At 34.6% G+C, this 144179-nt stretch overlaps 2 protein-coding genes across 3 annotated transcripts; one reads left to right on the forward strand and one right to left on the reverse strand.

Annotated features, from left to right (window-relative positions):
• The first annotated feature begins 19925 nt into the window (after positions 1-19925).
• Positions 19926-96262, forward strand: LOC128865086 (dual 3',5'-cyclic-AMP and -GMP phosphodiesterase 11). 2 transcript variants are annotated; one of them, XM_054105036.1, is made up of 17 exons: positions 19926-20546; positions 33599-33920; positions 47318-47464; positions 50770-51103; positions 53024-53166; positions 60767-60917; positions 72392-72547; positions 73403-73765; positions 74716-74874; positions 74961-75137; positions 87034-87120; positions 89577-89744; positions 90112-90239; positions 90303-90491; positions 93707-93926; positions 94127-94210; positions 94286-96262. In XM_054105036.1, exons 1-17 carry the CDS (start codon positions 20363-20365, stop codon positions 95513-95515), a joined length of 4242 nt encoding a protein of 1413 aa, XP_053961011.1. In that variant the 5' UTR covers positions 19926-20362; the 3' UTR covers positions 95516-96262. The 2 variants fall into 2 exon arrangements, with proteins under 2 accessions (XP_053961011.1, XP_053961012.1); XM_054105037.1 differs by having other exon boundaries at positions 90130-90239; positions 94286-96260.
• Positions 96263-111168: 14906 nt separating this feature from the next.
• On the reverse strand, positions 111169-121051 carry LOC128864804 (uncharacterized; the record flags this gene model as incomplete). Its single annotated transcript, XM_054104563.1, has 12 exons — positions 111169-113032; positions 113134-113287; positions 116533-116679; positions 116748-117009; positions 117067-117220; positions 117287-118665; positions 118774-118991; positions 119065-119340; positions 119454-119725; positions 119808-119922; positions 119985-120333; positions 120406-121051. Coding segments are annotated over 12 exons (4215 nt in total), but the record flags the coding sequence as incomplete, so codon positions are not given.
• Between the last annotated feature and the right edge of the window lie 23128 nt (positions 121052-144179).

A 144179-nucleotide genomic window follows, 5' to 3' on the forward strand; every position in this document is an offset into this window, starting at 1 on the left:
CAGTCGCAGCTGGTATATCCAGGACTAAATAACTCCCTCTTAAAAACCAGAATTTTTATTGCATTGAGTAACAATAAATATTCTTAGTAAGCTGCTCGGAAAGACGATTCCACTGGCAAAAAAATTGCGGCATTTCAAAACAGGTTGCTTTGGTGTAAAATAAGAAAAACTACTGTAAAGCGAGGAAATCCTGACAGTTTTTTCTGTTCTGAGTGGATTCTTGCAGCAAAACTCCGTTCAAGATCTACGTCAAGTTTGCAATTCATTTAGAACATTAAGTGCTCACTTTGATAAATATTTTCCAGAAAATTCGTGTTGCCTAGAAATCCATGCTAATTGATCTAATCACCCCATCAGCAATTTCATTTGTCGAAAAGGAGCAATTGTTGGAACTACATAATTGTTTACATTTTCTTTTATTATTAAACTACCAGCGCCATTCTTCCACTAGAAACATCTCGTTCTTTACACAAAATCATCTCATTCGCTGAATTCGGCAAATTTTATGGCTAATAAATTGCCCTTAATTGAAATCATTTTTAATTTTATTTTTCCTGGAAAAAATTTCAATCAGTTGGGTATGATTGGTACTTGGAAAATGCGTCTGCTTCATTATTCATATCTTCTTTTGCACCGAAAGTTTTACTGAATTTTAAATATATTTTCTCTAAAATTCCCGTTCATCACTGCCAGCGCCATCAGAAGAAAACAGATTGTATTGAAATTCAATGCTTTTACGCAGCCAATGCTGCTTCTTAAATTATGTGGCAAGGAAGTAGCTCAAAAATTAAAAAACAAAAAAGCTACAAGTACTAATAACCACTAGCTCTCCCTCTCTCTTTCTCTCTTTGTCTCTCGCTATGTCGGTGTAGCGTCAAAAGACTGGCGTGGCACGTAATTTCGAGGTGGCTTTTTATTGGCGCTTGTTGAAATGAAAAATTGTGTTGTTGCTTGGAACTCAGGCGCTAGCTACTCTCATTTGTGCTGGTTAAGCTTCTTACATTTCGCTGCTCTCATAACTTTTGTGTTTTTCCCCTTATCTTCTTATGCTACTCTATACGTAAGTGTCATATATCCACAAAAAAAAATTCAAAACACTCAATATGGTTTTAGAAAAGCAGACGTATGCTTTTGTATCTATGAGTAGTAGTGGAAATAACAACAAATAATTTACTCACTCGTGCAAATTTATCACGTTGCAGTATCACTTCCTTTATTTCCTCAGCTTCCCTTGCTACTTGCGACTGGAGTATATTTGTATGAAATAGTTGTAGTTACTGTTGTTGTCGCAATGTTTCTTCCTTTTGTCAACGCCACTTGAGAATATTGTAATTCCTTTGGTAATTATTTATAGCGTTGCTTGGCTGTGAAGTAAGTAATTTATTGTCGTGGGTGTACTGGGGCGTGAAGTTGCGATTTGCTTGAGTGTTAAGTGGCTCAGAAAGCAGACAAGCCGAGGCACGGCAAACGAGTGTTGCTAGGTGTGAAATGCACTTTCGGACTTAAAAGCAGTGTGTGAAAGCTATTAAAATAATGCAATGCTTCAAAGGACACCAAAGTGAAATGCTTCGCAAGCGTTTTGGAAAGTTGAGAGCCAAACAATAGAATGGCATTTCTGTATCGAAAATTTAGAGTATATAATAAATGAAATACATTTGCAAAGCTCAGCTACACATATGTTCGCACAGTCATGAATAATCGTAGATGCAAAACTAACAACTGTGGGAAAGTCAAATAAATGTAAAAAAGTCTGAATTCAAGCAAAGTATAAATACACATACCCGGCGTTTGCTTCAACTTGAAATAAGCAGAATTTCTTTCCATTAGGAAAGTGAGCAATTACACTGTACAGCACTCGGCTGGTGGAAGTGGGTGTACATGGGTGGACATGGTGAAAAGTGGACATGGAAGCAGCAGGAGTGGGTAGCAGTGGGTGGAAGTGAGTGCATGTCGAAAATGGTGGAAGTGGGTGTACATGCGTATTGGACCAAACTATTTTTTTTAGGAGATTAAAGCATAAGAAAAAGTAATTTCTCCGATTTTCGAAGTTAGTCTCCGAAATGGAGATATATGCCTTCGACGATCGAAATTGGGGCTTTAGTAAAAAATTATTTTCAAAAATAATAGGACTATGAATAAGTTCGTGCGGTTTTTTTTTCGAAATTTGAAACTTTATTGACGTAAAATGGTTACAAATTTAATATTCAAAATATTGTCCATCGCTTACTACTACTTTTTCCCATCTTTCTGGCAATTCACGGATTCCCTTTGTGAAAAATTCGGTCGGTTTTGCCGCAATCCACGAATCGATCCATTTTTTGACTTCATCGTAATTACGGAAGTGCTAGTCAGCCAGGCCATGTTGCATCGATCGGAAGAGATAGTAATCGGATGGCGCAAGGTCTGGACTATACGGCGGGTGGGGTAGGACATCCCATTTGAGCGTTTCTAAGTATGTTTTGACCACTTGTGCAACATGTGGCCGAGCATTGTCATGTTGCAAAATAACTTTGTCGTGTCTATCGGCGTATTGCGGCCGTTTTTCTCGCAGTGCTCGGCTCAAACGCATCAATTGTCGTCGGTAGACATCCCCCGTAATCGTTTCATTCGGTTTCAGTAGCTAATAATACACAACACCCAGCTGGTCCCACCAGATACACAGCATAACCTTCAGGCCATGAATATTCTGCGCCGACGTCGATGTTGAAGCATGGCCAGGGTATCCATACGTTGCCCGACGTTTTGGATTGTCGTAATGGACCCACTTTTCATCGCCAGTCACAATTCGATGCAAAAAACCCTTTCTTTTGTGCCGTTGAAGCAGTTGTTCGCATGCCATAAAACGGCGTTCAACGTCTCTTGGCTTCAATTCATACGGCACCCAATGGCCTACATTTCGGATCATTCCCATGGCTTTTAAACGTTTGGAAATGGTTGATTGATCAACTCCCAAAGTTTTTGCAACCTCTTCTTGCGTTTGAGCCGGATCTTGATCGAGCAATTCCTCCAATTCGGTATCCATGAACTTTGGCGGCGCACCCTCGCGTTCTTCGTCTTCCAAGCCAAAATCACCACTTTTAAAGCGTGCAAACCACTTCTGGCACGTTCGCTCAGATAGAGCATGCTCACCATAAACTTCCACCAAGATACGATGACTTTCGGCTGCTTTTTTCTTCATATTAAAATAATGAAGAAGAATTCCCCGCAAAAACACATTATTTGGCACGAAATTCGACATTTTCAAGTGTGGTAAAAATATTGTTGTTTACGCTTCAAATAAAAAACTTATACTGACGTTTGTGCCTTACGACAGTAGCTCTCCAATGAATGTTTGGAAATGTGGATCGATGGAATAATAATCAAGTTACGCCATCTGTTGTAAAACCGCACGAACTTATTCATAGTCCTATTAGTAAAAAAAATTAAAAATGTATTATTTAATTTAAATTTTTTGAATTATAAGGCTTTTAATTTTTCGAAGATCTGATCTTTGGCACTCATAGCACTTGTAATGTAGCTTTGCGCAAGTTATATACTATTTCAATAGGTCAAACAGGCGTTTCACGATCATATCTTTCATTGTTTTTAGTTATTAGCAGTCATTAATTTCAAATTTTCTTACTATTATTTCAATCTCCACTCAGGCTAATCGAATCCGCTCGTCATTCTCTACATATTTCTTGTTGGACAGGTAGCAACTCTATGAGTTCTGTCATTTCTCATAACCAGCGCGAGCTTTCTAATATACTAGTGCAAGATTGATCTATTGAAAGAGTTATAATTTTTGCAAATTTCGTCGTACGTCAATCATATTTGACACTTGTCAGCAGACAGCTGCTGCATACAAACAAATAAACATTCAAAACAAAACTCCTTAAATAATTTTTTTTTTCATTCAGTAAAAAGTTTTTCAAAAAATTAAAAAAATTGATGATTAATTTTGCGCCACTAAGTGGGACTTGCAAGTCTGCGCATACTTCCTTCCATCCAAAATATCGCAAAACCCGGGTTTAGTTCCTTAAAAGTTTTCACTTTTATACTCATAATAAATTCCCAGACACGAGAAAAGACCACGTCGAAGAGAAGCAGATTACCATGGAAAAATAGGGTTGCTTTAGCTCAACCAAAAATATTTATTTGCGCGGAAAAAGGCATTAAAGCGCAACAATCTGCGAAAATGGAAGCACTTAGTTGCTAGATACATGCACTAATTTCCTTTTTTATGCTTTTAACATCAGCAGACAAAGATTTCACACAAAGTGAGTCGAGTACTTTTCACTTTTTCACCTTGACAAAAAGCAATAATTCTTACACACAATGCACTCAAATATCTTTCGAGAAAACTATGCAATTTGTGTGAGGCTGAAGGGTAATTTCGCTGAAATGGTAAATCTTCATACTCACACGCATACATGCACTTAAGCAACACTTACATTCGCGCATAAAAAAGTTCATGCAATGCCCAACTGACTTTTGCACTGTGTGCCCGAGTGTTGCCGCCTGCACTTAACTCACAATGCATTCCGTTGCAAGAAAATGCCCTAGAAACCTGAAATTGCAGGAAAGCAATATGCTATCTCTGAAATCAGCAATCATCCACACATCCTCGAGTACATAGTTTAATGAAAAAAGCTGACTAGCGAAAAAATGGGAATAGATGCAATCAAATATCATTTTTTGCTGCTGACTCAAACTATCAATGGCACACGTGCGCTGAATGCTAGAGTTGCAATAAAGTATAAGTACATGTGGGTATTTCTTTAATCTTACTCAAGGGAAATACCACATTGCAATTGATTGCAAGCAACATGCATACAAAAGTACGAAATTTGATTGCACCCACACAAGCTTTGCTTGTTTCTTTGTGTGCTGGAAAGAGTTGGTGGGTGCTGCGATTGCGATAAATTCTTTCTACTCATTGCATTTCCTCACGCAAAACTTATTAGCGCAAAGTAATGCCTTATTTATGTGCGGCTTATTGGCGATATTTACATTTTTGATTAGGTAGAAAATATGCAGTGAAACAATGGCAGCACTGCTGATAACTTAAGGGGTTATACGCAATTATGAAGCAAATAAAAGACGGGTTGTCAAGGATTTATCCTGAAGAAACTTCAGAATAATTTAATTTTAAAATTTTTGGCGGTTATAAAAGCATCCTTCAAGAACGTAAGAAAATTTTTTATTTATGAAAATGTTGATTATAGAGCGCGCTGCAGGCGATTTCTGGAACCTCCTTTAAAAAACGACGATTTACGGTGTACATCGTAACTCAGGATTGGATTATCTGAAATCAAAAAACCAAACAAATTTTGTAATATATTAGATTATCTAGTAATTAATCGTTCGGCTAATCAAAATAGTGAATTTTCACAAAATGGCAGCTTTTAAAAGAAATGATTTCGATTTTTACGTTAAAATTTGGCCGTAAATTGATTATAAAATGGAAAATAAGTATCAGATTTACAAAAGGAACGATTAATTACTAGAAAATGTATCTTTAAATATTGAGTTAAAACGGTTGACCGATCAAACAAGCCGTTTTCGAGATATCGTGTACACCGACTTGAAAAATGCCGTTTTGAAAAAAACACGTTTAAAGTTTCAATACCTACCTTAAAACGTGCCGAGGCATCTTTTCATATTTAGGTATAACTCCGAAAGTATTGCTTAGATCTACTTCAAATTTCGTGCGTATACTTTTGAATATATGTACATTACAAAAATGCAATAACAAAAATCGATTTTTTTGAAACTCATAACTGCGTATAACCCCTTAAACATACATTTTGAGGTCCTCTATATCAAATCAGTTTGTTTGAGTTGGAGAGAATAACTTCATGGGAGAAGTACCTATTCAACAGTGCGGTGAAGATGAACGAACGAAACAGATATTCGGTTATCTACGCAGCAATTCAACTCTTAATTTACTTAACATAATTTGGAAAGGCTTGATTCGGCTCCCTTATTTTATTAATAAAGCCGCCAAGTAAAAAATGTGCATCGCCTAAATCTTATTTCCAAAAAATGCATAATTTCATGACTAAAATTGTCATCCATCATTTCGCTCATGCAGAGCTTTCATCTTCGTCCATGGTAGGTCCAACACTACTTTATTTGACTACTTTGAATAAATAAAATTTAATGAAGTCTATGCATTAAGATTTCATTAATTTTGTGTTTTCAGTAGAAGCCAAATGATCTGATTGCTTTTGCAGCATGCAAGCAACGGTCCGACAAAGCTCAAGCGAATTTATTTACATAAAATTAGCACAAAATTTAAGTGTTTTTAACTGCATAAAATTGTAATCCCGACACCTCCAACCACATCCTGAAGCCCACCAGCAAGCAAGCGGGTGGATCAATAACCTGCTAATGCGCGGAGGCTTCAAATTAAGTACAAATTCAAGAGGCAAAAAACCCATGGCAGACAAGGCAAAAAGGCATGACAGACGAGCCAAAACTTTAACTGAATGAGCCAACTTAAATGATTAAACAACTAGAAAAATGGAATGCCTTAAGTATTTGCGCCTATTGATGAGCGTCTGCATGTCTATTTATGCATTTAGTACTCTTTATAACTGTATACGAATACCGTGCAGTAAAAAAACTAAATTACTCAGCAGATAATTTGATTCGTTAACTGATATTTGATGGAAGAAGTCATTCTAGTTCGCAAGTAACTCGAGATGTACTAGTTACAAATTGCCCGATTAGGGGTGTAGTCCAGAGAGATACTTTTCTCTAATGCTATTTGTTTTATATTTCATAAACTGGTATTTAATGGAAGAAGTCATACTAGGTCACAAGTGACTCGAGATGTACGAGTTACAAAATGATCAATAAGAGGCATATGCCAGACAGATATTCTTCACTTATGTTATGTTTTTCTACATTTCGTAAACTGGTATTTTATGGAAGATGTCTTACTAGTACGAAAGTGACTAAAATTGTACTAGTTCCGAAATGGCCAGTTGGAGGTGTATGCCAGATATTCTTCTCTTATGCTATTTGTTTGTGTATAGTAATTCATAAACTGGTATTTGATGGAAAAAGTAATACTATATTAGTTCGAAAGTGACTAGAATTGTACTAGTTGCAAAACGACTAACTAATGGTGTATGCCGGACAGATATTCCTCTGTCATGTTATTGATTTTTAGTGCTTCTATTAAGGAGCAGTCCTTAAACAGCAATATTTAATACATTTTATTTGAAATTATTTTCATTTAGGGCCAGAAACAATACAAATTTGAAAAATGCCATTTTTTTTCACAAAAATCATGTTAAGTTAAACGAAAAAATTTAATGTTTTTCTTTTATAGCTTTTATTTCATAATAAAATGTTTCTGAAACAACCATTTATCAATTTTTATTAACTTTTTCAACTGGTCCAACACTGGTGAATTCGGTCACAAATTGGACTATACTTTTCTGTACCGATTGGTAAGTAGTTCATTCACTGGTGTAATGCGTATGCATACGCTGACAATTAACCTTTCGTATGACAACAGTTTGTTGAGAATATCAGCTGCTGTCATTTTAAATGCTAGTGCAGCCGCGAAGTAAACTAGTCAGAAAGGTAGTTCCGAACTGTCGCTCTGACTGCAGGGTGTGCATGAAAGTGTTTTCGCTTCACTTAGGTAAACTGCTTGCAAATTAATTTGCACCGACGCAGACGCATTAAAAATCGTTTTATTTGCGTGAAAATGTGCTGAAGAAATTAAATTAGTGAAAAGAAGAGAAAATAGATGAAAAGACATGAAAAGCTAAACAGCTAAAACAGGCATACAAACTGTGTTGCACTTCACAAAATTTTGCATGTCCCCTCAGAACTAGCCAACCAGCCAACCAGCGTCAGAGACTTTCAAGTTTGTTGATGCATAAGTAAATGATTCCCGGCGGCAACTTTTCCACGACGCCACAGACAAATACTCGCATTGCAAGCAACCTGCTGCTTCGGTGTAGTAAGTGGCCATGAGATGCTTGAACCACAAGGCGCACCACAATGCGACTCGAGGGAAGCTGTGCGCTGCGAGGTGTGTTAGAATGGACGTTAAGCATCTTTGAGGTGAAAGGAAAATTTCTTAGCACTTGTGCTGCTTTTTTTGTGTTTTTGTTCTGAGTCAATGATGGAAAATTTTCCTGAGTATTTAAGGTACTTGCACGCGTTGTCAGACTATCCAATTGATTAACTGCTGTGCTGTGGTGTCACTACCGCTGCGCTGAGTTACTGTTTGGTCGCATAATGAGGAAAGTTTTCAATGAATAATGGCGCAAATAGTGACGTAAAAGGGGGTGGAAGCTCAAATCTAGCATCGATTTTGTTTGTTTTTCTCGAAAAGACATCGACCTCGCTCTTGAGTTGTTTATTTAAAACGCAAATATGCTGCAGAAACTAGAGCTCTAATAAATTATCTGGACTTTGACCTCGACGAAAACGTATTTAGAAATTCTACATGAGTGAGAAGTAAGCCTTTGATTATTTCATTGGATTTTATTGTAGAAGTAAACTGCAGGAAAATCTGGTTTCAGGTTGTCAATTGATGTTTTTCTAGCGCAATTGTAACCATTACCATCACGTTTTCTGCTTTTTTTCATTTCAAAATTTATCGGCCTTATCGTGAATTCCATGTAAATCAATGCTTCTCATAAATTTCAGTACAAAAAAAGAATAAAGTGTGAAAATTTATTTCTCCATTGCATTGCAATTCATAGGAATATTTGCTTATATGGAATTCACCTTAAGGCCGTACGAAGTATTACTTGTCTTTGACTGAACAAATATTTTGCTAGTGCCATTGATTCGAAAAACTATTTCTGGTTACATATGCCTACTATTTTCGTTAGATTATAAGTTCCATTGAACTAAAATCAGAGCAGCGATTTGTCTTAAATACTAAAAAAAATTTGAATCCTCTTATTGTTAAAAAAATTAAAATTATTTTAAGATTTGTTATAAATATTCAAAATAGGGGAATTCTTAACTTTATAATTTTTTTTTAGTTTAATGGGCAAAATCTGATTATTTTTTGACGTCTTCATATTTTCTGAAAATAAGCAAAACAGGGGAATTTTTAATTTTATTAATTTCTTTTCTTTATCCTATGGCGAAAATCTGATTACTCCAAGCCTAGTTCGTAAATGCTAGAAATAACCAAAATTCTTAGAGATATTTTTAGTTGTATTATTATTATTTTTTTTATGAATAAGCAAAAGAGGGAAGTTTTTAGTTATATTAATATAATTTTTTTCTTTATTTTAATAGTGAAAATCTGATTACTTCAAGAATCTGATTACTAAAGCAAGAAAATTCGCAGATGTATTAATAGTTTTTGTAATTTAATTAAGACAATCTAATTACTTAAAGACCAGCTCAAATTTGCTGAAGATAGGCAAAACAGGAAAGTTCGTAATTAATATAATATTTTTTTTTAAATTGGTGGCAATCTAGTTACTTCAAGACTAGTTCAAATTTGCTGAAAAAAAGCCAAGAAAATTCTTAAATTTCATATCTTTTTTTCCGTAATTTAATGATGACAATCTAAATACTTCAAGACTAGTTGAAATTCGTTGAAGATAAGCAAAACAGGGTAGATCTTAATTAATTAATTCTTTTTTTTTTATTAAGGCAATCTAGTTAATTCAAGACTACTTCAAGTTTGCGAAAAAAGTACCGTTACGAAATTGGGGCTCTTTGCACCGATTTTCGTCAATGGTTCCAAAGAAACCGCGTTATTAAAGTTTAGTTTTTGGGTTAGACTTAAATCATCCGGCTTTTACCCATTTTTTAAATTTAGTCTCAACTCTTCCGACTTTCGCACAATTTCTGCATGAACTAATAAAGAATAATTGTAATAAAATTATACTCAAAATATATTAGGAAGCTTTTATATAATTGTCTGTCTTTCGTATAAAATTTGAAAAAAGTCCTCCAATATCTACGTGAACTACTAAATTATATTTATGTATAATAAATTATATTTACTTGAAACACATTCGCACAACAAGCTTTTACATGAATTGTGAAGCTTTCATATAAAAATAGAGAAAGCTTTCCTAATACGCGCTAAAGCTTTCACTTTTAAGAGCTTTCACATATTTTTTACATGTAACTAAATTTGCTTTGATAACTAAATTCCACCACTTTTTTGATAAATCTTTTAAATATTCGTTATAAAGGCCCGTAAGACTTTCACATGAGTCTGCATTGTATTTTTAGATTTAACACTCATTTGCGCTGTGATTCAGTCAGCATTGGGGAATCGACGCAAAATCCTAACTGTACCACATTTCCGCACCTTTACACTCATCTCGGCGACTTCGTCACCTCAAAACAAGTGAGATTTCTGAATTCCATTCACAATTTACCACCAACAGTACGGCTGCGAATTCAATTTACGCAAATGATATGCATATTTGCTGGTAGCAAAGCACATTTTACCTGGAAATGCATTTTCCGGTGAGTGGCGGATAAAGATGAGTGGTTTTTTTCTGTGGTTTTGCCACATACAAAACCGTACATTTCTACATATAAGTACGCATGTATGTGCATGCATATGCATACTTACATACATACCGACTGCTGTGCCACTGCGCTATTATTGATAATCTTAGAAGCTGGTAATGCGGCACATAAGAGCCGATGGGAGGGCAGAGAGATGTATGGTGTTTGCGTATATGTATGTATGTATGTACAGATATAAATTTGTAATTGTCGATATGCAAATCCACAGGGATATACATACGTACTTGTACTTACGCAAGTGCAGATTTATTTACAAGTGAAATGGTTGGATGTTGACTTCATGTTAAAGCCAGCTTCACATTACGTGCATGCGTACATACATACATACGTTCATATGTAATATACATACATATGTATGTATGAATATAAGTGCTTTTGACTTCAATTTATACCATCGTAGAGTCGTATATAAAATGAAAAGGAAATTAAAGTATTTCCTGTGAAATGCAATTCTTGGTTGGTTGTTAGATATGCACAGGATTTATTTAAGTGGCAGAAATGCGCTTATTTATGTATGTGCCATGTGGATACATGAAATTTATGTTAGCGAGAAAACATAAATATAATATTAAAGGTATTTGAATATGTATGCATGTGCAAATGAAAATATAGCTCTTGATAAGCTCGACACATTGCTTGATGGATGCCGATAAGTGGGCAATACACTGTAAAGAAGGTCAAACAAGAAATACAGCTCGAGGATTTCAAGCCGGAAAGGTCGGTGGCTACCTTTACGATTTAAGTGGGAATTTTATTTAATTAAAAATTCTATCTTTTAAATAATAAAAAGCGATCGCAAAAAAATTTGTATAAAAATTAATTATGAATTGAAATACGTCTCTTAGGCGGACACCTAAGGGACTGAAAAATTTGTTCGCTTATGGTAGGTGACCGCTTATAATAATAGGACTATCAATAAGTTCGTGCGGTTTTACAACAGATGGCGTAACTTGATTATTATTCCATCGATCCACATTTCCAAACATTCATTGGAGAGCTACTGTCGTAAGGCACAAACGTCAGTATAAGTTTTTTATTTGAAGCGTAAACAACAATATTTTTACCACACTTGAAAATGTCGAATTTCGTGCCAAATAATGTGTTTTTGCGGGGAATTCTTCTTCATTATTTTAATATGAAGAAAAAAGCAGCCGAAAGTCATCGTATCTTGGTGGAAGTTTATGGTGAGCATGCTCTATCTGAGCGAACGTGCCAGAAGTGGTTTGCACGCTTTAAAAGTGGTGATTTTGGCTTGGAAGACGAAGAACGCGAGGGTGCGCCGCCAAAGTTCATGGATACCGAATTGGAGGAATTGCTCGATCAAGATCCGGCTCAAACGCAAGAAGAGGTTGCAAAAACTTTGGGAGTTGATCAATCAACCATTTCCAAACGTTTAAAAGCCATGGGAATGATCCGAAAGGTAGGCCATTGGGTGCCGTATGAATTGAAGCCAAGAGACGTTGAACGCCGTTTTATGGCATGCGAACAACTGCTTCAACGGCACAAAAGAAAGGGTTTTTTGCATCGAATTGTGACTGGCGATGAAAAGTGGGTCCATTACGACAATCCAAAACGTCGGGCAACGTATGGATACCCTGGCCATGCTTCAACATCGACGTCGGCGCAGAATATTCATGGCCTGAAGGTTATGCTGTGTATCTGGTGGGACCAGCTGGGTGTTGTGTATTATGAGCTACTGAAACCGAATGAAACGATTACGGGGGATGTCTACCGACGACAATTGATGCGTTTGAGCCGAGCACTGCGAGAAAAACGGCCGCAATACGCCGATAGACACGACAAAGTTATTTTGCAACATGACAATGCTCGGCCACATGTTGCACAAGTGGTCAAAACATACTTAGAAACGCTCAAATGGGATGTCCTACCCCACCCGCCGTATAGTCCAGACCTTGCGCCATCCGATTACTATCTCTTCCGATCGATGCAACATGTCCTGGCTGACCAGCACTTCCGTAATTACGATGAAGTCAAAAAATGGATCGATTCGTGGATTGCGGCAAAATCGACCGAATTTTTCACAAAGGGAATCCGTGAATTGCCAGAAAGATGGGAAAAAGTAGTAGTAAGCGATGGACAATATTTTGAATATTAAATTTGTAACCATTTTACGTCAACAAAGTTTCAAATTTCGAAAAAAAACCGCACGAACTTATTGATAGTCCTATTAAAAGTGTGAAAAAAGTTAATAATATGCTAAGAGAGAGGGTTAACGTGTTATGAGAAGGGCTTTGATTGATTAAAGTAGTGATTCGTCCAGAATCCAACTAACGCTTTCGTACCAATATTGTGGACCCACATCCTCGTTATCAAATGGATTAATGGTTATTTACATCCTGACTATATCCAGTCCGTGCGGCTTAAGAACCTTATTAGGTTGTGGACATCTGACAGTTGTTTGAAACTCTCGAACAGTGGTTTGCAAAGGGTTGACATTCTCCCTTTCCATAAGGCAAGGCATTCACAGAGGGATTCGAAAATTGTTTCCTTGAAGGGTTGAAAGAAAAATAGTTTTTTTTTAATTCTTAATTTTGTTGTATGTACTGACAAAAGTGTCCGCTTAAGAGAGGTGCCCCTTAGGGGAGCGTAAAGTGTATATGGAAAAATAAATGCCACGAAGTTATATACTGCAATAAAGTAATAAAAATAATCATTTCAAAATATTTCTCTTTTGTATTATAATTTTAAGTTTTTAAGCTCTTAAAAATCACCGAGTGCATAGAGTTTCCGGAAAAGTCGTCCTAGATATTTCGGGACATTAATATTTATGCAATTTCTGGTTGCTTTGGTTATGTGATTGAATGTTCGAAACTGAACCATTTTTGAGATACTCGATTATCCAAAATATTAAAAAAAAAATTGTTTTTTGTTTATGTGCCCACTTTTTTTTAAATATTAGATCAATGGTTACATTTTTTCTGTTTTAAGGGGTTATATACATTGTGAGCCTGAAAAAATGGACGATTGTCATACTTTTGTTTAAATATGTTTTAGAACTTTTATTCAAATGAAACATATGTCATATTGATGGGTAACTGTCGAAGAATACATTTTGGTGTTTTTATTTTAAAAAATGTTATGATTTATTGTTGATATCGCCCCTCCCCAGAAAGGCCGTTTTTTAGAAGAGGCTTGCGGCGCATGAGCAGCTCAACTTAAATCAAAAAAATTAAATAATTTTGGTAGAAAAATGTTTTTTAGTGAATCTGAACGGTTTATTTACCCAAAAAACAATTTTCTCGATATGATAACCGCTTTGCACCAAAAAACGATTTTAGAGGGGTTGAAAAATTAAAAAAAAATTACTTTCAGCGTACTATGCAAATATTTATAAGAAGTGAACCGTTCAGAATCACGAGGTTGTAACTTCGAATAATTAAAGAAAAAGTTTATGCAAATTGGTCAACTAGTTTTTTAAATAACAGTAATTTTCAAAAAAACACGACTTCGAGATAATCGCGTCTAAAGTTTTGCGTGCACTTCATTTATGGGTAAGGTCGCGCGCTTCCACGGTCTGTAACTTTCGTTCTAGTGCTCCGATCTTCATGATTTTTTGAATTTATATTTTTAAGATGATGTACATGCCATAAAAAATTATAGATTTTTTAGTCCAACACAAGGTATATAACCCATAAGTCACATATGATATCTTTCAAAACCCTCTCGTGAGTCACATATGGCTCATTAGACAGGGATTGGTTAAACTAAAGAAAATAATGCGTAAGCGGCTTGCTTGATTAGTCAATCTCTAGATTTAAGGCGTCTTCCAAAAGACACGCGTAGATCTTGTTTTAATATAAAATATGTACAAAATTTGATTCTTTCAGGTTTCTCTATGCTTATTCAAAATGCGACTCTTAAAAATTATAAGTGAAAAATGAGATCATTTAACTGTCCACTATGATCGCTTCTACAGTCTGTCATACGATAATTAAAATGTTCGAGTACTCGCTCACACATTGTCGCATTAAGTTCAACAATTTCGCTCCGAGTGTTATATTTTAGCTCTGGATTCGTTGTTGCCTTATTCACATAAACTTTACTTTTCAAAAAAATCCCATAAAAAGTAGTATAATAGAGTTAGATTGTATGATCTGAATGCACGATCAGTTTAGTTTACCATTGAGTGAAATTAATCGACCAGGAAACTTAGATCGAAATATGAAATATTTCCCATGTTATGTGACTTGTGGCACCATCCTGTTGAAAATAAAGATTGTTTATGTCAATTCCCTGAAGCTCAAGCCACAATAGTCGTAGTAGTTACCTATTGAGAGTGCATTTTAGTGGATGTAATGATTCTTCTAAAATTACTCGAGGGCATAAAACAAACTTTTAAAGAATTTTATAGTATTGGGGGTAAAACTTTTGCTAACTGACCGAACTATGTGGAAATGACTTCGGAGCACCAAAGGGCATAAGGACAAAGTAAGAAACTCCTCAAGATTAGCATAATGGCATGCTGTTTTTGGCAATCGGATATCAAATAAATAAATAATGAAAAGCCATTTCGGCAGCTTGTAGAAGTTAAACAAAATTTTGTTTTTCTATAGTGGGGCAAGCCTCTCAATATAAGCTTTAAATGTAGCAGTGCGATTTAAGAACTTCATTTTTGATATCCGATCTTTGTTTTTGGTCCGATCGACCCGGTTTAATATATGTATACCTATATATAAACACATATGTATGAACCACCTTCTAGCAAAGAATCTTGAATTTTGTCTCTATGGAGCTTTGGCGAAAAACTCAAAATAAAATTAAAACTGTAACTGTATTAAAAACGCCATGTTTTTGATTGCCTCTTTGTCGTCAACTGTCGTTACGCGTGGCATTTCACAACAGCCAGCCAGTTAGCGCGCCAGCCCATGCGGCATGTTGCGTGCGCTGGCTGTCTGCCCTGCCACTCACGCGTTCATTAGCAACAAAGAAAATCTACATTCACACACATGGTGATACTTCATACTGCCCGCACTCATTCATCATATTTACCGTTTAGGTTGTATTTGTTAGCTATTTGTTTATTTTTTAGATTTTTGTTTATTTAAAAATTCTCATGTTTATTTTGCCAATTTCTTGTTGATTTTAAAATTTATAAGCGAGTGTGGATTAACCACATGCATACATACATACATACATACATATATATGTGTGTGTGTGTGTTCGAATCTGAATTGCGCGCCTGTCGACGCCATCACGCTTTTGCGCTTTGCCACTTTGCACTAAATTTCTGCGTAAATATTGTCATTGTTAATTGACTCGTCTGCTGCTGCTGCTGCTGCTATCTAGCCGCTGCCTCCAATTGCGAGCATTCGAAAATATATGCACGCTCACGTATGTATGTATGTACGCATAAATATGTTAATGTATGCGTTTATTTACGCAGCGTATAATATTCACATGAAAATGTCAGAAATCTTTTGAATAAATTATAAGCAAAGCAAAGCACCAAAACGCCTCAAACTCTCAGTAGGTGGCAGTGACAGTGGCAATAAGAGTGGCGTTGGTTGGTTGGTTGCCTTTGTCGCTTTCTATGCTTCCCTCTGCCGCTTACACTTTATTATAATGCTTTTAGTGCATTGTCGGTTCATTCTTTACTTTATTTGTAGTAACTTCTTTGTGTTGCTTAGTATTGAATTGCAACAGCAGTGTCCCTACACAGTTTCTGTGGCTGCTAAAATGTTTGAAAAAAATAAGCACATAAAAGAAAAAGTGGCAAGAATCACTGGTGACAATAATAAAATGAATACATTCATATATGTATGGACGTATGTATGTATGTGTGTGAAATCCTGTAGCGCCAATGCGTTTTTATTACTGCTTGGACTGTCGTAAAATCGCACTTAAACGTTATGCAAATTCGGCTGGTACGCCACCGACTCTGCTATACTTCTAAGACACTAAAGTTATCCATTTAATGTGGCTTTAGTTGCGAAATCTACGCAGTTTTCTTCTTTTTTTACTTTTAGTCAAGTGCATTAAGATCCGCTGGTGGAAATGCGTTTAAAACAAACTTTTCTTTTTACGATTATTGAGTTTCTCAGTGAAATTTCTTGGGGAGGGGATTCACATATCAGATATTTTAAGAGTTCCAAAATGTCTTTTTTATATGGATTTGTGTATACGTATGTTTATATGTACTTATATTATTATCTGCATATATATGTAACTAGAATGATGTATGCATGTGAAAAAAGTTCGTGTATTTGTTATAGGAGAAAATGCGCTACAACGTTGAGAAACAAATTATCAAAAATCTACAAGAATTCTGAGCCACTGCCAACCCCTACGTTTTATGGTACTAGAATTTAAAGAGCTATAAAACAGCATACCCAATTTTTCTTAGTTCTGACTAAAAAGTTCCACATTTCCATGAACATTTTTTGCATTTTTATAAATCATTTACGAAATTTCAAAATTGTGTTAAAAGGGTCTTTGCTCTAAAATGAACTACATTTTCGGAACTAAAAATAATAATAAAAATTAATTATAAAACCAAACAAAATTCAAGTTACAGTAGAAACTCGATTCTTGCACGTAAAGAAAACCGGGCTCGTTGTATGTTTCGAGGTTGACGCAAGTACTGAGGTTCCATAGAAATGAAAATATTTTGGTTTTTTACTGGCAGCAGAGGTCCTCCTCTTGTCCTCTTATCGCTTACCTAATTTCCTGCAATCTGACGGTGGCCAAATAGTCAGCCTTGAAGGGATTACAAATGTACTCCTTTAAACCTTAAATCCTAACATCCAAATTTATTTTTTTATCATATCTTATGAAAGAGAAGTACTTTTGAGCTAAAACTTGCTACGGCGCTTCATTCTTGCATCGCGTTCAAATACCTTTGCGAGTATACAATTTACCTTAGTAGTGGTAGAAAAACTTACGTTAGGGTAGGTAGCCTGGCTGATCTGTAAGAAGATCTCACTTAGATCTTTAGGGCCCATTGCGTTGCCAGGGCTATGTATCTGAAGTTGGAGATATTTTACGTAATTTAAATTTTTAATGCACGTCTTCCCGGGTTTTAACAAGTCGTTCAGCTTTTCGTCAGGCATGTCCTTCAAGAATGAAAAATATGTTGATCTACGCACATTTGTCGAGTCCTACAAAGAGCAGAGCAGTGGCAAAGTAGGTTTGCCAAACTACCTCTAGTATTCGCTTCGTTGCCTTTTTTACACGCAAGACTCTGGACTACTCCCACTTTGGCTGCGTACTCCAACCAATATAAATAATATGATAAAATAAAGTTTACAGTTTTCTTATTCCAAGTCCTTAGCATAATTTTGGCAGTTTTGTACGAGGTTGAGTTTGGTCATAACGACTACGTTTCCAGAGCTAGTTTCTTGTTTAGTTCCGTTTGCAGTAAGAAGAGTGAGGGGCTTATGTCTGACGTACTCAATCTCGCAAGCAAGTACCTAACTTAGCGAGCTCATCTCCTCTCTCAGTTCCTTTAATTCCTTTGTGTCCTGATATCCAGCAGCTTGGCTATCAATGAAAATGTCTGCTAGAGTATTAATAGGAGTTAATTCCCAAGCTAATTCAGTTACTTTTGTTGCGGTATAAATTTCAACTTGAAATATGCTTCAATAATTAGATAGTCTGAAAAACGTTTAGAGATCGAATGGGGGACAAAAGACAGCCCCTCTTACTCCTTCCGCCATTTTGGACTTATTTGTAAAGAAATTTTATGAATTGCAATTGTATTTTAGACCTTTGTGCCATCCATTTTGCTCTATAATGACGCTGGGCTCTTTATCAAATTTGACTCGTGGGCATACGTAGTCTGATCTTCCGTTCTTTTTCTTGAATCAATTTTATAAAAAAAGAATATTTATCTTTATGCACCTCTAATTGGTCCTTGTGCAACTAGTGCTATACTAGTCACTTTCGAACAAGTATTGGTAATTTTAAAATACAAGAAAATTTATTTTTTATGCTCCTCTAATTAGTCCTTAAGCAACTAGTATCACTCTAGTCACATTCGAACTAATATTGGTAATTTTATGAAAAAGGAGTATTTATTTTGTAAGCACCTCTATTTGGTCCTTGTGCAACTAGTTCCACACTACTCACTTCCGAACTAGTATATTTTCTACCATCTCATAACAGTTCATAACCTAGAATGCCTGTATTCTTGTGCTTAAGTTAGTTTCATTAAGAAAAAATATTTGTTAGCATTTAGCATATTTCTGTATTTTTTTTAATAAAAACCGTCTTCACCGAAATAAATTTGCAGTGCGAGTGCAGTTGCTAGTTTATATATGTATCATGCAACTAAAAACATGAATATTGTAGAGGACATACATATGTACATACATATAAGCATGGTATTTCGTGCTCATCATTTTGCTGAAGCTCAGGGTGCAGCACACAAACACTTATTACTATATTTCATACTCAGCTCTTACGACATCTTACGCACTTGCCTTCAGGAACACGTGTTGAAGAGATTCATTCTAATATGAATGCATTTTTTGTTTGTTTTTGTTATTTTTTTTTGTAAGTTTGTGTAATAAAACACGTTTCGTGCTTAAACACAGAAATCTAGCATGCAGAAAGTAGTGAGCAAATGCTGCACGTGTTGGGAAGTGTGAAAATTAGAGCACACTCATACATGCATACTCGTACACACATATAAATATAACTGAATATAAGTTGTAAAATATTTACATTGGCCTTCCGTTGCGAATGGTCACCACTGCTGGTATGAAGGCATGACTGCGAGTAGGGACCCAAAGGAGTATAGGGACGGCTGCCGCGAGTGTGAAAGAAAGTAAAAACAGTGAAGCAAGTTTTGCGAAGTCTGACAACTTGAATGGAAAATGAAAAATGAAAAACTAAAAATGTGGAAAAAGAAAGAAAGTGAAAACGCTTGTGGGAGTGAGTCACGACCAAAATGAGCTGCGGCAACAAAACTTGCTCCGTAATTCTAATTTAATATTTCCATTCATTGCAAGTGCGCGGAAAAGAGTGAACTAATAGAGGGAATGAAAAGAAAATACGAAATTGGCCTGAATTGAAAATTTTCATTCAAAAGACCTTATCACACTAAAAAAAAGACATTGAAAATTAATTTTATAGAGCCCTTTACATTTCCACTTTAATTCTTATGAAGCAAATTTTTTATTCAAAACTTCCTTTCAGAAAGTATTTAAACAAAAGACGATGATGTAGTAAAAATTTGAATTAATTTTATGAATGAGAGTGAATTTTGAATTGAACATTAAGGCTTAGTTAAAATTCAGCTCAATTTGTTTGAAAAGAAGAGTGAACAAAGAACAAAAACACAAAAAAAAAATCAATAAAAATAAACAAAAATAAGACTCAACAATACCTTCATTGAATTAATTAAAACGTGTAGTTGCGTAAGGAAGCATAATCCAACGAAAGCTATTATGAAAGTGCATACAATAACAAGTCAATTACAGTTTTTAATATTAAAATCCAAAGCAAAAGTCAAAACAAAAGCGGTGCAGCAACACCAGCCACGGCAGCTGTTAATTAAATTTCCAAGGCAACAGCAACCGCAACAACAACAACAAACAATAAAACAAACAGCGAATGCAGCAGTAGAAAAAGCACCCAAGCAACAAAAAGAAGTAAGCAAACAACAACAACGCAACACCGAGGGCGACGAGCATTTGTGGTGCAACAATTTTACTTTACTGCAATTGAAACGTAGCAAATTGGCTATCACAGAACTGACAGATTTGCTGCGGCTAAAGTCGACCCAGTTGGTCAACGACGCAGTGCCAGAAAATAAATCAAAATTAAATTCTTTAAGACGGAGGGACTAACATTCGCATTGCTGGCGGGCCCCATGGGCCAGGCTGCAAGTATGTGCCGATTTCGTGGATGTCGATATAAAAAGAATAAGACTACTAAGAATACAACAACAACAACAACTGCTGCGACAACAGCGGCAGAAACCCCAGAGGCAACAACAACAACGGCGGCAAGCTCGACAACGGCAGCGACAACGACGCAAAGTTTGCCCGAATCAGGTGAGGTTATACAATTACAGGGTAAAGGGTCAGTTTAAATGACTTGAGGTGGGGAGTGGGTGTGTATGGGGGACACTTTAATTAGTTAATAATGAGAAAATAAAGTTATTATTTGTCTATAAAAGTTTTGAGTTGAATGAATATACTAAGAAATTCGCTGACTTGCGATTCTGCTGGCAGAGTGCCGATGATGACGGGGCGTATGAGTAACTTGCAACGTTTTTAGTAGAGAACGGCTGAACGTGAATTTTTTAAGGTCGAACTGTACCGAACTTGTATCAATTTCAGCCGAAGTTGAACTGAAACCGAGCATTTGAAAGAGCCTACGTATAATTAAAACCAATCTTGTTTAAAAATCCCTTATTTTTATTAATAAAAAAAGTAAAAAGCTACATCAAGTCTCTATCACATTACTCTTAGCCCAAAACATAATACTCATATATGTTTATTAGAATAGTTAATTAGTAACTATTTAATGCTCAATCATACTTGCAGTTGAATATTTTGTTATTGTAATGTACAAACATTAGCTTATCGTCACTTTTACCGTCTGTGAGCATAGAGCTGACTTGCAGCACTAAACAACTGCTCACTTGACACGCTCGAAGCAATTAAAAAAAAAAATTATAAAAAATTTATAGTGTTTGATACGACTAGTTTTCAAAAAGTGTTACGAAAGTTTAAAGTTGATCAAATTTTTGAATAAACAAATTTAGAAAAACGCTGGGTCGAAATTCGGCTCTTTTGCGGCGGAAGCTGAGATGCAATTTTTCGGCTGAAGATAATTAAAGCTGAAGCCGAATTTCAGTCGTTCTTTAGTTTTTATTTTAAATTATAAATAGTTTGTGAGTTCAACTTCTTAGAAAGAGTTTTTGTTTTTAATTGTGTCCCATCTGGCAGTTTCAATTTTGGTATTTCGTTCTAAAATTTAATAATCTCCCAAGCACAAAAAAATATATATATATATTTCACTTGATTATTAACTAATTGAATAATTTATTGCAAAAAAATCAAAGTTTTTAAAAATATTTTTATTTAATTTTCTTTCTTTAAAACAAACAAAGATTAGTATCGAATTGTTCCGCAAAAACGTTCTTTCCAGTCTCTACAAATTTCGACTTTCAAGTACTCATTTTTTGTTAATTTATCCAACATTCTTATTGAATTGAATATAAAAGTTTTTTTCTAAAGTTTCTAAAGTTTCTCTCAAATTTAAAGTACCAATTTTTTTCTCATGCATTTCATTGATTTCCAATGTATTCATTTGATGCAGCAAACTGAATCATAAAATCATCATTAAATTTTTTTCTCTCACCTAAAACAGAAATTTTTCACTTTTATAACTCTATTAATTAAATTCGTTTTAGTTTGAAAGGTTTTTAGAACGTATGTCTTTTTTTATTATTTATATAAAGGGTTTTCCAATAACAGATGTTATTTTGGAATGGATTGCGCTATCGAGAGATGATTAACGATTTTTTATGGGCATAATTGGATGGTATTGATCAGCACAACGTTTATTTTCAACAAGACGGCCCTAAGTCGCACACAAGCAACGAAACTACTGATGTTTTACGGGAAAAGTTTCCGGACGGTGTTATATCTCGAAGAAGTGATCACAATTGACGACCGAGATCTTGTGATTTAACACCTTGCGACTTTTTTCGTTGGGGCCACGTAAAAGAGAAAGCCTACGCCAACAGCCTAGGGTCGATTCAAAACCTCAAAGATGGAATTCGTGAAGCTATCGAGGACATAGGGCAGCTACTTTGCAATTCGGTTATGGAAAATTTCCTGAAAAGGATATTGTCCTAAAAGCGTGGTCGTGGTGGTTATTTGTCTGATGTTATTTTCCACTATTAACGGCATACCTTCCTCTTTATAATGAAATAAACATTAAAAAATAGCATTTTTCTCTCTTATTCCTCTTATTGGAAAACCCTTTACAAATACGTATAGAATTGTTTTATAATAAATTATTGTAGCAAATTTAAATTCCAGGGATGCTATCAAGAAATATCTCAAAACAAATATTTATTTATTTTATTTATTTACAATATTATTAAAGTAAAAACATACAACCATAGGTTATTTTTACAATGATTGACCTTAAGAATAGTTTACATTAAAGGATTAACAGTAAAATCAAAATTAAAATTAAAATTACAGATAGTAGTAAAGAAGTATAAGTTGGAGAAAGTATTAAAAGGAAAGTAAGGTAAAAATATTGTAGTACTAGTAGGAGTAGGGATTAATAGGAAGAGATTTAAATAATGTGGATCCATTTAAGCAATTTATTTTTGAAACACGAGCTTTCTTTTATACGTTTAAGGTACTTGACCACCTTGGAAAGCTAAAAAGTACAACATATTCAATAATTTTTTTTTCATGTTCTGTATAATATATTAAAATAAATTTTTTTTTAAATTTTTATTTAGAGCTTATATAATACAAAAAAAAATTGATTTATTAAAATTTCTTTTTTTTAAATATATCCAGGAGGCGCCAAAGTCGAGGCCTGAAGAAAATCATGTCTTGCGGCGGACACTTAATCTTAGAAATGGTAATTCTAAAACAAAAGAGAGAAACAAAATTTTCAAAAGGAAGGTTCCTTGCGTGAGAATTTACCACAAACTGACAAAAAAAAAAAATAATAAAAAAATGGCGGATGTTTGAAAAAAAGTTAAGAAAACACCCCTGTATTTCACAATGTTATGCTTAAAAAGCAATACTTTATTAACTTTTTTTTTGCAAAATGTGGTAAATTGGCATACAAAACATCTTAACAAATAAAACAAGACCAAAATCATTAAAATCGGCTAAGCAGTTTCGGAGATAAAGTGTCCGCCATTCGAAAAAAAGTAATTTCTGGAAAAACGCGTTTAAAGTTAAAACTTGCTATTTTCTTTCAGCTGAGTCAGCAAGTAATGAGTGCAGGATGCGCCTGCACATTTTCACTGATTTCACTTTGTTAGAATTCGAATTTAAAAAAACAGTTTCAGGTGATGATTTTTAAAAGTATAAGGATTGAAAAAATGTAAAAAAAAAAAATTTAATTTTTTGAAACTTATAAGGTGGTCAAGTACCTTAATTTTGTAAGGTAAGGTATTCCAAAGACGGACAGAGAACACAAAGTATTGACGTTCAGTCACCAAACAACTGTATTTCAACGGGACTAAGTTTAACGAACGGCAGGACTTTGAAGGCATAAGTCGGTCTTTGTGGTATCTGGGTTTCTGAGTGTTTATGATCTTGTGGAGTAAAACTAAACATTTAAACCTAAGAAAGTCGTAAAAGGATACGGAAGCAATTTTTTTCGCAAATACAGAAATACGGTCATAACGTTTTTTACAGTACACGTACCTTGCAATGTTGTTATACAAAACATTAAGCTTACTACGACACACACTATCACAAGGAGTATATAACTCACAACCATACAGTAAAGTTGGTAACAAATACGTTTTAGCTAGTAGCAGTCGAGTGTTTACTTGTGTAAAATATTGAGTTGTCCATAAATTTCGGAGCATACCGTAAACTTTGCCTATGACAGTAAAGATGTGGTTGCTCCATGCCAAAGTTCTATTAAATGTAAACCCTAAATCTTTAACATTGTCCACATATTAAATCACAGCGCCATTTAGTTTGACTTGTGTATAGCCATCGAGCTTGATATATTTTTTGTAAATAACGATACATTGGGACTTATCAGGATTAAGAATTAACCCGTTTTCAGAAGCCCACTTGCTTGTGAGGCTCAAGTCAGAATTCATATTACTTATGCAAATATCAATACAGCTAAATATCAATACAACTAACATATAATTGAACGTCATCAGCATATACATGGACATCACTATATTTAATCACACCGAACAAATCGTTAATGTACAAGACAAATAAAAGAGGGCCAAGGATAGAGCCTTGAGGTACACCTCTGGTTGCAGGGAGAAAGTTTGACATGGTATTATCACCACATACGGCTTGTAATCGGTCACTAAGATACGTTTCTATAAGAGTCAAAGCCGACGTTGAAAAGCTAAATAAGTTTTTAAGCTTCAAAATTAAGAGTTTATGGTCTACGGAGTCAAATGCCTTTGAATGGTCAAGTAGAGTTAGAAAAGTCACATGCTTTTTGTCAATGTTGAGCCTTATGTCATCAGACACTTTTAGGAGTGCCGTGGTGCAGCTCCTTTGGAAAAATTTATTAAAATATTTTTTGCAAAATATTATATCAAAATTTTAAAAACGTATAATGTAGCAAGTTTTGAAAATAAAATTCTTATGGCATTGTTCTGTAACATTTGTTTTTTAATTTTTTCTTTTAACTTTAATATTAAATAACTTTAAGGCGAAACTTTAAAAAGTTATTGAACATTTTTTTATTTCATTTGTTTTTTCTTCGTATTTATTTGCTGGAACAAACTGATTGTCTTATCATCAGATGTAAAAAAAATATTTGCCAAAATATAGTAGTCTTATTTAAAAAGCAAAAAAAAAGTATCAAGTTAAAAAACAAAATTTCACATAACAAAATTAAATGAAGAATTCCATGTAAAACATCAAAATTTTAAAAATGTATTATAGTTTTCTCTATTTTTTAATAAAAATCTCATTGAATTATTCTGCAGTTTCTTTTATTATCCTTTGAGCTTACAATTTAAAACTAAAGTTTCTACTTATAAAATTATTCGTAATTTGATTGGACTCCCTGTTTAGTTTCTTTCTGTTTTTGTATTTTTTAGCCACCACAGCAAACTTAAATTCATCGATGTAGTATCAAAAAAATTTTAATCGTTTTTGTTTAAATATCAGAATTGCAATTAAGGAAAATCTAATATTTCACTTAACAAAATAAATAATTTTTTATCTAAAATGTAAAAATTAAAAAAAAAACCAACTTAAAATTTATTGTCGTATGTAAAAGCTTTTGAAAGCGAATTTTTTTCTTGTAAATATTTTGAATGAAAATGCTTATTGATTTATTCTGATGTATCTGATAACAAAAAAAAAAAAAAAAACGAAAGCGAAAACACTTAAAAAAACTCTCTCCAAGAAATGGTCGAAATTGTATTGTTTTTCCGCATATTAATTTGACTGCAGTAAACTGCGAGCCTATTGGCGCCTTCATCGTAGTTTTTATTCATTGCAACGAACGTCCATTGTCGGCAGCGCTAAGTGCACTTTAGAGACTTTTTCTATCGCCTTTCACTGGCCTAATTTCCGCTTTGTATGCCTTAATTCTTTATGATACTTTTCATATAAGAAATAACATTCGTTTGTTAAGATATATTAAATGCAAAGAGATGAGAAATATTTGAAACGGAAATAAAGCCAAGCACTTAAAAATGTTTGAGATTTTCAGTGTGCGTAGTAAATGGATGAATGTAAATGTAAAGAAAAAAATGCCGAATAAAAGCAAAAACAAAAAAAAAACAAATATTGTAAAACTTAAAAAGAATAATTTTATAAAAGCAACACCAAACAGTAAAGTAAAACCTTATAAAAGCCAGCATGTTGCCACAGGCATGTATACCTTGGTTGCCAGATAATGAAAAAACTGGCGCATATTTTAGCGCATAAATTGCATGAACATGCGGCTAAGTACAAAGGAGGGAAATGCACAGACTACAAAACCCACAGACAGTAAAAAGCGCAGTAACGCGCGTTGGCAGGAAATTTGGCGTCACGGAAATTTGTGGAACTCCAAAGATTCATTCGTTATTTTTGTGCAAGAGATTTTGCCAAAAAGCGTATGAGGATGAAATATTATTTGAAAAGAAATTCCATTGTCGTAACTTTAACTATTTTATGTTATTTCACATCAAAAATGTGCTGGTAGTCTGAAATATTTAAGAGATTTTTTGTATATTTTATGATAATTTAAAGTTGTGGTAGCTATAAATAAATGAACCTTTTCCTATTCCTTGAGATATATTATGTGCTGTGGTATATTTATATAAATATAATATAAGTATATAATTTGAGCATTTTATGTATTGCTCATATGGTTGTGGCCGCCTTCTTAACTTTTGCTTTGAAAGTACAACTAAAATCGCGATTGGGGTAGAGTTACGTTAGTGTGCCGTCTTTAAAGAGAAGAAATCAAACTCAAAAAGTTAATATAATTAAATAATACAATGCGTTAAGTAACCATAGCCCTAGCACTTATTGGCAAGTAAATGACTTTTCTAGAAGGTGGCGCAAAATGAATCATCCTCTTTTGTGTTCGAATAACTTTGTACTAAAAAAATGAGTCTGAGTAATGGAACATTTATTTTGACCTTTACATGCACCATCTCGTTATATACTGCAGTTGCCCAATCTATAAGTGCCAAATATGATTGACGTACGGCGTCTTTTGCAAAAATTATAGACTTTTCGAAATTCGCAAGAATGCCGCAGAAAAAAATTGTTAAAAATCAATGGGCCTTTCTTTCCCAGTCAGACTTTTCTGACCAGATTTTTTCGACTTTGGATGTGAATTCAACATATCGATGGTTTTCGAGAAAAGTGACATAATTCAAAAATACAAAATACTGAGATGGGTCAGTTTTCTAGATAAATGACGCGCCAATTCGATCACCTGACAAAACGACACTAACGCCATCTCTCAGAATTGCTTCAAGATTCGCTTATGACGCTTTTCCAGATAAAAATATATAAACTTTGTAGTTGATTTTTGCTTTTAACGGCAAAGCTCCGAATTTAAGTTAATTTTGAGTTGTGTCGCTTTTCTCGAAAACCATTGATATTTTGATTATAGCGACCAACTTGCAAGCTCAAGCTTCCTGAAATTTAATTTTCTATCGATTTATGGATATATTTGAGGGTCGTGCCCGGGTAATCTTTCCAAATAGCCAAGATTGGATCGAGGAGAAAATCTGTACCGATGCTGGTATCTCTGTCATCACTGAGGGCTCGAGAATCAAATCATAGATTTTTTCTAAATTAGTCAATTTATGTGTGCCCTTAAAACTGCCGAATACTGCTGGTGTTCTTCAGGCAGAAGTACCTATTGCGATTTTGAGTCATGCAGAATGCTAAGAGAGTGTGGGAGCGTGGGGGATATTAATATTTTCCCATATCAAGCTGCGATCAAGGCACTGACCACGACATGGTGCAGATCCGAACGGGTTAGCTTCTGTAAGGAGGAAATTAAATCTCTTACGTGTGTTCAAGTAACATTTCTCTGATCTGGGTTCAACTACTTGGGAACTTGGACGGAAATGAAACTGCTGATGAGCTTGTCAGGATGGGGTCCACTTAATTGGTCTCAATTGTTAAGATGAATCTTACAACTTATTTTGCAAAAACGCGCAGAACAGATGGAGCTCCATTTCTTCATGTGCCATTTCGAAAATCCTTTGGCGCCAGTAAAACGAATGTAGGACTCTGAAAGTACCACTGGCGTGGAGCATCAAATTCCTTAACTCGTAGCTGTGTTTACCGGTTATTGGACGATAGGCTTCCTATGCTCGATTGACGCGATAACCGCTTACGCGATTTTGGCCAACTTCATTTCTTTCTCGTGCTAACCGGCTCCAGTTGGAAACACTAAGCGAAGTCAAGTTCTTCTCCACCTGAAAGATCACTCTTTGAAAAGATCAACGCAGAGGATGCCTTCCAGTACCCAACTGGTACCGCATCGAAATCTTTCAGAGCCGGAGCTTTTGTTTCCGTTCGGATGACATGATCCAGACAACGTAACCGCTGGATCTTTATTCGCTCCGCTATGCCTTTGTCATCGTTAAGCTTTTACTCTATCGCCGGAAACACTCGCCGTCGCGAAAGTGCAAAAGTCCAAAAATCTTTCGCAGAATCTTTTTCTCAAATACTTCAAGTGATGCCTCATCGGTTGTTGTCACCATTCAAGCTTCTGCGCCACATGTTCGGACGGGAATTATGAGAGCTTTATAAAGTGCGAGTTTTGCTCGTCGAGAGAGAACTTTGCTTCTTAGTGCAAAGTAGCACTTGTTGGCAAAAGAGATTTTTCGTTGGGTTTCAAGGCTGAGATTGTTAATGCTTTTAATGCGGGTTTTTAGATGAACGAAGTCTCTTACAGCCTCGAAATCATAACTGTTAACAGTGACGTGGGTGACGATACGCGAGTTCGCTGACTGTTTGTTTGATGATAGGAGATACTTCGTTATGTCTCCGTTTACCACCAGACCCATCCGACCCAAAAAAGCTAGTATTACCATGTAATATCCATTGCAGAAGCTGTGGGGACCTTTCAGAGAAGAATAATGTTGAGCATTTTCTCTGTGAATGTCCGGGCTTGGCAGCTAGACGATTAAGGTCACTCCTTAAGGGTGCTCCTTTCTTCGACGGCCTGAAACAGTGCGCCAACTTAAGTCCCATCGATGTTTTCCATTTCATCAACAGCTCTGGTTGGCTGTAGATATCTGCCCGTTGTAGGTCTCCTAATGGTATTAACACGGCACTTTAGTGCTACTTGGGGAGTACCAGAGTGGTACTTCAACGACTTCGCCTACCTACTTGCCTTCCTCAATAAGAAGTTTATAATGAAAGGAAAAATTGAACTTGCATTAAATTAAAGCTATAAAAATATATTATAATTGATTTCCTCATTTACTTACGCTTTCACATACATCCGTACTCATATTCTCGTAATATTTTCCCAAGCCCCCAATTTGCCAAGTTTGCAAATGCATTAGAGGTCATACAAATGTGTACGAATGTTGGCAGCTGTGGTGCCAAAGTTAACCTGCATACTTAAATGAAAACAAATCAGTGCCAAAGGAATTTCCAACCAGCAATAAATTTTTTTTACACATCGATGCATGCAATTTTCATATTCGAGTTTAAAGTGCAGTTGAACCCAAATGAAAAACTAAAAGTTATGGGACCAACAAACATAGGCACATGCCTAGAGATATATTATCCCCATGCACAGATTGCAGACGGCATTCATGTATTAATTTGAATATGATAGGGAAAAATAAAACTTCCCCGTATGAGTTTACAGGCATTCATTTAATTTCGTAAATTCACATACCAAACACGTTTTTGCTTGTGTTTGTGTACGTATAAAAATAATTTAAGTTTGTCGGTATGACGCAAATGACTTTAACGAGCTTTTTGGCTGCCTTGCAATGTATGACATGCTTTGTTTTTTTTCTTCTTTTTTTTTTTTTGTTTTTTCTTGTTTTTGTTTGCTCCTGTTGCTGTTGCTACTGCCAATCCCAAATTGTGCCGCACCCAAACGAATTGCACTGCCTGCTGCTCCAGTACCACTCGTACAAATTTAATTTAATCCTTTATGCACTCAAATTGCAATTTGCTGAGTTGACTGGACGGACGCTATAAAGGAGGGCGGGGATAAATAAATTCCAAGGATTTTTTGTGGTACGCAGATGAGTGTGTTTTTTGTCGACTTTGTTACATACTTTCATGCTTTTACCCAAGCGGGGAAAAGCGTTGAGCAAATGCAGGTCTATGGGGGATTCTCCAATGGCTGCATGAGTTTTTACCAAGCCTGTGTACGTAAAAGGTTTAGCGCGAATGTGTAAGTACATATGTGGATGCTTACAGGCACACATACTAATCCACTACTATGTCCACTTACTTTTTCCATGTATGTATGTGTGTATGTATGTATGTTCCTTTTAATATTAATATATATACACTTTTGGTGCTCTCATACGCACATGCATTTCTGTGTTCCCATTTGGTTGTATTGTCTCTAGATGTCAGCAGTTTTTGCATTCTAACAAAATCGCTTACTCATTTGTAGCAGCTCTACAGTGCCGGCGAAAAAGTAGGGAAGTGGAAGACTAACATCTTTTTGTGAAACTGGGCGTCCGGAGTATAAAATGGTTAAATTAGACCTTTAAGTTTATTATTTCATGTAGTTTAATGGTGATGGTCGCCATAGCCAAATGGGTTGCACCAAATGAAATAAAAATTTTTTCTAATAGCGGTCGCCTCTTGGCAGACAATGGCAAATGTATTTCTGTCATGAAAAAGCTCCTCATGAAGAAATAGCTGCCGTTAGAAGGCGGCCAAATTTTTTCCGTACTTTCCAATACTCGTATAATATGCAACAAAAAGCTTAAAAGTAAAAAAAATTTTATAATTAAAAAAAAAATTTTAATTGTGAAATTTTTCTTGGAGTTCAAATAACTGAACTTCAGTGTTTATTCATAGAAATATCCATAGAAGCTGAGGTAAAAATAGGAGAAAATAAATATTTTTTATAGCATTTTTTTTGTACTTTCAATAAAATATACAACAACAATTTCAAAAATTTGCCAAAAGAAATTCAAGAAATTGGTTCAGTAAAAAAATTTCAAAATCTAAAGCAAAAAAAGTATCTTAAATTGTCACATTTTGTTTGGAGTTTTCAAATAATTTAATTTAAGTTTTTCATAGACGTGTCCATAAAATGAGTAGTAAAAATAAGAGAAAATAAATATGTTTTTTAGTATTTTTTTCTGTACTTTCCAAAAAAATATGCAACAAAAATTAAAAAAATTCGAAAAATTTGCGTAGCAGAACATTTTAAAAATTTGTTTAAAATTTCCAAAATTTTTTTTCATAAAAAATTCAAAGAAATAAGAGAAAATAAATATTTCTTTTAGTAATTTTTTCTGTACTTTCCAAAAAAATATGCAACAAAAATTAAAAATATTCGAAAAATTTGCGTAGCAGAAAATTTTAAAAATTTGTTTAAAATTTCCAAAATGTTTTTTCATAAAAAATTCAAAAAAATTTGTTTAGTAAAAAATTAAAAAAATTATTTTAGTAAAAGTTTTTACAATTAACTTAGTAAAAAATTAAAAAAAAACAATTTTATTTTAAATTCGCATATTTTTTTTGAAATTTTCCTTTTAAAATGGTATTGGAAGACTGCGTTCAAGGTCAAAATTTTATTTTGGAATTTTTTTCTCTCTTAGGTACTATTTTAAAGAAAAAGTTTAAATAATTTTTTGTAATGAAAAAATTTATTTTTTTTGCTAATGAAACAATTTTTTAAATTTTTTTTTCTAATGAAAAAAAAAGAAATTTTTAAATTGCAAAATTTTAAAATTTTTTTTTTTTATTTTTTTTTAATGAAAAAATTATTTTTTTGAATGAAAAAATTATTTTTTTTTAATTGTTTTTTTTATTTAAACAGTTTTGAACTGGTTTAATTGAACGCAAATGCATGCTTGGAAGTTTGCCTTTTTTACATTTTTTATCAGAAAGTTTTAGCACAAAGCTTAGAAGTTTTTTTATAAGAGATTTATCATTTTAAAATGATATTTGAAAAGTGCGTTCAAGCTCCAAATTCAATTTTGAAAGTTTTTCTCTGCATGAAAAATGAGGTATTATTTTAAAGGAAACTCCGAACATTTTTTTTCAAACTTGGAATGTTTTCACTGGAATTTTATCATTTAAAATGATAATGAACGAGTGCGTTCTAGATTCTATATTTATTATTTTGATTATATTATATTTTGAAATTTTTTCTCTCCTTCTCTTAATGAGAAATTAGGTATTATTTTATGTTTAAAGAAAATTCGAAATTTTTTTTTGTACAAAGGAAAAATAATTTTTTGTTTTTAATTTCTTAAGTTTAGAACCTTTTTAGTTAAAGTGAAATGAAAGGTTGGAAATTTTACTATTTCACATTTTTTGCCAGAAAGTTTTATCACAAAGCTTGAAATTCTTTCTTTAAAATGGTATTGGAAAAGTGCGTTCAAGCTCCAAATACAATTTTGAAAATTTGTCTCCTGATGAAAAATTTGGTATCAATTTGAAGAAAGCTTTCAAATAACTTTTTTAATGAAAAAATGTTTTTTTTTTTCATTTCGACAGTTTTGAACGTTTTTATCTAAACTTAAATGAAAGCTTTGGAAGTTTTCGTGTTAAAAATTTTTTGCCCGAAATTGTCGAAAAAAATGATACAGAAAATACGTATTTGGGTTTCCGTTAAGCCGATTATTATTTGATTTACAATTCAAAGACAAAAGACTTGCACAAAAAATGTGAAATTTTTAGCCCACAAATCTTGTTAGTCACTCAATATTTGCACCCCTTTTTTGAACAATTTATTTAATTATATTTATAATAGAGCATCTTCTCGAATTTTCCTTAAAATCGAGGTGACTTCATCCCATCTTTTGCGGATCCACTTGTTGTATTATGTCCCATATGTTCAAATATTATCAGGGCTAATAGTTGCATACATTTTATCGTTCAAATACGTATAAATATTTACTAACGTATATTTTTTATAATTATAAATATTTTTTTAACAACACGAGGCGTAAATAAACGCTAAAACTTGAACTCTTAAACTGATGCCACTTTTTGTATTTTGATAACTGTTTACGTTCGAAGGCTTTAATAGTGTCAAATGATGTTAGCTACGTGGATATGTATAACTATTTTACGTTGGTCTCTGTTTATTTAATATTTCAAGCTTTCGGTCTGTTTTCGAGCTATCAACTTTGTATATAAATATTTTATTTATATGTCATAAACTTTACGCTAAGCAAATATTTTTGTTTATACTGGTAGTTCGGTAGGCGCACACCAGAGATGCGACTATTAGTGTAAGTTGTTTAGCTTGGCATTTCAGTATTTTTCTATGTAATCCCGAAATTTCGGGACTAGTCCCGGGATATAACTTTCTTAAATTTTGTAAACAAACATCGAAAAGGCTTGAGTTTTTTCCCAAAAATTAAAAAGAATTTAACATACCATGAAATCGGGATCCCGGTATTACGGGATTCCTCTCTTCAGCGTACACTCATTGGTGTGACCAAAGCTTACGAGGGCTTAAATCACGTCTTCAAATATCACCTTTTGCAACAAGACGCACATCACAAATTGCAACTGAAACTGGACCTAAACACCTTTCAACGGTGCATGCACCAGTCTTTACTTAAACATTAGACTGCACAAACAAAATTATTCTCATTAATAAATTTGAACAAACTTCATCAATTTCTACCGCTTATTTGTGCCATACAAATTCACTATTTTCTATCATAATTTAATTAACTAATATCACCATGCGTTTCTTTCTCTTCTTGCAGGCTTACAGCTGCGAAGCATTGAAGAGCCGAGTTCGCAGTACCAAACACAAGCACACCATCACCACCACCACACAGGCCGAATGCCTGCGGCGGAGCAGGGGGGCACAGGGTGCGTAACCTTTGATAGCGCCAATGCGTTAAGTCCGCGCACCGGTGTCCCCCTGCAACTGCAAACATCGCAACATCAATATCATTACCAACAGCAACAACAAAATCCGCACACCATGCAACATACAACACAGAAAGGCTTTGATGCCGAACAGGCGCGCATGGAAGCGTGGATGGATGAGAATCAAGATTTTGTACAGGATTATTTTATAAGGTAAGCTTGCGCGTATGCAAATGCGCATTTAAAGAATAGCATTATAAGCACCGACCGAGCACGAAAAGGGAGGACTTAAAGGATTAAATAGCTAAAAGTTTGTATGGAAGTGGAAAAGTTGCACGAATATGCAGGTAGGCGCGAAAAACTGCAGCTGGCTGCCATTGAAATGCCCGTAAGTGACTATTTCAAACTCGAGCTTGCATAAAATCCATCTAAGTGCCCTACTGCTGCCATAGAAAAGCGAATAATACGAAAAAAGTTACATGCGCCTGTGTTGAGAGTGAAAGAAGCGCGAATTGCCAAGTATTTTTTTTATCCATTTACACATTTTTTTTAATATATTTTTTAACACCTTTTTGAATTTTTTTCGTTATTACATGTTTTTGATTTAAAATTTTGTTTGTTTAATATCTTAATTTTTTTTTTTTTGTCTTTTTTATTATCTTATTGATATTGTTTTAATTTTTTTTTACTGTTTCTTAATGCTAAAAAGACTTCTTTAAATTGCTTTGAATTTGCAAATATGTTTTTCATTGGTATATAAAAGATTTTAAGTATTTTGTTAGGTAGTTTGTTTTATTTAAAATTTTTTTTAATATCGTTTTTTAACATCTTTGTAATTTCTTGGTTGTTCAACGTCCTTTCGATTTTTTTTGTGTTTTTTTACATCTTTTCGATAATACAATTTTTTTTAACAATTTTTTGATGTTTTCAAATTTTCTTTGTTTTTTTCTATTCTTTTATTTTTTAAAACTTTTTTTGATGTATTTTTTTACATCTTTTTAATTTTTTTTTTTGGTTTTTACATATTTTTGATGAAACGTTTTTTTGGTTAATATCTTTATTTTTTTTGTCTTTTTTTAATATCTTATTGATATTTTTTAATTGTTTTTATTTTTTTTTTGGTTTTTATTTGTTAAAACTTGTTTTAAATATTTAAAAAAATGTTTGCTTTTAATATTTTTTTTAATTGGTATATAAAAGCTTTTACGTCTTTTCTCCGGTAGTGTGTTTTATTTAAATTTTTTTAACATCTTTTTTAACATCTTTGTAACTTTTTTGTTTTTCAACGTCTTTTTTATTTTTTTTTTGTATTTTTTACATTTTTTTTCTTTAAAGAATTTTTTTAACGCCCTTTTGAGTTTTTAAAATTTTTTTGGTTTGTTTTTTTTATTGTTTTTGTCTTTTATTTTATATTTTTGCTTTTGAAAACTTTTTTTTGATATATTTTTTTAACATGTTTTTTATTTTTTACATATTTTTGATTTACATTTTTTTTCTTAATATTTTTGTATTTTAACGTTTTATTGATATTTTTTTAATTGTTTTTGCTTTTTTTAAATTTTTTTTCTTTTTTATTTGTTAACACTTTTTTTTTAATATTAAAAAAGATTTTTGCTTTTAATTTTTTTAGGTATGTAAATATTTTTTTAGTTGGTATATAAAAGCCAATTTTCTAAGCTAGTTTTTTTTAATTTTGTTCTAATATCTTTTTTTAACATCTTTATAATTTTTTTGGTTTTTTAACAACTTTTTGATTTTTTTGTGCCTTTACATCTTTTTGGTTTAAACATTTTTTTTAATAACTTTTTGATGTTTTTAAATTTTTTTGGTTTTTTTGTTGTATTTGTTTTGTTTTTTATTTTATTTTTTTGTTTTTGAAAATTGTTTTTTTAATATACCTAAGTTTTTTTTTCTAATTTTTTCAATATTTCAAATTTTAAACATTTTTTTCTTTATTTAATTTAATTTTTATTGTTTTTTCATACAATGTTCAGTTTTCGCATAAAAGTGTAAGCTTGAAGTTATTCGAAATTTGTGCTGATATTTTGACAATTTTTCTTGCATAAGATGTTACGAATTTTCTTCCATATAAAGCACTTCCATACAAAGTGCGCTAGCCTGTATAATGCTTAATGCCTCTGAGGGAAAATGCTTAGTGCTTCAAATGATAAGAACCTTTCGATACTAATCGATATCGTTAAGTTGGTTGTAAAATATCGATTAATGTCTTTAAAAAAATGGTTTCTGGAGTTACAAAATAAAAATTCGATGTTAATCGATATCAATGATTTCAATATGCCGATTAAAAAATATCGAAAAACGTCTTTCAAAAACTATCGTTCCAAGAATACCCAAAAATGTATATTATTCGATATCAATAATATCGATAAACCAGTTACAACTATTGATTAATGCCTTAATTAATATCATTCCGAGAAATACCAAGTAAGTATTCCATAATAATCGATGATATCGATAAGCTGAATCAAAATATCGATAAACGCCTTTAAAAACTATCGTTACCAGAATTACCCAAAAAATCGATATTATTCGGTATCAATAATATCGATAAATTAAGTTGAAAATATTGATAAATGCCTTTAGAAAAAAATCGTTCCCAGAAATACCAGTTAACTGTTCGATAATAACCGATATCAATAAAGTAGGTAAGTCAGTTAAAAATATCGATTAATGTCTTCTCAAAAATACCAAAAAATATTCGATATTAATCAATTTCAATGACATCGATTAAATTACTTAAAATTATTGGTACACCAATTTAAAAGTGGTAATTGAAAAGTGAAACCGCATAAAGTCAAGCTATTACAGAACTCATAGTTTCCAGATAGTAAAACCATTGCTTCGTAAAAAAGTAAGCTAAAAAAAGGTAATTCGTCGAAGCTAATGCTTAGCACCTCAAGGAGGAAAATTGTCAAAAATCATTAAGAATTTTGAGTATCTTGAAATTTACTCTTTTTCCTCCTAATATTGAGTGGGTTATATCCTACATACTAAACTAAACTGAATGCACCTAATTTTCTTTTTACACGATAGATACGTTCCCAAGAATCTCGAGTAAAGAGAGAATTCGTGTAAAGAAAGAATATTAAAAAATTCTTTTTAGAGTTGACTTAAGAATTTATTTCATGATTACACATTTTAATTCATTGAATTTATTATAAGAAATAAGAAACAAATTACGACCCGCGAGAGCAAAATCTGCCGAATCTCAGAGACCTTTTCTGAGACAAATTTAAATACTTCAAAAAATTTCACTTTTTTTGCTCTATTGGTTAAAAAAAGAAGAGAAACCATAAAATATTGAAAATCGTTTTAAAACAAATCAGTTTGTGTAAATAAAGATTTTTTTGTCTTTTTAACTCGTGTTAGGTCAAATTTGTGTAAAAAGAGAATTAGATGTACCCTAAAAATTCTAATTAGAAGGTTGAAAATTTATAATTTTTGTATAATATGTAAAATTTAAATATGTAAAATTTTTAGAAAAATTTTGTTTAAAGATTTTTGTTGTAGAATGCCCTTTACGTAAAAAATTGTAAAAAAATGTTTTAAAAAAAAAATTTTGTTAAGACTTGATGATTCATCGCGCTCCAATTATTTTGCAGACTCGGCTTACTTTGTCTATATCAATAAATATAGCAACTGCCAGACAATGTCGTGTTTGACAACAGCAGTTAGCATCGCCGCACAATGAACTCGTTAATAGATACTAATAAATACTCTAATATTTCTACTTAGTTGCTATGCAACTTACATACCAATTGAAGCAGCGAGTCAGGGCCAATAAGAAACTAGGCCTTGCAGGCAAGCGTCCTCAGAGCGCGTGGTTATATATTGCTTTCTAGTATAAATTGTCAGTGGAGTATCTCACCAAGTTATGAAATTAGATTGCTGACGTAACTGATGTGCCATTTTACCATCTTCTTGGTGTGCGTTGAGTAAAACTTAGCTTATTTAGTGGGAGGCGAGCATAACTTTTGTCATCTGGCCGGTAAATATTAAAATTTTATAGGACTAGTGCGCGAGGGAATGGCATTCCGAAGATAGAATGTAGATTAAATTTTTGTGGTATTTAGAATGCCCAAGCTTTTTTATTCTGTACATTAAACTACGCGTGAAATAACTATAGCACAGCGAGTGAGCGGCAACTTCTGATAATTTATTTGTTTCGTATCTCATTTTAATAAGTTTTTTTTATGCAAACATAGTTTATTCTCATATAAAAAGCATATACATTTGTGTAAAATTTGCGTAAATTAAAAAAAAAAATTGCGAAAATAAAAAAAAACAAAAAAATTCATTAAAATTAAAAAAAAATTGAAATTTTTAATCAGAATTTTGAGGAAAATTTCTGTAAATTAAAAAAACTTTCATTAAAATTAAAAAAAACAAACACTGAAATTTTTTAATCAGAATTTTAAAAAAATATTAAAAAAAAAAATTCATTAACATTAAAAAAAAATAAATTTTTTAATAAGAATTTTGAGAAAATTTGCATAAATTAAAAAAAATCATTAAAATAAAAATAAAAAAAATTGAAATTATTTAATCAGAATTTTGAGAAAAATTTGTGTAAATTAAAAAAAAATTTCATTAAAATTAAAAAAAACATTGAAATTTATTAATCAGAGTTTTGAAAAAAAATCATTCACATTAAAAAGAAATAAATTTTTTAATAAGAATTTTGAGAAAAGTTGCATAAATTAAAAAAAAAATGCATTAAAATTAAAAAAAAAAATTGAAACTTTTAATCAGAGAAAAAATTGTGTAAATTAAAAAAAAAATTCATTAAAATAAAAAAAAATTGAAATTATTTAATCAGAATTTTGCGAAAAATTTGTGTAGATTAAAAAAAAATTTCATTAAAATTAAAAAAAAAAATTGAAATTTATTAATCAGAGTTTTGAAAAAAATTTATTTACATTAAAAAAAAAATAAATTTTTTAATAAGAATTTTGAGAAAAATTTGCATAAATTAAAAAAAAAATTCATTAAAATTTAAAAAAAAAATTGAAACTTTTAATCAGAGAAAAATTTGTGTAAATTAAAAAAACTTTCATTAAAATTAAAAAACAAACATTGAAATTTTTTAATCACAATTTTGAAAAAAATATTCATTAACATTAAAAGAAAAAAAATTTTTAATAAGAATTTTGAGAAAAATTTGTGTAAATTACAAAAAACTTTTATTAAAATTAAAAAAAAAATACTGAATTTTTTTAATCAGAATTTTGAAAAAAAAAATATAAAAATATAGACAGAATTAAAAAAAAATCCTTAACATTAAAAAAAAATTCTTAATAAGAATTTTGTGAAAAATTAGCATAAATTAAAAAAAAAATCATTAAAATTTGAAATTTTTAGTCAGAATTTTGAGAAAAATTTGTGAAAATTACAAAAAACTTTCATTAAAATTAAAAAACAAACATTGAAATTTTTGTATCAGAATTTTGAAAAAAAATGCATTAACATTAAAAAAGAAAATACATTTTTTATTAAGAATTTTGAGAAAAATGTGCATAAATTAAAAAAAAATTCATTAAAATAAAAAAAAATTTAAATTATTTAATCAGAATTTTGAGAAAAATTTGTGTAAAAAACAAAAATTGCATTAAAATTAAGAAAAAAAAAAATTGAAATTTATTAATCAGAATTTTGAAAAAAAAAGCAGAATTTTGAAAAGAGATATGAAGAGTAGCTGTGAATAAGTATTTATTCACAAATAAGCAGTCCCGGAAAAGCAGCGAATGGGAATAATGGGTGTGGGGAGCTTTGCCTTGGTTTATGACAAGTGCTTAAAAAATCCACAAGCCCTTTAATTCCTAGTTAGCTACAAGGAGAACAAATCTCGCCTTCAATCAAGCATTCTACCCTGATTCCATAACGAAGTGCCAGTCTTCATGTGAGGAGCGGTTCAAATAACAACTGACTCATAGCGAAATATGGGTTCTTGGAAATTATATGCCTCGTAAGCTATACCTAAGGTGTCTCACAACGAGGATAGGGATTCTATGCTAGCAACTCATTACTTCAAAATCACAGTGTTACTGAAACCAGCTGCCTCCATGCGCCCAGTGATCGGCGCTAAAGCAATTAATCATTATCAACTAGTCAAAACATGATACTATAATTTTGCCACGGCGTATGAAGTGGAACTGCCTGAGATGCTTGACTACATTCAAATGCCTTAGCTTGTCTGTATTATTGGCACTCGTCTTGGCAACCGGAAAATAACGAATCCGTATGCCAATTGATGTACTTAATCTGAATGGCTGGAAGAGTGCGCACAGTTGAGCTTGTAGAAAGACAACACAGCCAATGATAACCGGAATTTCAGAACAAAAAACTACAAAATTTCTGCACATCTCTTAAACAGGCATACGATGCCACTGCTAGTTAAATGCTGAGCTCTTTCGGGCAATCTTTCAGCCCAATCACATACCGGTCTCGCCTTTCTAACGCATTCACGCTAGATTTTTCTCAACTACCCTAGTGTTATGTAGCCAATTTTGTGCATGCTTTGCAAATAAAAATCCAATTCAATACTATAAAAATTGTTTGTTATATGAAAGGGGCAGCAAAAGCCATAATTTTTGTCATTCTCCAAAATAAAACAAAAAAAAAAAAGACAGCAGAAGCTTGACTGCTGCCAGCAACTATCGATGTCCAAATGCGAATTTATGCAAATTAAATGGACAAATGACTGTGCGTAATTTGTCGTTTGTACTCTCGCAAGTAAACATTTATGTTCCAAGGAATATTTGAGAATGAGCATTTATATGAGAATGAGCAGCCAATATGTTCAACAAAAATCGCCGCATGCTTTCCTTGCAAACTGACAAATTTACGCTCAAAGGGTGATTTTGGGTATGTATTTGTATATTTGTATATTTGTGTATATGTATATACCATATGTGGATATGTATATATGTACATGTATGTATGTATAACGCCATGAAGATCAATAGCTTTGGCGGCATATTGAAAGCATTATTGAGGAAGACGCACATAAATGCGAAAAATAAATTGCCTTGCCACGACTGGTAGCGGCAAAGTGTTAAAAATCTTATTTTTCAGTTGCCAATTTTGTTTTCTCCACAGGCTCGTTTCGGCAATATTCATAAATTTCTGTGTTATTAATAGGCAATTTATTGACTGAGGCTGCTTGCACTTTCTTTTGAAATGGTCTGCGCTTTGTGCTACTTTGCTTCACTTTTTCTATCTTTTTCATCTTTCTATAAATTTTTTTTTTCCGGTAACTTAGAGCTGCTTCCACTTTCAATTTATCGGTCTGTTGCAGCATAGCAGCCATTTCTGATTTTGTACTATTTGAAGAAGCCACTTTTGACTTCCAAGAGTTTGCAACAATTTAGTTCACCATCTATTTTTAGATAATTTTACTCTTCTTTTGGCTTCTTGAACTTTTTTCTATTACTGTTTGATTCTATGGTAGTCGTTATGAACTTGGCACGTGTGGCATTGAGTGGCAGCAACATAATTCACTAAAATTCCGTTCACTTTCATACATCACTCAGTATTATTTGAACTGCTCGTGTCGCGGCTAATAAATTTATTGACATTGTAATATCCTTCAATATCCTGCCATCGCATGTCACAATTTATTCATGTGCATGCCGCCGTTGTTGCTCGCACTTTCATGGGATTTGTGCAAAGCACTCCCTTACACGCACATACAACATTTAAAATCTAATTGGCTGAACGTTCGTGATATTTGTTTAACCATACGTGCGTGTATGTATTAGTGAAATGTACCTAAAATATTGTACTTGAACTTAGCTTTCAAATTATTTCAAATTTATATTCTCAGGTTGCTGAAATACTTTGAAATTTGATACATCAAATCTAAGTAAACTCATTTTATTGAAGTTCTCTGGCAATTTAATTAATTCTAGTTCGGTAGCCGTAGCCAAATGGCTTGGTGCGTTACTATCATTCGGAAGTGCATAGGTTCGAATCTCTGTGCATGAAACAGCAAAATATTAGAAAATATTTTTTCTAATAGCGGCCACCCCTCGGCAAGCAATGACAAACCTCCGAGTGTATTTCTGCCTTGAAAAATGTCGGAGTCGGCTTAAAACTGGAGATTCCTCCATCTGTGGAACAACAACAAAACGCACACCACAAATAGGCGGAGCAGCTATGCCGAACACCTAGCAGAAGTGTACGCGCCAATCATTTATTTATTTATTTCGAGAAAACACAAAACACTTTCCGCAAAAAAAAGTGCTTTTTATTGTACCCAAATTTAGTAGGCTATAAAACTGCTAAAATTTTCAAAATATTCTCATTAAAATATATAAAATTTGGATAACGATTTTTCGAATTTTTATAAAACTTATAGGAAGTTTTAAACCTTGTATAATGAGGAATAAAAAATTAATTTTTTTGTTAAAAAAACCATATATTCAAGTATAAAAGTGAAAAAATATATTGTTTAAAATATTGTCCATCGAAAGCAGCAACTTTTTCCCATCTTTCAGGCAATTTATGGATTTCATCCCAAAAACACTTCTCATCTTTTGCGCCGAGAAAGTCATCAAGCCGTTTTTTAATACCTTCAACAATGGTGAACCGTATTCCAGAAAGGTGATTCTGCATCGACCGAAACAAGTGGTAATCAGTAGGAGCTATGTCTGGGCTATAAGGCAGCTGAGGTAGAATTTCCCATCCGGCATTTTCCAAATAATTTTTGACCGGTACTGCAACATGTGGCCGAGCATTGTCATGATGGAAAATCAATTTTTCGTATCTGGTCGCCCATTCTGACCGTTTTTCGGCTATTGCTTGCTTCAAACGTATCAATTGTTGTCTGTATAGCTCTCTTCTGATCGTCTGGACCGATTTTAACAGCTCATAGTACAACATACCCTTCTGATCCCACCAAATACCGAGCATTACCTGCAAACCATGAATATTCGGCTTTGATGGCGATTTGGCTGGTTGGCCTGGCTACACATATGACCTTTTACGCTTTGGGTTGTCATAATGAAACCACTTTTCATCGCCAGTGACATTACGATTTCTTTTTGTGGCGATTAAGAAGCATTTCAGACACACAAAATCCTCGCTCAACGTCTCTCGGCTTTAATTCGTGTGGCACCCAATTTCCTTGTTTGTGAATGTAACCGGCTGCTTTTAAACGTTTAGAAATGGCTTGTTGAGTGACTTCCAATATTTTTCCAAGTTCTTCTTGAGTTTGACATGCATCTTGATTGAGTAATGCCTCCAATTCTTCGTCTTCCAACTTTGTCTTCTGTGTCAAAATCACCACTTTTAAATTGTGCAAACCACTGCTGACATACTCTAACCTCTGGAGCATATTCAGGATAAGCTTCTGAGAGTAAACGATGTGCTTCTGTTGCATTTTTCTTTAAATTGAAGAACAAAAGCAAACAGCATTTACGGGGAGGAATGCTGTTTTGTTGGAACGCAATTTGACATTTTGACTGTAATAACAAAAAATTGTGTGTTTACTAATATTCACTGCGACATATCAAATTTACTTGATTTTGCTTGCTTTAACATAGAATAGCTGTCACTGTCAAAATATTGACTACATAAATAGATATCAGGTTAGTAACAAACACGAAATTAATTAGTTGTACACCCGATAAGTGAATACACGAGGTAAATATTTTTTTTGGATGCTATTAATCGTATACTTTTGACGTCTACACCCTCTTCTGGCCTTCTTGGTCTCCAAGAAGTAGTGGATATATATATTAATTTTACTTATATTGTTTTAGCAATCAACGAAATTCGCTTCTAAATTACAACAAGTACATATTAAACGTCAGTCACATTTCTCTCTTCTCCAAAACTGCATTTCATTCCAATCCCGATAAGTCAGCTATGTAAGCAACCCTTTCGGAATATGTGGCAACTATGTACACATTTTTTATCCCATCTAATCACTACCACATAAATTGTAACATGCATATATTTGTGAAAACAAAAGCATGCAAACTTATACGTAAACCTACTTGAATATAAAACAAAAGCACTTATCTGCCTATCAGCTTGGCTGGGGCGTATGAGCAACCAACAGCCAACATGAAAATGAACAATGGCTGTTGCCTCAGTGCTGCCTATTGACTTAGTTGTTTTAAGTTTAGCCGAACTACAAAACTACTTGATTTTTCATCCTGTGAAGGCAATACAAATAACAACAAAAGAGTGCACAAACACAGCAAAAATAGTAACAATAACAAAACAATTTTTTAATGCTTTCTCGTTTCTAGGTACTTTGGCTTTTGCTGGAATTTTTTAGCAAATATTGGCACAGGCTTTGTATCACGATTGTTTGTTATTGTTACTATTATTGCTGTTTTTGTACACTCTTATATATATATATATGCATAATATAGCAATTTATGTGTTTAGATAAAAGTTTGAAATTTGGGTCGCTGCAGTGCGGCCGTCTCTGTTGACAGGCCCATTATTCATATATTTTTTTAAGTGCACTATACTGCCATTGTCGCTCGGTTCTTTTATTTTACATATTTAAGTAAATGTACATGTACATTTATGAGCCTGTGAATGTAAGCGCACACTTTGTATGATATACTTTGCTATTTGATTTATTGACTTTGTCATGTTGTTGTCATGTTTTGACTTGCTTTTCGATTTTTTTATTTACTTCCTGCGGTACTCAATGCAGTAGGGGCAAAAAAAAAGATGCTTTTTGCCAGTACTAAATATCAGCATCTGCTTGGATACAAAAAAAAAAAAACAAATAAATTCTTCTGTGGTTGCCCTTTTGGGTGGAGTATTTTAAGCGAAAAATCAAGGCTCAATACTCATCCTTGTCACTACAACAGCAGCTTTATAAGTTTAGTAGCAGTTGCTAAAGGATCCTAGCACAGTCATTGTATATACATACATTCATATATACACATACATACTTATATGTGTATGTAAACTGTAGTCCTTAGATCTTTGTGTGCATTTCTTGTTTTTGAACTCATTAGACTGGTGGCTTTTTGTTTTGAGGAAAAAAATTGAGTACATAAAGTTGAATGATTGAGATAAGTTTGAGAATGAATGATAAATGAACGAATGCTACGTGTATTTTCGATAGTTGCAGTCAAGCCAATATAAGAGGGCTTATACGTGACTACTGTGGATATGAAAGATAGAAAGATGGACAGTTTTTTTTTCAATAATGGGCGCCACTCGAGAGGTAATACCAAACCACCAAGCGCATTGCTGCAATGAAAAATGTTCTCATGAAACCCAACAGCCTTTGGGTGGCGGCATAAAATGGTTGATATCTTCATTTGTACTGCAATATTAAGTTGCTCACCACAAACTGGAGAAGAAGCCTGATGAAATATCTAGCAAATAATGTATGCTTTTTATGAGTTGTTGATATGATAGACTGGTATTTAGATATAACTTGGTATGACTTCTACAGGGCATGCAGTTTCAAATAAGATTTCTCATAGAGATGAACAATAATTCCACTTTAGAAGACCTTTCGTCAGTTTCTACTTGTATTACTCATGTAGGAATTTTCGTATCGAAAGCTAAATTAGAAGTCAATAGGAAATTGATTTAAATTTATTTATGGTTTTTGAACAGTGTTCTTGCCTTGCATTAGCTAGAACTCGAATTAAATGTTTAGGAGCTCTGCAATATGAGGGGTTAGAATGCCGCTCGGGGTTAGAGCTGCAGAGCTTACTTAGATTCGCAAAATACGTAGGTTTATTACAGGAAGCCTACCTCAAAGAAACGTAAGGGTTAAACTCCATCTGGTACCACTAAGGACCAATAGATCTATGTGAGGGCTTTCAGCCAGCCTGATCAACCTAACCTAACCTATTTGTGGTGTTTGAAAAAAAAACTCTATCGGGTGGTACTTTAACTGCATGAAAACAATGTTTTTTTTGGGGTGGATTAAAAATGCCTTCGCACTATACAGTAACCGTCGTTAGCATGTGGGTGATGACTCCACTAAAAACATTCTACCTCTTCTCTTGGTTTATTCGAGGTAGAGGTCCAAGATGACATCCTAAGAAGGGCAAATTCACTTACTCGCCCTGCGTTGAGGATCGCACGCTTTGAAAAACATATGCTTAATGCTCGCCAGCATAAGTTTCCATTTCACGCCTCTTTTTTCGGAAAGTATCCTCCACGAAATTTTCGACGGTGTTCCATTGTCCCTCGGCAAGCAATGGCAAACCTCCGAGTGTATTTTTGCCATGAAAAAGGTAATAGTTCTACAGGGATGATTCCGCTGATAACTAAAACCACTGCTTCTGATACCATTCTGTTCGAATAAGTATCCCTAAGAGGATAGATTTGTTGCACAGATTGCAAAGTTTTTCGCCGGAACTTCGCTCTTAGTGAATCTGTCCATATTTTTCATCCGTATAGAAGAATTGGTTTCTGTGTCCATTAAAAGTTGTCGCTTACTATAAGTTAGACACGTAAGGTGTGCTAGGGACCTACTTCACCACTTTTGTGGTGCCACGATTTAAGTGTGCCCAGTAAGTTCATCTTGAATCCAGTTGCGCACCTAATTATTTGACCATTCTTCTTGTCGATAAAGTGGCTCCGAGTAATTGCATATCATAATGAGACACATTTGTTGGTTAGAAGGATCAGCTCTGTTTTTTCTATGGCGAGTTTTAATTCGTGGTTATGTCTATACTCGGATGATCACCTCATTCAACCTACTTTTGGATTCGTCCGTGTTTGAAGCGATTAGTACTGCTGACATTTACTTTGAAAAAAAACAACCTGTTCGCGAAGATCATAGAGCACTGGCGGCAACATCTGCCCTTATTTTTTTTGAAATGAGGAAACAGTTGCAGGTGGCGAGCACTGTCGAGTCGAATTTAGACGCCGCGACTCCCTGCAGGACGCCAGCATATACATGGTTTTACCCTTGATTGCTGCCAAACCCAATCGTGTGAACTCTTTTTCGTTAGCCATAAAAGCGGCGGCAACATCCCGTTTGATATGACCGAGGACGTCGGTGTAGTCAGTATTCGCAAGGAGCTGAACAATTTTATAGAAAAAGTTCCATTTCATTTTACCCCGCCCTGCGATCCACATTCTGAAGAGATCGCATGGCAATGGGTCACCTTGCCTGACACCTCGAAATTATATACCAAGTTATAATAAAAGAAATGCATACCAAAAATATTTTTGTTTTTTATTTTCATTTTAATTGTTCAATCAAGATCAATCAAAGAGTAACTTTTAAAGGCTGTAACAAAGAGAGCTCAAACTAGTTTTTTAATAGCTTTATACAATTTTCTACTCTTGTTTCTGCCTTACACTTTATACGCAACTCAAGCAAGATTTTTATTGCCACACGAAAAAAAAGAAAAAAATAAATAAATAAAAAATAAAAAAATAAAATAATAATAGTCCTTCTAACTGCCGCGCAGGTACTTTTAATGATCAACTAATCCAATTTTGAATTCAATTGTTGGTGCTTTCTGGACTGCTTCCACTACAACTCTACTTTTAGTGTTTACGAGTATTAGAAATTTCCCTTAATTTCCTAATATTGCTGTCATTTACTTATTTTGCCTTTTCTGCTACTTTTTTCTCCACAGAAAGGCCACACGCCAGGTTGTTGATACTTGGCTCGTGTCACATGCCACCTCCGCTGGAAATGATGTCTCTTTGACTGGCTCACCTACACACACCAACGGTCAGAGTTGCTCATCACGTGGCGGATCAGGAGCGACAACACCAGTGAGGTAAGTGGAATAAGTATAAAAACACACATGTATGTTTGTGTGTGTGTGTGCGTATATGCCCATTATATATTCACATAAATCAATATATCTGCCTTGAATTTTATTTCGAAAAATTCACACTACCATTTGTTATCTCTTACTGCTAGGCAACACTTCGGATATGCCCCTAACAAAGCGCCCATTGAGCGTAGGCGTTCCAACAAGCAATCGAATTTGATATCCTTTCAATAAGTCTTTCATAATATTAGTACTCATATTACGCTAAGAGATTATGCTATTATTGTACGTTCATATTGTGCGACGAACTAAAAATAGTTGACTGGAAATACATTTCCATAGAAAAGCCTCGAACGAGCTGGTGCACAGGCAGTTCATAAAGCAAAAATTCCAAGGATGATTTTTGCTCTATTACGCTAGCATATTTTACTTTCGTTCCTCTAGCGTTTGCTGAAATATTTTTCAGTTTATTTTCATGTTTGCTATTTAAGCAGCTGTGCTTGCCTGTTGTTGTTGCACTGCCTGTAGTTTTTGGTCACTAGTTTGTGGTCTGTTGTCTGTTGCCTGTTGTCTATTGTAGTCCTATCCGCTTCATCGCACAGCTGTTAGCTGTTAAGTATTTAATAAATGCAGTGCACAGGCCCACGCTCACGCAATTTGTATGGACGTACGAGTATAAGCAGCTGCTCGCCCCAAGTGCGCGTTGTTATTGGCTTTACTTGCTTGCCGATCGAATGCCACATCAGGGAGGATGTTGAAGTTTGCTCTGTCATTCTTGTTTATTTACACAGTCATTCTGATGACTGACTGGCAGGCGGTGGTAGCGTGTCAGCAGATAAGTACTTTTAATACTCTGGTGTAACGTTTGGGTTGCTAAGCGCAAAAAATAGTCTCATACTTTCCTCGTGGGGACTAGTGGATATTTGTATGTCGTTGTAATATTTATGAACTCTTTTTGTGGCTGACCTATTTTAGTTAGATACTGCTATTTTGCATGTGTAAGTTTTGCGCGCCCGGGTATTAAAAAGCTAGCATTTATTTCAAAGTAAGCTGACTGCGACTCTAGCCCCGTTTGTTTTAATCCGTAGGAGTTTCACGTCTTCGGGGACCCGCAGTAAAATTTGCTGCTTAGAATTTCTGTAGAACAACTTTACCCCTTAACTGCCTTTTTTTAATGAACTTTGAATATACTTGTTTTGAGGGAGGGTCAAATGTGCACATTTAGGGAGGAGATCGAGTATTAAAATGTGCTACAGAAAAATTGGTTGTAAAAAATTCTACTATTGAAGTCTGTTTTGAGGGAGGGTCAAAAATGCACATTTAAGTAGTAGATGGAGGGTTAAAATGTACTACAAAAAAATAGCTCCTTAAATTCTACTATTAAAGTCTGCTTCGAGGGGGGGTCAAAAATGCACATTTAGGTAGAAGGTAGAGGGCTAAAAGGTACCACAAAAAAATTCCTCGTTAAATCCTACTACTAAAGTCTGTTTTGAGGCAGGGTCAAAAATGCACATTCCTACTACTTAAATGGATGGTTAAAATGTATGTACTACAGAAAAATAGCTCGTTAAATTCTACTATTAAAGTCCATTTTGAGGGAGGGTCAAAAATGCACATTTAAGTAGGAGGTAGAGGGTTAAAAGGTACTACACAAAAAATGTTCGATAAATTCTATTATGGAAGCCTGAGGGAAGAAATTATATTTGAAGTCGTTTTAAATGCAATATTTTTATGAAACTATACGCGCTTTCGCCGAGTTTTTTTTTTTTTAATTTAAGCCTCTATAAAAAAACCGCAGATCCTTTGAAATAGTGCTGTCTTGACTAAAGTTGAGCGTGATGACATCCTTCTACATAATTATTACCATTGGTTTGTGTTGGGTAACATTTTTGTAAATTTATTTTTTGAAAAAAAAAAAAAATCCTCTGCAAACTAAGCAGAAATACCCGAATTCACCTTATCATCATCAGTATTTTTTTTTTTTTTTGAGGCTCTTTTCTCATTTTTGGGAACAAGTAATGAAAGGGCTACATCTCGACCACAGGAAGAGTGATTAAGTGGTTTGAAGGCAAACTTGTGCAGGACAGCTTCTGTAGACGGGCACATTGGCGAGCAAAAGAAACACTTCCTTCCATGTTCTCCTTTCTTCGTTCATGTCAAATTTTAGTCTCCCTTAAGTAGTGGTGCAGTTTTCTTCCATGGTACGACGCCAAGGGATTGCAATTTCTTCTGTATTTTTTTATTATTGCTCTCGCTACTGTGCTCCAGCTACCGCTACTGCTCCGCTCTCGTTGCTCTTCTACAACTCTCATGCGTGATTTTTAGATCTGTGCGTTTTTGTTTTATTGATGCTTTTTTTGTGCGTTTTGCGGTGCTACAGTAAAAATATAACCGACTAATCATGAAGTGCAGGTTCTAGGTTTGGTTATCATCGTCATCTGGCGCTAAAGCTTGATACGAGCTTTGACCTACTTCACAAAATATCGCCATTTGCCACAATCCTTGGCTGATTCCCTACAGTTGTAGTCTTTGGGTTTCTTCATTTTTCCTCTACTTCATCGATCCATCTTGAAGAGGCAGATCAACTTCTTGCATTCGTTGCAATTGTTATAGCGTCAATCAGTTTTCGTTAAGGTCTTCTGGGGTCCATTATCATAGTATGGACTAGCCATCTTAGTCTTTAAGCTTTGATGAACCGCACAACAGCTTTCTTACTTATAAGTTGGTGCAGGAGAACTTTGTTCTTTTTTGTTCGTAGTTATGGTTGCAGAGCTAAAGACTTATATAAAGGTGACATAGACAAGTAGGCATTGTGCACTCATTTTTTTCCTGACCAAATATATGACTAATTATATTTTTTTTGTTTGTTTTTATGTCTTTATTTCATATTAAAATATTATAAAATTTTACCCGAACCTAATTGGTTAATCTCTGCATGTTATTTTATCCTTACGTGCAGGCGCGCTCATCCGTGTAATTTATTGCCTACATACATTCACACACACACGCATATTCGCCAACTGCTATCGCTTGCCATCAATTATCTTACAATAAACATGACTTATTAATTAAATGATATTTATTTCTTTGCTCTATTTCGTTCTCTCTTACATAACTACCGCTTCGATGATTTACAATAATTTTTTGTGCATGCGACTGTGGCTGTAACTGTTGGTACTTCGACAAACCCATCAATGGAACACTCGTGGCGCACGTGAACCATCCACTACCCACCAATCCACCATCGACTACCATCACCCGCACTCTGCTCTTCAACCAACACAACACGAATGGCGGTGACTCTGCAGAAAAATTTCAGCACACGAATTTGAACGCGGCGGTCTGCTGAAGCCAATTGTCAATACCATTGATGGTACACCGACATTCTTAAGTGTAGGCACACAAAATGATTGCTCATCAAATAGCAACAATATTGGCGGGAGTAATGGCAATAACATTGGCACTGGCGGTGGCAACTGTAATACAGCCAATGGCACGGGCACAATGGGTGCTCATCACTATCATCATCATCATCATGGGCAGACGGGTCATGGCATTGGCGGTATGGGCTACTATCGGCCACAACGTTTGTCACGCAACGAACTGAAGGCGTTGGATGAGAAGGAGCTCATTTTTGAATTGGTAAGGTATTGTCTCAACTATGAAATGGGCAATAATGTTAAAGTAGAGTATGAATAAATAAATGCTGGGTGGGAGTGGGGTGAAGGAGCAGAGTGTGAAAGCCAAAGGGAGCTAGAATGAAGTTATGAGTTTGAGGGTTGTTCCATATACGATAGCCGTGTTGGCGCAAAGCATAAAAGCAAAAAAGAAAAGAATAGAAAAGAAAAGGAAAGTGTTGCGTGTTTGTTGGACTGCTTGATGGCTTATTGCCTTCAGAGTGGGTGGAGTAAACGTATTGCTAATTTAGGTATTAAATATAGCTTCAGTTGCTTTTAGGCGGTCGTATTTATGAGCTCTTGGTGGATTATAGAGGCCAATGCATATATGTACGCTATTCGTATATTTGAGTGAATGTAAAGTACATTTGGTTTGATGTTACGTATACGCCCCGCATCATGAGATTTTAGGTAAATTGCGTCGTTAGCTGTATTAGGCTTCCGTCAAACCATGACTTTCCCACAAAAGTTACATTTGCATGCCTCCACGAAATGACATTATTGCGTCAAATTCCATTATGTTTTTTTTACTGCTTTTTGCGGAAAGAAATTTTTTTTGCTTGGCCCTTTGCTTTTATGTAGTTAATCCTAAGATTCGACGCCCTTCCCGAAATTCATCGATTAGCGAACAGCGGCACCGAAAAAATGCATTGTACCAGTTTTTTTCGGTGCTAAAGGATAATGAATAAAAGAATTGCTCACCGTATAATAATTTTTTCATCATCGATGCATATTTGTCTTGTTGTGTAAAATAATCGCACGTAAAGGTTCATGGAGTAGTTCCATTTTTCGATGAGATACATTTTTAAAGCTATTGTAAAAAACACTAATACGGTTCTCACATCACCATGTTTTTAGTGCGTTTATGGTAACATAAGTAAAATTTTCCTATGGAAACGTCAGATGGCTGACAACGCTGGAAGTGCCCGAGCCTAGAACTATACACAGCAGCCCTCGTAGTTTGTGTATCGCAACTTCGTTATAGCCAAGGAGCCGCGCACAGTTTTCCACTTATATGAGGATTGAACTTTAGCCTGTGTCATTGAATTGTAACTAGCTGCTTGTCAAGAAAAGAGAAAATGGGCATATGGCCATTATCTCTTCTGTAGCTTCCACGATTTTAGTTTCGATCTGTCTTGTATAGACTAGCATCTTGTCATAATCTCTAAACGCAACCGTTAAACAGTCTTGTCCAGCAAGCATATATCTTAGCTGGAGGCTCCCATATTTTCTATTCAACCACTTGCCACCATTCGATACAACTGTGCAACTGCAACCTCCATTGAAATTGATTTCTCAACAGTGCACTGCTACTAAGCGATGCCCTTCCATTTGACAATCTCACACTTGCTAGAGTTGACAAAACTAAGTTTCATAGGTTCAAGTAAAAGCAACCAGGTAACCAGATGTAGGGTATTTTTCAAGAAATAATATTCTATTCAGCCTTCACAATCATCAAACACGCCTTTCCGAACAATGCTCCCCCTCTGGCTCTGTTCGCGATATTGCATTTTTTTCCAGTGCTCTTCCTCTTCGAAGCGTCAAGTTTTCTCTGAACTTTTTAATTAATAAACGGAAGTAATTTCCTCAGATTATCCAACAAACAATACGCAACTATTTATTTTGCTTATTTGTTTACACTTTTTAATTTTTTCTCTCTCCGTTTTTTCTCTTTTCTCCATTTCATACGCATGCAACATTTTGCTCCTGACTTTTGGCAACGCTTTTGTTCTGAACAATGGACTTTTGTTACTACCGCAACAAAAACAACAACGAAATCAATGCCGACTACACACTAATGTGTTTTGTATGTTTGCATATGTGTGTGTGTGTGCGGGAGGATATGTGTTTGCCATCGCACGCGCCTATTCAATGGACTCATTAGGTAAAGGATATCTGCAACGAGCTGGAAGTGCGCACTTTGTGTCATAAAATCCTGCAAAACGTTTCGATTTTGTTGAATGCCGATCGTGGCTCATTGTTTCTGGTACAAGGACGTTGCAGCACCGGCAATGATGGACCCAAAAAGTGAGTATCCCTTTTGAATGTAAATTATTTATTTCCGTGTTGATATGGCAATTCAAGTAGAAGTTGAAAGAGACGTTAAACGTAATTCCTTTAAAAAATGCACATGGGTGTTTCTATATGAAAAAAATATATTTCGGATAGACTAGATTTGCTTCAGATATGAAAGTTTTTATTGCAAACTAGGAGCTAAGTTTTTCTTAGAGACCTTATGCTTGCGGATAAATAAAATGTGTGTGGAAAAAGTAGCTAAAGTCAATCAGTCAAAAAAAATATTAAAAAGGAGTAGTTTTCGATCTGTTCTGATAATTTTACAAAAATGAATTTCGCAATTTATTTCACTTCTCAATTATTCGATCAGAGTATTTTCATACCGAACTAAATTGAGTTGAAAAATAAGTGAAATATGGTTGGATGCTTTAATGGAGAAGCAGTGAATTCAAAATAAAAATATTAATAATAATAATAATTCCATATTATAATAAAGCTCTTCTTTGCTATTTGAATTTTGTAACCTAAATAAGCAAAAGCTGATAATTGATATTAATTTCCAAAGTTAGATATGGATAAATTGGTAAAACTGGGGAGTGAAAGTAAAAATTGAATTTAAAACTTAATAATTCTAGCTATTGCAAGTGCAGGGTTGCCCATATTCGACGGACCCATCAGACAACCCTGTATCTTTTGACAAAGTCGTCAGATCGCTTAACAACCCGCGTTGGAAGCGTCAGTCCAAACAGATTTTTACCATAGAACAGTACACGCCACGCGAGCGCTCTAAAATTGTTGAAATTTACATTGAACAAATGAGGTCAAAAAAAGAAGAAGAAGAACAAAATCATCATGTCCGATTAGGCTCATTTCTTATTGAATGGGACGGTAAACAAGCAAAATTGCCGTATTTACGCCACTGAATATCCTCATGAAATTCAAGAGGTACCTACCTCTCTACGACGAAAAAGTCACTGTTTGTTGCGGCGTTAGTGCGAAAACGATTAGTGGGCCGTTTTTCTTCGAAAATGAAGATGGTCAAGCTGTTACCGTCAATCAGGAGCATTATCGCGATTGTTAACCACTTTTGTGATGCCAATTATTCGTCGAAAGCGCATGAGGCTGTGCTGGTTTCAACAAGACGGCGCTCCACCACACACAGCTCGCACCACAATTGATTTTTTGAAGAAATTGCTTCCGCGTCGTCTGATGTCGAAAAATGACGATTTTGACTGGCCACCGCCTTCGCCCGATTTAACGCCACCTGACTTCTTCTTGTGGGGATATTTAAAATCAAAGGTTTATATTAATAAGACAAAGACCATAGAAGAGCTCAAGAACAACATCCGTGAGGAAATACCCGCTATTCCAGCCGAAATGTTAGCTAAAACTATGGAAAATGCTGCAAAACGGGCACAATACGCCGTACAGGCTCAAGGCGGCCATTTGAGAGATATTATATTCAAAAAGTGATGTCAACAAATCTATTTGAACCAAATAAAATGATTATTGTCGTCAACATCAAAAAAATTGTGGTTTTCTTTGATTTAAAAAAAAACACATGGGTCCGTCGAATATGGGCAACCCTGTATAATACTTCCCAGATATGCCTGAGGTATTTTTCAAAATCGGATGGATAGTATAAAGCCGCTGCAAACCCGACATACGACTTTTCATATGGATATATATTCGTTTAAAATAAAATGAGCAGTATTGATTTGGAAATTTTGTAACATATGAATATTTAAATTTGCATCATTTAACATTTCGTATATTTAAATTTGTAGCATTTAAATTTTTTGTCAACTTTAACCTTAAAAATTTAATTTAGTTGTATCTGATAATAAGACCATTTGCTCAGTTAATTTACAATTGACTTTAATATTTTTTTATCTTTTTATTTTAAATTGCCATATTTTTTGTTTATATTAAATTTTATAAGTTTTTTTAACAGTTTTTCCATGTAACTGTGTTCGACGGTTCTGTCTTTATTCATTGCAATTTGTTTGCTCGTATATAATACATCCGCATACAAAGCATTTCTTAATTGGTCACCGCAGGCCAATTCATTATGTTTTTTTATGCGTTACACATTTATGCAACAGATTTTTGAACAATTCAATCCCTTATAGTTGAATTCATTTGCATATTTATTACACGTGTGTGAGGGTTGGGGAAAGGGCAAGTGCTAATTTAATATTAATTTATGATGCTGCGTAAATGTTTTTGAATAACCAAAAAGTGAAAATGAATATTTTATAAATGTAAAGAGATAATTGAAATAACTATTCGCTACAATAAAAAATTTAAGAGCTGAAATTTAAAAATTTTTCGTTCACAAAAGTGTGTTAGAAGCTTGAAGCATTTTTTAAATAAAAATAAATAAAAATAAAAAATAATAAATAGTAAATAAAATAATAATAAAACAAAAAATTTAAAACCTTTACAACAAATGCAACTTTTTCTACAAACGTCGCTGAATTATTGCTCATATGTTTACATACATATAAATATTTCTCAGCGCTGTACAAATAACAATACATTTAACAGCATTCACATACAGAAAACTGCTAGCTTACATTTGAATTAATATTTAAGATGTGGGAGTGCGCAGCTTTGGAGAGTATATTTAACAGCGTTTAGGTACAGAGAACTGTTAGCTTACATTTGAATTTACATTCAGCATGTGGGAGAGCGCTGTACACTGTTAGCATTATCACCTACTAGCACTTTGGGACCTTAGTATAATAAGTAAATGTTCAAATAGGCTCTATGCCACATTTATGTCAATTACATTGATTCACAAATTTTGATTTTTCTTTGCGTTCGGAATACTTCTACCAATTCTTAGCTAGAATCGCTGGTTCAATGCCAAAATAGAGTTAATTTTTGGTATGCATAAGCTTTCGGGATATTTACAATTGAAAGCCGAAAAACAAAAATTGGATCTATTTAATAACGTATATTATGTGAAAAGATTGAGAAAAAACTCAAACCTTAACATTGGAAAAATTAAAAAAAAAAAATTTAAAGAAAATAAAAATTCGCAACAAAAAAGAAAATAAAAAACAAAAACCAAAAAAAATTAAAATAAAAATAAAAATTTATAAAAAATATAAAATTTCAAAAAAAAAAAAAGAAATAAAAAAATTACAGCAACAAAAATAAAAACTATAAAAATAATATAGGTATATTTGTTTAAATAAAAAAATGGTATTTAATCTTATTTTAATAAAAAAGAAGCATTAAATAAAAGTATAAGATACATGAAAATTAAAAAAAAAAAATAAAATAAAAACTTAAAACAATAAAAATTAAAGTAAAAAATATCGTGTTAAAAAAAAAAAAATTTGCATATAATTTTTTTCGTTCACATTAAAGCCTGTTCCTTTAGTAAAATTCGAGCGGCTACTGAAGAAAAAATTTAAAATAAAAATTTATAAAAAATATTAAGAAATTAAGAAAAAAAATTACAGCAATAAAAATTATAAAAACTTGTTTGATTAAAAAAAAAAACTTTAATATTTAATTTTATTCTATTAAAAAAAAAACTTTTTCATACAATTTTTTTCCTTCCCATTAAAGCCTGTTGCTCAGTAAAAATCAAGCAGCGACTGAAGAAAAATCTATGCAAGGGGAAAATTATATCGCTTTGCTCATAATCGGTTTTTTTTAAAGCAAGATAGCTTATTATTACAATACAAAAGAGAAATATTGTTGGAATGAATTTTTTTTATTACTTCATGTCAATCATTAGTCCAATTTTTGATTACTTTTTCCAATAAATCCAGCCGTATGGTGTTAATGGTGGCTTGAGTCTTGCAATAGATTGTCGTCGAAGCTTGGCTGATTTATTTTTTGAAACAAGAATTCAGTGAGGAAGGTTCGGTGGCACCTACCATTCACTGTAACGCCTGCTCCTTTGCTCATTTCGAAAGAAATAAGGACGGATGATGATTCCAGTGCTCAATTTTTGGTCAAAGTACAAGTAAATTTCCAAAATCTGGAAGCTTTTGTTTTGGCGTTAAGCTATCAAACCATAGGTATCGATATCGATAGTTCTCTTGCAGCCAAATAAGCACGCATACATTTGTATGTGCAGACATTACATGATGCCTTATACGCATAAATTGACATTTCGCACCCTGCGTATTTTCATTCGATCGTTCATAGCATTCTTATGTATCCATTTTTCTGATAGTTAATCACCAGCAGTTCTAGATATTTGAGAGAGAGACGGGGTTTTAGTGTCTGTGAGGTTAATTAGGGGCTGTATTTCTCAGCACTAGCAAAACTTGGGTACTTGCAGGTAAAGGATCCTCTAGTGTTGCAGGGTAATTTTTCTGCTTTGCCAAATGTTCTTCACTTTTCAGAAGAAATGGTAGATCATTTCCTTTACATCTTTTCAGCATTGCGTAGGATTTGAAATAAGTTTCGGGGTAGGTTTGGTGTGATCAATTTTAAGATTCCATGGTGTGGTTTGAGTGGGCTTTCCGTTCGCGCCACTTCTGAAACGCTGTTCAGTTTTGATCTGCTTCTTTTCGGGTTATATTAAGTTTTTTTAACTATGATAAATATCTTTTCGAATAGCCAGGCGGCCATCATACCAACGGAGGCAGCTATTCTAAGATCAAAGGCTGGTTATGTATGCCTGACAGCTCTAAATGATATTAGCACCGTCTTCAAGGTCAGTTTTATAAGGGTTCTCGGACATAGAGATATTAAAGGACATTGCAAGGCCAATAAGCTAGCCAGAAAGAGTATTTATCTGCCATTGCTTGAAAACAGAGCGAATATTGGAACTCCTATGGCGACTTGCAAGTTAAGAATAAAAAATAATATTCTCCAGGTGGGCAATTGTTTTACAACCTGGCTAATTTGGCCGCAAATAGATAAGAAAAGATCAGTAGAATTGCTCAGTAGGACAACTCTATAGATCGATAGATAGATTTAGATTAGATTTAGATTTTGCACTTCGACTTCATGGTCTTTTGTGCGCTCTATTTATCACAGTACTGTTGGCTGTTGGGTAGGCACTCTTCTATTTACGCATGAATACTGCGCAAGTTGTAGAGACAAGGAAGAGGAAGAAACAGTAGAACATTCCCTCTGTTGTTGTTCAAACTTAAATAAGAGTAGAGGCTGTTAGGAAAATATAATTTTGACTCTCTTGCAGAACTATCCGATGTTGGGATGAAACCTATTCTACGCTTCATAAGCGCGTCCAAATGACTCCATGTTAAATAAATACTGAGGTTCCTGTGTTATACAGTGGTACCACAACGGACCTCCATATTGTTTTGTTGGAAAAAAGGCTCCAATAGGAGTTTTAAACGCGCGTTTAAAAAAGGGCAAAAAAGTAAGGTGAATTTGGTTGTAAAATGAAAAATCTTTATTTAATCTTGTAAATCAATTTCATCCCCTTCAAAATAATCCCCTCTCGATGAAATACACTTATGCCAACGATTTTTCCAATCCCCGAAGCATGCCAAATAGTCCATTTCCGGTATAGCCACCAGCACCTTCTGCGATTCAGCTTTTATCTCCTCAATCGACTCGAATAGCCAGAAGTCACACGGAGCCAAATATGGCGAATACGGTGGTTGCGGAACGATATCCGTGCCATATTTTTGGCGAAATGGTCACGAAGAACGAGTGCAGTGTGAGACGGTGCATTATCGTGATGCAAAAACCAAGAGTTGTAGGCCCATAATTCTGGTCTTTTTAGACGAATTACTTCACGTAAACGAAGCATAATGCTCAAATAATATTCCTTATTAACACTTTGGCCAGGTGGAAGGAATTTATAGTGCGCCACACCACGAAAATCGAAAAAAACTGTCATCATGACCTTTATTTTTGAACGACTTTGACGTGCTCTTTTCGGTCTGGCCTCGCCTTCAGCACGATATTCGCTTGATTGGTCGGTTGTTTTAGGGTCGTAAGTATAAATCGAAGTCTCATCTCCCGTAATGATGCATTTGAGCTTGTCTTGATAGTCTGAAAGCATTGTTTCACACACATCAACGCGACGACTTTTTTCCAAGAAATTGAGAGTTTTCGGTACCAAACGAGATTTGACTTTTCGTAGGCCCAAAAGGTCTTTCAAAATGGTTTTCGCAGATCCTTCTGATATTCCGATTATCCGTCTTTAACAGTCAACCGACGATTTTTGAGCACTAACTCCTTCACTTTATTGACGTGTTGCTCCAAGTCATCAACACGTTCTTGAGCCTCTTTGAAGTCTTTGTACCACTTATAAACATTTTTCTGCGACATGGTTGAATCACCAAATGCCTTCTGCTACATGCTAAACGTTTCCGCAGCCGAAACTTCATTCCGCAAAGAAAATTTGATGGCACTTCTCTGCTCAATCAAATCAGACATTGTAAAAATCGAAAAATGCACTCTTGGTCTTACACAAGCGTAAATATATTACTGATAATAACATTCACATGAAAGTTGGCCCAGATGTTATTAACAGTGCTGCCAACTCTTGAAAAAAATAACTAGAGCGAAATTTTAATCCCGCGAAGTTTTACAAATAAATTCACCTTACTTTTTGCTCCGTTATAGACGATATTTTTGCAATCTCGAAGTTAAGCAATGCCTCGCGAATCAGTACGTGAAATCTCTACTATTTATCTAGTAGCAGGATGCACCTGGTTTCAAACTGTGCTTGCGACCCTCGACTTCATGCAATTTAGATCAGCAAAAGCAGACGATTTTTTCAACGTAATTCTGTTCCACAGCTTTTAATAAATGGTTGTTGCAGAAACTGCGTCCCACCCAAGTAAGAGGAAACGAAAATGTATATTATCATTAAATAAAATATTATAAAAACAGTTATTTCACTATAAGTTGAGCAAATTAAATGGAAGAAGAGAAAACGTATTAATAAAACGTATTCAAGAAATAGCATACAATTCCCCCTCGCCTCTCGTAATATGCCTACAATAATGATTGTTATGAGGCATGACTTTTTGCGCAAACCACAGCCACTGGTCAACGATGCGAAATGATTTATCGGTTTTTAATGCATATGTACAGTTATTCAACTCAATTGTTCATCGTGTAATTTTACATGTAATTCTCGCACACATATGAATATATTGCATATTAGCCATCAAACACGTTTTGGAGCATTAGCAGCTTTTTTGAAACATTTTTCCTAGTACTTAGCGCGCAGTTTTATGACATTAGTGTTAGTTATTGCAAAATTCGTGACTTGTGTGGCGCCAATGTGTGGCACATATCTGTTAATTTGCAACAGTTAAGGAAACTAATTAATTATGATAAATTAGAAATAAATTAGAGCTAATGTGTGAATTTTCATACGAAATTATTGAATTTATTTTAACTGATTGTGGAAGTGCTGGGAAATTTCGAAATGCCACTAGTGCAGTAGGCGTATGGGAAATTTGTGGCAGTTTGGTTGTGTCTAAGATTTTAATTACTAGTATTTGTTTTTGTTTTTTAATAAATACAATTGAAGAGTAATTATAAATAATTATTACTGCGGGTAACCGATATGTATTCTTATTTTTTTATTTAATTTGATTTCTATTATATTCTAATAATGTTTTCTTCTATTCACTTTGTTTCCTCGTAGATGCCTCGTTTCCAAACTGTTTGACGTTTGTCCACGCAGCACCGTGGAAGAGATGGAGCAGCAGGAAGAAGTGCGCGTTGCTTGGGGCACTGGCATTGCTGGCCATGTGGCTGAGAGCGGTGAACCAGTGAATATACCGGATGCATATCAGGTGAGTGAGAAGGGGCAATGGCGAAATGTTCAAATATTATATTCTAAGGAAGAATATTTTCCGAAGAAAGTAAAAATTAGAAAAAAAGGAAATTTTTTTTTGTCTGGGCAAACCAGCAATTACAGCACTCGGACAACAATATGTCTGCTGTGAGGCATTCAGGTTCCCTTTTTAACTTTCTTTAAATCTACTCCACCTCCTTAGAAATCTGAGTAGATCTTGTAGTACCAAGGAGCCAAGGTTGGTCGCTTCTTAGCACATCAGTGCCAAAGACCTCAAGCCTGATTCGAGCGAAGGTCGGCAGACGCACAGAAATTAGTCCGCCGTTTCATTCTTCTATCCCCATGCTGGACCGAGTTCGCAGTCTGAGATGCCTACCTTTTTCATGTGCTTTGCCCATAGAAAGTGGCCCGTCATCCGCCCAATCAGCAGCCTATAGTCACTTCTGCTTAACGACAGGAGGATCTGGGACAGTCGGTCGGACTTGGAAGGTAACATCAGTTTTGTCCATGTGCCTGTCCTCTCTCAGCCTGCCAAGCTCGCTTCTGGCTGAAGTAAAATGTTTGCTAACCGTTTTATGACTGCAGAAGGGAGTGGCAGAACTGGCTGCGGGCCAAAGAAGTTGGCCTCAGAGCCCATCCTAGCTAAAGAGTCAGAGGTCTTGTTACCCACGTTATCCATGCGGGAAATTTTATTTACCTTTAGTACGAAACCGTAATTTCAGGAATTTAGGATTTCAACTAACAGCTCTTACTGAATAAGATTTCGCTGAGTATGGGAAAGTTTAAGTTCTATTATTATGAACACTTACAGTAGCGATTGTGTATATTTTATTAAGTGAAGCACCAATCAAATTCCAGGTTTGTAACAACGCACAAAGAAGAGTAAAAAAACTCCTAATATCTCTACACACTTACAAAAGTATTATGTCAATCTGTGCTGGGATCCAAGACTCAGTTATTATTTTATTTAATTATTATTTTGACATGGGTTAAGTCTTTGTGGTATTCGGCTAGAGTAGCCAACTCACTTAGCCATATAGGTCCATTGTGGGACCACTGTATAACACAGAAAACTTAGTATTTATTCATCACGGATCCATTTAGACGCGCTTATGATGCGTAGAATAGGTTTAATCTCATCACTGGATAGTTCTGAAAGAGAGTCAAAAGAATATTTTCCTAACAGCCTTTCTCTACTCTTAGCTACGGTTGGACAATAACACACACAGAAGAAGTGTTCTACTGTGCCTCCCTCTTTCCCGTCTCTACAACAATTCATACGAAAATATTCCTGGCCTAGAAGAGTACCTATCTAACAGCCAATTACAGGTCAAGACCTTCGAGATGTTCCAGTTTTCCGAATATGATACTATGATGAGTAGAGGACACAAAACCCAGGAGGTCGAGGTGCAAACCTCTTATTAAATCTATTTATCTATCTACAGAATTTTTCTCTTATCTAATTGCGGCCAAATTAGACTATTGTAACACAAGTAGTTGCTTCTCTTCATAACCAGCATGGCTTTCTGGAAAATGTGTTTTTTATCCCTAATTTGCAAGTTGCCTTATGATTTCCAATATTGCCTCTGCTCTCAAGCAGCGGAAGTCCCCTTTCTGGCTAACTCATCGGCCATGAAATTTCCTTGAATATCTTTTCGTCCCGGAACCCATATAAAACTGACCTTGAAAACGGAGCTTATATCATTTAGAGCTGCCAGGCAGTCCTGAGCATTCTTTGATCTCAATATAACTGCCTCCATTGATTTGATGGGGCCTGGCTGTCCGAGAAGTTGTCTATCGTAGTTTATGTTATGTGTTAAGGCACACAGTTACCTCCTTTATGGGTGAGGCTTCTGCATGGTAGACACTATAGCAGTCCGTAAGTCGAATAGGTAATTGTAATCCTAATACTTGTAAAAAAACTCCATAGTCTACTTTATTTTCTAGCTTGAATCCACCCGTGTAAAAATTTATTTCCCTTCCTTTCCTTGGGCTTTATGTGTGCCACTCTCTTCTTGACGGGATGTTAGTCTTGAAGAGCCTGTCGAAGGTGGGTTTAGGGTATCTTGGACATAATAATTATTTTATTACTTTAATCGAGCAATGATGTTTTACTTTCGAAGTTCAGGAAGAGTTTATTTTTTACAAGGTTGCCATCTTTTTAAAATTTTCAAATTAGTTAAATTCAAGTTAGAAATCACAATACAGAGATCAAATGCAATTTATTTGCGTTGGGACCATTTCAGAAGTCTGCTTGCATAGGGATGCCACCTAAATTTGAGCATAAAATATAATAATATAATATAATATATAAATATTAAAAAATATTGAACTGTAAAATATTTCAATAAAAGAAATATGTGAAAGAGTTGAAGAGCTGAAGAGCTGAAATTATTTGATTTATTTTATTTTATTTTTTTCAATTTAATATAGCATTACAACATGGATATTCAGGTGTTTTATCAAGCTTGAGTTCGAAATTATTGAAAAATAGGGCTAAATTCATAATTTTTATAATCAAATAATTACTAAACTTTAATACCAGTAATATTTAGAATAGAGTTGCCACCTGATTCGTATAGTTACGCACATAATGGAAGATGTTGAAAAATGTTAAAAATGAATTCACAAGACTGTATCCGCGTTTTTAAATCAAAAGCTAAGAATAATTAAAAAGTTGAGCGAAATGTAACATTTAAAGTAGTAAGAGCAAATACTTTTAATATATAACTAATCGCAACAAATTTCATAATAATCAAATCAAATCTTAAAATATGCCAATTGCGTAATAAGAAAATTTCATCAGATTGACAGCAATCTTTTAGCAGTGACTTTTCTCTTTTGCCATCTATAAAAAACGAGCTCGTCATTTCCATTTTACTACCGCTTTAGCCATTAATCATATTTCCAAGAGCACTATTTTTTTATTTGAGAATCAAAGTAAAATTAGAACATCTCTAAGTTCCGGTCAAAAACCATTTTTCATTTTTACATTTCTACATTTTTGTTTTTGCACTTAACTTTTAGCTTTGGCAAGTGTTCGGAAAACAGAAAATAAATAAAATTTGAGATACAATTTTTGTAAGATTTACGTGCACTATGGTTGCTTTTACGAACATATAACTGTGTGAGCTTGCAAGGAAATGCTCTCAACTGCTTTGGCTTTTCCATAGAGCTTAATATTTCACCAGCAGACATACAAGAAAGATTAATGATAGTTTTGCTTTATTTTTCGTGTGCTTGTATGCTGTATTTCGTATTTGCACCACTCTTTTTCCCCCGAACTTTATTGTTGTAGCTTGTGAACTGTTACGAAAAATGGTTGTTAAAAATGTTGGCAAGTGCTTAGTGGTCTTAACGAGTTCATGTGTAAGTAAGTTTCGCAATTCATCTTTTTAAGAATAAATGGAAATTTTGTGGCTATTTAAATGGGAATAGGAAATAAAATGGGAACACAGTTCTGAATTAGTGTTTAATTTTTTTATGTATGTGTTCTCGATACCTGATAGTTTTTAGTTAAATAAAAGCAATTTTTGAATAGAAAGCAGTTTGCTTTTTTTTGATTACTTCGTATTTTAAAAAATTCTCCAGTCTAGATCCCTTTTCGCTCCTCCACTACATCAACAGCACTAGATGGCTGTAGACGGTTTTCGCTTCCCTAAACTTTTTCGCAGGTAGTGGTCCACATTATGGTATCAAAACGGCACGTAAGTTCTACTTGTAGTCTAACTGGGCTACTCTTGCCATCTAACCTACCTACCTAGCATTTTAACAAATTATTATAGAAACATGCACTTTTTTGTTTATAATACACAGTTTCTTCCAAGTAATTTCATAATAAAAATAAAAACTCCATACAGAATAAAATTTCTGTTCCCGCTCTCTCTCTATACGCACAAGAGTTAATAAACAACAGAAATCTGGCTGGCGCTGTTAAAGTAACAGTTTCTGTTAGATCGCATGTAGCGGTAATTCCGATCTCACTCTCGCGCTCTTATCGATGCTTGCTTATCATTCGTTGAATTCTATCTATGCTCTCAGCCGATAGCTATTAAAGCTATTTGCTTCTTTATGTAAAGGTGGTAATCTGCGAAATCTGCACTTTTTGTTTTCTTATTATCTGCTCTTTCCTTCTAAAAGTTATAATTCAAATGTAATATAACATAAATATTTACAAATATGATGAAAACACTAAAAACATTAACATAACACACACAACATCTAATTGCTCACCTTTACTGCATGTGTGCTCATAGCTGTGTATGGCGCTCTTACTGCAAAGTAAACCAAAGTGAATTAATGTGCTTTGATATGCAAAAACAATGCTTTTATTTAAAAACCACAACATGTGGCCTTAACAGCAGTTGAGCCTAAACTTCAATTATGGTTCGGGAAAAAATGCTGTATAAATTATTGCGCCATGGTATTACTTTTTCACAAGTCTTTTTTATTTATAGAAAATCATTAAGTGGTGAAATAGTTTTTTGCCATTAAATGTTTTTGTTTCAAGTTTTGTTAATTTTTGTTTTTATTAATGTTGAGTAAATCATCAGAAATAGAAACCACTAATTGGTGCTGTTGGCTGGCGTTTAAATACCCACACATTCTTCTATGTCATTAGCTGCTTTTGCTTTTTTATCTTTTATAGGAAAATATTTTCTGACTATAATATTAAGTAAATTAAATATATAAATGCATGAAGTAAATATGCAAATAACACCAAAAAAGAGTAAATTATAAATATCTATTTTTCAAGTTAAACTTTTTCCTGCTGGCTATAACTAAAAATTATGCAAATGTGTTGCGAAAGAAATATTATGTTGGCTCGAATGCTTTGGGTAGAGAGAGGAAGTTAGATAGTAATTTACCCTAAGTAACGAACTTTCCATTTATTTCACATACGGCATCCACTATCTCAACTCAGAAGGGTAAACTTTTTGGATATTTGGTATTTAAGTAAAAAGAAGGATGAAACGAGTGACTTTGTTCAATAAAAACATCTATTGCTTGAATTCTAGGTACAATTTGTTTAATTTGCGCCGATTTGGCATACAGGAACAGCTTACCTGCTATTCTATCGTCGGCCTCTAGAAACTAGAGGAAAATCTCCACTTTCTTTTTTTATTTTTGTTATATCCTTGTTCACTCCGCTTAGGAGCAAAATGCCGCGGCAAGATTCTTCCATCGTACACATTTCTGGACTGTTTGTTTTGCGCCATCCCATGTGAAGTTGGCATTTGCGAACTCCGCCAAGTGATCTTTGGTCGACCGGGACCTCTGCTTCCGTGCAGCTTGCAGTCCAGTGACATTCTCGTTATGCTATCTGGCAGTTTTCCAGCGTTTGATTTGCCATAGGATGGGCTTCTCAATCGTTGATCTTGCTTTGTTTAGCCTGCAGTTGGCCTCTTCATCTGCTCCGCCGTCTGTCGTGATAGGGCAGCCGAGGTAGCAGAAGCTTTCGACAAATTCCAACGGATACCCGCCAACCATTATAGGTCTTGCTTTATTGTAGTTGACTCTCATAGCTTTGGTCTTGGCGATGTTGACCTCCAGTCCAACAGTGCGTGCCAGCGTGACTAGTCTGTCCGCCTTCGCTTGCATGTCAGTGAGTTTGTGAGGGAGGAGGTAGATGTCATCGGTGAAGTCCAAGCCCTCAAGATGTCTGGTGAAACTCCATACGATGTCTCTTTTGTGCAGGGTCAATTGGCTCATAACGTCGTCTAGGACGATCGCGAAGAGAAGGTGGTGAATGTGTCGTTGATGTTGCCGTTCTGAAACACTGTTAGTTCAGATTAAAGCGGGGTGCGCCACTCAACTGATTGTTCTACTATAATGGTAAAAGTGTTGGCTTGGTCAACACAGCTTTGGTGAGGACGAAATTCAGCTTGCTCGTCTCTTAAAGAGTGTTCGATAAAGTTTTCTTCCTTCTTGTATATCATCTCATTTTCTGATGTATATCATCATCATACCTCCGATCTTGGTTGTGTTCATGTAATTTTTTATTTCATGGCTTTTTTGATTTCATTCAAAATCAGAATCTGTGTGAAATGTTGTTCTTGTAACAGCATACATATTCCCCATATATGTATAGGCAATGCTGCTGGATTGACAGTCCTTGAACGTATATAAATTCGGGTCGTTCTGGTAACGTAGAATCGACTGTCGTGGGAACGCACCAGTTTTAATCATTCTGTTCTATATATTTCTTATGTTACTCGCTTTGCACTTCTTTGCCTTCTACTTATACTTTTGTGTTTTTTTCGCTTTTTAGTCTGCTTAAAATCATGACTTAAGACCAGAGGTTAACCTGGAATTTTGCGCATCCTTTGCAATATTCAATAATGTTAATGTCTTGGTAGCAGGCTTTTATTCACATTTTCGCTTTTTATAACTCTCTCGGTTTTTAATGAGATCCTATCCTTTTCTATCTAAAAGAATTACATTTGCTAGTCCAGGACGTTTATTTTTTGGTTAATACTGGCTTTTAGTTAGAAAAATTTACCCACATTTTTGATTTCCTTGTAAAGCTACGACTCTTTACATTAACACAAATCGATTTTCCAAAGCAGCTGAACTTTTCCTGCAGGCCTTTTTCCGAGTGCATTCCTGATATAAAAAAATTTAAATTCTCATTCCTGGTATTTTACCAACATAAGTACTCAATTCATAAACTTTATTAAATTAAATAAAAATAAAAGTATCGGCATTAATCTTTCTGCAAACAACCGCAGAAGCAGTTAGTCACAGTACACGAGTACTTCGCTGTTAAACCACTGTTCCTAACAGTATGCATTTTGCCACTATTTCAACAAATCTATTTTCCCTTATCACTGATACAATAATACCTACCGCAGGTGCAAAAAAAACCAACAAAAGAAAGTATGTTAAAGATAAAAGTATTCCCGTACAAATAAAACTCTGTAAGTAATAATAAAAAGAATAACAAAATGTAGCATTGGTAAAATATATCTACCTATATAAAATTGATAAGATCCAATTCTATCACTTATCACTCAATAAGCTCTTATGAGCAACACCCAATGAGTCTCTGGCGACTCATTACTACTTAAACCACATTTTCCCATTAATACTGCAAACGTAAATATTTAAATGCATATGTGGGTAGCTGTGTTATTGTTGTAGGTGATTCCAAGTCGTTTGTTTAAACAGTGCATCAGTACGGTTGATAGTCCACTGCTCGCTCAATACTCAATATAATGATGATGATGTTGATGTTGATTATGGTGAGCGAGTCATTATTATTGTTGGCACACTCGTATATGTAAGTGTGTGTACCGATATGGGAATTCTCAATTTGCTGTGCATGACTAAATGCACTTTTCTCTGAATTTTTCTGCGTTTTTTTGATGTGCTGCGCCTGGCTATTGCTTACTTAAATAAATACTGAGTAGTTAGGCGCAATTAAGTGGTTACCACGAAAGGAAATGAATTCGCAATGAAAAAGATTGAAGCGATTGATTGGCTGATATCAATACTAACTTATATGCATAAGTACTGCCACTTGCGAGAATAATTTTCATATTTTTGACTTTGTTGGAGATATGAAAAGCTACTGAAAATTTTAACAATTCTTGTTTAGTTATCCGCAGGTTATCAGCATTTTCAGTTGAAGAATTGTTAGTAATTGCTACATTACATATGTTGCTATGCTTACTAAGTTATACCTATAACAAAATACCCTAATTTATTACAAAATACTTCATAATATAAAATTTAAGAAAAAAAAAAAAGTTGAATTTGAAAAGAGAAATATGAAGAGATGACTGGAATCACAATGAGTATACATACGGGATGCTTTGTGCAGAGTTCGATATTTAGTCTGATATTATAACAGTGTAACAGTAGAACGAACACACCAGATGTATATGTGTGAGAGTCTAAATTCTGATTGGCTCTTGATTAATGTTTTTTTAGTGTCTGTTGGTTAACAGAAAATTGTATTATGTTCATTAATCAGCTTAGATTATAAAAGTATTTAGTTCATATATTTATTTATTTAAAATGAAATATGAAATAATCAATTTACAAAATGAAGGCAGAAAAACTTGCTTATGCATACATTTTAGCGATTAAAATGCTTTTCAGAGGGCAATATATGTATGAGATATATGCATGGATTTATGTTCACCGAAGTTTGCTGGTCAATTTGTCGTATTATAGAAAGCCTGCAATGCTCAGATAGCGAACGAAACTATAATTTCTTTGTCACTAAAGCGATGCTCCCACGATAATCAAAGTTAACGGAATGACCTGGATTTATAGCCGGCCAAGGATTGTCACTCCAGCAGCATTTCACGTACATGTATGGTGCAAAATAATAGTAGAAAAAATATATTACAAAATAATAGTAGAAAAAATATGTTAATACAAGATGACTAATCACTAAAAAGGCATGTCCTAATCTAATGTATCGTAGGTGAAAAAACCTTTTCGAAAATAGAAGAATTTTTCATAAAGTTAATATTTTTACTTCTCTAACACTGAAAGAAAGTTGGGTGCTCAAGTTAAACAAAGAAAATTGTTAATAGAAATATTTTTTTGAAAAATATACTTTGAATTTCCTCAGGTATAAGTGAAACAATGAAAATTGTTAATAGAAATATTTTTTTGAAAAATATACTTTGAATTTCCTCAGGTATATGCAATTACATATTTTTAAATTTGACTTTTGAGTCTGTTATGCTGATGTATAATTTTTTGAATAAGTGAAAATTAGGTTTAAGTTAAACTTTAACATTTTTAACTCCGAAATAGTATTGTAGAAAGTTGTATTTTTGCTGTTTGGAAAATTCTAAACTGTATTTAAGCTGTTTTGGATTTCCCGATTTGGGTCAAATATGCACCTTTTTCATATAATTGTTTGCCATTTTAAAGGTAGCTTAATAATGTCTCTGACTCTAGCGGTAGGCTAATCACCTAACCTGTCGGAAATCAAAGAGATTAACAAAACCAACGTAACACCAGTCTTGTCAAGGACCTATGCTCCCAAGAGGAGTGAACATGGAAAAAAAAAATACTCTTCATAGTAGTATTGGTGCTTATTGGCGAAAAACTCCAGTAATAGATTTTCCTAATCTTCTGTTGACATCAATTTTTTATCACTCAGGAAGTTTTGCAATGAGAGAAAAAGGTGGTAATTGCTTGATGCCAGGTCCGGATTATATGGTGAATGCATTAAAACTTCCCAACCAAGCTTACGGAGATTTTGGTAAATCACTACAGATGTGTGTGGGTTTGCGTAGTTCTGATGGAACACAACTCCTCTTCTGTTGGCTGTTTATGGTCAATTGCTAGATTCAAACGGCCCACTTGTTGACAGTAGCGATTTGAATTTAGTGTTGGCCATACGGAAGCTACTCATAATAAAAGATTCCCTTCAAGTTCCACCATTACATAGTAGCACCTTCTTGGCCGGTAGATCTGGTTTGATCACCGTTTGAGCTGCTTCATCACGCTTTAACGGCGATCGTTTTCGCGCAATATTGTCGTATGTGACCCAATTCTCATCCTGAGTCACCATCTGTGTATGAAATGGATCGATTTAATTCCATTTGGCCATAAATTGCAAAACAGCAGCTGGATTTTTATGAGGAAGTTTTTCATATCAGCAACACATTGAGGGGTTTGCCTGCCGAAGAGCGACCGCTATTAGAAAATACGTTTTCTATCATTTGGTGTTTCGTGCTTCGGATTTCGAACGCAGGTGCTTCCGAATGGTAGACCTTCACCAATCCATTCGGGTATCTCAGCAGGGTATCTCAGTTAGCTTTGGACAATAAATCTCGTTTGGTCACAGAACGCAGTAGTCTAATAATAGTAATGGCGGCCATGATGGAAAGAATAATGAGATGGCGCCTATCGTGGTACCGTTATTTTACTCTCCGCGAATTTGACCATGACTTACGTGGCTTTAGCACCAGTATGGCCAGATTACCATTTTCTTAACTTGATTTAGCATAATAAGACTAACTGGCTTAGCAGATAATAAGATAAGGTACTCTTTTTGTAAAAATGTCGTTATGGTTTTTCAGCATTTTCTGGTATTTTTTGGCTTATTTTTACAACGAATACACCTCTTGATGCCCTATGTCCCACTAAGGATTGAGGACCGGACGAAACGATTTACACCTCTGTGGTTTTAATTCGCATTCAGTAAATTTAAACGCTTTTTAAAATGTGTAAAAAGGTTTTCAATGTTAAGAAGAGTTGAGAAAAGAACATCTTATATTCTTGCATTAACTTAAGAGAGGCAAAAAATTAAGTTTGCTCTTTCAAAATATCAAACTTTATAGAATCAGCAAATTTGCATTAGCATTAAAATCTTCTCAGAGTGACCTTTTTAAACCTTCTTTTGTTTAATAGTACAGTTTTTTTTAACTTACAGTTTCGGTAGCTTTAAGTTAAAAATAAAAAGAAACAAACACCAAACTTAAAAATTTTCGCATTTTTGGGTATAAAAAAGCACTAAATTTATTGTGAAGAGCAAATGGTTGGCAACACTGCACAACTTGGCAAACGTGACGTCTCGCACTCTCTGATGGGCGCAATCTTGTTTCTATCATTCTTCAAAATACAGAAAAAAATACTAAATTTTAATTTTCAGTCCTTTTTTCTACTAAAATCATTTTTTTTTCATCAAAATATTTCTCTTTCCATTGACACCGATGTCTAACCTTTATGTTGGTTTTAAGTTATTGTTAGAAGTGCATTAAACATATATACGCATAAATGCATCACTCTACGAGTACTTTGCATTAGAAGCTCACGTCGCTTTAGCCTTGGATAAAACGGTTTACACGCATATAGCCATTGAAAGGACATAGTCATATTTTTTTTTTTATCTTTTCGTCGAATATTTAAACAGCTGTAATGATTTTTTTTTTTTTAATTTCTTAAATCTTGTGAAGCTTGAAGAAAAAGCTTTAACATAAAAAGCAAAAATTAGAAAAAGAAATTCTATTAAAAAAAAAACAATTTTAAGAAAAAATGCTAGCAAAAACAAAAATGTGAGAAAAACCTGTAACAAAAAAAACAAAAAAAAAATTCAGAAAAAATCTAACAAAAAAAAAAAACATTAAGAAAAAATTTTAATAAAACAAAAACAACTTTAAGAAAAAATGCTATCAAAAACAAAACTGTAAGAAAAACCTGTAACAAAAAAAACAAACACAAATTTTCAGAAAAAATTTGTAACAAAAAAAAAACACAACTTTATGAAAAAATTCTAGCAAAACAAAGACATTTTGAACATTTTAATAAATTTTTAAAATTTCCTAAATTTTTTCAAAATTATTGGTTCATTAACGTATTTTTAGAAATGCCCCAAAATATTTTAGACTCAAATTTATTTGCTATACACATAGGTATAAACATATTTCTTACGCTCGTTTTTTTCTCTCCTAAAAACTATTTGAAATTTATGCTTCTTTTCCTTCCATTCCTTCATTGCAGGATGAACGTTTCAATGGCGAAATCGACAGTCTAACTGGCTACCGCACAAAGGCGCTTCTTTGTATGCCTATTAAGGATTCATCCGGCGATGTTATCGGGGTGGCACAGGTCATCAATAAATTAAATGGTGAATGTTTCACAGAGGCCGATGAGAAGGTAAGCATCAGCGCACAGATAAGCATTCAAATTTAAAGTAAGCAGCAAACGAAAGTGGAAACAAAATGGAGCGCCACTAAATTTTAGCTATTAATATATGTGTGTATGCAGCTTCAATTTATTGTGCCTAATTTGGAATTTATACGAACTTTGATTTTCTCAGAGGACACTAAATGTTTTTATGGCCCCACTTGCTGTGCACAATCTTATTGCTATTCGTTTTTTATGTATTACTAAATGGCACACACATACACGCGCAAACAAGCATATGGACTTTTAGCTACTTTCAACTACGCTCACTCAGCGCTTTAATGGTGGGAAAATGTGAAAATATTTTCACATTCCAGGGCATTAGCCAGTCGAAATTCCTATCATTGGCTTCGCAATTTGTTGTACAATTAAATTTGTTGTTGAATTAAATTTGTATCGTCTTGTTTTTCTTTTGATTTGGTATCTAAAAATTTTTATTGGCATAAAATAATTTTAAATGACAACTTTCGTTCAATAACTTTAACGCACTTAAATTTTAATTCTGTAGCTTAAAGTTTCTATTGTCTACCTAAAATGTGATTATACTTGTGTGTAAGGCTGCATATTTAGCAGAGTGTAAGTCTTTTGTGTCATCTATGTCTATGCCATATAATAAAATATAGTTTTGAAAAAGAAGTAAAAAAATATTTATTCATGTAGTGAAAAATGTAGAAAATGTTCAACCCATACAACATTTTATTACAATCTTCAGACTTTATGCTATAAGCAAAACTTATTCTTCCCACTTCAGGGGAAACAAATTACTCACCTTAGAAACCTTACTAACTCTCTCTCTCTACTTTCTCACTACTTGCACTCTTTTAGGTATTCGCTGCCTATCTGCAATTCTGCGGCATTGGCTTGCGTAACGCTCAGCTTTATGAGAAATCTCAACTGGAAATTAAACGCAATCAAGTGCTGCTCGATTTGGCGCGTATGATCTTCGAGGAGCAGAGCACAATTGAGCACATGGTATTCCGTATACTCACACACATGCAGAGCCTCATACAGTGTCAGCGTGTGCAGATTTTGTTGTTGCATGAGGCATCGAAGGGCAGCTTCTCGCGTGTGTTCGACTTTGAAGCGAATGATCTCAGCCACGAGGAGAATACGTCACGGACGAGTCCGCATGAGTCGCGTTTCCCCATAAATGTTGGCATCACCGGCTATGTGGCTACCACCGGTGAGGTGAGTAAGCTCAATAATTAAAATGATTATTTGTTGGCGCGTGTTTAGTTCACAGAACGAACTCACATACATACATGTTTTTGTTTTTTTATTATTGTTTGTATGTGAATTGAAAAATTTGGTATTAGATATTTATAATTTCATTAATGTAGTATTATCAGAATATTTATTTTTTTTTTATAGTATTTTGGTATTTAATTTAATCTTTACTCGGGGTGTTGAAATACACTTTTCAAGTGGGTGAATATAAAATGAAAATTATTAGAATAGCCATTAGAAAGCCAAACGGACTTTTAATTTTTAAATTTGTTGTGAATTCGGTTATATTGACAATAAAAGCAACTTTTTCAAATGAAAAAAATTAAAGTTAAGTTACAAAAAAAAAAACAAACAAAATTACAATAATGAAACTAAACTAAATAAAAAAACTATTTTTCATAAAGGTAAAAATTAAAATTTTTAGAAATCAATTAATACCAAAATTGCAAAATACAAAAAAAAAGTAGTTCTTCCAAAAACAAAAAACAAAAACCAAATTACGCGCAATTTTCACATACACTTTTACTTTGAATTTTAAACAAAAGATAAAATAAAAAAAAAATTATTTTTCATAAAGGAAAAAATTAAAATTTTTACAAATTAATTAAAACCAAAATTAAAAACTACAAAAAAAACAGCTCTTCCAAAAAAAAAAAAAAAAAGAAAAATACGCGCAATTTACATATACACATTTGCTATGAATTTTGAATATTTTAGAAAAATTTAACATTAAAAGAATTATATTAAAAATTAACAACGGATGGTCTTCAGAGAACACTGTGGACGTTGACATCTAGCCGAATTTTTTTATTTACATATAATTTTGTATTAATGTCTAATATTTTTCTTCAAATATTTTCTTTCAACTTGCTTATAAATAATTTCGTTTCCACCATTACTACTTCCCGCAGACTGTGAACATACCAAATGCTTACGAAGATGATCGCTTTGACGCCAGCGTCGATGCTGAGGGCAACTTCAAGCACAAGTCCATATTATGTATGGCAATCAAAAATTCCCTTGGTCAAATTATTGGCGTCATACAGTTGATAAACAAATTTGATGATCTGGTGAGCAATACAAACAAAAAAAAAAACAAATTTTATACTTAACTTTTTTCCCATTACATAATTTTAAATATATTTTCTCCCTTCAGAACTTCACCAAAAACGATGAGAATTTCGTCGAGGCCTTTGCCATTTTCTGCGGCATGGGCATACACAATACACACATGTACGAGAAGGCGATTGTGGCCATGGCCAAGCAGAGTGTGACATTGGAGGTGCTGAGCTATCATGCATCGGCGACCATTGATGAGGCGCACCGGTTGCGGGTGAGTCAAAATTAATTACTAAAATTGAATATTAAAAAAAAAAAAAAAATAACGAGTGGAAGTGTTGAAGTGAATGCACAAATACCCATACATACATACACACATCCATACATGTATACACATCCATAAATGCATTTTATGCTTTATCATACATTTATCCCCACACACATACACACATTTTATGCACTTACTCCATTCACTGCTTCGCCATTGGTTTGGCAGCTCAGTTGCAGCATCTTCGTTAGTCAACTGCCAATGCAATTAATTTTGTCTTTGACAATCCTAATCTGCTGTGGTATAATTTATTGTCGTCTGCCATATGTGAACTGCCAATGCCATGTGTGAATTTATGTATGTATGTATGTGCAGATGTATGTACAACTGTTTGCAGTTGCAGGAGCGCACTTGCATTTCATACCATACACACACACATAAATAAATCCTTTTTTTATCTTATTCATTCGTGTGTGTCACTCAGTGCCTAAGAAGATGCAATTTGAATGACATATCGCTGCACAAGACAGTTCCAATTTGACCTCAATAACCATATTTGGTTTCAGCACAAATTCATATTTGCTTTGCATACACATATACATACGTGTGTGTGTGTGCACAAATGCCATTTATGAATATGTTTGCAAATATTTTGAATTTTCTTGACATTTATAATCGTGCATTTCTCATGTTGCGGTTTGTTGACATTTGCATGTGGTTTTTGAAGGAAATGTATGAAAATTGGTAAATAAATCAAGACAGTGATTTATTAACTATCAGGTGGAATTGAAAAAGGGTTTCATACACATATGTACACCTGTGTTCATATTCAAAGCAGCGCGCCGTATTGCAAAGTTTTGACAATTTTTTTTTAATATTTTAAAAATTTTTTTTTCATTTTATTTTTATTTTTTTATAAAAATATCGATACTGCAACGAAAACGACTTAACTCAAAGTTTCAAAATTTTTGTAAAATTGAAAAAAAAATTTTCGGAAATGTTTAAGCTCTTAGTTTCAAACTTTTTAGTAAATTGAAAAAAATTCGAAAAATTTTCATCAAAATTTTTAAATCTTCAGTTTAAAACATATTAGAAAAATGAAAAAAATTCGGAAAATTCATCAAAATTTCAAACTCTTTAGTTTCAAACTTTTTAGAAAACTGGAAAAAATTCAAAAAATTGTCATTAAAATTTTAAGCTCTTAGTTTCAAACTTTTTAGTAAATTGAAAAAAATTCAAAACATTTTCATCAAAAATTTTAAATCTTCAGTTTCAAACTTTTTAGAAAACTGAAAAAAATTCAAAAAATTGTCATTAAAATTTTAAACTCTTTAGTTTCAAACTCTTTGGAAAATTGAAAAAAATTCAAAAAATTTTCATTACAATTTTAAACTCTTTAGTTTCAAACTTTTTAGAAAACTGAAAAAAATTTCAAAACTTTTTAATCAAAATGTGAAACTTTTTACTCTCGAACTCTTTAGAAAATTGAAAAAAATATCATCAAAATTTTAATTCTGTAGTTCAAACTTATTATTAAATTGAAAAAAAATTAAAAAATCCTCATCAAAATTGTAAACTCTTAACTCTCAAACGTTTTAGGAAAGTGAAAAAAGTTCAAAAAAAATTTCATCAAAATTGTACACCTCCTTAGTTTCAAACTTTTTATAAAATTGAAAAAAAAAAAAATGTTTCATCAGAATTGTAAACTCTTTAGTTCGAGTCTAAAAAAAAATTCTGGGCATGCAGGTTTGTAAGCCATTCAATTTTGTGAAAGGGGAAGAAAATTGATGGAAGTTGGAAGGCAATTTGATGCCAAATTAATCTAGAGGCCATTCAAAGGGGCTTGACGGATATTATCTTCCCCAATGGATCCAAGAATGAAATAGGTTCTGGAGCCGGATGGTACTTAAACGATAGTAACAACTATCATTACGCTACGGGAAGAATGGCAACTCAAACATTTTTTGGCATTCTGGAAGCAGCAGAATAGATAATTGAAAAAAAAAAAAAAAAAATTGAGCGGGAAACAGATTGGAGTCTTAGTGACTGTCAAGCTGCACTAAAGTCTCTGGAGAACGCAGAGCAAACCTCAAAGATTGTTCAAGCATATAAGAAGAAGCTTAATTCTGTTGCAAGGCAGGCAGGCTGCGAGTACGTATATGGGTTCCAGAACACTGCAGGGTTCAAGTGAATGAAATTGCCCCACAGGGACTAGAGCCAATAATCATAATCAGTTTTGCTGGAATCATGAAGTGGATCAGCGATTATGTATGCAATTTATATAAAGAGTGATGGTCCGGTTGTTGTTGTTGTATCAGTATAAACATTCTCTATATATATGTATATGCGGAATGCTGCAGAAGTGACAGTCTTTGGCCGACTGCCGTGAGAACGAGTGATGCTCCAGTCTAGAGCGCTGCAGAACTGCAAAGAGTTTTGAGACAAGTCCAAACAGAAAACCATCGAACTTTCTTCGAAAACTTGGTAGAAAATACGTTCCTTTGATCGTCGGTATTATTACAGGACACAATCCGTGGGGGTTCTCAGCATATGACCACCATTGGAATCATTGAGGACTCGATTTGTCTGTCTTGCTTAGAGGAATCCGTCTCCACGGATCATTTTCTCTGTGAGTGTCCTGCCTTTGCTAGAGCAATGCTACTAATTTTGGATTCCAACGTCATGAGAACGAGTGAAATTCGTTCTCTCAAACTGGAGAATATTTTCAGATTTGCCAAAGAATTTGGAAAACTCTAACTGGTCTAACTACCTATTCTTTTCTTTCTTCCTTGACTATCTACCCTTTACTATTCAGAGAAATACAATGAGAATCCAATTCAATTCGCGTGCATTTTTGATACTGTTTTTTAGTTCACTAAAGCTCGACATTTCCTTATATGGAGAAAATGTATAAGACCACGAGCGAAGAATAAAAAAAATGTCAATAATTACTCCACTTTTAAGCCAATTCAAACTTACACCAACTTTAAGTATTCCCAGACACAATAAGCTACAAAACTGGATACCCAGAAATGTACTAAAAATTTTGAAATTTTGATGAAAAAAAAAAATAAAAAAAATAATTAGTCTAAACTTTGCAATATGTTGCGCTGTTATTGTTGAGAACAAAAGTGTATGTATTGATAAAGAAAAATTAATAAAAGAAAAATTCTCTCGAAAGCTGAACAACTAAGTGAAAGAGGGTAAAGATCCTTTTAAGTACGATTACCAGAATTTCGCAAGCAAAAATTTCTCAAAGCAGAGCGAAGTCCTTTTCGTCTTTGTAAAAAATAATGTCGATTGGATATTACAAATAAAGCCGGGTTTTCACCTCTTTTGTCCTCAATTTTTTCACTGCAGTAGCATTTCGCCTTCAGTTGAGGACAGAAGATATTTCCTCAATTTCGAGGCAACCCCTTGCTCAAAAGAGAAAGTAACGCAATTAACTATGAGAATAACGTACCCAGATAATAAGCAATTAACTATGAGAATAACGTACCCAGATAATAATAACTCTTATTACATATTTTCATTATTCCAATTACTTTCCAAAAGCGAAGGCACACACGCAATAAAATGAAGGCAAGCGGAGAGAAGCAGAATTCAAATGAAAAAATTCTATGTACTAAAATGGACTATGCGTAATAGATTAACTTCCGTGTCGGCTTATCTTTTATGGACAAAGACTTTTACACTTAAAATTAGGTCGTGAAAAATGGGCGCAACTCTCTAATAAAAGCCTAAAGTAAGAGCAACAAAATACGCCCTTCAAGACTGACGGTTTTACGTTACCGGAACAACCCTAATTTATATTCGGCCAAGGACTGTCACTTCAGCAGCATTGCCGAAACCTTTATGAGGAATGTTTATGCTGTTACAATAACAAAAATAGCAACAACATAATAGGCTGAGAGCTTAAAAAGCAAACGAATTAAATTGAGCGTTAAACAAAGCTTGTCATTTGGGAAAGTTATAGCAAAATACAAAGTAATATAAAGTCATATGCCCTGTTGGAAAATTCACTAGTTATGTATGAACTTATATGTTTGGAGTTATGAATAATTCATACTCCATCTGTCTTACTTACTCGTATAAGTGATGAAACTTCCACTGCCTCCAAGGAGGTGTCAAGTGTATGCTGCTGCATCGCTTTTATGATATTTTAAGACCAGCGCTTTTCGCATACGACAGCTGTGATCTAATCTTGTTTTATCAGCAGCACTTTAGAAACCGTGAAATGGTTGTGCGAATAGTTAATTATACAAGTTTTTTCAACGAAAACTCTGTTTTTTAATAGAGTAAAATTTATTATCATGGCAGTTTTGACATTTGATTTTCTGTCATATTCACATTTGTAGCTTTGGCAGTTGTCACAATGAATTCAATTTCGCTGAAAAATCGCATTAAAATACTATAAGTAAAATTCACTATGAAAACGGTGGATCTATAAAAGTTACTTTGCATTAAATTCGTGAATTTTCGGTCATTATAAGCGTTCTTCCGAGACTGCTATTGAGAATTTAGTTAATAATATACGCTGCTATCATTTCGACACTACGACTTACGTGCCTTACGATTTGGGGCCCCTGCTCCATCCTATAATTTTCGGCTAAATCTAATTAATTTGGAGGGTCTACAAAAAAGTACATTCCTTTCACTTTCTTTTATTTTCAGTGTTGTTAATGACATTATCGACTGTCGACTTCTACTTGAGCGGGTAAACTTTAATGTTCCACAAAAAAGTCTTCGCAATATTTACTATTTTATGAGGAAGACTTTTTGACTGAATTTGCGAGTAATCCAACTATTGCTCGTGCATTTCGAGTGTATAATTCATTATCCAATTCCAGCTTGTATGGTTTCGATTTATCTAATTTAAAAAAAAATTAGATTTAGTTGCTTAATATTGCATTTATATTGATTGCTAATGTTTTAGTTGCCAAATTTGGATTGGTTTTCTTAACATTTTTTGTCTAGTCTATAAGGTACTTTGTACCGCAGATTATAAAAAAAAATTGTTTTTGAGTCGACTGTATCGGTACACCAATACGTGTTCAACCAAGTAATGCAGTGGAAATATCAGATGTAGTCTGGATGCATGACGGGGTAATTTTTTCTTGAAAATTCGGCAAGAAGAGTTGACAACTGAATTTTGATCTATTATTAATGGTATGAATATTACTGACATATGATTTCAGCCACACGGTGTCGCAGGCCACACAACCACCAAAAAAATTAATTTATTATAAGTTAAAATTTAGCTGTTAAATGGCCATCTCGATCATGTGATTTATCACAATTGGATAATTTTTTTGAGGGTTTGCTAAACTTAGAGTCTTTACGGAGGGAATCGAATAGAATTTAAGGATACAACCTCAAAATTCAATTTCCTGATGTGATTACTGAAATAGACCCGCCATTTTGTTATTGAAATGTTATTGTTAAAGCAGATTTTAATTTTTTTTGTGATAATCGGCATCTTTTGTTTTGTGTGTGGTTGTGAGCGGTATTTATGCGATATCATTTCTTATTTATATTTCCAAAACCTTACTCTTTCTAAGGGCTAGTATTAACTTCATAGCCGTGAAATTTCGCCAGCAACATGCATTCGACTTGCCGGTAAAAGTTTGCTAGCATATTGATTTTTAATTGAGAAGAAACGTACAATTTATGAGCATCGCCTCAGAAGAAATTGACAAATTTATATGTCAGAAAAGGTTTTCCATGAAGGTTTTAGTAATAAACCTTTTCTTTGAGTTTAGTTGCCACTGTTTCCCTTCAGTACAAATAGGTTTATAATCAACATTCGTGAATCTAGTGTTAAGTACGTGTACAAGGTGTACAAAATATATTTTATTTTCTGAAGTATGCTTCACACTTTCTGAAATTCGGTTTACTATTCTGTTGCTTATTCCAAGTTTGTTTGAAGTACCTGCGAGTATTGTGATGTGAACATATTGTATTTAATACTTTCCGCAGTGGAATTGAAAATTAATGCCGTATATTTGTTGCCTCCTGAGGTAAAGAAGGTCTAATACGACCCACAGCAGCTAGTGCCGAACAAAATGTATGGCATTAGAAAAATTGTACAAATACTTTACAAATAAAAGTTTAAGGCCGGCGGGCCAATTAGATGTCCTAAATTCAGTAGTTTTCGCGAAGCGTTGTAGGATGAGAAAAAAAACAATTAGCCAAATGAAGTTTTGGGGATAGTTTAATATATATTTGAACTAAAACAAAAAAATTTGTACAATCTCCAACAATATATTGTAAGCCGAGTTATCAATAGATTCCCAGAGCGCCTTGCCACTGAAGTATCCAACTTCTGTACAAGATACAACTTGCAATTTTCATCTGAAAACAAAAAAAAAAAAGATTATTAATTTTGATGTAATTATCTTCTATATGAACTAGAAAACATCCAAAAACTTTTTTAAGCGACTTTTTTACCCAGTTGAAGAGTTTTTTTTTTTCCTTGAAAAACCACTTTTTTTTCTATATTACCTTCCCCAAAAATTCGAATTTTACGTGTTTCTTAGTTCACATCGAAGATAATTACATCAAAATTAATAATCTTTTTTGTTTTTGGGAATCTATTGATAACTCGGCTTACAATATATTGTTGGAGATTGTACAAATTTTTTTTTTAGTTCAAATATATATTAAACTATCCCCAAAACTTCATTTGGCTAATTGTTTTTTTTCTCATCCTACAACGCTTCGCGAAAACTACTGAATTTAGGACATCTAATTGGCCCGCCGGCCTTAAGATATTATTTCCCACTCCATTTCGACTCAAACCATTAGTGGTCAACTCATAAGACTGTTACTGAGTTTACGAGAATGATGAGCTTTTACCTTTACTCTTCCACTTTGGCACTATTAAATTCTTATAAAACATGCTTATACTTGCTATATGAGTAGCAAAGTGGTTGTCAATTGAGAAAATTACATTATTTCTAAATCGAAATTCTCGCACTGGTTCCGTTTTTTCCTACGGGGAGGCGTTTTTATGCGTCAAGCTCTGCTCATTTTTACAAGCAGCTCATCTGCTACAAATAACTTGTATCTTATCCAGAGCTGCCTTCTCTGCAACTGTCGGTATACCCACCCTCCCTAAATATCATTTTATTGTTGTCACATTTACCCTTGACGGCATATTTCAACTGTGTTTATATTTGTATCTTCTAATACAATTACTTCATTGGTATTTTGTGGTTTGCGCTTGACAAGTTCACCTTAAATGCCAGCAGTTCAAATAAACTTCACACGCACACACAAATCCATTTTGACATATACCTAAATAAGGACATAAAATCATTAAAGTAATGCAAAAACCAAAATGACCCATTTTCATATTATCCTTATTACATTTTATGTGCCGAAGTGCTTGTTGCACAGTAAGCAAAAACCAAATAGCAAAAAAAGCATACAAATATGTATAAGTATAACTGTAGTTGTGTGCTTGTTTTATCAAAATGCGTAGGTAATTATAATTTCCATTAAGTGTCTACAAGGAGAAGATAGTGTGCGCAAGGTGCCTGGAATGGGCGGCATATATCTACTCGTATAGTACAGGGTCTTTCAAATAGAGTAGAATTTGTTTTTTCTTGTTTTCATTTTTTTTTTCCTTGTTTACTCCTCTCGGAAGCATAGGGCCTCGATAAGACTTTTCCATAGTACACGATTCTGTGCTGCTGTTTTTGCACCGTCCCATGAGATGTCGCCATCTGCTAATTCGCGCAGCATCGAACTTCTCTAAGTGTTTTTTGGTCGACCGCGATTTCTGCTCCCTTGCGGGTTCCAGTTAAGTGCCATCCTCGTGATGCTATCTGGTGGTTTTGTCAGTGTGTTAGAATGGGTGTAACAATGGCTTCCTCGTCCGTTAATCTTCAGTGCGTCGTTACTGGTGGTGTTTGACCAAAATACTCTGCAGTTGATCTAAAAAAAATTTTGAAAATTTTCAAAAAATATTTGTATTTTTATGAGCTACAACCTCCTACCCTCAGCTCTCGCAAACCAGCTGTTGGTACCCTACAATGAACTCTAAACAGATGATATTCTCATAGAATTGAAAAATCTGTGCGTCTTCCTAATACTTCCAGGCAGAAGTATTTGCAATAGGGGGAGTTTGTAGGCTACTAATCGTAGACTTCTCTAATTTTTTTATATTTCTGTTCGTAAAAAGAGCCCAATGGCAACGGGTTTCATCATTCAGATATAATATCAACTATTTTTTTATATTTATGAATATTAATGAAATGTTTTTCAACAAAACTATGCGACATGCCGTACAGCCAACGAAGCAATCAATTTACTACGAACGAAATTCCGAAAATTCAATATTCCATAGTAGAATATTTTCACGATATTCTGCAGTTTCACGATATATAAAGCCCGTTGACTATTTTTAATGAGACTAATTGAATGAAAATTTTTTTTACATGCACGCGAAGCAAGTAAAAGTATATTATTGAAATATTATTGTATTTAAATATAGAATTGCCGAGATAAACCCCAGTTATTCCTAAAAGTCATCGAACATTTCACTTTTGGAAGATACTTCCAAGAGATACCATAATTTATCATTTATAAGTTGTTAACTCACCCCTAAAAATGTCAGTAAACAGATAATAAATTTCCATTCAAAATTTTAATTTAATTTGAATTAAAAAAAAACGTTCACTTGCAGCACCCTGTATACTTATATATATATTGCATATTACCGTAATAGCAACAGCTGTACGCTCTGTGAGGCTTCTAAACACGCACCTAATAGGTTATTAACTTGTTGGAAATTAATTTATTTGAACTACGCTTCGCTGAAATTGACGTGAAAGGCGCAGAAACTTCCTGAAAACATAAATTACGTACTTACTCGCACTCTCATTAATTAAATTGGAGTTAAAGGCAGGCAAAGTTTAAGTAAAATATGAAAATGAGAATATGTTATGAAAGTTCGAGTAATAATTTTCTGAAGCATAACCCTTTCATATTCAAAAGGGACACTTTCGGAGGCTAGCAAAAATTTACCATTCAAATGAATACTAAGCTGCGAATCGAGACGATACATTCCGAGTTCATTTTAATGGTTAAATGAAAAATGGGATTGCTTGTTGAACAAGGCATTTGGAATGATTCAATTAGGCCCCGAAATGTTGATTTGATTAGTAGGTAATCCAAAGTGGGATTCTCTTTTTGCATACTAACATCATTCTCTATTGATGAAGACCTTTTTGAAGAAAATATTAAAAGCATCCATCATCAGTTTAACAAAGGAAGAAAGTTCTGGACTAATTTCGTTAGTAGTTAATTTAGTTTGGGTTAAGGTTGTTCAGCAACTTATGCGATATGTTTGTTCATAAAGATCGGCCATTTTTAAATAATTTTATTGTAAATAATTTTAATTCTTGTTCCGTCTATAAAATTATATATCTGACTATTTGAAAAATGTCAAAGATGATTAAAGAAAGATACCGTCTAGGAATTATTCACTACTGACATTTAGGCGTCACTTTTAAAATACACTTTACTATATTAATAGAAGAAGATCTGGCTCTGATTTGCTGAAAGCTACGCAAAATGGTGACAAGAAAAATATTTTGCGAAAAACAGATTACACGTTTTAGAGGATTTGCGTGGTACACTTCACTACAAAAGTTTCACTTTCAAAAAATATTATATTTCAGTTTACGTAAATTCATTAATTTTTTAACAACTCTCTACTTTTCTTCAATTTTTAAATTTTTTAAACTGAGAAAAATTAACAAAAATATGTCGGATCAAGACACATTGAGCAGACACTAGCACATGGGCTGAAAGGGGCCGAGCCTAACAAAGAAATCACGTTATCTTTTTATTCGCAATTAGCTTTATTCACGCAAGAAACAACGCAATCATTCCGTTGCCGATCTTAAATTTCAATACCACTTTTGTAGAGCGATTTATTTTTTGCCTCAAAATAGGCTTCAGTTTTAGCGATAACCTCTTTATTAGAGCGAAATTTCTGACCGGTGAGCATTTTGTTTCGGTCTGCAAACAGCCAGTGTTGCTGGGAGCCAAATCTGGCGAATACGGCAGATGTGAAAGCGATTCGAAGAATATGCCATCTATGTGTTAAATCCTTTAAATCCTTGCGTTATATGCAGGAATATATTTTGTTCTTAGATACTAAAGTTTCAAAATCTATAAACAAAGGTCGCCAATTTAGAGTAATTTAACTCATTAGAAGTCAAATGAAAAGTACAAATTCGTTTTATTTATGACTTTAAATTAGGAAAAAGAAACATAAAATTAAAAAAATAATAATAAAAACACAGTTTCAAATGAGTACACTGACCGCCTGACCTTGAAAATTTTCCAAGTGTACTTTCTCGACACAAAGAGTTTTTGGGCACTTCTTACATTGTCAGCGCACTCTTGATTGTCAAAGGACACACCGCAACTGTTTTCAGGATTGTCATGCTAAGAAAAAATAAGAAAAAGTGTCTAATTCTATCTTGAGGTAGGACTGGAACCACCGATTCAGACGGGCACGATTTTTTTTGTACACTGTGACGTACATAGGAAAATAAAATACGAGTACCTTCAACTCTCTTATTATGAGCAGATTTACGCCTTATAAATGCTAGGAGAAGCGAAGCAATGAACCGAGTCGTATAGAGCGCGATTGTGAAGGAAGCTTTTATGATGATGATGATGTGACGTACATAGAAAATATCGTGCGCAATGACGTCGAAACATGAGATGATATCTGGTTGCATTATTACTCGTCACATGTAAATGCCAGGAATCAGCGATAAATATTTCCATGTACCGATGTAAATAACCCCCGTCACTACTTTTTATCAGAAATAGCGATTCTTCTTAATCGATCAATTCACTTGGAACAGGTGGTATGACAGATGATATAGTCAATAGCTTCTTGGAATCTTTTGTAGCTATTTTTAGCCGACAATGGTTGTTTGCTTATTAATGAGAAACTGCAGACCAAAATAGTTATTTTATTTATGTCAGTTGTCACTGTACTCAACTGAGTACAACAAGATTTATATGGCGGCAATTTTGTTGTTATTATAACTATTTGATTGATTGTATTACAGTTTTTAAGTAAATTTGTTATATTTGATTTAGTGTTTGAATGGGACAACAAATGACTGTACAGTCATTATATTTCAAAACTAGTATTCGCACCTGCTCACAACTTCAACTGATGTGTTGATGTAAAAAAATGACAACGCCCACGAAGAATTTATCTGTAGCATAGAACAGATTAATGATAATATAAAAAATAAGAATGTCATCATCATCTCCATAGTACCACAGAGCGGGGTAAACTATTATTTCCGTAACAATTCATCTCCACGTCACGGTCACCAGCTTTTACTTTGAAATGAGATATCCCCATAGCTCCAAAGTCCTCTTCAATGTCATCTCTCCATCGTTTTCTCGATCGGCGTCTTCTTCTATAGCCATGTCGCAAAAAAGATAGTAAACCTAAAAAGAAGGATCGCCTTAAATTGGAAGTAGAACAAGCTGAGAAGGATTTTGAACCAAATAAAATTAAAAAAAAATTAACCCTACCGCCAATTATTTGAAATCTACAATCCACACTTAGTGATAAGGCTGTACTCAGTTGCGTGGAGTGACTTCTAATGGTTTAAACCAACTTTGATATTTCAGAGACCAAATATAGAAAATAGTAAAAAATCAAATCCTTCGTTACTACCTGCTCCATATTCCTTGGGTATGGTAAACTAGGAATTGGCAATTGAAAAATCTCAACAAAAAAATCACTATTGACCCTAGTTTTACAAACATATCATATTTTTCGGATGCAAGTTCTATCAAATTGTGTAATAACTTTCAATTATTTTGATCTCAAATTTTTTTATTTTTTCAGCGATTACGCGTTCCATCTGCTGCCCATTTCCGGCTACATGATTTCCGTTTCGATGACATACATTTTGAAGATGATGATACGTTGAAGGTAAGAACTTTACAACTTTTACAGTTTAGAAAAATATTAAGAATCACTTTACAAATATTTATATATTCGTGGTCACATGCAATAAACAGCTAAGTCGAAAAGCATGTCACTATACGTAGGTAGGTAAGTGAAATAGTTGGAGTACCACTCTGGCACTCCTAAAGTAGCACTGAAGCGTCTTTTTGATACTATTATGAGACCTCCAACAGAAGATGTCTACAGCCATCCTGAGCTGCGGAAGTTTTACGGGATTTGGGTTAGCACACTGACCCAGGTTGTCGAAGAAAGGAATACCCAGAGACCTTAATCGTCTAGCAGCCGAACCCGGACATTCACAGAGAAACTGCTCTACAGTATCCTTCTCTGAAAGGTCCCCACAGCTTCTGCAATGGGGGTTAAATTGTAAACCTAGCTTTTCCGCGAGTGAGCCGATCGTCCAATGACCGGTAAATACAGCTACGAGTTTGGAAATTGAATGGCGAAAAGTGCAAAGGCCTTTCTGAGTACTCCGTATATTGTACTGAGGCCTAAGGATTTTCAAAATAGCACATGAAGAAATGGAACTCTATCTTTTCTGCGCTTTTCTGAGAAATAAGTTGCACAATTCCCTTTTAATAATAATCATGGGTATAGCGATGACCGGATTGGAGACCTCTGAGGCCTATTCAGTCCGTTTTCTTGCAAGCCAATCAGTAATTTCACTTCCCGCTATGTTTCTATGTCCTGGAATATTTGATCTCCTCCTTACAGGAGTTGACGAGTTTGGTTCTGCACCATGGCGTCGTCAGTCTTTTGAGCGCGACTTGACTATCGAAAAAATGTTAATATCTCCCTCAATCCTGCGTTCCCTAAGCATTTTTCGTGCCTACAAAACGCAGAGACTTGTGCCTGAAAAACACTAGCACTATTCGGCAGAAAATAGATAAATTGGCTAATTTAGGGTAAAACCCATACGCTGACTGCTGATTCCATCTTGTAGCCCTCAGTGAAGACAGAGATACCAGTGCCTACATTGAAAGATTGCCTTGGCGCGACCCTCCAACTCCAGTTTTCTGATGGAGAGATTTCTACCAAGTTCAGTGAAATGCGGTGTTAAGTGCCTAAAAATGCGACCATGTCGCTTGAGAAATCGTCTCCAGATGCCAACCTCCCCCTGATTGCACTTTGAGCCGCGCTGGAAATAACGTAAAAGTCATTAAGAAGTGCAAAACAACATTCAGGGCAGAAGTGCCAGGTTCTATTTAATCTAGATTTCCCCTGGTCAAAGCGACATTGCAGGAAACTGCGAGGCAGATGAGCTGGCTAGACAAGGGACCTGTGAGGTAGTTACTCCACTAAACGAGAAGATTAGGATCCCGCTCACTACCTGTGGTCTGCTTTTGGAGAGATTGGTTTTTGTGTCAACTACGCGAACCCTGGGCAAGTAAAGCAAGAAATCTTTCTGACCACGAGTGGATTGGAGGCTATCGAGAAATCTTCAGAAGATAACAAAATTTCAGCTCTCGAATTTTGTGGGTGCCATTCTAGGACATTGACCGCATGGTATACATGCTTTGCGATTCGATTCGGCATTACTTCGAGTCCTTTTTGCGTCAGTTGTATGGAGGATGAGGGGGAATCATCTCCGAAATTTCTTCTTAACTACCCTGCTTTCGCAAGGCTAAGATTTAAGTACCTTGGCTCCCATTTCGTTGCTAAACCTGTTGATATAACAGGCCTTGGTATTAAAAACCTGATGAATTTTAACAGTAACACGAAGTGGCTAACACCACCGTAGATCACTAAATACACATCCCCCTCCTTCTCCTTCCATTCTTCCCAGCCTTCTTATCTCCGTTACAATGGTATCAGAAAGGACAATTTTTTTTTTACTTTCGTCCAAGTGTGCCCTCCCTATGAACAACCATTTTAATTTAATCTAGCCTGGACGTACTTTGCCTAAGGTTGGGAAATGACTGAAAGCCAAATTCTTTCAGGAAAATTTTCCGTCTAGCTAACAAATTTGAGAATATCTGCAACAGGAGCATTCTTGATTTGATTCGGATCCATTTGATCTCAATGAAAGATGTGCAGTCTTGTCTTAGCCAAGGCATTACAGTTGGATAAGATACACTCTGTGGCTTCATTATCATGCAGGCAGAGTCTACACTCCGCAAAAGTCCCAATGTAAATTTTTTACGTAATTTAAAAGTTCTTCAAAAACAAAATTGGGTAATGTATTTGCGTGAGAAACAGAAGTATTCACTTTGATCACTTTTTTAATTATTTATTTTTTAAGAGACTTAAATACTTAGTCTAATAGTATACGGCTTGCATATAAAACTCAGTTCTTTCTTTCATACTTCTTTACTTAAGCGGTTACTCCTTGCGATCATATTGTATATATTCATATTATTTTTCAAACTTACGTGTACTAATTTGCTCTCTCTCTCTCTCTCTCTCTCTCTCTCTCTTAGGCCTGTCTCCGCATGTTCCTCGATCTGGACTTTGTCGAACGTTTCCACATCGACTACGAGGTGCTTTGCCGTTGGCTGCTGAGCGTAAAGAAAAATTATCGCAACGTTACTTATCATAATTGGCGGCACGCCTTCAACGTGGCACAAATGATGTTTGCAATACTGACGGTATGTAAGATGCATTGAAAATCCTTTGCTACGCATAAGAGTATACACACATTTGGCAATAATTTGGTATTTGACAGTTTTTTGTTTACTTTCTTATACAGTTCCTTTTACTTTCACTTTAACTTTGATTTTTTTTTTTTCAAACTATGATTCTCTTAATGATTCTTATATGTACAAAATCAATATTTGCCAAAAATCACATTTACCTATTTAAGGTTTCCAGGCTAATCCAAATGCATGCAACATTACTTTCCTCCCTTCTTTTCAACTCGCATTCTTTGTTGCTTCTATTTAGTTTTTTTTTTTTTGTACAATTTTGAGTCTGAATTGCCATATTTTATTTTTGTTTTTGATTAATTAATCAAAGATTTCCCATAATGGGCAGGCGACGCAGTGGTGGAAGATTTTCGGCGAAATCGAATGCTTGGCGCTGATCATTGGCTGTTTGTGTCACGATTTGGATCATCGGGGGACTAATAACTCCTTCCAGATTAAGTAAGTTTTGCTATATGAGTTATTCAAGGCAAACGTCATAACAGTGCTTTTATATTTTTGTAGAGCCTCCTCACCTTTGGCTCAATTGTATTCGACCTCCACCATGGAACATCATCATTTCGATCAGTGTTTGATGATTTTAAATAGTCCCGGCAATCAGATTCTGGCAAATTTGTCATCCGATGATTATTGTCGCGTTATACGGGTATTGGAAGATGCCATATTGTCGACGGATTTGGCGGTGTATTTTAGGTGAGTAAAACTAAAATTGTGGTGAAATTTTGTATGGTTCTAGTAAAAGAGTGAATTTTGTTCGAACTGAAAGGGCGAGCCTGCTTTAGGAGGCCTCTTTCGTCGAGATTTTAGTTAGAAAAAAAATTAGTTGAGCTCTGCGAAATTTGTTGCGTATTTTAATATAGAATTAATCATCCAATTGGGGTTTGAATAACTTTTTTACTAAACAAAAAATAAATATTTTGAGTGATGGAAATTTTTATTCCGACCTTTACGCGCTCCATCGCTTGTCTGTTTGTATACTGCAGTTGTCTAGTTCAAAAGTGTCAAACAATGATTAACCCTAATCTTCCGATGGGGTGACTAATTTTGCGCCATCCTGTGTTTGAAAGCCACAAAATTAGATTTTCAGTTAAAATGTCTCATAACATTTGGTTGGTATGGAAACTTGAAAACGTCGCATCTCAATGGTGTGAAAGTTGCAGCTCGGAGTTTGTTTCTGAAACAAAAAGCAAAAAAAATAAAACAAAAATAGGGAATAGAGTTTTAATGTTATGACTTTTCGTTTTGGGTGAACTAGAAACAGAAAATTTAAAAAATGTATACACTTTGGAAGTAGGAAAGAAAAATTTGATTTAAAAAGGGTTTACTTCGACGTGGAACTAAAAAACAGAAGATACCTAAAAATTGTAACTTTTTGGAAGTTAGAAAGGGAAAATCAGTCTACTTGGACTTGATATAGAAATCGTTCAACCATTTTTTCAACAACTTTGTTTTAGTCCAAATATAAGCGACTTCAGTACAAAAGTTAAGAAGCTATGATTCGCAGCGAAATGTCTACCCGATTTTTTTTAATTACGTCAACAATTCAAAGAAATCGTAAAAATAAAAATTCCAATTCAATATTTTTTAAGCACCGTAACTACCAAACGCTCGTTTGCTTTTGGCTTTGTAACTACAGAGACATTTGAGAGATTTGAATTCTGTAATTTCGTACTGATATTCTCAAATATATTAGCAAGCGTATGAGGTGTAAAAAATTCGATTCCTAGGTAGGTAGGTAGGTAAGATGGCAAGAGTACCCCAGGTACACTACAAGTAGCACTTACGTGCCGTTTTGATACCATAAAGTGGACCACTACCTCTGAAAGGATTTAGGGAGGAGATAAGACCGTCTACAGCCATCCAGTGCTGTTGATGTAGCGGAGGAGAGAAAAGGGATCTAGGCTGGAGAATTTCATCAAGTCATCCCCAAAGGGGACGCTGAGGAATCTCAAGCGCCTAGCCGCCAAAGCCGGACATCTGCAGAGAAAGTGTTCCACAGTCTCTTTCTCTGTAGGATCCCCACAGCTTTTTCAATGGGGGTTGTACGGAATTCCAAGCTTCTCCGCGTGAGTGCCGGTCACCCAGTGGCCAGTGATCACCGCAATGAGTTTGGAAATTGAATGGCGGGGGGTTCCCATCACCTTAAGCGTTCTGTTTATGTCGTATTGAGGCCATAGTGCTTTTGAAATGGCACACGATGAGACAGACCTCCATCTGTCTTGCGCTTTTCTTAGAAAGAAGTTGTGTAGTTTCCCTTTAACGACGGCCAAGGGGATACCGATGTCTGAGAAGAGGGCAGCTGGATTCGGTTCTGCCGCCCCCTTCCTGGCAAGCTCATCGGCAATTTCATTTCCCTCTATATTCCTGTGCCCAGGAACCCAGATGAGGGAAATGTTTCCTGCACGTTCGAGACGTTTAAGTTCCTCCTTGCAGGAGTTCACGAGAAGAGAGCTGCAATACGGCGACGACAGTGCCTAGATTGCAGCTTGGCTATCGGAAAAAATTTTAATGTCTCCCTCCCAGCAGCGATCCCGAAGCATTTTGCATGCCTGCAGGATCGCGAAGACCTCAGCTTGAAAGACGCTGCTTGTCTCCGGCAGTTTATAGGAGACCGAAATGCTGGCTGATTTGGAGTAGACCCTCGCTCCCACTCCAGACTCCATTTTGGATCCGTCAGTGAAAACAGAGGCATCTATATCCGCAACAACTCTCCCCTCTTTCCAATCTTGCCTGCTCGGAAAGATAGCCCTAGCACAACCCTCAAAGCACAGTTTGCGGATGGAGAGGTCGGTGCGAATATCAGAGAAGGAAGGGGAGATCTGCTTCAAGATGCTGCTATGCCCTGCAGGGAGTTGTCTCCAAAGGCCAAACTCCTTCAGTCTAATAGCACTCTGAGCAGCAATGGATTTAACCTGCAGATCCACAGGAATTAAGTGGAGAATAACGTTGAGCGCAGCGGTGGGACATGTCCTACAGGCATTCGATTCCTAACTCATAGGGAAAAAATTCAAAAGATATGGCCAATATATCACACTTTTAAATGGCTCTTACCAAATTTGAAATAATCAGCTGACTGACTGACGTTATTTGGGTCATGGCGGTGGTTTCTTTACAAACTGGCATTGTGTTGGTGATATATGGAAAAACAGTGTTCGCCCGTTGCCATCTGAGCAACGACTGATTGGACGAGTGTGTGAATACCCGGTGGCGTGGCTAGCGAAGCTGCTCGCACTATTGTGTTCTTCACCTTAGCAGATTAGCCAAATCTGGTAATCTGTCATCCTTTTTCTTAACGGAAGTATGTGGGCAGAGGATAAACTTTGGGAATAATTCCTCTCTTAAAGAATACTTTTATGATTCTGAGGTAATTGTATAAACTCTGCAAGACATTATGGAATACTTCCCGGATAGCTACTCTAACGAAAGCACCCCCGCCTTGATCCGAGTCCAAAATGAAGATCTGAGTACGGTAGACTGGAGAGTTCTTAATAGAGCTCGCAAATTGGCATTGATGGAAATAACTATTGCCGTTCATCAGCTATCCGTCGACATAATTCGGCAGCGGGGCTACTACCTAAACTATAGTTTTGGTAAGGTGAGACTTAAGCCAAAGAAAACCAAGCCTGCATTACCTGTGGCCCCCAGAAAACCCATTGCAAGAAGGGAAGCCACATAGGAAGGCGACGGAGGAACAGCTTTGTTGCTCCAAGATGGTGAAAGTAGCCCAATACAGCTACCTAAAGTCGTCCTACCGCCAACACCTATAATCCGTCCGAATCGCACAGCAGGAACTACCGATACCTTTGAACTTTAATATTACCTCATATTGAAATAGACATCTGATACTAATTTTGTTTTACTCATTTAATTTTACCCATTTAATTTTAATCATTCTTTGTGTTTTTTAGAAAACGTGGCCCATTTCTGCAATCCGTGCAGGAACAACCGCTCAGCTATTGGGAGGATGAAGAGCCGCGTGCCCTGTTGCGTGCTATGAGCATGACTGTCTGTGATTTATCGGCCATTACCAAGCCATGGGATATTGAGAAGCGTGTGGCCGATTTGGTGAGTTCGGAGTTCTTCGAACAGGGCGATATGGAGAAGCAGGAACTAAATATTATGCCCATTGTAAGTATGCGCACGCTGTTGTTGTTATTATTTATTAGCTGTAAGTTTGCTAAGAAAACTGCACTCGATAATTGAAAAATGTGTCTTAGATAGACTTTTGCTAAGAAAACTGCACTCGATAATTAAAAAATGTGTCTTAGATAGACTTTTGCCCCTTCTTGCTTTCATTTTGCTGTAATGCTTGCCATTTTCACTTGCAGGATATCATGAATCGCGAGAAGGAGGACGAATTGCCAATGATGCAAGTTAACTTTATTGAGTCTATTTGCTTGCCAATTTACGAGGTAAGTGCCGGCTATTTAACCTCCTTTTAAGCAGCAGTGTCTAACCAGCCATCTCTCTTGCATCCCTTCATACAGGCTTTTGCAAATCTCTCCGACAAACTGGAACCGCTGGTCGAAGGTGTGCGCGATAATCGCGAGCATTGGATCGAGCTGGCACAACAAGTACAAAAGAAAGAGAAAAGTTCAAGCACCACCAATGGTTGCGCGGAGACGGCAAATCAGAATGGTTGCATTTCAGATGGACGCAGTGACTTGACCGACGAAATCGGCACGACAGTCGTTGCGAATTGTGATAGCAATGCCGATGATGGCATATCAACAGGCGCTGAATGTGAGATAGATGAACAAAGTGATAGTAAAAATCTGGAAGCCAGTAGCCAAATCAACAATGAGAACGATGATAATGACGAAGACGATGAACAGTTGTGCGCGGAGGAGGAGGAGGCAGGCATTGAAGCGGATGATGATGATTCGGATGTAGAGGCGTCACGTCATTCCAATGGTTGCTTTTCGTCCGGTTCGAGTAGGTTGAGCACGCCACCGCCCACAGGGGAAGACGACAGCATACCCACCTCGCCGGCTAAGATGGCGCAAGCCAAACTAATAGCAGCAAATTTGAATAATCTTAATCAGCGTACGCTGAAGTCGTCGCGCACGAGCTGTCGCAATTGTGATTACATGCGCTGCAACAGTACAATGCGGAAGACCTCCTCGCTCAAGTGTCCCAAAGAGCTGCAGCAGCAATTGAATACGCAAACACAGAATGGCGGCAGTTGTGGCTACTACAGCCGGAGTGCGCCCTCAATGAGCGGTTGTGGCATGACCAATGCATCAAATTGTGGGCAACAAAATCACAGCAATAGCCTAAGTCAACCACTGCAGCAGCAACAGAATCATTATCATCATCATCACCACCACACCCACCACCATCATCGGCATCATAGCCACCAACACCAACACCATCATCACCACCACAACAACCAACATGCACTGCATAGCGGCAATGGCGGTGCCATCGGTACCGGCAATACTTCGAGCGGCGCCGAAAGTGATAGAATACCAAAAATAGTCGGTAAGCTGGGTAATATTGATAGTCTGCAATACCTGGCCATTGGCGGTAATGGCGCCGGTGAAGCTCTGCTCCATGCAAATGCGGTCAGTGGCACACCGAACGGTATCGCCTTCACCCCAAATGGACACGTCACCTATTTCGCCGCCAGTGATGTGCCTGTGGGGCTGCCCACAATAACAGTAGCGACGACAGGGACGGCGACGACGACGGCGACAAGCGCATGTGATAAATGAAGAGTGTAGTCTTAGCGAAAGTTTAAGAAGTTTCGATTTCGTATATCATAGATACCTAGTATGTATGGAGTACTTGTATAGGCGTGCATATGTGTAGATATGTACATTCGTAGCTCTAAATGCGAAAGGAAAGTGTGTTTGTAGGCGCGGCGATCAGTGCACAGTTTCGCTGATCGAAGCAAAACACAAATTTCGTTTGGTAAGAGTTGTTGCTATGTACATATCGATCAGTGCAGTGTGTAGTGAGTCTGTTAATGGCTAAATACCGTTAAATGTATTTAACGTAGCAAAAATTTTGTATGTAAAATAATTAATAGTTCTCGGATAATCTGTAACGCAAAGAAGAGATAGAAACACTTTTGCTCCTCTGTAAACACTAAAATTAGCGTAAGCTTTCGGTGCAGTGCTAATTATTTCAAAATATGGAACATGTTTTGCTTAAAAGACCTAATAAAGCAGTTTAATCGAAAGGCATTGGCGTGTGTTGCTAAACGAATTTTGGTGATGGCTTATTGAACTAAAAAAATTGTTTATTAAAAAAATTAAATCTCATTAAAAAAAATTTAAATTAATTAAAAAGCATAATAAATTAAATTTTTTAATTAAACAATTTTTTGCTTTACAATTTCCAAAATGTTTCGTTTGATTCAAATGTTTGAAAATTTTCAAAAATTTTCTCTGACTCATTAAATAAAAAAAAAATATTAAGAAAATTTTCAATTAATTAAAGAACAAATTAATTAAATTTTTAACTAAAATATTTTCTTCCTTTGCAAATTTCCAAAAAATTTCGTTTGTCTTATTAAACAAAACAAAAAATTTCTTTTGCATGCAAATTTGCAAACATTTTCTTATTTAATTAAAAAAAAAAAATCATTAAAAAAATTTTAATGAATTAAAAAGCAATTAGTAAATTTTTTAATTATAAAATTTCTTTATTTGGAAATCGTCGAAAAAATATCGTTTGGCTCATTAAATTAAAAAAAAAAAATGTTTGAAAATTTTCTAAAATTTTCCTCTGACTCATTAAATAAAAAAAATTTTTTAAGAAACATTTCAATTAATTAAAAATAAGTTAATTAAATTTTTTATTAAAATATTTTTCTTCCTTTGCAAATTTCCAAAAAATTTCGTTTGTCTTGTTAAATAAAACAAAAAATTTTTTTGCATGCAAATTTGCAAAAATTTTCTTATGGCTCATTTCATTAAAAAAAATCATTAAAAAAATTGTAATGAATTCAAAACAATTAGTCAAAAAATTTAATTAATAAAATTTCTTTGTTTGGAAATTTCCAAAAAATATCGTTTGGCTCTTTAAATAAATAAGAAATTGTTTGTATACAAATTTTCAAAAATTTTCCTTTCGCTCCTTAAATAAAAACAAAAAAAATCATGAAAAAAAGTTTTAATTTATTAAACAAAATTAAATAAATTTGTAATTAAAACATTTTTTTTGTTTGTAAAATTCCAAAAAATTTCGTTTGGCTCATTTAATAAAAAAAAAATTAATTAAATTAATTAATAAACATGTTTTTTTGTTTGCAAAATTAATTAAACTAAAAAAAATCATTGAAAATTTTAAATTAATAAAAAAAAATTAATTAAGTTTCTAATTAAAAGAAATGATTTTGTTTGCTAATTTACAAAAATTTCGTTCGGCTTATTAAATAAAAAACAATTTTTTTTGTATGCAAATATCGAAAAATTTTCCTTTCTATAACACAGCCTAAGCAATTTTGACTGAGCTGCGAAAATTCTCCTTCGCTAATTGCAAGTATTTTGTTGTTTTTTGTTTTTAAACTGAAAATTTTCTGAACTAAAAAAACAAAAAGTTGTAATTAAAAAAGAAAAAAGTTTAAATTGAAAAGAAAATAATTGTTCTTAAAAAAATATGTATTAAATTGTTAATGTTTTTATTACATTTTTTTTTAATTTCTATTAAAAAAAAATTTGACTGAACAAATTTTAATTAAAGATTTAATTAAATTTTTTTTTTTTATTTCTATTAAAAAAAAATTTTACTAAACAAGTTTTAATCAAAAATTTAATTAAATTTTTTTTTAAATTTCTTTTAAAAAAAAATTTGATTAAACAAATTTTAATTAAAAATTTAATTAAAAAATCTTATTTGTATGCAAATTTCCACAAATTCTCTATACCACTGCTCGTTTGGCTCAATTACCGCTTCAGCAATTTTGACTAGGTTGAACAAAATTCTCCATCGTCAATTCCCACATTTCTCACCAGCAGAGAGCGAACAATGCAGCGCTGCAATGCAACATCCAACTGCAATTAACTTGAAAGCACTTACTAATTTATGACGCAGAAGCAAGCCGAAATTGCACCGAAATTGTATCGAAATTTTAATGAAATTTTTAATACTAATTTTAATTTAAAAAAAAATCTAACTAAATTAGCTTTGATTAGCAATTTTTTCTTAGCTCAATATGCGCGTTTTCTATGTGTGTACGATTATGTTCACTTATGTCCACTATGTATTTGTAATTTTTGTATGTGTTGTATTAAATAAAATGTTTGTTGTATTTTCTGCTAGTGATATCCATATAAATGCACATAAATGCGCACGTGCGTGGAAACTTAGTAAATGTGTATTTTTTGTTTTTAGTTTTGTTTTTAAATTCCTGTGTATTTGTAAGTTTAAGGCGTAGAGTTTAGTGAGAAAAATTGTTTAGTTTATAAGAAATAATTGAAAATATGTATGTAATCACGCGTAGTAGTTCAATTTCTAGTGTAGTTGTGTTAGTGTTAAGTGAGTTTTGTGTACCAAAAATTACAAATATACATACAGACACACCTGCAAATTAAGAATAATAATAGCTACACACCTAAAGCAGCACAAACTTCAAGCTAATAAAAACTAAAAAAGTAGCAAAAAAAAATGCAAAGAAATAGCAATTTTTTTTTTTTAATATTTAACACAAATTGCAAAAGGCAAGAAAATATTAGTAGAAAAACGTTGAAAATGTAAAGAAAAGTTTGAAAGTGTATGCAAATCGTTTTTTCTTAAGAAATAGCATAAATAAATTTATTTAAAAAAAAAGCAAAAGAAAAATTTCAACTGGGCTCTACTAAAAACTCAACTGGGTTTGGTGAGAAAGCTCGGCGGAATATTGAAAATAGCAAAAGTGTCTAGTGATTTAGTTTGTAAGCGTTTAGCGGTGTGGTACAGCAGCTTACCCATGCTCTCAATCGCACACACACCCACATGCACATATACACACATACACACACATTGTAAATAGTACGTTAAATTATTCGTCACATATATAGAAATCATTGCCTAAACATACAAACAGAAATCCTATATTTTCACAATTTCGAATTTAATTACTTTAATAAACAGTTGTAAGAGATATGATTAATAATAAAATTAAAAATAAAAATAAAAATTAAAAACTATATATTAAAATAATAAATAAAAAGTTAGTTATAAGTGCAAAGTGATGAGCAAAAAACCGCAGCGGGAGAAACAAATCACACACACATACACACAATTAAATGTGTATAGGTGTGCTGCCAAAAAGTGGCTAAAAATGCCTAAAAATATATAAAATACGGAGTGTACAGCAGATTTATATTAACAAAGAGCTGTCCAATCACCCCTCAACCCTCCCGCACAGGCTTGTGAGTAGGCGCATCAAATTGCTTCAAAGCGCATTGAAACGATTGATTTATAGTAGCAGCAAACAATGCATTATATAAACTAAATCAAATGCACACAATTATTGTAATGGAATTGTTGAAATAAATAAAATTAAATAAAAAATAAAAAAATACCAATCACAAACTAAGAAAATTCTGCGTAAATGCAAGCAAGTGGCAAATATTCAAAAATCGTCTGCAGCTGCAAATATCCACCCCCATTCTTGCAGTCAGCCTAATCATCTGCTCATCAGTTTTTAATTATTTATTTACGATGAAAAAAATTATAAGAATTTTGAAATACAGAAAAGTCACAAAAAAGTAACGCTTTGAAAAAAATGTATTTGCTAACAAATCGAGCAAAAGTTGAAAAATTATTTTTTTTAGTACCAGCATGTAATATAAAAATTTTATAAAAACAATTTATTTAACCTATGCCGCACATATTCGCAAATAATGGCTTGGTTTGCATTAACAGATTCGCATAAATCCATTGTAATAGTGTAAATACATACATACGCACCCTTATATGTGTGCAAGCGCTGTCGCAGCCATTAAAACAAACTATATAAAAAATAAATAAATAATTAGCGAAATGTTTATGTGTATGTGTATTTGTTTTCAACTTTTTATGTGAATTTGTGAAAGCAAACATTTTATGTTAAAGCAGTGCAGTGTAACTGATTTAATTATTTATTTAGTATGTTAGCCAAATAGAGCTGGAAGAAAAAAAATATTTAAAAGAAAAAACAAATTAAATAAATTTAATTAAATAAAAAGCAACTTTTAATGGAAAACCTACCACTTTAATTAAACTGGTTTTATTTTACTCTATTATTGGGTGTGGGAATAAGTTTCCGTGCTTTCTTAGCCAAAGTAACGAATTATTTAGGTTAGGTTTGGGACACACTCAGGCTCATAGCCCATTGTGATTCCGCGTGGGAAGCTTGTCCCTATCTCTCCTAAAACCAGGGTGTGTTTTTCAAAAATTTTAAAATATCTCTGATTTCTGTAAAACTGAGATCTTCCAACTCATTAAAAATTGTTTACCCAGAATAGTAAACCTGCGTCTGGATAGAGCAGGCCAGTGGCACGGTAGTTGCGAGATTGTCTCTTCTTCGTCCTCATCTAGACAACTTCTACAGAAGTCATGTGTTTGCACACCCATCCTTTGGACGTGTCTACCTATTAGACAGTGCCCCGTTATGACTGAGATCAATGTGCTAAGACTGTGACCCCTATTATGAGTTGGATTCGAACTTCGATATTCGATGGTTGTCGAAGATCGAGAATCGAATGTGAATTTAGTATTATGAGCGGTGCATGCCTGCCGAAATTTCCGTTGTATACCGAATTTAGAGTCGAATGCAATTTTGCTTTCGATTGTATAGCGTATTGTGGAAAAATTTCTTAAAATGTAAGTAAAGTAAAGTTGTTTGCAATTATTTATTGTTTTATAGTAACCAAATAATAAACATATACTAATTTTGTTAATTTTATGCAGGTCGAAAGTCGTGAGTACCAAATGCAAAAGGCTGGTTGCATTAATGGAAGAGAATCCACAATTCGCAAAAGGGATTTGCACAAAAGTTCAAGCAGCAAAAAAATGGGAGGAGTTTACAACGGAGCTGAATTTATTGGGACCACCAGTTAGAACGGCAGCAAAATGGATTAAGGTTAATAATGGTTTTTTTTTTTTGTGATGTTTGTAGAAATACATTTTTATTTTCCCTTGGCAAGTATGGGCTGCCGAATCACTACATATTATAAAACAAAGTCGCTTTTTCTGTCCCTATGTCCCCTTATACGTTTAAATCTTTAAAACTACGCAACGGATTTTGATGCGGTTTTTTTTTAAAGATAGATTGATTGAAGAGGAAGGTTTATATCTATATAATGTGAAGAAATATATAAAGGGGGCGTGGCAATCGGTCAAAATGTGGCAAAAAAACATATTTTTTTTGTTTTCACGGCCATAAATCATAAACGAATCAACCAATTAAAATGAAACTTTCTTAGAGTTTAACTTTGAAATATTTACTTTCGTTCTGCATCAAAAAAAATAATTGATTTATTTGTTATTTAACCAAAATTGCTTAAACAAAAGCAGCTCTTTTTCCAAATAAAGCTGTTTGTGTGTTTGTTCGCTGTCAACCGAATGAATCAATAGGCGTTAAGCGATAATCTCACCACACCTCATTAATGTTGAATTACATCGTATGGTGACGTATGTATGTATGTATTTACGAATCGCTCGCATTATTTCATTTCGGACATATGTACATATGTATCTATGTATGTACTGAATTCCATGTAATTATATGTACATACAATTTTACAGCGAAATAAAACGCTATTTTCAGGTTCTATATTAGTAAATCGCACATAATTAAAATACAGTTTTTGAATAGTTTTTATTGATTCGGAGCGCGTTTAGTTTGCTATCGATTCCATACAATAACATTTTTTGTCATTTACTTTTTACAACAACTAATAGCTTATTTTCGAAGCGATTTCAACAAACAGGTACAACATTAATCCTTATCCAATTAAATACCTTAAATACATTGTTGTTTTCATATAGATCTATGTATATGGCTCTTTACAGCATATAATTAAAAACAATATTTATCAGGATATTACATCAGGAATTAGTAATTGAGATCTACCGGAAAAATTGCGTTAGCTGTTGCGTCATCCGGCATTGCCGCTACTCTTTTGGAAAGAGGCCGAACCACACACTCTACAATCAAGCACCCGCTGAAAATCGCAACCGATGATGATAACAGCGTCTGTAGTGTTTCTAGAAAGAGCAATACAGGGAAATTGATGCGTGACTGCTCATTAATAGTCTGGGACGAAGCTACCATGTCAAACAAGACGTCTGTGGAAGCACTGGATAGGACAATGCGCGATTTGCGCAACAAAAATTCACCTATGGGTGGATGTACAATTCTGTTCTCAGGAGATTTCCGTCAAATCCTACCAGTTGTGACTCGAGGAACACGTGCTGACGAAATAAATGCTTCGCTAAAAAGATCCCACCTTTAGTCGTATGTCAATAAATTAGAGCTTAAAACTAATATGAAGGTTTCGTCATCTTCACGTGAGGACAGGCGATTTCCAGAGATCCTGCTAAAAGTTGGCAATGGAGAATTAACACAAAGTGAGGGAAGGATTAACCTAGAAAACCTTTGTGTTTTGATAGACAACATCCAAGAGTTAGTCAACAATGTCTATCCAGACATTGATAACATAAGTTATAAGACAATATCTTGGTTTAAAGAAAGAGCTATTCTGTCACCAACTAACGAACAAGTAGATAAAGTAAATAACTTGATTATTTCAAAGATTGATGCGCCGACGAAAATATACTACTCGGTCGATACTGTTCTCGATTTGGAAGAAGCTGTTCAATTTCGTACAGAATTTCTAAATTCTTTGAACCCGTCTGGACTCCCTCCTCACAAAATGGAGCTGAAAATAGGTTGTCCTGTTATTTTATTAAGAAACCTAAGTCCACCTAAACTTTGCAATGGCACGCGTTTGCTGGTAAAATCACTGAAAACTTTCATAATAGAGTGCACAATACTCACAGGATGTGGTACCGGAGAAGATATATTGATTCCCCGAATCCCTCTGATACCATCGGATCTACCATTCCAATTTAAACGCTTACAATTTCCGGTAAAGACATCTTTTGCAATGACCATTAATAAATCTCAGGGTCAAACCTTCAACGTTGCAGGCTTAGATTTGAGTGTTGACTGTTTTTCACATGGCCAACTGTATGTCGCTCTTTCAAGAGTAACCTCTAGAGAAAACATGTTTGTATTGTCTAATGACAAGAAGGCTATGAACGTTGTATATAAAGACATTCTGTAATATAGTAATTGTTGTAAAAATAAAATAAATACATATGTAAAAATGCAAAAAGTTAATATGCAAAAATGTAGGGTATGAATTTAGATATCCCAAAGATAGCAGGAAATCTTCATGCTATAAAAAAAGGGGGAATTGTTTTACTCCAAATTTAACGCGTGCAGGCCACGGGCAGTAATGAATAAGCCACAACTACTGGATCGATTTTAATCATTTTTTCAATGAGTGACATAGGGTATATATTTTATACCCGTGCGAAGCTGGGCGGGTTGCTAGTGAAGAATAATTGAATAAAGAAAATTTATAACAAAAATAAAAAAGAAACTAGGCGTAAAGTTTATTATTTAATACCTTTTAGTTTTTTCCATAATAATCTAAGAATTTCATTTCTTATGTTTTCTTCTTCTCCGTTATTTGACTTCATTTCAATATCTCCAGCATCATCGTTGAGGGTCTCATCGGATAACTCTTCATCCGGAAGTTGAACATTGTAAAGCAGACAACTGTTGTACAAAGCTGCACACACATTAATAATTTGTGTTGCTTTTTTGGAGAATAGTGGAGAGCTCTTGCCTGCAAAAACATCTAGTCGTTTCCACGACAGTCGGTTCTACGTTATCAAAACGACCCGGATTTATATCCGGCCAAGGACTGTCAACCCAGCAGCATTCCCCGTATGTAAATATGGGGAATGTTTATGCTGCTACAACAACAACAAACATCTAAATCGGTTTTTCGAGACTCCAATTGTTCTCTCAATGATACTTCTCGCTTTAGCACGTTGTTTGTTGGATGTCCTTTTTGGAGACCCTTCCTCGGAGTTTCTGAACGCCGTCATTAAATATGGTTTTAGAGCGTATCCAGCATCACCTGAGGCAGACAAAAATTATTAAAAACGGAATTTCAATTGGTATTTATTACATACCGAGGAGCCAAGTACTGCGACGGTCATTGAGATGTTGCTCCTCTAAATACGCTTTCAATGGCGGCATGTTGAAAGCCATAGAATCATGAGTAGCTCCTGGATTTTTCGCATTTATATAAGTTATTTTCATTGTATGATCACAAACCTAAAATTTACATTATTCGCATTGAGAAGAATCGTCGAACCACAACTCCGTTGTACTAATTTTCACAAAAAATACTTTTTTTTAACTATTAAAAATGTTTTTAACAAAAAATTTTAATACAACCGCTTTTTCTTTTATTTTGATTTGCTGTATCAGCTGAGAAAAAATTATCTATTGTAAATGCGTCGAGCGATCGAAATTCACAATAGTCCTATTCTTCAGCGAATGAGCACCACAATACCAAATGAAAATTCGTTCGATCAGCACTTTCGACTACAGTCGAAGATCGAATGTTGCTCTTAATAAGGGCTTGTGTTTATTTTGGCTTATCAGAGATTCTGTGCGTTTAGCATTTAAAGTCGGCCACAGTTGACAGGCGATTTTGCAGGTAGCTTCATTACGCCATCTTTCGTTTGCTTTCTTTACAATTTCTGCAGGGATGAGTAGCTTACATGTTTGTAAGGGTATCCCTATGTCATTATCTATGTACTCATCAGACAATTTAGTGCCGAGTCTCGCTAGTTCATTGGCTCTACAGTTACCCTCAATGTCGCGATGGCCAGGAACCCATGTTACCTGTAAGTGAAATGACTCAGCCATCTCGTTAAGAGATGTGCGGCATTTCATGGCTACCTTGGATGTTGTTGACTGTTTTGTGAGGGAGTTTATCGCCGCTTGGCTTTCAGTGAAAATGTAGATATCTTTTCTGGATATCGCATCATACTGTATCAGTTTCCCGGCTTTTATTATTGCCATCAGTTCAGCCTGAAAGACACTAGACCTGAAAGTAGTCGGGAAGCCGAAAACTGAAGGAGATCCCCAGATGTTCGGAATATACACATCCGCCCACCCTGCCCTCGAGCTTTGAGCCATCTGTGTAAACATGGATGGACTCGCCCTGTCTCACGTCGTCCCGTTCCCACTCTTCCCTTGAGGGTAGGAGGGTCGTAAACGATGTAATGGCAAGTATAGGCGGGAGTGCATAGTCCACCAGTCTGGGAAGCCCCAAAGTGCCAGCCAGGATTTTGCCGTGGCCATAATCCGTGTTTGACCACTTGATTAGAGTGTTCAGCCTTATTGCCGCACTGCGTGCGTTATATATTGCCTGCAGAACTACCGGAAGGAGGTTTAGTGTCGCATATAATGCTTTCGATGGTGTGGTTGACGTGGCACCGGTTATCAGAACAGATGCTAATCTTTGCACCTTGTCAAGTTTCTTGATGTTTACACCCTTCTGAAGGGCATCCCACCATATTACTATATTACTATACTGTAGTAGAGAATTGGCCTAACCACTGCTGTGTAGAGCCAATGTATCATTCTGGGTTCCAATCCCCATTTCTTCCCAATAAGCCTTCCGCAGGAGTACATTGCGGTCATAGCTTTTCGTGCTCTGTCTGCGACTGTGAGCCCCCAATTTAGCTTCCTATCTAGTATAAGTCCCAGATATTTTGCCCTTTCTATTACTCTAAGTGGTTTCCCTGATAGGAATATTTGTTGAAGAGTAGGTGTTTTGTGTTTCCTACTAAAAAGTATCAGATCCGTTTTTTCCGGATTTACCTCTAGTCCTCGACTTTTACACCAAAGTGATAGTCTGTTGAGAGATCTTTGTTGGAGGTCACATAATAGTTGATGGTAAGGGAATACATACAATATAAAAATATGGACTTAGAAATAAAAAGTTTACCAAACATTTAGCAAACGGTAAGTAAAATAAATGTCACTTTCTCAAATTTCAGCACTCACAGCCGGGCAGCATACACAAGGTGGCGCAAAACTAATCACCCTACCGGAAGATTTCTAATTTTATCAAATGGCTTCATAACTGCAAATAACTGCAGCATACAAACAGACATGCAATAGAACGCATAAAGGTCAAAATAAAGATTTCTATCACTCAAAATCATTTTTGCTTTTATTTATTTTTAGTTTTTATTATTTTTATTATTTTATATTAATTTAATTTTTTTTCTAGAGGCAGCACTGAGCTTCTTCACATAAGCCATTGTAGGGAGGTGAGTTTAAGGCCGAGCTGTTTGCGATTTCTCATTATGTGTTTTTGCCACATTAGGCGTCTGTCCAGGTGCATACCCAAATATTTCACGTTATACGCTTGTAGAATCTGCTGATCGAATAAGGTGGCGGCAGCACATACTTCTCGCTTTAGTGTGAAGGTAACTTGCGTGGACTTTGGTGGGTCATTTCTGCAATTTGTAATGTTTTCTTGTAGAAAATATGTCGCCAAAAAACTGTTGAGACTAGTAGACATAATGACGGTATCGTCAGCGTAAGTTCGAGTCTCAACCAATTTTGAGGGTGGTTGGTTGGTTGGTTGGTTAGAGTGGTGATTCATCCAGAATCCAACTAGCGCTTCCGCACCATTTTGTTGCCACATCCTCGTTACCAACTTGTTTAACAGTTATTTACAGCAGGACTATATCCAGTCTGTGCGGTTTAGGAACCTTATTAGGTTGTTGACTTCTAAGCCAGACAGCTGCTCGAGACTCTCGAACAGCGGTTTGCCCAGGGTTAACATTCTGTCCTTCCATAGGGCAGGGCATTCACAGAGGAAATGGAAGATTGTTTCTTTTTCCCCGGTTGTTTACAACTATGACAGTATGTGTTATGAGGGATGCCCATTTTGGCGGCTTGTTCTCCGATAGACCAGAAGCCAGTTATGACTGCCGTAAGTCTACAGCTGTCCCGTCGTTTCATGTTTATTAATGTCGACGATTGCTTGAGGTTGTAGGTGGGCCATAACGTTCTGCTGATTTTGCATTTCGTCTGGCCTCTCCATCTACAATCTGCAATTCGAAGGTATTTTAGGGAAATTGCATTCTTGACCGCACCTAGTGGAGTGAATACTGGTACTGCAAGAGCGCTATTCATGGCAGATCCCCCTCTTGCCAGTTCATCAGCTTTTTCGTTACCTTCTATGTTCCGGTGTCCCGGGACCCAAATTAAGGTTACTCTGTGGTTTTCACTCAAGTTGGTGAGGCTACTCCTACTTTGCTCCACCACTTTAGAGGTTGTTATAGTCGCGTCCAGCGCCTGGATTGCAGCTTGGCTATCCGAAAGAATAGCGATATTGCCCTTGAAAGAGAAATCTGCGATTAGTAACCTACAGGCTTCCCCAATTGCTAGTACTTCCGCTTGGAAGACGCTGCTGGTATTAGGGAGACGCACAGATTTTTCAATTCCAAGTCTATGAGAATATATACCAGCTCCAACACCACAATCCATTTTACTGCCATCTGTATAGACTGTGGTATCGAAGTTGTTTAGAGAGAATCCCTTATTCCATTCTTTTTTAGATGGAAAGAGTGTGGCAAAATTCCTATTGAACGTTACCATCGGGACGATGTAGTCAGTCCTCACCGAGGTTAACTGAGTTTGTCGCAATAATAGACTAGCGTGACCATAAGTTTTTTCTTTCCAGCGACCCTCTTCATTTAACCTAAATGCACTCATGGTTGCCGTCTTCTTTATATGTAGGTCTATTGGAATAACGTGTGTCAGAGCATTGAGAGCCTCTCTAGGACATGATCTGATTGCACCGACCGTTATTGCACAGGCTGATCTTTGTATTCTGCCGAGTAATTTGGTATTGTACTCTCTCCCTAGAGCTTGGTAGATCTGCACTAAATATGGAGTATAATACTGGGCCAAGAACACTTCCTTGTGGTGCACCTACAGAGAACGGGGCTAAATCTGTGACTTTGTCTCCTAGTAAAGTACCTTTCATTGAGATAGGAGCGTAATACCTCATAGTAACTGTGCGGCAATGTTTTTTGTTTTCAATTTATACAGTATAGAAAGAATATTTTTGAAAAGAATGTTACCTGTAATTGAGGATCAAAATATCATTCCTGAACATCAGTTTGGGTTTAGAGTTGGGCATGGCACACCAGAACAATGCCACAGAATTGTGAATGTCATTACAGATGCGATTGAAAGAAAAGAATACTTTTCTGCAACCTTTCTTGACGTACACCAAGCATTCGACAGAGTTTGGCATATGGGACTACTCTTTAAAATTAAAAAACTTTTACCAGCACATTTTTCCTTAGTGCTTAAATCTTATCTAAGCGACAGGCACTTTTATGTAAAGCACCAAGATGCGTCATCTCAAATATATAGTATCAACGCAGATGTGCCTCAGGGTAGCGTTTTAGGTCCAGTCTTGTATACGATATTTACTTACGACATGCCAACAACAGAAAAGATAGAAGTGGCGACTTTTGCTGATGATACAGCCTTCATCGCATCTAGTGAGTCCCCTGCAGAGGCCTCCTCCCTGCTACAAAATCACTTACACACTTTGGAAACTTGGCTCAATAAATGGAAAATTAATATTAATCATGAAAAGTCTATTCATGTTGCATTTACACTAAGAGAACAATGTCCTCCAGTGTATTTAAATGGTCATCAAATTCCTACTAGCGACACAGTCAAGTACTTGGGAATGCATCTTGATCGACGCCTCACATGGAAAAATCATATTAAAGCTAAGCATCAACAGCTTAAAAATAAAACCAAAAGAATGTACTGGCTACTTGGGGCAAATCTCAACTTAGTCTAGAAAACAAGGTTAGATTGTATAAAGCTATATTGAAGCCTATATAGACCTACGGTATACAGCTTTGGGGAACTGCTAGTAAGTCCAATGTGGCGATTTTGCAACGCTACCAGTCAAAGACCTTACGAACACTTGTTAATGCACCTTGGTTTATCACAAACGAAGCCATACACATGGATCTAGGTATTCCATTGGTTAAGAGAGAAATCTCAGTATATTCTAAGAGATACATTGAAAGATTGTCAAGTCATGTAAACAAAAATGCTATTTGCTTGTTGGACACAACCAATGAAATTAGACGATTAAAGCGCAATCATGTCTTAGGCTTGCCATTCCTTTAAATTTGTCAATTTAATAATAATAATAAAAAACAAAAACAAAAAAAAGAGCTAAATATGAAATTGTTAAAATGTTCCAATAAATTTTAAAGTTCTAATATAAGTTATACATGAAGTAAGTTATACAATTTTCGAGTAAAAATTAAATTTAATAACATCATAAAATATGCATAAGAATTTTTAAAAGAAAAAATTCTATAGTTTTCTATGTAGTTTTGCACCAGTGTAAATACTATGCTGTCATTAGGTAATAAGATCTCTTTTGCTGAATATCTGTATTCTAAGATAGATTGCAAATAAAGTATTTCCATTAAAAAAAAAAAAAAAAAAAATGTATACAGTAAACTCGGGTTCGAAACTTTGTCGAATACCTGTGATACATCGTCAAATTTTTTTTTCTTCTAGAGCTTTGCGTATGGTGCTATAGACACGGTGAACTTGTTGTTGCGTGCTCTTGGCGGAAGCCAAGCTGATGATCGCGCATTAATTAGTTTTCTATTAGTATTGGCTTAAGTCGCGCTTATTGAATTTTTTTCAAATGAACAACAAGGCGGTGTGCACGGTCGAGGAACATATAATAGGACTATCAATAAGTTCGTGCGGTTTTACAACAGATGGCGTAACTTGATTATTATTCCATCGATCCACATTTCCAAACATTCATTGGAGAGCTACTGTCGTAAGGCACAAACGTCAGTATAAGTTTTTTATTTGAAGCGTAAACAACAATATTTTTACCACACTTGAAAATGTCGAATTTCGTGCCAAATAATGTGTTTTTGCGGGGAATTCTTCTTCATTATTTTAATATGAAGAAAAAAGCAGCCGAAAGTCATCGTATCTTGGTGGAAGTTTATGGTGAGCATGCTCTATCTGAGCGAACGTGCCAGAAGTGGTTTGCACGCTTTAAAAGTGGTGATTTTGGCTTGGAAGACGAAGAACGCGAGGGTGCGCCGCCAAAGTTCATGGATACCGAATTGGAGGAATTGCTCGATCAAGATCCGGCTCAAACGCAAGAAGAGGTTGCAAAAACTTTGGGAGTTGATCAATCAACCATTTCCAAACGTTTAAAAGCCATGGGAATGATCCGAAAGGTAGGCCATTGGGTGCCGTATGAATTGAAGCCAAGAGACGTTGAACGCCGTTTTATGGCATGCGAACAACTGCTTCAACGGCACAAAAGAAAGGGTTTTTTGCATCGAATTGTGACTGGCGATGAAAAGTGGGTCCATTACGACAATCCAAAACGTCGGGCAACGTATGGATACCCTGGCCATGCTTCAACATCGACGTCGGCGCAGAATATTCATGGCCTGAAGGTTATGCTGTGTATCTGGTGGGACCAGCTGGGTGTTGTGTATTATGAGCTACTGAAACCGAATGAAACGATTACGGGGGATGTCTACCGACGACAATTGATGCGTTTGAGCCGAGCACTGCGAGAAAAACGGCCGCAATACGCCGATAGACACGACAAAGTTATTTTGCAACATGACAATGCTCGGCCACATGTTGCACAAGTGGTCAAAACATACTTAGAAACGCTCAAATGGGATGTCCTACCCCACCCGCCGTATAGTCCAGACCTTGCGCCATCCGATTACTATCTCTTCCGACCTGGCTGACCAGCACTTCCGTAATTACGATGAAGTCAAAAAATGGATCGATTCGTGGATTGCGGCAAAACCGACCGAATTTTTCACAAAGGGAATCCGTGAATTGCCAGAAAGATGGGAAAAAGTAGTAGTAAGCGATGGACAATATTTTGAATATTAAATTTGTAACCATTTTACGTCAATAAAGTTTCAAATTTCGAAAAAAAACCGCACGAACTTATTGATAGTCCTATTAAATATTTCTAGTGATTTTTAGAAAAACCAAAAATTGTATAAATTTTTCGGACATTCATTTGCCCATATTTTTATTTTGTGGCATTTATTCACTGGGTAAAAATATTCGTTTTATGTTCATATAGTATATTTATGTGTAATTCACAATAAAATATATTTTAACAAAATTACAAAATTACAAAAAATATCGTAAGCTAAGTACATAATTATTTCCGCTTTCTCAGCGGCTGTATAAAAAGGAAATTAATTATAAGGAAAGTTTTAAGTGTAGGGGCGTTCGATAAATTATACATTCAAATAAATATTGCGAAGATAAAAAGTGTAAGTATGAAGACCATACAAAAGATGCAGTAAATATTGGACTTAAAAAATTATTTAAATTTGCATTTGAAAGAGAGAAAAGAATTAGAATCTTTGTAGTAGTAATGCTAATGGACAGAGTTAGTGAGAGAGGGAGAGAGAGAGAGAGAGAGAGAGAGAGAGAGAGAGAGAGAGAGAGAGAGAGAGATATAACAAAAATAAAATAAATTCTAGAACTAAGTAAGTACAAATATTTATTTTCATATTTCACTACAGGTATTACATATATATAAGTATGTATATATGTATATGAAACTCTACAAGGCAGTTGGGGTAATTGAAAATATTAAGTTGGGAAGCAGCGAGAAATTCCGAGACATAGATTGAAGGTAGTGTGAGAAGATTTTACTTTTTATTTTTTACTTTGGGTGTGAAAATATCAAAAAGCGGGAAAGTGTTTGAAATAGTTGAAGGATAAGAAGTGTAAGTTGAGTAGAGGAGAGGTAAGAAAATACATATTGGCTGATTATTCACATACTTATGTATTATTTCTTTACATGCTAGAAGTAAATATGTAAGTCTTTGAGGTTTTTACTTCCATTTTCTTTTACTGTATATTAAATGTATATTTTCTTTTTTCAGTTAATTTATACTTTCACGTTCTAATTGACCACAAGTAACTACACCTGTGTTTGAAGTAATGATGACAGTAAATGATTGATAATTAATTTTTACATTTATTAAAAAACCAACAAAAAATTTCAGGTATTTTTAAAGTGGCAGAAAATGCACAACTCTGTCTGCGAAAAAAATAATCAAAAATCAATGAAAATTTGTAGTCACTTCAAACTTGCACTTTATTGCGCCAGAATTGGATGGACTATAGAACTGCATACCCAAAATTGTTTTTTTAATTCTGCATACAAAAACAAAAATTTTGTTCACATTTTTTTATATTTTTTTTTAATTTCGAAATTTGATTTTTGCATATTTTTGGTAGATTTTTTGATTTTATTTTTACTTTTGATTTTCCTTTGATTTTTGCATTTTTTTTTTGTAGAGTTTTAGGTGTAGAATGAATTGTGATTTTATAAAAAAATATTCAAAATTAAGTCTAAAAAATGTGAATTATCAAAAGTTCCCACTATTCACACTCCTCTTATTTTGAACACAGGTGTCTACTCTCTCATGCCGAGCGTCCAGAAGCGCTCGCTTATACATACACAATACATACAAAAAACTACATATACACATGCACTTATCCGCACAAGCGTATATGCGCAGGCACCTGCAAGCGTTTAAGTGCCTGTGTAGTGGTAGTAAAGTGCGTTTTTTTCTTTGAGTTTATTTACAATTAAATTTAAATAAGTATTGCCTGCTGCTGACACCCAGCTGGTAAAAGCATTGCAGTTTCGTGTTGCAGTTCACGCTGCTTTTTCTTTACTTATTCTCTTTCGCTTTGTTTTCATTCATCTCCATATATCTTAACTTATTTCACTAAATAGCGTCAATCAAAAAGTGTTCGCTTTCTGATATTTTTCTTCATCGAAATGCCTTTTGCATCTACTTCCTGCACCATTTCATACTTTCATTTACAAAGACGCAATGAACGGTGTCAGATCGGGGAATTTGAAAATGTTTTGTGGACGCGAACGTTGCACGCGCACTGGTGCCTGCACTGAAGCTTGACGCGCCTGCGCAAAGTTACCATTGCCATTGCCATTCAAGTAGATGCCGCACTGTGAGTTGCACACTTCGTCACGCAGAATGGCGTCCTTGGGCCATTGGCGAATCAGTTGACCACAATCGGTAATGCGTAGCGAGGCGCATTGTGGCTGCAAGAAGCAAAGACATTTAGACATTAGTATTTGCTTCAATTATGAAAAATGTGTATCAAAAGTTTTATGATTAGGTAAAATTTAAAATTTTGACTTACGCCTTCGGCTGAGCACACACAGCTGGTGCAAGGTGAGGGGAATGCAGACTCGCCAACGCGTACATGTCTGTTGCCAATTTGACAGCCTTGCACATTTTCACGCCAGAGGCTCAGATCGATTTGCGGCATGGATGAGCAGGGCACGCGTGGATTGCTGGAAGAAAGAGAGAGAGAGAGAGATAAGAGGAGTAAAAAAATCGAAGAGAAAAATGTCAAAAAAGAAAAAATCGTATTTGGAGTTCATCGAAAAAGTTTTAACATATTCAGTATCAGCTTAAAGACCATTATTTTTATTAAAAAATAAACGGGTATAATTCTATAAGCCTTTTGATGGAATATATACATTTTTTTTCTTTTTTTTTAAATTGGAAAAGTAATGAATTACAATCACAATAATTTTAAAAGCATTAGCGGCTAGGCGATCAGCTTTAAAACAATTTTTTTAAATTGCATTAAATTTATTAAAAGTTGGAAATTTTTAAATTATTAAAAATAAATATTTTCAAAGAATTTTACGTTAAAATATCGAAACGTATAATATTTTTGAAATTTATTTTTATAAACAGTTTTATAAATAACTACAATATTTTTTTAAATTATCAAACAATTTAACTTTTTTCTAAATTATTTGTTTTAAACAACTTATTCTAATTACCAGAACACAAAATTTTTAAAATAATTTCTTTTTATCACTTTTTGTTCTTTAATTACCAAAAAATTAATGTTTTTCCAAATAACTTTTTTTAAAGTAATAAAAATTTTTTTTTTTTAATAACTTATTCTAATTATCAAAACACAAAACGTTTAGAAAATTTTTTGTTCTTTTTAAATAATTTTTTGTTCCTTTTTTTTAATTTTTTGTTCTTTAATTATCAAAAAATTAATATTTTCCACATAGCTTTTTATTAAACTAATAAAAAATACTATTTTTTTGAAATTTTTTTTTTTTAATTATTAAACAACGCACTTTTTCTTATTTAATGCTCCTTTTCTAAGTTATAAAAAAGAATTTTAATAATATTTTCTTATTAACAAATTTTCTTTAAATTATCACAAAATAACTTTTTTTCAGTTACCAGGTAGATACCTATGAAATGAGACTTTTTTCAATTTCAAACGTTTATTAACAAAAAATGGTTACAAATTTAGTCTTCGAAATAATAGCCATCGCTGGCGACACATTTTTCCCATCTCTCAGGCAATTTGTGGATGCCGCGCCAAAAAAATTGGCCGTCCTTGGCCGCAAGCCAATCATCGAGCCATTTTTTGGCTTCATCGTGAAAATTGAGGCGCTGCTCGGGAACTGCGTGCCCCATCGATGCAAACAAATGATAATCGGAAGGCGCCAAGTCTGGTGAGTAAGCCACATGCACCAGCGGTTCCGAATCGTACGGATTAATTCCCGGGTCGCTCTTGTTCTTACTTTGTGACGCCGATCGGCATATTCTGTGCGTTTTCGGTGTATAGCGCTATTCAAATCGGCCAATTGTCGTTGGTAGCGTACACCGTCAATTGTTTCACCTGGTTTTAATAGCTCGTACCGAATCATACTACGCTGATCCCAGAAAACACACAGCATTGTCTTGCGGCCGAAGCGATTTGGTTTGGCCGTTGTTTTTTGCTTGTGGCTGGTCGGACCATACGATCGTTTAAGCTTGGGATTGGAGAAATAGACCCATTTTTCATCACCTGTAACAGTTCGATGCAAAAAGACTTCCTTTTGAACCGGGAGAGCAGCATTTCACAAGTGGTTTCACGATGTCCGCAAATTGTAGTTTGAAGGCACGAAATTCGACATTTTTAAGAGCGACAAAAATGCATTGTTGTATGAAACGTAACAAACAATGAACTGAATATTGTTGACAGACGGCAGACGAAAAAAACAAGACTTTTGGAAAGGTTTAAAAATACTCCTTGCGACATCTATGGACTAATAGCTGAAAGTCTCATTTCATAGGCACCTGATAATTTTTTTTGAAGAACTTTTTCTTTTAATTATCAAAACAATATTGTTTTTTTTTTCAAATAACTTGCTTTTTGGTTTACTAAAAATTGGATTTTTTAAATTATGTTTTTTTTCTACTTTTTAATTAAAAATCAAATTTTGTAAAAATGTTTTTTTTTTATATTTAAAATAAAATTTTATTGAAATTAATTCGTTTGTAATAAAAACAAAAAAAAAATATAATTTTTTTTGAATAAATTTGTTTTTAAATTATTAAAAAAATATTTTTTTTTCAAATAATTTCCTTTTGAATTATAAAAAATTTATTTTTTTAAATCTTTTTTTGTATATTCAAAATAAATTTTTTTCAAATTTACTCTTTTGTAATAACTTTTCGTTTTAGTTATCAAGAAATATAATTTTACGAATAATTTTTTAAATAACTTTTTTTTTTTAATTTAATATTTTTTCAAATAATTTTTTTTTTTATGTTTTTTAATAATCAAAACAATAGTTTTAATATAATTTTTTGCTCTAAATTATTAATGGACCATTTGTTTTAAGCAATTTTTCTTTAAATTACCAACAAATAAACTTTTTTTAAATTAATGTCTACTTAATAACTTTGTTAAAAAAATTTTTTTTGCAAATAACTCTTTTCCAAATTAACAAAAAATTAACTTTTGTCAAATACCTTTTTTTTAACTATCAAAAAATAAATGTTTTGAAATAAATTTTTTAGAGATCAAAAACAAAGAATGGAAATAACTGTTTGGTTTAATTATCAAAATATGTATTGCTTTAAAATTTTTTTTTTTACTAAATATTATTTTAATTTTTTCAATACTAAATATTATTTTATAAAATTAAATTTTTTAAGTATTATTTTTTAATAACTTTTTTTCGTAATTTTGAACAAAATAAAATTCTCGTAAAATTTATTTGTGTTTTCAAATAACTTTGGTATTTAGTTATCACGAAATTAAAGTTTTTCAAATAAAATGAGCAATAAATGGAATTTTTTAAATAATGTTTCAAACAAATTTTTTTTTAGTCATAAATTTTTTTTTTCAATTATCAACACTGGAATTTTTTTAAATTCATTTTTTAAATAACCGTTTTTCTAATTACCAAACAATTTAGTGTTTTTTAACTCATTTTCTTCAAAAAGGTGGTTTTTCTAAATTATTAAAAAATACCTTTTTTTAATAACTTTTCTTTAAATAAGCACCAAAAATTACATTTTTTCAAATAATGTTTTTTAGATCAGCAAAAAATTTAATTTTTTTAAATATTTTTTTATTTATTATTTTTATTAAATATTTTTTTTTTTAAATAAGTAGCCCTGTACTTGAACACCGATTTTGGTATATTTTCTTTTATCAAATTCCATGTGCTTTGAGACTTTTGATAATGAAAAGTAGAAATAAATATAATTTGAATTGTCTACTCACAGGAAATTGCTGGGCAGATCCAAGGCAGCACGTTGGATGTCGCCAGGAACCTCCAAGTTTTCACAAAGAACTTTAGCCAGTGTGACCTTACGTATCTCAGCCAGTTGCGCTTCGGTGAAACGTATTTCAGGATTAGCGTTCTCATACCTGGAAAGAATTTTTTGTTTACTTCTTTCTCTAATTTCACACCATTACACAAATGCGTCACAACTCACCAGAACCGATCACATTTACGCAGCTGACGGAATTGAATGCCAATGATACAAGCCAATGTAGGGCCAACCAAACCACCTTGCAATGGACGTTCTGTCATAGAACCAGGGAAGAGATCGATATCGTCAACGGATGCATAGATTTTCTTGAAACGGTTAATAACTTCATTCGGTATTTCGCGACTGAGATCACTCCAGGTAGTGGCGCGTTTCAGATTGCAGAGAGCGCGATAGTTGTTGTAACTGGGTATGCCATGGTCACGTGCTAAATATAGACAAAAAAAATTATCACAGGTTCTCAGGAAAGTAAACTATTGTGTACCTCTTTGAATATTGAGCGCAATAAGATCAATACCAGAGAAGGGAATTTTGCGATCCTCGAACAAGTGGTTGGTTACCTCACCAGTAATGAACTGATCTAAAGTTTCCATGGGGGTGGCGACTAGACCGCGCGTGATCTCGTCAATAATGCCGGGCTGTGCAAAAATTAGATATTTGTTTATTCACTTCTATTGAACAATTAATGAAATCACTTTTCTTACCTGCAGAATGGCATCCATGCGGAAGAATCCATCGCGCAACAAGAGTGGTGGGTCGACAGGTTGGTGGTTTACACTCAAGCGTGGAATATGTGGGCGCAACAGTGAGTGCCCAATACGGAAAGCGGCAGCAGCGAATTCGTTAAAGATGATGGGACTGCAGGAGGGATTGTAGTCCTTGTAGTAACCTTGAGGCAGTAACTTGAGGCCATACAAATTCACAGCATTCCAACTGAGCACACGTGGCAGGAATTCATTGAACACCATTTGTTGCCATTCGGCGTTAACTATGCGACGCGCTTGATAGAACAACTGGTCGCTGTTCCAGTGTGGATTCACGCCACGCAGTCCCTCGACAATGCGATTGTGTTCGCGCAGGAAAATGGTATGCAAAGCAGTGAGACCTGGCTGCTCGGAGGCACGTTCATCACCGCCAATGAAGCAGAGGTTGTTGCGTGACTTGCATTCGGGATGAGAATTGGATTGCGGCAGTAACTCTTTGCCAAACGAACGTATGGTAGAGTTCAAGCGGCCACCGAAGCCGCGCAGCTTATTCACGACACAATGATTTTCACCGTAAATCATGGACGCATCCAAAAAGTGAGTGTTCTGATTGATCTGTTCGCGTGGACCTAAAGTCAGTTGACCAGGCAACGATCTCATTGAAGGGAAGCAGAAACGTTCACCGCTGGTCACATTCACTTCGGGGAAGAAATAGTCACCGGGCGGCACCGGGAATGGATTACATTCCGGATGTACAGTTTGTGGCGAATTGCAACGACGACAGCTGGGTATAGATTCGTGGAAGCCTTTATGAATTGGGGTAAGCGTGAGATCGTGATCGAGAAACTGTGCGAACTGCATGACCATCAAAGAGTAGCGCGTATGTAAGTTGGAGATATCCGGATGGATAACAGTCGAGATGGTGCGTGGATTGGGCAGCAGGCTGCCGGTGACCGACAGTAGACGCACCTTATTGATGCCATCGTCATATTGCGAAGGTAAGAGACGCGAAAATGTGGTCAGTGATTTGCCCCAGTTCGGATTGCGTAAATTATTGCAGTAACCGGTGACAGTACGGAAGGGCGAAGATGTGTCACAAGCAATCAACGGATCATCGCACTCGGCCTTCACCTGCTGAGTCGTACCGCCGAGAATGGCATTAATATCGATGGTTTGAAGTGTTTCTGAAAGCTCATTACGATTAAAGTTACTGTCGAATGCTTGACGTTTGCGACGATTGATGGAGTTCAGGGTATTCAAAATCTCATTGGAAGTCAACTCGAACATGAGCGAAGAGTTGGCAAGTGCGAGCGCATTACGATTGGCCTTGCTGAATGAGGCGGCGACACCATCGGGTGATTTGGCGCTGATGCCACCATCTGTAAGTGAGCAAAAAATGCACATAATATGAAAATTACAGTGTTACGTGTTAAGGCATTACGCTTTAATGCGGAAATGTGAAAATGTGGAAGGGAACAAAAACTTACTCGACAACCACGATTCGTATTCAAAACGTTTGCGTTCCTCCAATTCAATCTTTGCGCGTTCCACGGCAGCTTCCAACAGCTCAATATTTATTTCACTAATAGCCTCTTTCACTTCAGGTTCCATTTCAACGTGCTCGTGCAGCTCAGCCGACTCGGGATTGGATTGCCAGGGATGTAGGTCCAATGTGGGAATTTGGGCGCAGTCGAGCACTGAATTTCTTTAGGTGGATGAAAGTGTATTGATATGTTAACATACAAAGCAAGTACAAAGCGTGTCAAAAGTCATCTTACAAGAAGTTATCCTCGCGTATGAACGCCTTCGATTGCACCTTCTCGACCTGATTGGAGGTGCAGAGCAAGCCAGCAAGCGTTGTCTGACGTATGCTCTTCAGCTGCACCAAAGTGAATGATGAAGGAGGAATATCATTTTCATACCAGAAGCGATCAGACTTCTTAAGCAGCTCGAATTGACGCTTCAGTAAACAGGTAATCGTTGGTCCAAACAGAGAGCCAACAGCAGGATCTTCAAGGAGTGCGCCCACTAGCAAATCGACGTCGTCCGCATTTCTAAAGTTGCGAAAATGTGAATGTGTGAATAATCGATTTATACTCGAGTGACGCGGCATCGGAATGCCTTACAGTTGCTTGCTTTATTTCTTTTCTTAGCTTAGTGCACTTACTGATAGATATCTCTCAAACTGGTGATGTGTTCCTCAGGTATGTTGGAGATTTTGGCCAAAACTTCGAAAGTGATATTAGCAGAGTCTGCGCCTGAGTACTGCTCCTGACACATATCCAAAGCGTTACGATAAGAGGGAATGCCATGATCACGTCCACGGTGTATGGCCAAAGCCAGCTCAGTCCAACCATCTTCATTTTTGATGGCAGGAATCAGCGACTTCTGCAAAGCAGCAACCGAAAGCAGTTGTGTAGCTGACATGGAATGCGAGATCTGTAGAGGAAATAAGTTGAAAATGTCATCAGATTTGTGATTAGGATTATTAAAAAACTATGACAGCTGCTTTACGACTAACCATCTCTGGCGGGTACATAGTGAGGAATGCGGGGAATGCGCTATTGGCGACCTCATTATAAACGCCAGCGCGATTGGTGCTCGAGTAGTTGGATGAGTGCTTCTCGGCAGTGAGTCTAAAGAATGAAGAAATAAATGATTAAAAATCATCCCAGTGTGCTTTCAAATCCCAACTCACTTCAGTCCTTCCTTGGCGGTCGTCTCCTGACCCAACACCAGAGGCAAGAATTCACTATAGGTGATATGTTGAATTTGTGCGGTCACAATGCGGCGCGCCTCGAAGAAAACATCCTCCTCCGACCAATCCGGATTTAAATGCGCCAACTGCTCACCGATGTTGTTATGTTCTTGCAATAGCGCACGATGTAGCGCGCCCGAAGCACTAGTCAGCTGGCAATATTTGCACGATTCCACCTTAACACCACCGCTAATGTAAGTGCGCAAATCTTGCATATCCCGCACCGTAGCGCCATACAGACCCGAGCCATCTATGTAAGCTGAGGCTACATTCATTTGCTCGCGTTGACCTGGAAGTGTAAAAAAATTGATCAATTTTATGCCAAGGGTACGAGAGTACGTGCCAAAAAAATCCAACTTACGTCTCGCGCAAGCTTCCGCATCGTAGGCGGGCACTGATCGCTTGTATTCCTTGCAATCTACTCCACGCCGCACATAGCACTGTTGCAGCTCCTCCGGGTTCTTAGAGCTGGCATTTTCATTGCAACACTTCGTACTGGTCGACAGCTGACTCACTTCGTACAAATCGTTAGCCAATAATTGTCCCCAGGCTGGTAGCATGGCGGTGATATGCGGATGCCGCAGTTCGGCGTCGACATGATATTGCAGCTGATCGATAATGGCGCTGGCATCGGGTAGGGCGTGTGTGCCATGTGAGGTGCGTGGCTGGCTAATGCCATAGGCATAGTCGGGTGCGAGGAGACGTAGCAGCACATCGCCACGTGCGCCCCACTTACGATGCGAGACGTTGTTACATTCGCCGCTCGGTTGGCGGTATTTACTCGGTGGGCATACTTCGGTGTCTGTTTGATTGCATGGCTCCAGTGAGCGAGCGCGCTCTAGGCGCAAGGCAGCAAGTGCATTCGCCTGCAAGTCGTCAGGGGTGCGGAGAGCGTGTGCTGCGGCAAAAAGGCAACTGTAATGAACGAAGAAAGTAAAGACATAATTAGTTTTATGTTTTCCGAATTCGAGTTTTTGACTTAAAAAAATGTGCAAAAAGCTTTGTATTTATAGTGGTGCGTATAATTTTCAAATTTGTTTGCACTATCGAATAGAAGACAGTGCACTCGCCAATGTAGAAAAAACTGCGACAGGGTGTGATCTGAATTTGTCATGTCTGACTGGTATAGAAATATATTAGACAGGGTCGGTCGGCAAACGAAAGAAAAAGTTGAAATGGACCCCCACCGTATTTATTTATTATATCTCCAGTAGGTTTCGGTACCATAAGCACATTTTTAAAAATCCTTCTAAAAGCTGCTAAAATAGGTTTGTTATTATAACTCTGTTACGATTATTATTATGAGCGAATTTAGCATTGTGGCCAGAAAGATCTCTTGTGCTCTTTTGAGGGATTCAGATTCAGTTCTCTATTCCTCAATAAATTTTAGTTTTTGTGCTATTTTATTGCGTTTTTTCTCCTCTCGTAAAATTTGTTTACCCACGGGTTTGTGCCGCGCGTGCATCAGTGCTGGGAACGATGCCAGTATTTTTTTGGCAGCACCTGCACGTTCCATTGTAGTACCTATAACTTGATTGTTTGACAAAGAGCGGGAGTGGATCAGCTGCCTATAGCTATATCAACCTAAGACATCGTTTTTGTTTCATCCAACTCGAGTACTTTAAAATTCATTGAATGCTGGTTTTAACTGTTTTACTAAATTTATAAGCAATTCGGAGCTGAAAGTGGCATTAGAATATACAATATAAAACTAGAATAGGTAAAACTCTTCAAAACTCCGAAAGAATGGCATGATATCGGATGTGAAATAAAAAAGTTATAATATAAAAGACATTTTAGCACTTTTTGGGAGGATCAAAAAAACAGTTTTTTAGGGACAAATCGTCTCAACATGAGCTATACTCGTCAATACAGTAGTAGACTTGCGTAATTTTTCTGTAACCCTTTCTGAAGTATATACAGTTGAAAACTAGCGCTTCACTTGAACAGTATTTTTCACTGATTTGATGGACCTATTTGACTAAAACTCGAAGTTATGGGGATCCTTTTATGAAACTTGATGGAACTACATAGCCCAGTAGCAACTTTTAATAAAAAACTAAAGAAAATCAGTGGGCGTTTTTCAAAAATAAAAATAAAAGTTTTCTAAATAGTTGTTCTAAAATTGTTTTTGTTGAAAACTTATTTCAAATTTTTTTATATTTTTACTTTATTTTTTTATTTTTTTTTATTTTAAAGCCTTTTTTGTTTTAAGATTTTTTTTCAAATCCTTGTATTAAAATAAAAAAAAAAAGTTTTAAAATAAGAAATATATAAAAAAAAGTAAAAAAATTAGTTTTAAAATAAAAAAGCGAAAAAAGAATTTAAAATAAAAAATTAAAAAAGGTCATAAAGTTAGTTTCAAAATAAAAAAATATAAAAAAAAAATTTAATAAAATAAAGTTAAAAAAAATTTAGCAAGAAAAATTGTTTAAATGAAAGATTAATTTTAAAATAAAAAATATTAAACTTATTTCAAAACTGTATTTTTTTATTTCAAATTTTTTTTTATTTATTTATTTTTTTTTTCAAATCCTTATATTAAAATATAAAAAAATTCAAATAAAAAAAGTTACAAAATTAGTTTAAAAAAAAAAAGGAAAAAAGATTTATATAATATATTTCCTACAGGCTTTAAAATAAAAAGTATTCAACTTATTTCAAAATAAAAATAAAAAAAGTAACAAAATTAGTTTTAAAATAAAAAAAAGTAAAAAAGAGTTTTAAAATAAAACAATAAAAAAAGGTAAGAAAGTTAGTTTTAAAATAAAAAAATATAAAAAATTTAGTGGGTGTTTTTCAAAAATAACAATAACGGTTTTCCCAAAAATTCCTGTTCTAAATTTGGTTTTGTTTGAAAGTCTTTTTTTCAAAACAATTGTTTTTTATTTTTTTTATTTTAAAGAATTTCTTACGTTATAAACTTTTTTTCAAATCTCTATTTTAAAGTGATACAAAAATTTTAACAAAAAAATGTAAAAGAAAATCTATTAAAAAAAAAGTAAATTAAAAGAGGTAGTAAAATAAATTTTAAAACAAACAAATATCAAAAAAAAAAAAATTAAATAAAAAATTTTTTTTTTTTAATTTTAATACAATTTGTTTAAAATAAAAATTAATTTTAAAATACCAAATTATAAAAAAAAAATTTAATAAGAAAAGTTTTTACAAAAAAAATTGTTTAAAATAAAAAAAATTAAAAGAAGTATATGAAATAATAGAACCGAAGATTTTTTCACTCTAAAAGACTTTGCCAAATTGTCAACCTTGAACAAATCTCAAAATTATCAAATTTGTTTCCAAAATTGTTTTAGTTTACTTCTTAGCATCCTCAAGCCCACACATAAACCAATTTTGACAAGAATTTCCATCAATGTCAAAATGATATGGATCACTTGCCACAGAATCGCTCACATGCAAATGACTGGAAATTCGAAACTCTTCCCTCTTCATCAAATTATCTGTCTGGGTAATAAATTGATACAGTAGGGCATCAAAATATAGCATGCCGGTATTAATTGTATGGCTGCTCTCTTTCTAGTTTCTGCTCCTTTTATTTACCTTTGGGTGTATTCTTAAACTGAATGAGAACTATAGATATCGATAACTATGGTTTGAGAACTGAGACTGACAAACTGTGTGGACATTTCTATTCAGTTAGGTTTGGGAAGTCAACACGAATATTTTAGCGACAGAAAAATGCTTTTAAATTGCAGAAATTTTCCTTGAAAAAAAAACAATATAAATGTTTTCCCGAAGTTCATAAAGCGAAATGTAGAAGACGGCGTCGAAATCTCAATTCGTCTTCATTCTCAACATGTTGGCCTCTTTCCTTTGACTAAGTGGAAAATTTTACGTTAAAATCTTGGCTTACGTGCATACAAAATACAGCTCGCGCAAGAATTGAAGCCAAATGACCATCGATTGGGCTCATTTAGACTTATTATTCAGATTTGTTGGAAAAAGTAGTCAAAAATGTGACTGATCGAATGGTCCATGTAACGCGAAGCCACGGACAGATGGAGATATGCAGGATATCATATGCAAAAAATAAATGTTACGAAATTATCTACCAGATTATAATGAAACAAAATCATTGCAAAATTATTTCTGTTTTTATTGACATTTTAAGTTCTCAAGCTTTTTAAAAATCTGTGAATATCGATGATAGAGGAGAAAATTAAGTTAAAACTAAGATTTGACTTTATTTTATAGCGAAAATGTTATTAACTCCTAAGAATGTAATTAATTCGTCCCATTCATTCGTCGGAAAAAAAATTAACGAGTCGCATTGTTGGTGTAAAAGCAGACTCATACTTTTAGAAATGGTGTAGTGGTTCAGAACCAAGGATTTGAATGCTCGGTGGGGGAGGTGAAGACGAAACCACTCAATAAAATTTTCTCTTTTTCGCCCTTCCTAAGATGTTCAGCAACCTTTTTGTAACACACAGTTTTCTTAAGAGGTTCTTTGCCTTCTTTATTAAACATAAAATAACTTTTTCTGCTCATCATTCAACTTTGTTGCTTTCCTTTGAATTTGTCAAGTAACTCAAGTAATCAGATAAATTTCCTAGAAACATTAGGACAGACATAGTTTTTTTGAGCGTAAATTATTTACAAATAAGGTAATCGCTCTCAAAATTTTACGCACGGAGACTCGAACCTGTGCACCTCCGAATAGTAGGGACGGGCCAGGCCATTCGACTTTGGCGGCCGCTACTATAAATAACACCTAACTAAAAATAAAAAATATGCTGACTATTTCGCATGCTAATTGCATTTTATGCAAATGTCAGATTTCTCACCTTCAACAAAAAAAAAAAAAAAAAAAAAAATTATAATAATAAATAAAAAAATAAAAAATACAAAAATAGAAAAAATTAAAGAATATTTTAACAAAAAATTCATAATATCGGTGAATACAAAGTGTTGTTATGCCACAATGCGCTTGCCGAAAAACATTTTTTATTAATATTATTTCTCAGCTTTGCTAATTTTACTTTACAGCGAAACAATAAATTGATCTATTAAAAATTTGCTATAATTCTGAAAACACAATCCTCTTTTTGTTTTTGATTGTTTTTTTTTTCTTATTTTCACAACTTGTTCATATCTATTCCTTTCATTGTTGTACCGCATTGCTAATTCTCAGCAAAACTTTTCACGTAGCTTGAAAACAATATCCGGCTTCGATACAAATTTAGGCTAATTAGTGGAACGCCGAAAAGCAAAAAGGCTATTTTCATTAAACTGGTTTTTCATAATTCTTAACTGTGCACGCTTTTTTTATTATTTGATTCATTCTACCTTTTCAGGTATTAAATGTTTATAAATAATTAAAAAAAAAAAACAAAAAAAAAATATATATAAAAAATTAGCTGCTTAATTTGCATCCATTCCAAGGATTGGCTTTTAGAAAACGTGCAACTATTCAAACATACACACACATGCACACAACACTAATACATAATAAAAATTCCCTTACGAAGTTCCTCATTCACCCAACTGTTCGCCGCTTACTGAGAAAGCAGATGAGCAATTATTGTTGTACTCGCATTTTTTGCCGCTTGTTTAATATGCAAAGTAATTTAATTACTTTGGGAAGGCATAACTAAGCTTAGTTTGTTTAATGTACCTACATTCACACATATACTAGTATAGATGTGTTCAAATTTGAAAAACTTTTGAACTATAATTTATTGGAAGCTTCGATTTGTATAAAAAATATGTTGTGTTTAGAAAAGTGTGGGAGATTTCAGGCGTAATTGTGGTGTTATCTCCGGGAAAATTTCGATGTCGTGTTGGAAAAAATTGCTAATTGTTTAAGGGCATGCAAATTGTAAAAAGTATAAAAGAGTTTAAGTCCGCTCGTAACTGAAATTGATTTTTAAACGAGACACTGGATTAAGTAACTGCCCGTTAACATAATGGGGGAGTGGCTTAAATGGAAACATATTAATTTGTATTTAAATTCGAAAACATCCGTGAAGTTTGTCAGCGAGTAAAAGTGAGAAATTATTCAATACAGGGTTAGGTTAGGTTAGTTAGCGATGGTTGCCCAGAGAGTAGGGCCCACTTGGACGAAAAAGTTTGGTTCATCCTTTGTCATACCATTGCAAGAGGGTGAAGAAAAAAAAAATCAATACAGGGTGAGGCATTGCAATTTGGCGAATGGCGTTATCGGCCTTTAGTATTACTGTAACAACATTCGACCGAACGGCTTTGTCAATTTCAGTTTTCAATTTTTCAAGCCTATCGCCATATAACGAAAGAGTGCACTTAGGTAGCTGGGTGAAACGGTTGAAGTGCCGGTATGGCATCCAACAGGCAGATATCTAGAGCCAGCCAGAGCAGTTGATATAATGGAGGAGATTGATTGGACTTAGGTTGGCGCACTGCCCCAGTCTGTCGAAGAAAGGAACGCCTAGTGACCCTAGTCTTCTAGCTGCCAAACCCGGATATTTACAGAGAAAATTCTCTACAGTCGCCTTCTCTGAAAGGTCCCACATCTTCTGCAATGGGGGTTAAATGGTAACCCTAGCTTTTCTGCGTGTGTGCCGATCGTCCAATGACCGGTAAACACACCTACGAGTTTGGAAATTGAATACTAAGGAGTCCAAAGAACTTTCTGAGACCTTCGTGTATCGTATTGGGGCCAAATGGTTGTCGAAGACATGAAGAAATGGAGCTCCATCTTTTCTGCGCTTTCCTGAGAAATAATTTGTGCCATTTCCCTTTAAAAACTGTTAGGGGGATGCCTATGCCGGGGTAAGAGGTCTCTGAGGCCAATTCAGTCCCCTTCCTGGCAAACTCATCAGCAATTTCATTTCCCTCTATGTTCCTATGGTCCTGGTCCTGGAACCCAGATCAGAGAAATGTTACCTGCACACACAAGAGATTTGATCTCCTCCTTACAAGAGTTTATTAATTGCGTTTTGCACCATGGCGTCGTCAGAGCCTTAATCGCGGCTTGACTATCGGAGAAAATGTTATATCTCCCGCGTGCCATAAGCATTTTTCATGCCTGCAGGATCGCAAAGACTTCTGCTTGAAAAACACTAACAGTGTTCGGAAGTTTAAAGGAGATAGATAAATTGGCTGATTTAGAGAAAACCCCTGCTCCGACTCCAGATTTTATCTTGGAACCGTCAGTGAAGACAGAGGTGCAAGCTTCGGTGAAAGAAAATAATAATATTGCTTTATATAAAAATTACACTAGTCTACATAAAAAAAATATTTCTTTAAAAAACTATTTTAAGGACTAATTTGAGGACGTTGAACATGGGAGTGGGTTAAATTTATTTTTCCAAAAAACTTTTTTTGAGATATAGACAAAAAATCTATTATTTCTATGTCTTTTTGCAGTTACTGTTAAAAGAATTCCAAAACTCGATAAAAATTAAACTTTTATCAACAATATTCAAGGGATATAAGTCGCCTCTTTCCATTGATACATTTTTTGTAACAATCAGAATAGTCCTTCACTATTTGTTTTATACTTGTTCACTCCTTTCAGGAAAATTGGGCCTCGACAAGACTCAGTCTTGCATTGGTTTCATTAATCTGTTTTGATTTCTGACAGGTTAGGTGATTAGCCTGCATGAACATTTACAGGCGTTAAAATAAAAAACAAATACCATCATTTCCAAGCTTTTTTGGAAATGTATTCATTTACATTCATATTCATTCTTTTTAGTTGAAAAACTCTACAAAAGAAATAAATAAAAAAAGAAAATTTCATTACAAATATTTTAAGCCGACATACATTGAAATCGAGCAAAAACTGTAAAAGTTATGATCAAGGATGATGTTTAGATTACAAAATTTGGCCACCCGAAGCAAAATTGTGAGAATAACTCCTCCGAGTTGTATTTCGTGCTGTAACAAGCAATAGCCTCCTTAAGCTTATAAGAATTAACAAGCTTTATTTCTTTTTTTTTTAACCAATAAATGACTGAACTCCAAACTCGTTCGCATTAGCTAGGAAATAGCAATATATCTTTTTAAACTAATAAAATGCTTATTAAAGTTAAGATCTTCTCCCTTTTCCTATCACCGAATTTTTTCAAACAAATTGAAATCACTTTCAGCTAGGGAAAGTATTACCCTTGACTTGTGAAAATCAACGACCCATTTTAAAGCTTAACTGCCTCAGCTAATTGGTGCCTCTGAACGTGGTCTTGGTCTTCACTCAAACTCAATTAAGTTTGCTCCAATAGTATTTAGAAGCCAAAAATGCTTTGGTTTTGTTGAATTTTTGTTACATTTTAAAGAAAATTTTCAATTTTACTGCACTTCCCCAGCTTAGAGAAGTCATCTGAGAGAAATTTTTCTCTGCGAGTATGAAAAACGGAAAGCAAATTAAATCTGAAAGAAAATTTTCTATTTAAAAGAAAATTGAATTGCTCTTTTCCAGCTTTGCTATCGGCCACAAATCAATGAGAAGCACTTTGCATCTCCTTATTACCTTCTCTGCCACCTAGCTTTCTTTTTGCTTTGGGTACTAATCGTAATACAATTTATGAAGGAAATTGATCTCTTGAAATATATTTTCATTAAAAATTGTGTATAAACTTACTTACTATTAATTTTGCTTCGCGTTTTGCCTTGATTGTTTTCTGTTTTTTTTTTTTAATATTTCTTGTTTCATATTTTCATGAAATTTAGTTTTCTTGTTGAATATTATATACTTAACACTTCTCATTAAAGAGACTCCTCAGGACAGCATTAGAAATCTGACCCAATTTATGCGATCTTCGTTGGTAAATTGCGGTGAATTTCGGACAATTAAGATCTTACTTGCTTACATTTCTTATTAACGCAAGTCTGGTGTTCATCTAGAGGCTCATTCATAACTTTTGTAAATATACTTCTACTTGTAAAAAAATATATATATTTGATTAACAAAAAACTTATGAACTTGCAGCAAAGGCAAAATGTTTTAAAATTATGCAGGTGTAGCAAATATTTTTATTTTTCTGTATTATCAAAAAAATTCTATTCCAAAATTTCCAATTTTCCAAAATGCATTTTAAACCTACCAAAAGAAAAAAATTCTACCAGTTTTGGCACGAAAAGCAGCAAACCGGCAACTCTGTTCATGTCCAACGCATAGTTTATGATTGGTTGAATAACATGTTATAAAAATTTGTTGTTGTTGTGTTTTTTTGTTTTGTTTTTATTTTGTGTAATGTAATGCTATTTAATTGCATGTTTGGGAATGTTTGTCTAAACCAGCTGATTACAACGCTGGCTAATACCTAGTCTGCAAACCGACCAACTGGCTGGCCGAAATGCCTGCCGACTTGCAAGTTGCGGGCAGACAGTAAATAAAAGCGAGAGTTTAAATGGATCATTACAAAGATTTATTTTTTACACCAGACAGCATGTAAATTATAGTGTGATTTTTTGCAATGCAATAAAAAGCTGAATGATATATACACATAGATATATATGAATATATTTAAATAAGAAAATATCACTGACAGAGAAACGCACATAGCTATCGCTGTATGTATGGGTATATACACAAGTACACTGAAATATGTGTAAATTAGTTTTATTGCCGACTGGTAAAATGTAGGTTAATATGCCTGGCTTTAAGCGGTTGCCATTTTACCGTGACTTGCTATGCTTCAGCATGAAAATTTAATCTACTTTGTAATTATAATTATTTTAAATGCGTTGCAACTCATAACGAATGTTTATATAGTATTTATTATATTATCTAGAGAGATGAGAGGCCCGCTCGTCCATTATTGGGTATTTGGCTGAACTACGCCCCCAATTTGCGATGTGCGTTTTGCTACTGTTCCACAAATGGAGGCGCGTACAGTCTTATGCCGCCATCGAATGGGAAATCATTTATTATAAGAAGCTTTTTTCGTGGCAGAAATACACTCGGATTATCTACACGTGTCACTGCCAGCGGGGGGTGACTGCTATTAGAAATTTTTTTTTTCATCATTTAATGTTTTAGTCGTACCGTGGGATTTGAACTCGTGCTCTACGGAAAAGCAGTCAAGTACAAACGCATTCGGCTATGGCGGCCGCAACATATACGAGATAAAAGATAAAAAATTGTATTTCAGAATTGCCGCAGATTCTTTAGCTAGTGAATTATTTTTCATATTTTTTCACCAACGCATAACATTCGCCTATTTCAATTGAATTTTGAAATTTGGGTTTGATTTACTAGTTTCTAACTTCCAAATTTTGTATAGGGGTTTTCAATTGGCGCGGGTCGGTTTTGGCGCCCTGTGGCAGCCATTTTGTTTTGGTGACATCTGTCAAATCTTTTGTTTATTATTCAGCTGTTTATGCCAAATCCTCTTGGCAATTTACACGATTGAACAGCACGCTCAAATGATAAAACTTTATTATCAAAATGAGTGTTCATTAACGCAAGCGTTGCGTTATATGGACCTAGACGACATGTGGTTCCAGCAGGACGGCGCTACGTGCCACACAGCAAACGCCATTTTATTCCATTTCAACATCCATCCGCCCTTATTGAAAAACCCTTTATATTTGTAAAAGTAAAAGTTATACAGGGTGGGCCATAGCGTTTGCTTTTTTGAACCACCTATTTTTTTGAGAATGGTAACACAAATGACATCTCAAATGTGTTCATAATTTACTTAAAGGTTTGACATTTACGAAATGGGACGCTATACGCTTGAACAAAATTGAGAAATATTGAAAACCTATTTCCAAAGTGGTGAGTCTTCGTCTTCTTCCGCGGTTACAGTAAATAGCGAGCGTGACTGTGACATGCTCAACGAGTTTTTGCTTCCAAAAATTGAAGAGGATGACATGGACGGCATTTGGTTTCAACAGGACGGTGCAACTTGTCACACTGCCAAAGTTACACTCGAACTTTTGGCTACCGTTTTTGAAAACCAAATAATCAGCCGAAATTCCGAAATCAATTGGCCGCCTCGGAGCTGTGATTTAAGCCCGTTGGACTATTTTTTGTGGGGAGCCGTTAAGGACAAATGCTATGCGAACCATCCAGAGACGATTGATGCTTTAAAACACGAAATCGAAGTTGCCATTCATAAAATTTTAGCCCAAACAATCGAACATCTGCTTAAAATTTGGGTTGATCGAATGGCTACTGTAAAGCCAGTCGTGGCAGTCATTCAAAAATGACACTGTTCAATCTTCAAACTAAAAAAAAAAATTTGAAAAAATATTGAATCGTTTTTTTTTTTATAGCCGATTCAAAAAGCAAATTTTACATGGCCCACCCTATATAAAACTTCTTAAGCGGTGCACAATAACCTTTTCTAAATATATAACAATTTAGACTGAGGTCCTCAAATTTCTGGTATAAACAGATAGTTTGTATGAAGTTTTGCATAGCAACGAATGCGAAACTTGCCAATGTTTTCACTTTACACTGGGTCGTCCATAGACCACTGGAGTTCCTACCGCTCCAATTAATTTAAATGTGGGTTTTTGGATTTCGACAATGTTTTCTAGCAGACGTATCTGCTACATATGAAATAAGCAGTTATGTACCCCTCAAAGAGATAAATATTACTTTAGATAGCCAGGCGGCAGTCCGTACACTAGGCTGACTGACAGTGCATGCGTAATTAAACGACAATTACCTGGTAATTTATAGTATCCAGGCAGAAAGATATCTCAAGAAAATAAATGATGATGAGTTGGCTAGGCTGCCAAGAACACCGTGAGGCGATTTCCCCATGCAAAGAGGGTAGAGACTTATTTAGCTGTCTATGGTAGCTAGCGGAGGATTAGGAAATGGAATCACCTCAGCGTCTACCATTCACTATGTCTTATTTTCATAAAGTGCAGATTTTTTTATCTTGGCACCCATTTTAGTCATAGGAGCTTTACTAAGAAACAGGAAGCGTTGAAGACAAAGCTCGCTCTGGGAAACCATCAACTTCGACTGATGAACAGCATGTTAAGGAAAATAAACATTCTGTGTTCACCTAACAGGAAGGCATCTCGCAAATACCGCTAGCATTTCATTTGGAGTATGTTCAATTATTTGGAAAACATTTAAATCTCGTTTGTGTGTAATAATAAAAAACACACAATGCACTAACTTGGACTGCAATGTTCTTTTGGGAGTATTTTGTTAAAAGTCCAACAAATATCATTCCAAAATAACCATATTTTGCTAACTTAGCACTTTTGGTTATTCAGGAGGCTCAGGAGGCCACTTCGTGGACAGTTTAATACCCGAATCGTTGCGCGCCTTGAGAGTCAATTCACTGTCGTGGATGGTAAACACTTTGGGCATAAATATAATTTGTTAGGTGTGGGGCTATTTCATAGTGATGTAGTAAATTTAGAAGAATATGCAAACATATTTTAAAAGATAAAAACAAATTCACCTTAATTTTAATCGCAGTGTCATTGCAGCTCTAAAGTAATGAACTGATTACCATTTCACTAGAAGCTCAGTAGTTTACTAAATCCAAAACTGTAGATTTTCTTATAGCAAACAGTTAGAAAATACAAAGTCGTTCCCAAAATTAATCATTTTATCGGAAGATTCACAATTTTTGCAAATCTCGTCGTATATTAATCATATTTATTTCTTTATTTATTTATATCTTAATTTATTCATTTAACAATCTGAAAATACAGTATTTCGTACAGACTATGAAAAACATGCAAAATGCTAAGTAATTCTATCAAAAATAAATTTAATTTATAATTTTTTTATTTCATTTTAATGAATGAACGAAAATGTAAATTGTTGTATAGCTTAGAGAGGAAAAATATTAGAGAGTACTTAGAATCTAGTTGTACAATTCATTTAGTAATATATTAAAGTAGTGCTTTGTGGAAGAAAAATCTTGGCCAACAAAATTGAAAGCACATTAAGTTCTCTCAAAATTCTAGAAGTAGGCGTTTTGGAATCACAATTAGTTCTAACCATCAAACCAGAAAATATTGTCATTCCGTAAGCTTCGCTGAGAAATATTGAAATTAATTTTCTCGAGTAGCGATGGAGAGTCAATCGCCTCACCTATCAAATCGAAAACGAAAGTGAGGAAGAGAATAGTTCTTCTAATATCTACTATTTTTAGATTAATGAGCAAGCATTGACTTTTATAGGATGGAATTGGATCAGTGAAATGCGAAGAACGCGAAGCGTAACGCAAATCAAATAAATATTTCCACCAGTCAAAATCATTTCTTTATTTAGCAAAAAAGCTATTCAAAAAGAAAAATTCAGAAACCAAATTGGATGATTAATTGTGCGCCACTTTGTGCAACCTTATGCTTAACGCCCTCTGCAGTATTTCACATATAATACTACTTGTTGTCTATTTGTAATGGCGTACGTCTCTCTCACTTTGAATAAAGACCTGTAAGATGTAAGCATAACAAAAATCGTCTAACCCCTAATCAACACGAACTCACACATATGCACGTATGTGCTTTAAATTGTAGAATATGTGCACACCTACTTGTTAATATATTCGTATCTATATTTGCAAGTACACTTGGGCACTTCGGCACTCAGGCACATTAACATATTTGCATATTGTTTCAGTCTTATTACTTCACTTCTTTTTATTGCTGCGGCACACTTTTGAAAGTGAAACCATCTAAGCCAAGAAAACAAAAAAAAATTATAAAACACAAAACAAAAACAAACATCTAATTAGCCACCAACAACAAACTAATTAACTACCACCAAAATTGTGTGTCAGTAAAGCGGCCATTTGTCCAAATAACTACCAGCGCAAGTCATGTGACCGCATGGCGTAGAAATAAGAAACAAAAATATCGGAATAGTTAAAGAGTGCAAAAACGAATATGTCACTCAAAAAATGCACACGGAATATATAATAAGGCAGCCGGAGTTTGTCACAATAATTTGCACGTTGTCTGGCATGCAATGCATAGATTTGTGTGTTGGTATGTTAGATATCTAAGTTCACTTATTAGTTTTGGGAGGCGCAGTGAGCCATAAGTGCCACCACCTAATCCATAGTTAATAAAAACTCGTGCCAGTCGCTAACTCATCTAATACGGTGAGCTTATTTGCAACTCACTTTGCATACCGAATTTTGCATTTGGCGAAATGCCGCACACGTACGTATATACATTTTGGTAATGGCTATTGTTTTATGACCAACAATTTTTTGCGTAATAATTTGAGTGGCGGAAATAAATTTGGCAGTCTTGATGCGCCCGGAGCGGAAGTGGGACTGACGCCGGCTGGTGGCAGTGGTGCGGTGATTAATTACTTAACGAATGCAAAATCAAATGCGAATTCGAACCTTATTTGGAGTTTTGAAAAAAAAAAAAGAAATTTAGTTGTGAATATTAGTTTTGAATATTAATTTCTACACACTTGCGTACGCATACGGCCCCCCAAAAAATATAGCACCTCAAAATTTTGTTTATTTTGACTATTTGACGGAGTAGCTAATATTTTTTTATTCTGATTGAAAGTTTGTCTGTTTTCAATTTGTCATTTTTTCTAATTTTTGTATAAAGTTTGAAATTTGAATTAATTCAGAATTTTGTTAGTTTTGACTATTTCTCCTTCTTTCAATGATCATTATTTGTTTGAAAAAGTATCAATAAACTGCCCTTTTTTATAAAAGTTTTTTGCTATTTTTTGTAAAAATGATCATTGAAAGAAAAAAAAAAATAGTGAACACCAAAGAGAATCTATTAAAGGCGGTGTTCCATCAGCTGATTTGTTTTTCTCTTTCTCTGTGTCCATGTGGCTGTCAGCACAGAATAAAACCAGGCAAATTGATTTTTTGTCTTCTACTTTTCCAATACTTTGACGGAACATTCAAACGCACAAAACATTTTTGTTGGTCTAGTGCCACCACCTTTAATAAATGCGCGTTGGTGAAAACTAATAAAAAGCTGTATTAATTAAAATTTCAAACTTTATACAAAAATGAGAAAGAAATAAGAAAAAATTAAAAATCAAAAAAAAAAAAGAAACATTTTCAATGATGAATGAAAAACAAAAATAAAAAAATTGGGTCCTCAGCTTTTATCCCATTTAATTTTAGTAGAAGAAAGTGAAAGTTTGAAGTTGCTAGAAAATAAAGTAGGTATTTATTTATAATTTATTTCCTTGACGAGGTTGCGCCTATTTTTCTTATAACAAATCCTTTAAAATATTTTTGTTATGACAAAGAAAAACACGCAACACCGCCAAGGAAAAAATTTGAAAACTCGCACAAGCATTTGGGCCGACTCAAGTTTGCACTTTATTATACTCGTACTAAAATTAAATATATAAAACTGAGGACCCAATTTTTTATTTTTATTCTGATACATTTTTATTTAATTTGTCATTTTTTCTAATTTTTGTATAAAGGGTGAAATTTAGATATACATATTTTTTGGATAGTTTTGACTTTTTCCCCCTTAGTTATCATAATTTTTTTATAAAAGTATCAACGGGAAATTTACGAGCTTTATTTTTTTCTTTTTTCAGTGAGTTGGAAATCTCATCTCTCCAAGCAGATGGATAACACCCTTGAAAATTTTCGTGCCATGATTTATTAGTAATTTCGACGCAGATTATCGAGACAAAAGTGCATTGATCAGCTTACTTCCACTTTTCTAATGCTTTCGTTGAAGCACCACACTTAGTCATTGTGAAAACTGCTTCTTCAACGAGTCCCAAGATGGACGTCGATTCTTGCAGGATGAGTTTTGAGAAGACCATCCAAAAAGGGTTGTTTGTGCTTCAATTGATAATGAGAGATCGTGCTGTGACATATCGTTAAATAGAGGAGAGCTACTTGAGCATTAGTGGGATCAGCTTAAATTTAATATTGCGTGTGCATTTGGTCGTCAAGAAAATGTGTTCTAGCTGGCTGTCATATAAGAAATGTTTAATAAATGCAGCCGCAGTAGTTCAATGCACGTCTATGACATCGTAACAAGTGATGAATCATGAGCTTTTGCATATGAGCTGAAAACAAAATAGCAATCTATAGTATGCGTGTTCCAAGATGAGTTTAGTTCAACAAAAGTTGTGCACGGAAGAAGCACTTCGAAGCAAATGATCGCCTGTGTTTTGGAAAGTCAGGTCCTGCTGCAACTCTACCACTAAAGAAGCTTGAAACAGTCAATTCTGAGTGGTGCGCAACCATTTGTTAGCCAGAAGTTTTTGGAGAATGAAGGAAAATAAACCGCCGAAGGCTTATCATCCTTCTCCAAGGCAATGCGAGCGCTCAAGTTCCTACTCGCACAATAGCATTTTCGAGCACTCACAATAACGAATTAATAGGTCATGCGTCTTATAGCCTAATTTTTTTATTGTGTCTGAAGTAGCATTCAAATGCCTTCGCACTGACAGCGACCGCAATGCGAATTTAATGTTTTTTATTGTCTATTTTGTCTATTACAGCCTTTAAACAGCTCGTTTTGGAGGTATCTACTTCCTGTGCTTTGCAAACTAGTTCAACCGAGGGAGAATATTTTGAAAGCCTGTAGACCTATTTTCATGATTATTTTACTGAGTTTTCATTATTGGTCGCAAATAGAAAAGGTAACAGTCGTAGAAATCCATCAGCTAAAGAACTGCCTTCACAAAAATTGTGTAAAAATCCAGAATAACGAGGGTGAAATTTTAATGGAATGTGAAAAATTTGTCTCAAAGTCTCAAACTAGGATTTTTGTAGTTTTATAAAAAAAATAATTTCCAAAAAAATAAAATTCGAAAATTTATATATATAACCAAATCTTACCAATATAAGGTGACTTATAGTTAAGTCTCTCATTTTATTAGTGAATTCCTATAAATTAAACTCAACTCGTTTGTTTTGCCAGGAATAAAATAATTTTTAATTTGAATAAAAAAATATGTTTAAAACCCATTTATTTAATTTTTATTATTTAATATTTATTATTTATTATTTATTGTATGCCAGAAGAACTTCCTAAACAATATTCATGCAATTTTTTCGAGTTATGTTGTTGCAAAATAATTAGTCGTCCGTTGGGCGCCCGGGTCTGGTAAAAAGTCTTTTTCGAATTCGGACGTAAATTTAACATTTTTCTATTAAAGCTTCCAAGTAGCTTCCTAAAATTTAATTTTCTATCGATTTATAGATGTAGCCTTTAAAAGAAACCCCGAACTGGACGAAAAAAAGGTCAGACTCGGGTGCTCAATCAAAGGTTTTAAAAAAGGTGTCCAACGGAGGGTTAATATATAAATCTCGAGATACCAGGATTGCATTAACAAGATCCCCAACATTTCCGTATCGGAAAAATTACAAAAATTTACATTCTTACTAATTGGCGCAATAGAATCGTCTCTCATTTGGAAATTATTTTGATGGTAAAGAACTGATCGGGATTAAAACTGCCTTCTCAAACACGAAATCATGAAACTGCCTTCAAATGAACAAAATTCATTGAGCTAAATGTTGTAGGTTTGATTTAAATTGGACATCCTAACTATTTTAACGCCATCGTAGTCGAATAGGCTAGTGCATGACAACGATTCGGAATTCACAGAGAGAACGCAGGTTCGAGTCTCGGTGAAACACCAAAATTAAGAAAAACATTTTTCTAATAGCGGTCGCCCCTCGGCAGGTAATCAAAACAAAATCGAATTGTCCCTTTGCTGCTTTTTACTTCTTCCGCACTAGCAAAACTTCCTTGTGGTACAAAAGTGCACAAAAAACGAAAAACTGCACATTGACGTAAGTCATATAATTTTTCGTATTAACTGAAACAAATGGTCAGAATATTTTACTTCGCCTATAATTACATTGTAAGCAGTTCCAGCAATCACTCAAATTGCTTAACAATCTTCCACATTAGCTCAAGGCCTTTAAGAAGCGGAAGTACTACGAAAAGCTATAATTTTACAAGAAGTAAATAATCACAAAATTCTGCCTGCAGCTGGCCCACACACTATGAGCATTTCTATGTTTCAGCTGTCATCGAAAACAAAGAAAGACAAAAGGAACAATTGCTGGTTCATGCGTAGCAAACCACGCTTCCGGTTCGCTGTAAATGTGGCTTTTGCTGCCGTCTCATGGCTGCAATTAGATTGTCAATCATAATTGACAGATGAACATAATTTGAGATGCAATCAGGTTTTTGTTTTTTTTTTCTGTACATATCTCATTGAAGTCGTCAAATCATTCAATACCTGTGGGCTTAATTATCTGGTTATTAAAGAGCTTAATGGGTCCCACGTAAGTGCGCGCAGCTTAATACGATTATTTCGTCAAATAATTTTGTGTTACGTTTGCTTTGCGGTATTATTATTAATATTTTTTCATTTGTGGTTATTTTTTAATGGTTTTAAATTTTTTATTTTTTTTATTTACACGTGGCCGCCGCCTCGGCACTCAGATCAAAAAGTATGGCGCTATGGAAAGACCGGTGCTTTGGCCACGCTTCCATTTTGCACTCTCTGAATAGTCATAAACAAGAAATAGACTACTCGATCCCTAGACTCACCTTTGAAAGGCTCTTCAAGACGAGTATACCGTCAAGAAGGGAGTGGCATACAACAAGGCCATGGAGAGGGGGGAATTAAACTTTTATACAGATGGCTCCAAGCTAGACGATAAGGTTGGCTACGGAGTTTTCTCGAAGGAATTAGGACTGGGACTATCCGTTCGACTACCAGACTACTGCAGCGTCTATCAGGCAGAGGTACTAGCTATAAAAGAAGTGGCTACATACCTAAATACGCACGCCGTAACAAAAACGATTATAAATATATTCTCGGATAGCCAGGCGGCCATCAAATCAATGAATGCGGCTTTACTAAGATCGAAGGTTGCACAGGAATGCCGGGCAGCTCTAAATGATATTAGTGACGTATTCAAGGTCAGCCTTATTTGGGTTCCGGGACATAGAGATATTGAGGGAAACTGAGCTAGCCAGAAAGGGTACCGCTCTCCAACTGCTGAGTGATAAAAGTACCATTGGAATACCCATGGCCACGAGTAAACTAATAATAAAAAAACACTTTATCCAAGAGGCCAATAGGTCATGGAGAAATGAAGATACCTGTCTAACAGCTAGGCTACTATGGCCGCAAATAAACAAGAAAAGAACAAAGGAATTGCTTAGTCTCTCAAGAGACAATATCTCGAAGGTCGTGGCTTGTTTAACCGGTCACTGGCTATTTGGCAGGCATTCCTCGAGACTAGGAGTTTTCTCCCATAAATATTGCAGAAGTTGTAGAGATGAGGAAGAGGAAGAAACAGTTGAGCACTTCCTTTGCAATTGTCCAGCCCTAGCTCAAATCAGAGCAGGTTGCCTAGGTAAATACTTTTTTAATTCTCTTACAGAACTGTCTGGCGTGGGGTTGGCATCAATACTACGCTTCATAAGAGCCACGAAATGGTTCCACGAAGGAAGATAAATGAGGTTCCCGTGTAGCACAGTGGTATCACAACGGACCTGTAAGGTCTAAGTGAGTTGGTCGTGCAGACCGACTACCACCATAACCTAACCTAACCTTATTTAAAATTATTATTTTTTTATTTTTTTATATTTTTTTTTATTTTTTTTATTTTTTTTTAGTTTTTTATTTTTATAATATATATTTTTTAATTTTTTTGCTTACTTTTGTTTCTTTGCTTGTTTTCCTTGACAACGTACAAAACTTATGAACTCACTCACTGTGAAGTCAAATTTACCAACCACCTCGCTAAGTTACCTTTAGCGCTTCATCTGCGCGCTGCGTGGGCGTTTGTCTATTCGCGTTCGTTGCTTAAGTCGTTTGTTTGCGCAAACTGAGTTTGCAGTTTTGCTGCTGTTTACTATCCAAATATTTCTTATTATTTACTTTAGTGTTAAGTGTTCAAAAGTAAAAAAAAAATATGTCTGCATGCTATTGCCACTACTTTTATTGCACAAATCCTTTTTGCTACCCGTTTACTCTCCCTTTTTTCTATTTATCTATGTTTGTACGTGTATTACTTTTTACTACTGTTCACCATAGCCTATCATCATTATACAATAATTCTGCATCACGTTTCATTTGGTCGCCGCACGTTTGTCGTAACTTATTACGCATGACTTTTTATTATATCAACTAACTTGCTTATGTGTGTATGTATGTGTGTAGAGGGGTGTGTATTCGACGTGCTACTCAATTTACTTAAGCCAGTCTATATAATTAACAATAGTCTATCTACTTATTATTTGGTGTGTCTGTGTTTGTTGCCTATTTCGCGCGCATACCGTGACTCATTAACACGTCGCTTTGCTTCGAATATAATTGGCTATTGGGAATTTTTGAATGGACTTTTTTTTGTACACAATAATAAGCATTTTTTCCTATACACTTTTTTTTGAACTTATATAAAATGGGAAATATTTTCTTTCGTTTTGGTTTCTCATAAGCAAATCGAATACCGCAAGAGTGATGAATTGAAATGCGATATCTTTTTTGATTATTGCAAAGCGTTTCAAACAATTTGTTATGCTTATCAAGGCAGATTGAATGGTTGAATGGCAACAATGCTTGCGAGTAAGCGGTTAAAATGTTGGCGAAAAAGAGGAAATTAAAAGGAGCCAATTTTTTTTTGGTTTTTTCGTGATGTTTATTTGCTGGTTTTTAATGAAATTAAACTAAGCATTTTTTGTTTATATCTACTAGTAATTTATTTTTTGAAAAATTACTCACATAATTCGTTTAAAAATATCCATTGACAAATGCACTCCAACAAGGAAGGGGATCTGAACATAAATTCTTTCGACTCCGATATTTTTATTTTGTCTTTAAATTGCGTTGTCTTTTTTACCTATAAACATATTATATTTTTTTCACAAGAATATAATATATATGTATAAATATATACATATAAACCTTGGCCTGAAAAGTCCCGGGTCTAACAAAGAAAATATATTCTTTTTTTTTCAATATTAGCATTATTTATCAACGTAACTTCCATCAAGAAGAAGGCAATCGATCTAGTGCCGCTATAACATTTCAATACCACTTTTGGAACGATTTATCTTTTGCCTCAAAAAAGGGCAATTTCTTTCCACCGCGCATTTCTTTTAGGTCTGCGAACAGCCAGTAGCCGCTGGAAGCCAAATGTGGCGAATACGGTGAAGTTGGAGCAATTCGAAGGTCAATTGAAGACTGGTCAATTCAATATTTAGAATGAAATTACGGATGGATTTTGTCTGTTACATAGCATTTTTTTATTAAACAATTTTCGAAAAAAAAATTTCCTTGAAAATTAATTTTTTTTTTCTTGAAAATTAAAATTTTTTTTCTTGAAAATACAAGTAGACTTTTGCGTTACATAGTTTTTGTTTATTAAAACATTTTCGAAAAAAAAAAAAATTCTTGAAAATTAAATTTTTTTTCTTGATAATTAAAATTGTTTTTTGAAAATATATTTACAACGGATGAATCTTTTGTATCACATAGTATTTTTTTATAAAAAAATTTACGAAAAAGTTTTTTGGAAATTTTTAAAATTTTAAATTATTTTCTTAAAATAAACATTTTTCTCTTCAAAACTACCTTTTTTTCTTGAAAATTAAAATTTTTGTCTTGAAAATTCAAGTTTTATTCTTGTAAGCAAAAATTGTTTCATTTCTTTTTTTCTTAAAAATCAATTCGATTGTCAATTCAAGTAGTCTTGCCACTGTTTTGCCACCATCAACCTGTTCTTGTTTTTGGTCAAGAGTGGGTAAACGCGGCACCGATTTTAAACAGAGCTTTCTGATAGTCAAATGCTCATAAAATATAAAGCCAACTCCTCCTTTTTATACCTTTACGATGTCATCTAACTCACTCAACTTTACTTTTCGATCATTCAAAACTATTTTGAGGATTTTTTTGATATTTTCTGATGTTACCGCCTCATTTTACCCGGAACTTTTCAGACCATGAGCTACATATAATTGGCGCTTACTCCTTTATTTTGGGTGTTTGGTCAAGGTCTTCCTCCTGTTTGTAGTGTGCGTCTTATTATTGTTCTACAAATGGAGGGATCTACAGCTTTAAGCAGACACCCAACCTGATTTAGTTGCTATTTTAATATTGTAGGGAATGGATGAAAACCACGTCCACACGTCAAGAGTTGGATTCGTATATGAAAATACTAAATTTCCATCCATTTCTCTGATATTACAAGCTATAATTCTCATTCCCTATGACATTGTTTGATTCCAAAAAATAACGGCCAGTTCAAAATTTGATTTTACTAAATTCTGCCATGGCGATGTTGACTGTTTTCTTCGATTGGCAAGGCGTAGTGAGTACCATGAGTACCTTCCATCAAGCCAGGCAGTCAATAAAGAATATTATTTATCCATTTTGAAGCGTTTGAGAGATACTGTACGTCGCAAACGACCGCAAATAAGGGCAAACCATTCTTGGATTTTGCATGATGATAACGCGCCATTGCACCGAGCCCAAATTCTGCTGGATTATTTGACCAAACACCAAGTAAATACCATCGGGCAAGCACCGTATTCACCGTATCACACCTGATATGGCCACGTGCGACTTCTTGTTGTTTCCCAAGTTGAAGTTACCACTTCGTGGAAGGAGATTTCAGTCGATAGTCGCATACGGCGAAGTAGCTGAAGGCCATTCTTTAGTCGGCCTACCAGGAATGCATGGAGGACTGAGTTAAATGTTGGCATATATGTGTTGTTTCAGATGGGTCATATTTTGAAGGAGATAAATAAATTTGCCTGAAATTTAACTCTGTTTTGTTTTATTTAGACATTCTCGCTACTTTCTGATAATAGGGTAAAGTTCGCTGCAGATCGAACTTAGCACCCCTTTTTGTAATTTCATACAATTTAGCTTTATTTGGAATATAGCGGAATTAGTTCTAAATATGTCCATTTTTCATACAGCTTTTCTGAAAGAAAGCAGATCGAAGATGTAGAAATTGAATACAACTTACGCATTTATTCACTGAAGAGGGCGTATTAAGATATAAGGAATTATAAGGGACCTAATTGGTCCATTTGTGGAACAACATCAAGACGCACACCACAAATAGGAGGAAGAGCTCGGCCAAACACCTAACAGAAGTGTACGCGCGAATTATTTATTTATTTTTTTTTAATTGGTCCATTCAAAGCTCTTTAGCACTCAAGGAAAATAAATATTCGAAATAAAAAAGATTGATACCTGTTCTATTATGTAGGAGCAGATAAATTCTTGAATTAATATTTGCAATTCAATTCAATGCAAGTTACCTTATAAGTGCTATTTGAAGACTTTAAGTAGAGAATGGGTGTCACCTCTATGCAAAATATAAATAAATATTGAGACATACATCAGTCTCGGACACTGAAACATCAAATACATTTGAGCAAATTTTGTGTTTTTTGTTTTGCAACTTATCCAGCTTTAATTAAAAAGTGAAAGAACAGCCTTGGGTTATTTGCTTACAAATCACGGTAAGATATTTTCGAATGAAGGTTTCGCAATATAATTAGTTTTTTTGCACTTAGTTGTATAGGTTTAAGCCTGATTATTTTAGCTATTGAGCGTTCACTTCGACAAGGGCTCTTTTCTTCTGGTTCATCTGATATATAATTAATACCAGCAACATTTAAGAAGTAATGGGAACAGTTAATAAATATCAGCTTCAGTAAATAATAAAAATATCAGTTTAATAACTCCCATCTAAACAAATACTTTAATATAAGTCACATGATTCTGAAAAGCAATAGGAATGCACAATTTTATAATACTTCAAATGGCAGTGATTGATTATATGCCAAACGATAAAAAACAGCTACAATGATTCGCACATTTTCAATCAACTTCGCCAAGAGCTTACTCTGTTGCGCATACATAAATGAGACATACATATAGAGATAAGTTGGTATGTAAAACTCCGATTGTTACTTTAGCCATTTGCCACCTATCAATAAACACCTTTCATCCAGGTGCAAAATTTCACTTTCAACAAAAAAAATTAAAATTCATCCACTAATTTGCTATCCATTTTTTGCTTGAGGTGCAGAAAACATTCATTTGCAGTCAATAAGAAATCACCGATGAAAGCAAAAATGAGGCGGAAGCGCAATCGCGACCACAAGTGCACCAATTTAGCGCCAGTGAAAGGGTGTAATGTATTATATATGAGAAGGTGCATGGTATATTGGAAGAGTGCAAATTGTGCACGTATCCCT

The sequence above is a fragment of the Anastrepha ludens genome, chromosome 5 (genome assembly GCF_028408465.1).
Source record: "Anastrepha ludens isolate Willacy chromosome 5, idAnaLude1.1, whole genome shotgun sequence".
Taxonomy (NCBI): domain Eukaryota; kingdom Metazoa; phylum Arthropoda; class Insecta; order Diptera; family Tephritidae; genus Anastrepha; species Anastrepha ludens.

Coding starts and splice junctions, on each gene's coding strand:
- LOC128865086 (XM_054105036.1), top strand. CDS start 20,363: ATGGGCCAGGCTGCAAGTATGTGCCGATTTCGTGGATGTCGATATAAA. Junction 20,547..33,598: donor GCAAAGTTTGCCCGAATCAG/GTGAGGTTATAC, acceptor CTCTTCTTGCAG/GCTTACAGCTGCGAAGCATT. Junction 89,745..90,111: donor TGATGTTTGCAATACTGACG/GTATGTAAGATG, acceptor AATTAATCAAAG/ATTTCCCATAATGGGCAGGC.